The sequence below is a fragment of the Podarcis erhardii genome, assembly GCF_964252035.2.
Source record: "Podarcis erhardii genome assembly, chromosome: 1".
Lineage (NCBI taxonomy): Eukaryota > Metazoa > Chordata > Lepidosauria > Squamata > Lacertidae > Podarcis > Podarcis erhardii.
The window spans coordinates 21127381-21271559 of NC_138497.1; the positions used below are offsets into that span (position 1 = coordinate 21127381).

General features: G+C 42.3%; 1 protein-coding gene across 4 annotated transcripts; it reads left to right on the forward strand.

The window, feature by feature from the left end:
• Positions 1–404: 404 nt before the first annotated feature.
• DICER1 (dicer 1, ribonuclease III) lies at positions 405–53983 on the forward strand. 4 transcript variants are annotated; one of them, XM_081857852.1, is made up of 29 exons: positions 514–682; positions 11443–11509; positions 12693–12788; positions 15030–15222; positions 16568–16730; positions 17264–17394; positions 18767–18901; positions 20308–20468; positions 20764–20932; positions 22785–23257; positions 24972–25104; positions 28010–28252; positions 29277–29431; positions 31300–31432; positions 32201–32276; positions 33481–33620; positions 34643–34822; positions 35935–36148; positions 36871–37024; positions 37454–37636; positions 38135–38240; positions 38966–39141; positions 40300–41080; positions 42331–42486; positions 47339–48221; positions 48350–48618; positions 49390–49552; positions 49642–49717; positions 50500–53983. In XM_081857852.1, the coding sequence occupies exons 4-29, from the start codon at positions 15079–15081 to the stop codon at positions 50663–50665; spliced, it is 5763 nt and encodes a 1920-aa protein (XP_081713978.1). In that variant the 5' UTR covers positions 514–682; positions 11443–11509; positions 12693–12788; positions 15030–15078; the 3' UTR covers positions 50666–53983. The 4 variants fall into 4 exon arrangements, 3 of the variants coding, with proteins under 3 accessions (XP_081713980.1, XP_081713978.1, XP_081713979.1); XM_081857853.1 differs by lacking the exons at positions 514–682; positions 11443–11509; positions 12693–12788; ... (5 more) ...; positions 20764–20932; positions 22785–23257 and having other exon boundaries at positions 24975–25104; positions 28125–28252; XM_081857854.1 differs by lacking the exons at positions 35935–36148; positions 36871–37024; positions 37454–37636; ... (7 more) ...; positions 49642–49717; positions 50500–53983 and having other exon boundaries at positions 411–682; positions 33481–33601; positions 34643–34774.
• The last annotated feature ends 90196 nt before the right edge of the window (positions 53984–144179 follow it).

A 144179-nucleotide genomic window follows, 5' to 3' on the forward strand; every position in this document is an offset into this window, starting at 1 on the left:
AGCTGAATGCTGGCAGATTCAGGGCAGAGCACACAGTCAACCTACAGCAATGCTTCCCAATAACTACTGCTGGAAGCCACAGGGTCCTGCTTGCGGGTTCCCCACCACGGGCTGCTGGACTGACCCAGCAGGGCTTCCCTTGCGCTCCCATCACTAAGCGAGCGCTCTGGCAAGCCGGAACCGTAGCCATCAGCACACGCGAGCCTCTGCCCAAGCGAAGCCCCGCCCCCTACCCGTTTACGCTGCCTCCCGCCACCCGATTGGTCCGCCCCACCACCTTTCACCTCTCACCCGGCCCTCCTCTCCAATCGCGCCCGCCGTTTCATCGGCGCAAACTGAGGCGAGTGTGGTTTCTCTCCTTCTCTCTCTCTCTCCTGTGCGCTGGGCTACGTATAGCGAAGGCAGCGGCAAGTCCCGAATTCTCTGAACGCTTCTGCGCCAGCAGCGCAGAGTCGGGCCCTATAGGCGGAGGAGGGTGGAGCTCCTTTTGCGTAGGCAGGGGCGGGGAGAAGGCTTGTCCTAACCGGGCCCAGGTGAATGGAGGAGCCTGACAGTTAAAAGAGGCGGAGGCGGCGAAATGGCGGCGGCGGCGGCAGCAGCAGCAGCGGGGGAAGGAGCGGCAGCGGCATAATGAGGCGACGCCTGTAACCGGGGCAGCTCCAGGCTGGGTCCCGCCTGGCAGGTAGGAGGCTCCACCCGGCCCTTCTCCTCCCCTCACAACCCCCTCGCCTCCTTCGCTTGGCTGCTCTTCAAGGGGCCTGCCCTGGAGCCCAGCACTTGCCGGGGGGAGGGCTTCCCTTTCTTTCCCCCCTCAGCGGAGCTGTGGGCCGCCGCCGGGTGGGAGGAGGAGGAGGAGGAGGAGGAAGAAGGGCGCCTTTGTCTTCCTCTCAGCCTCGCTTTCTCCCTCCCGGTGTCTGTCTCTGTCTCGCCCAGGCGGCGCGGTCGGGGCCTCCGCTCCGCTGAATCCGCCTCCTTTCCGTTTCCCTAAAGGGGGTGGGCGGCCGTGTCGCCTTTATTTCGCTTTATTTCCTCCTCCCCACACGCAGCCAGCTTCCTCCCGCTGCTCTTTGTCTCCCCGGGGATATCCCGCTTTCTTCAGTTTGGCGAACTCCCGGGGGGAGAGAGGTTCAGAATTCCAACGTTTTCTCTTTTCTTTTTTGGATCAATTGCTCTTCTCTCTCCAGCCACCCGCCCATGAATTTGAAATGCTTCCCCCTTAAGGCTGCGTTCCTTCTCAAGAGTAGATCCACTGGTATTAACGGGAGCCATGTGAGCCATGTGCGCTGAGCGTGATGAACGTTGGATGCAGCTTTTAAGTTTCACCCAGCAGTTCCGAGAAAGCACCCGTGCCATTGGCACATTTCTGTCTTAAACACCCGCAGTAATGCCAAATAAAACATCCTGTGTCTTTATTGTTTTAAAAAGAATGGTGGTGCTCGATAAAGCCTTTGCTTACTGTGGAGGCAAGTCTCGTTGGAGTCTGTGAGACTCTGTTTCATCTCCATTTTCTTTTTTAAAAATGAGGTATGGATCAGGATATGGAGGGGAGGGATGTTCAGCGTCCATGTGCTCCTACTGGTATAATTCATGAGGCTGCCACACTTTGCATTAAGAGAGCAGCTAGATGTGCTTCCTTGTCTCCCACCCCAGCCAATTGTGTGGGCCATAGCAGGGCAGCAGCAGCAGAAATGGGCTTTCGCAGGCATGTTCTTCTTTTTTCCTCCCAGTTCCTTGTCCTACTTCATCCATTGTCCTTTAGGATTACCAGAACACAATGTCCCAAGAAATAAGGGGTCTCACTATAACACTGTGGGCTTACAGGGGTTTGAATTGAAGTGACTGCCATTGATCCATGTCAACGAGGCTAGAATAAATAAGAAGTGTCTGGTAACCTCAATTTTTCCTGGGCACGCTGCTGCCTCACGTCTGTTCCGGCTGTCTGTCTCTGGCATTGTTGGGATAACAGGAGGGTTCTTTCTTTTACACACACACACACACACACACACACACACACACTTTAAATTAACTCAGTTTTCTTGGAATAAATACATTTTCCCTTCTCATCCCTCTGAGCAAAAGATGTGAATTTTATTCACTGCTGCTTCTAATGTTTCCCTCGTGGCTCCATGAGAAGATTGGAATTGTAACTTCATAGTAAGGGCAAGGTGGTGGTGGGGATTTGTTTACTGGTGTTTACTGTATCAATCAAGTTTTAAGTAACACCAAATAATAAACTGGATGTTTTACTGTGGTAGAGTAATCTTTTGAAAGGCATGATTTTTAAAGCAGAATTCCCTTGATGTATTGTAGCAAATTTTCTGCTGCTGATGAGTGTAAGAAGACACTAATCACATGATACAGAGGTAGTATTTTATATTCTGTATAATCTTGGCCCATTACAGTCTCAGTAATGGGAAGAAGCTAGCTCTCTTCATGCTCATTATATTTGGGCTATGCGTTTGATAGTTTGCTATGGAACAGTGATCCTACAGTTTATCCAGTAACATTTCATGAGGTTTTTTGTTCTTCCAAGCAACAATAAAGCAATTTTGCCCCTTGGTAACACTCTACAAGTATTATCCTGATTCACTGCTAATTGTATGTTATGCATTCTCTTCAATATATAGTATCACCTATCACCTTTAAAGAACTTAAGGGGTAAATGAAATTTCACAGCTTTAACAAAAGTGCCCATTGCTACTGCTGGGGAAGAGGAATGAATTCTTAAGGGGGTTGGACTAGATGATCCTCAGGGTCCCTTCCAACTCTACAGTTCTGATTCCCGTTAACTACAGTTTCTGACACTTGTTGCTGCTTCAAGACCTTTGTCTTTTCACGCTTTGCCTGATAAGAATCTCTGCACCATTATTTCTGCTGCGCTTGATGGGTGAGGCAATTTTGGGAAGGCAAAATTACTAGCAGAGAAAGGGTTAATTAATCTCCTCTTTTCCTAACTGCAATTTCAAATGCCATATTCGTTGCAAAGGAAAGGAACAAGTTGCAGGCAACTCTGTAAAGCAGTCATGGGGAACAGAAGATCTTCGAGAAGTTGTTTGATTTCATCTTCCATCATCCTTGACTATTGACCATGCCAACTGAAACTGATGGAAATGAGTCTGACAATATATTCAGGGCCACAGGTTCCCCACTCTTGATGTTATGTGTAATTTGTCTCTGAGTACAATTCTACTCCTTGAAGGGCAAGTTGTGAAGGTTGGAAGAGGTTATAAAGCTTCTTTTTGAGGAAACTATCCAGAAGCCTACTTTCTATGCCAATATAATGCCCTGTCACTAGAACTGGCAAGCCCATAAGAGCCATAGTATTTGAATGTAAACTGCAGAGAAGTGGATGTAATTGCTAGTGCTATGACTTGGTGGAGGTGGACAGGTGCTGTCAGGACTACAGTCAGAACTATCTATCAGGACTGTGTGATTATATCATTCCCAAATTGAAATAAGCCTTTTAGCATTTACTGAAAATATATTAAATGGAAGCTGATTCTTCAACAAGTCAAACTCTAAAACCATCAGAGATTAGTTATGACACTGCCACAATGTTAAGAGTGCCAAAAGAATAATTGCTGAGCTGACTTCACAACCAGAAATGATTAGTTCTTTTAACTATTTCTTTGAACTCTGGTTTCTCTTCAGATCGTATATTTTTTCACCTTTTATTAACTGTGTACCTTAGTTAGAAAGTTTGGGTATGAGAGTCAAATCATTTTTTTATTTTAAAAATCTGTATTCTACTCTTCTTCTGGAAGGAACTCAAGGCGACTCACAATGAAATAGGATACCTACTAGAAATTCAGTTACAACAAAAAGTATACCTGAGACCAGAGAGCTTCAGTATTCTAAGGGCTAGAACACTTGACCCATCTTACGACTATTATTTATTAAATTCATATCCTGCCCTTCCTTTGAATGAGCCCATAAATTATTTTGTGTTTTGAGCTACTTCCTGTGTATCTGAGAGCCCCTAGCTGGATTGAGGTGCATATTTATGAAAAATTACTTGAAATCTTGAGACTTTTATAACATTAGGAATTCTGACCATCTTCTTGTTCTAGGTATTCTAGGTTTTTCTTCCTTGCTGATAAGTTATCGCTTATCCAAATCTTATATTTATGCTGCACAGGGGATTTATGCTGCAGCTCTGGGGAATCATGTGCAGCAGTTTCCCTGTCCATGCATGCAGTTTCCCCTCCAGCTTAGGATATGCATGAATATACCTGCTTCTCTGTCTGTATAGTCCCTTGCTGAATCGGGCACATGTTGCGAAGGATATCATTAAAAAAATAGTAATGCCTCAGAGTGGCATATTAGACTTGATACAGTGGTACCTCGGGTTACATATGCTTCAGGTTACATACGCTTCAGGTTACACACTCCGCTAACCCAGAAATAGTGCTTCACGTTAAGAACTTTGCTTCAGGATGAGAACAGAAATCGTGCTCCGGAAGCATGGCAGCAGCAGGAGGCCCCATTAGCTAAAGTGGTGCTTCAGGTTAAGAACAGTTTCAGGTTAAGAATGGACCTCTGGAACGAATTAAGTACTTAACCCGAGGTACCACTGTACAATTCTTTCTGATTGTTGATGCTCCTAGCCAAGAAGTGTTGGCAGCAGTAGTAATTTGGTGAACATTACCATAGTCCTGTTATTAGTTTTAACTGTTTTTAATACTGAATTTTAAATAGTTGTAACCTGCACTGAGTCTTGGTGGTGAAGGGCAGGTAATAAATGTAATAAGAAATGTAATCATTTATCTAATAATCATACTGTCAAAGCAGGCATTTTTTTTAAAAAAGGGCAGGGATGGGGAACATGTGGCCCTCCATATGTTGCTGGTCTACACCCCCATCATCTTGGACCATTGGCCATGTTGGCTGTGACTGATGGAAGTCCAACGGCATATGGAGGGTCACAGGCTCCCCATTCATCTTTCAAGGGGAAGTTAGAAATTCCACAAGATTGATCCTGTCACAAAGTGGACAGATCAATAAATTATGGTGGTGGTTTTAGAAGATGCTTTTATCTGAAGCAAAACAATGAATGTCATGACAAGTTAATGAACTCTGGTGGTTGCAATCTAGAACCCAAGAGATATATTGGAGAGAAGCAGAGAGCTAGTCAGTGTTTCCAAATTAGGAGTATTAGTCACATGCTTCTAACCTTAGCTGAAACTACTTGAGTGGGTGATAGGGATGCAAAATTGGTATTCTGCATCCTGTATCTGGTTTCTGATAGTTTAGCTGTGAGTGGGCCAAGCTAAACTAAATCTGTGAGAGTGAGCTCATTCTTTTCAGTCATATGTAACCTTTACAGGGCAAGAGCCATTTAATACATTCCTTTTCCGATCTTGCTTAATTAGGCATAAATGTGGAAGGCTAACCTGATCTATGGAATAAACCAACATCCAGCAATTGGAAGTGCTACAACAAACTTTCTGTATTCAAAGAAATTGTTTAACAGCCTATAAGAGCACAGCTAGGGAGTGCTTGAGAGGCATACTGTATTTTTTGCCCTATAGGACACACCGGCCCATAGGACGCACCTAGTTTTCTGGGGAAAAATAAAGGGGGAAAAAATTATTTCCCCCCCCAGGCGAGGGGCTGGGGCGGGGAAAGCCCGAGCTTCCCCCGACCCCAGCTCCCAGAACAGACTGCTATCCGCAAGCCTTCCCCCACCAGCCCTGACAAACTCTGGGAGTATTCCCCACATCCCGCAGAAGCCGCACGCTCTTTAAAGGGGCTGCACGGCTTCTATTGCCTCTTCTAGCTTGGGGATGGCTGCGCGCAAAGGAAGGCTGTTCCCAAGCCAGAACAGCGAGACGGAGGGCTCCATCTCGCTCTTCTAGCTTGGGGACGGCTGCGCGCAAAGCCTCTCCAGGGCAGCGGGGTGCCTTCACCCCGCTCTCCTGCAGAGGCTAGCAAGGCTGTTCCCAAGCCAGAACAGCGACACGGAGGGCTCTGTCTCACTCTTCTAGCTTGGGGATGGCTGCGCGCAAAGGAAGGCTGTTCCCAAGCCAGACCAGCGAGACGGAGGGCTCCGTCTCGCTCTTCTAGCTTGGGGACGGCTGCGCGCAAAGCCTCTCCATGGCAACGGGGTGCCTTCACCCCGCTGTCCTGCAGAGGCTAGCAAGGCTGTTCCCAAGCCAGAATTCCCCCACCTCCCGCAAAACCGGCAGAAGCTGTGAGCTCTTTAAAAGGGCTGCACGGCTTCTCCTGGCTTTTCTGCGAGGTGGGGGGATTCCCTCACCTCTCGCAAAAGCCTGCAGAAGCCGCGCAACCCCTTTAAAGAGCGCGGGGCTTCTCCTGGCTTTTCTTGGAGGTGGGGGAATTCCCCTACCTCCCTGAAAAGCCCGCAGGCTGCCATCCGCAAGCCCTGGGAGCCCGCGGGAAGTCGCGCCTGGCTCTCAAGGCTTGCGGATAGCTTCCTGAAGCCTGCATTCGCCCCATAGGACGCACACACATTTCCCCTTCATTTTTGGAGGGGAAAAAGTGTGTCCTATAGGGCGAAAAATACGGTATAAAGTGTACGATGTGATTGCAGCTGGAACCTAACAACCCACATTTTTTTGAAACCATGCTCTGGGCTACAGTGGTACCTCGGGTTTCATACACTTCAGGTTACAGACTCCACTAACCCAGAAATAGTACCTCGGGTTAAGAACTTTGCTTCAGGATGAGAACAGAAATCGTGTGGTGGCGTGGCAGCAGCGGGAGGCCCCATTACCTAAAGTGTTTAGGTTAAAAACAGTTTCAGGTTAAGTACGGACCTCTGGAATGAATTAAGTTCTTAACCCGAGGTACCACTGTATAACTATTACATCAGCCCCATCCAGGTTGGTAAAGGCCGCTTTAAATGCTACAGTTGAAGCAAAAGTCTTCCCCTGTACCTTGAAAATTCACAACAGAATGGCATGCCACCAAATATGCCAAATGTTGCCTTCACACATAAATGTATATAATTATATATAAATTATATAATTAATGCACTGGGGAAAGTTTGGTAGGGAAGAAAATGTGGGAAAATAAACTTTAAAGCACATTTCCTTCAAATTGGCGTAAGGAAATGAACAGAGTTCTGAAGTCAGTGGCAACCATTTGGATAGATCTCCTGGATATGGAAACAAGGCATCCACATGTAGACTGACTGTCCTTTCATGAAAGACGTTTTCATGACTTATGCTCTTAAGGAAACTTTGCACTTGCATGCTGAACTCAGTTTTCAAATGCGGCATACGGTGGTACCTCTAGATGCGAACGGGATCCGTTTTGGAGCCCCGTTCGCATCTGGAAGCAAACATAACCCGTGTCTGCGCGTGCACGGGTCACATTTCCGCGCTTCTGTGCATGCCCCTGACGTCATTTTGAGCATCTGTGCATGCGCAAGTGGCGAAACCCGGAAGTAACGCACTCCGTTACTTCCGGGTTGCTGCGGAGCACAACTCGAATGCGCTCATCCTGAAGCACATTCAACCCGAGGTATGACTACTTTTTTTGGTAGCAAAATCAAATGAATAGATGATTGCGCACCTCAACAAGTCTGGGTGCCATTTTTGGCTGACACTCAAGGATTACTGAAATGTATGTGCTTTGAAGCATCAAAGTATATGTTAAGGAGTTTAACAATAAAGTAGAGTGTTTTGAAAACAAGTAATATTTTTATTGTCAACACCAAATTAAGCATGTATTAGCCATTTCTGATAAAAATGTGATATTAGCAATGTGTCACTCATGTGAATTGTGTATGAGTTCATGCTTATCAAAATAAGAAATAAAATGTTGCTGACCCGCCCCCCTAGTGGCGACTAGACTGTTTTGGCGTTTCTATCCTAGTTTCTAGCACTTCACCTTTTTATCTCAGGGAATGAATGACCGAGACTCCATTGCTGTCCCGATACAACCAGTAGAATGGGGAATGGTGACAAGATATTTTGTCTCCAGACAATATATGATTATAGCCCCTTTAGGGTAAACTTTTGAAGTGCCTTATAAAATTGGGAGCCTTTTGAGAATTACTCTAGTGACCCATGTGCTATATGTATGTTATTTCCGGCCTCAACAGTGGATATTGTTTCCCCTGTACAAGAAGATAATTTATAAGTTGCCTTTGGCCTCCAGAAGTTGCTAGATTTGCTCACATTAGCTGCCCAAGTGAGTTCACTAAGGGGAATTCTTCAGCATCCAGATTGCAGTTGATACAAGCCTCTCCAGCTGTATGCACAAGACTCTTGGTTTGAGCAGGAAACATCCATGAGCTGTAACTGGCTTGATCTCTTGGCAGTGGTTCTGGGGCTTGAAGCTTTCCAGGTGGTGTAGGGGAGGGGTACTGTGTTCGGGGGGAGGGGAAGCTTCCTAAGTTTCAAGACCCATGCCATGCTACAGGTCTGGGACATTTAAGCCCATGTTTAAGAAAATTAGCTAGGGCCGATGATGTCTGCATAGAAAGTGCTTGTTTAAAGGGCTTCCTTGCTGAGAAATGTGGCACAGCCATTCCTTAATGAGTTGAACACACATTTCCTTTGAATAGTTTGGCAGTTTGCCAGCTCCAACTCAGTAGTGTAGAAAAGAGAAGTATATGATTTACATTTATGCAAATCTTGTGTCTGGAAACCACACATAGGCAGCTGCTATGCTCCCATGAAGTAAAAAATGGTTGAGGCTCTGAAAATACCCCAGCTCTACCATTTGCCTCTAGTGTTGTTATGGAAAAGGCAGCTTATATCAGTGAGTCCTAAGTTTATAAAGTATGGAAAAAACTGACTCTGCAGATCTGACTGCAAGATTAGTCTCAATTTGGTTTATCACCTTTTTTTTCTTAAGAGAATGATTTAACAGTTGGAGGGAAAGTGTTAAAGGTATTTCTAGATAGTTTTTGTGTTCAAAATCTCATATTTCACATTATTATTTGAAAGTAATTGCATCCTGAAAAATCCGGTGCATTTTTTAAAAAAGCTTTTAATGTTAAACTTTGATAGCTTTGGAATTCTAAAATTTAAGTAGGTTTCATTGTACTCCAAACTAAGGAGTTGCCAAATTTCAGTGTCTGCATTTTAAAGGACCAGCACTAAGAAGCAATATGGAGCCTTTAACTTTTACAATATTCTTAGAGCATAGGACGTATTATTATTGGGCATGTATGCTAGGATTAAACTAGCAGTTGCACAAATAAAAACACATTTATATGACACACATGGCTTTGTACTGTGGTCACACAATCTTTCTCCTTGCATAAAGAACTAAAATGGAAAACAGCATGCTCTGTACTTAGCAGATATTTCTTTTCCTTACATTGGATCTTTATCTGTAAAGTAAATTTACTGGTGAGTGCTGCTGCTTTAGGACCAGGAGTTTTGCTTCTTGAGGCTATGCTTCCTGGCAAATGGTATATGACTTTGACCATCAAACAGAAGCTAGCTGGCTGGCTGCCTGCCTGCCTGCCTGCTGCAACAGGCCTTTTGTCCAGAGGAGAGCACCAACACAATCGACATGGTAATATGATGTAAGCTTGCAGTTTCCTACTAGAACTTGGCTCAGTCTTTTGCATGAAGCCTGTCTAGCAGTATGTTAGCTTAGGAACTGAAAGGGCCTGCTGCACCGAGGGCAGCAGTATCCAATTTTTATTTTTCTGTCAGCTACACTTCTACTCTTCTGTTTACACCCCTTTTGAGGAAAACTAATGGCCCCCATCTTAATCTTAAATATTTTGGCGATTGAAGTGATGAGTTACCAGTGTCAAGGTGGGACAGACCAATGAAATTGTTTCTGTTCAGACAAATGTTCTGATTGTAATGAAAGCCAGCATTACCTTTGATCTTGCCAGGGTAGACTAAATTCTGTTTTAATTCAGTGAAATTTTACAGGATTGAAAGCAACCGCAGGGGTGCTGTGGAGAAAGGAAGCAGGTTTGTGTTCATTGGCATAACCATACCTATTTATTACAGAAACATTGGGCAGAAACTACAGCTGAGATTCCTGTGGTTTTGCCATAGTTTTAGCAAGGGCAGCCATCTGCAAACTTTTCAAGGTCTGGTATCTTCACCTGGTTTGCAGTGTGGAATAATCAGTTGACTCACACAATCAGCATGGGATTAATCAGGATGGCGAATCTGTGGTCCTGCAGATATGGTTGGACTGTCATTTCCATGGTGGCTGGAGATGATAGGAGCTGGAGTCAAACAACGTCTGGAGGGCCACAGGTTCCCCATCCTGCTTTAGCGGGAAGCGTATAATAAATTTATGAGGAAAGAAGATGGTGTAGTCTGACATGAAATAGTGTGTTATGCTGTGTGCTGAATTTCTGTCACAAATTGGGGTATATGTTCATTGCAGAAGGACCATCTAAATTGTAATGGTGTCCCATGCCACCCCTTGATCTGGGTTACAGCTGAGATAGGAAGATTAACAGTTCTGGCTGGATATTTTGTTTTGGTACTTTCCCAATGTGAACCTGAATACCCACACCCCAAAGCTGCTGTTGATAATAGCCTCAATATTCTTCACGGATAGTGAACTGCTTTTTCAACTCCTGTGGATGAATTTTGTCTTGCTCTTTGCTAAATAGGCTGTTTTTGGACTACACAGACTAGAATCATGCTGTTAAGAATTTGATTTCACTTGGCTAAAATGCATGGGAAATAGAACAGTTAAACTGAAAAGCCAATTAACATTTAATTTTTAAAACCAATGTGTCCATTGATTTCTGTACCGTTCTCCTAGTGAAATGGGAAAAGGGTTGTTGATACACTGCCTTCTTTTACATGAAGACACACAAATTGCCAATGAGGACACACAAATGGGCAATGGTTATCTGTTTCGCCATTTTTATCAGTATGTATAATAAATAATGTGGTAGTTGTGTTTGAAATTTGCAATAAAATGGATGCCAGTCACTTCTGCCCTATAGCATAGGGCTGTTTTCAACTAATGAATCCCATCAGTGGAATCCCTGCACAAGGAACTCGGCTTGCGTATCAGGGCTCCCCCCCTTGCCCCCCAAATGGCTTTGGTGGGTCAGGAGAAACCCCAGAACAGCAGATAGCGTGAAGTGGGGAAGACAGTAGGAATCGTTCTGTCTGGCAGAAGGATTGCCTTAGCAATTCCTCCAAAGTGAATATTAAGTTTCCCTAAGATTTCATTTTCATAGTGACAGCAAGTGAAGTAGAACCAGTTGTAAACCTAAGTGATGTTAGTGAACAATTATTTTAACAGGTAAAGTAGAAAATAAGCAAATATGTTCAGGCCCTTAAGCTGATTTTTCAGACACTCACTGTCTGCATTGGCCAAAAAGGACTCTTGAAGGGTAATGTGCTGTTCCCCAGAGCTAAACATTAGAGCTGTTCCCCAGAGCTAAACATGCAAGGATGAAGAGTATTACATGGTGTGGTTGGGTTTTATTAGTGTTTTTGAAAATGTGCTCTTTTTATTGCCTTCTAGGATATCTAGGTTTGAAACAAAGTTACAGTCTTGGAAACTCTGGATAAGCTCAATATCAAGATTCAAGGTAGAAAAATGCTTACGTGTGCTCCTTAATGCTATGGTCTCCTTAACTTTTAAATGCTACTTGGCTAGAAGTTCTCATTAAGATTGTTTCCTTTTATTCTGACTTCGTTTTAACTTTTAAAAATGACCTGCTATCAGCATACTATTCCCCCCCCCCCCGAACAGTTCATTAGGAGTAGGAAATTGTCTTTCATTCAGTACATAAAATGTAAAACTTTGACTCTATATTGTGGTTACCAAATCAATGATGATTTTTACCAGTATGGATTTTTTTTTTTTACATTTAAAATGATGATCTTATTAAATTCTCAAGGATAATTATTTAAAAATGGCATCCGTATTTTAGAAAATGATTATATGTATCTTCTACAATGGCTGGGAACCTTGCTGCTTTAGTCATTTTGATAAGTATAAATATACACGTTTTTATTCAATCTGTAGAAAGAGTAGAAGCCATCATCCCTGCTGCTCCATATATAAAAAGGACTCCCTTTTAAAACTAATATTTGTCTTTATTTAATGGAGAATTATTATGCTTGTTTATTGTTGTATATCGGCCATGTTCACCAATTTTGTATTACTTAATTTATTGACATTATAAAATAAAGCTTGAAGAGTTTATCTTTTTAATAACAATATTTTTCATTTTTATTGGGGTGGTGGAGGAAATACTCATTCAGGAACTTCTATTATCCAGCTTCTAGATACAAGGGATTTGTGGTGTAACACAGGGCTTACCCTGATAATTTTCTTTACTTAGCTTTAAAGCTCTGAAATCTAGCAAAAACTATTTAGGGTCAATATGGTCACTTAATGCATTATTTCCTCCCCTTCCTGCATATGTGGCTCCTTATACAGGAGTTCCTTTGGGTCTTTCCATCCTCGTCATTGTCAGCCCTCTCAAAAAATGACATTTTGGGTTGCAGGGAGGGCTGGCACATCCAAAGATGGACTGAACTAACTCTTTTCTCTCCACCCCTTCTTGTTTTTAATAACACATTATTTCAAATTCAGTAGCACAGTTTATGCACAGTTTATATCTGAGTATCATAAATTGATTGTTCTAAAGAGAAACTACAAATAGCAATCCACTTTTGACTGAAATCTTGAATGGAATCTTATCCTTAGTATTTGTAAAAGTATTTTAACTCTTCGCTAACAGTTTTCTTATATTGATTGAGCAGGAGCTGAGCAGCAATGTGGTTAGCCTCGAAGCAGATATAATGGTGTCAAAATGCAGTTCAGAGAACATATACTTAGAGGGCACAGAAACTAATATGGTAAGTCAATCAGAAATCACTATCTTTTTAAATAGTCTACGTAATGCTTGCATTTTTTGGGAAGAAAACTTCAAATCACATTGCTCAATTTCTCTTACGACTATTGGGAGGAATTCAGCATTGGTCTCTTCTGATCGTTCCATCAGCACAAATATTCAGCTTTCCATCGGAACCAGAGGCTTCGCTCAACAGCGGTAGCGAGTAGACCCCCATCGCACCCGCGCCTCCATCCCCTCAAGCTTCCAAACCCTTTTACGGGATTGTTCGCCTTTGGGGAGATACGCCAGGGGTACCGCTGGGTCCCTAGCACCCAAAACTTCCCTTTGGTGTTTTTTCTGGAGCTCACAGCGCCTTTGTGAAGCTCCAATCTCCTGTTGAGCTCAGATTTTCCCGGAGAGGTTAAATTCGTGTCTGAAATGGCCCCCACAGCCCCCATTTTTTTTGGAATTGCTGTATATTGCTAATAATTCTAAAAACTTTTTGGGTTTCTGAAAAAGCAATCTATAGTGTTAAATTGAGGAGTTTAGTTTTGAAACTTTATATACCACTTATTATTAAAGTGGTGTTTTGTGGTTATGTTTATTGGTTCATATGTTTATTGGTTCATAGCTTTTCCAATATCTAGGTTTTCTTTTCTGTACAGAGAAAACTGGTATAATTAAGTACTTGCAACATACTTGTTTGAAGTTAATGCCCCCTTAAAATAAAATCAAAACCGGTATAAAGAGAATTGAACTAATGCAAAGCACAAAATATATGTATGACTTTATATTGAGCTTAGTCCATGAACTCTATTCTTGTGGCAGCTGGAAGTTAATATCACTATTTACCAGTGTGTGCCCTGTATCTTAACAATGGTTAAGGGATCAGGTAGGGTAAAGCAATTGCAAACTATCTTCCCCTGTCAAGCATTCTTTCTTTCAATACCTTCACATAGAATTTGCACTCTAGGCAGAGATTGGATAAGGTTGTAGGTGGTGATGTGGCTTATCCTGCAATTTCACCAATGCAGTTAGAGGTGATACCTATTTTGAACTTGTTTGTGGACATTTCTCTTTAAAATAAGTTCTCAAATCACTTCACAATTGTTTAGTGATTGTTTGACATTAATAATACTAATTGCTTATAGCAGTGGTTCCCAATCAGCTAAGTACTGTGGACCCCCTGTTTTTCAAAAGCCAAGTCGTGGAACCACTACTTTTGAAAATGTTGATATCTCTATGGTGATTTTTGTTATGTTAATACACACCTCCTGGGTGGGTAATGCAGAGCCTCTGAGGTCCGCAGACCACCAGTTGGGAACCACTGGCTTATAGCATTAGTATCTTTTCAAAGTGCAATTAAATGGAGCCTCTCCCCCACACCGCCCCTAGCAATCTACGGTGAGAACGTAGTGGAATAATTGTTGTTAAGTGCTGTAGGTTGAGAGAACATTCCACTTTAATTTGGAGAATAGCAAGGACAGGTATAACTCAGGATTACAAGTATTTTCATCATCTGAGTTCCTCTTCATTTAACTGCACTGAATGAGAATATTATAGGGAAAGTGGGTACTGCCTTGTTTGCTGGGTATATCTGTGGTGCTTTCCATTACTTGTTTGGTCTCAATTTTCCAACCGTGGCATGTGGAAATAACCTTTCAATTATTTACGGATTTTTAAAAAAGTTATATGATATTCTTTGGTGTACTGCACAAGACCATAAGGAGGTAGGCATGCAAAATTCAAGTTGAAAGTCCATGAAATATAGTTGAGTTAGTCCTTAAGTGATTAACATAATCTATCCAGGATGGAGAGCTCATATAATGTAGTGGTGAAAGAGCAATGATCTGGAAGGTTGCCAGTTTAATCTTATATTTGCTACTAACTCCCTAAGTTACTTTAGGCAAGCCACTTTAGGCATTACCTAGTGCCCATTTGCACTACTTACATAGCTGTTGTGAGTATTTACATAGCACTTGCAGTGAGATATGATTTATATGACTTGTTTCGAACATTGAGAACACTATTATTATTATTATTATTATTATTATTATTATTATTGATAGCATTGCTGCCTGTATTCAACTGAATTTTATCATACATTAAGTCTGGAATATTGCCTTTAGTTTGTCTTTGAAGATTCCATGGGCATATTTAAAAACGTAAAACCTGAATGGAAAAGTCATACTGTAAACGTTTTAGTTTTTATCCTGTAAGATATGATTAGTAACTGGTTTCAACGCTCTTTCCCCCCTCACAGTAAGCTGTGTTGGAACAAAAATGCAATGAAAGAAACACTGGATGAATGAATGAAAAGCCCTGCTTTGCAGTTCCTCAGCATGGCAGGACTACAACTCATGACCCCTGCTTCCTCACCAATGGGTCCTTTTTTTGGACTTCCATGGCAACAAGAAGCAATTCATGATAATATTTACACACCAAGAAAATACCAGGTACTAATGACAATGTTAATATTTGTTAAGCAAAATGAAATCTGGCTGCTTCCTGGAGACTGACCATGAGGCTGGTATCCGACTTACATGCATTTCCATTAGAATGAACTACAGTGAAAATATACCCTTTTCTCTTCTTCACTAACACTAGAAGCAGTGAAGATATCAGCACTAGCGTCTTTGGCTTACTGAGATAATTTATTATAGCGCCAGCAATTAGCTTGTCACACTTGAGGGATATTTGACTAAACAGAAGAGTATTTTATTAAAGTGCTCATAGTCTTACCATGAAGTTGTTACTTTGATGAAGATTAAATAAATAAGAGTGAATGAAAATATGTGAGGAAACATCTGTGACAATAAGCAATCTTCCTCTTTGCATAAATGGAACTACTTTCTTTTCTATTATCATTATTCTATGTCACCTGTGTCTTGCCTTTGTCATGGGCTGAATGATTCCCGCTGCTCAGCCCCTCCCCTGCCTCAGAGGACTTCTTCTGGTCTCTACTGCCTAGTAGACAGGAACTATGTGGAAACACCAAGAAAAAACAAAGATGAGCGCAGCAAATGCCACTTGTATAATCCTGCCATCATATGATGTTTCTGTTTTGATATCAGACTTAAGTATGATTTTTATTTTGGAAGTCTTAAAACAACTTTGAGAGCCTCTAAGACAGGCATCCCCAAACTCGGCCCTCCAGATGTTTTGGGACTACAACTCCCATCATCCCTAGCTTACAGGACCAGTGGTCAGGGATGATGAGGATATATGGGGATATAAAGCGGAACATAAGCATTCTAAATAAATAAGAGCTCAGTAAAACTTTCAGAACTGCATGTTTCAAGAACACTGCTCTGCATTTTAAAGTGATTCTGGCAAATTACAACTTTTATGAAAAATTCACACAACGTCAGTTGTTTTCAAGGTTTGAATACTAAATATTTTAGAGCTGATTTAGGTAAGCCATTTGTTGCTCATACTGAAGTCTTTATGTAACTACTCCTGTAAGCTCATCCATACAACAAAGTTATATTAGAATAGGATTTCAGGGGATAAGGATCTTAAGGTCCTGTTGAAAACTTTACATGACAGTTTGCTGTACTGCAACTATTCCATGTGTAAAGCGTTCACAGAAAAATTCCAAAAGGTATATCACAGGGTGGAAGGAGAAATGTCAGATAGACTTTTAGATGTTTTAGGTATGCAGTTCATTGACTTTCTTTGGCTGATACATCAGAGAGACATCTGTGTCTTGGATTGTCTTTCATTGAGTCAGCTGAAACCTGTCTACATGTAATTTTAAGGATTCTTTTTTAAAAAAACGTTTTGTATTTGCCAATACAGGTTGAACTGCTGGAAGCAGCTCTGGATCATAATACAATAGTCTGTTTAAACACTGGCTCAGGGAAGACTTTTATTGCAGTACTACTCATTAAAGAACTGTCTTATCAGATCAGGGGAGATTTTAACAAAAATGGAAAAAGAACAGTATTCTTGGTCAACTCTGGTAAGGAAGTAATACACATTTTTGTACGGGACATAATTGATAAAGGATTGGATAAGTGTTCAAACTGTACCATAAAATTAGTGGGCAATACTATAGCATTTTCAAATTAAGTAGTACCATAATTTTATAATGTTAATTTTGTATTACGGTGTTATAGTGCTATACTACAGTTAACACTATAATACAGGAATGTTAATTCTGGTCCTAACCAGTTTGTTTAATTAAAAAAAGAAAGCACGGCCACCTAGCACTAATTAAAAGCTTGTTTAACACCCCCCCCATGCCAAAACTTTCTTTTGAAAGTAAAATGTTTTGATGGGTAAAAATAGAAGAATTACAGAGAAAATAAAGATGACAATGATTGGTTGACTGCATTTTATGGATGCCCTGTAAAATGTGAGTGAATGAAGCATGACAATCACACACTAAATGCTTGCTATGGAATCACCCCTATGATTGCATGTACACAGTTGGAATCCCATTTCAAAGTAGTTGCTTTGCTGCCTAAATTCCATTTTTTCTTCCCTATACAGCAAACCAAGTTGCTCAGCAAGTGTCAACTGTTAGGACGCATTCAGATCTCAAAGTGGGAGAGTATTCAAGTTTGGAAATAACTGAAGCATGGACAAAAGAGAAATGGAACCAAGAATTTGCTAAGTATCAGGTAAGGCAAATTAATATACCATGTTGTTGTTGTTTAGTCATTTAGTCGTGTCCGACTCTTCCACTGCCTCCCGCAGTTTGGTCAAACTTATGCTGATAGCTTCGAGAACACTGTCCAACCATCTCGTTCTCTGTCGTCCCCTTCTCCTGGTGCCCTCAATCTTTCCCAACATCAGGGTCTTTTCCAGGGAGTCTTCTCTTCTCATGAGGTGGCCAAAGTATTGGAGCCTCAGCTTCAGGATCTGTCCTTCCAGTGAGCACTCAGGGCTGATTTCCTTCAGAATGGATAGGTTTGATCTTCTTGCAGTCCATGGGACTCTCAAGAGTCTCTTCCAGCACCATAATTCAAAAGCATCAATTCTTCGACGATCAGCCTTCTTTATGGTCTAGCTCTCACTTCCATACATCACTACAGGGAAAACCATAGCTTTAATATACCATAAGCCCCTGCAAATTATAAACCAGTGTCACAGTTTAGGGTTTTATTGTTTTTAGGATGATTTGCACAGTCTCCACCCCCATCGTTCTGCCCGGACACTGAGGTCCAGCACCGAGGGCCTTCTGGCGGTTCCCTCGCTGCAAGAAGCCAAGTTACAGGGAACCAGGCAGAGGGCCTTCTCAGTAGTGGCACCTGCCCTGTGGAATGCCCTCCCCCCAGATGTCAAAGAGAAAAACAACTACCAGACTTTTAGAAGACATCTGAAGGCAGCCCTGTTTAGGGAATCTTTTAATGTTTAACAGACCACTGTATTTTAATATTTTGTTGGACGCTGCCCAGAGTGGCTGGGGAAACCCAGCCAGATGGGCGGGGTATAAAATGCTATGGAGGTCATCTGTAGGCATTTCATAGATGGGCGGGGTATAAAATGCTATGGAGGTCATCTGTAGGCATTTCATACCAGTACCTGTAGGCAGTACTACCCCAGCCCACTAAAAGATGAGCACAACAGTAGAGACTACTTAACCACTAAAAACCTGGGTAGATTAAAATGTTTAGCATGGCTCCTAAAAACCAGTACCAGATGTGTTTTCCTGGGGAGAGCATTCCACAGATGGGGAGTCACTACTGAGCAGCATGTTCAAAAGATTTATACCCCACTCTTTAGCCAGAAAAGCTCCTGGAGAGGCTCACAAGTCTAGTTTGGTCCTTAGAGTAGATGGAAATGGAATATTTTATTTCAGTTGAGTGGCCTTTGGGCAGAATTAAAATGCACTTCACTTAATGTTGTCTCAGGTACAAGTGAATGGTCAATTGTTTGTTTTAATCTACATTTTGTATAGAGGGAAGAATGAATGCTTAATTTTTATTAATGCTGTCTAAAAATCTTATAAAATAACATTCAGTTTTTTTCTTGCATCTCTTCATATTTCAGGTTCTGGTAATGACCTGTCGTGTCGCTTTGAATATTTTAAAAAATGACCATTTATCCCTGTCAAACATTAATCTTCTTATTTTTGATGAGTGCCATCTTGCAATTCAGGATCACCCCTATCGAGAAATTATGCAGGTAGGTTGTGACCCGTCTATATAGCTTTAACCACTGACAAAACAAATAAGTAGGCAAACTGAAGAGTTTGCATATTACGCATTAATATTTAACTTACCTTGGCATTTATTAATTTTTATCCGTTTTTGGACTGGCCTTCAGATTACTCTCTAAATTGGGGATATCCACCTCCCCCTTGCTTCTAGAATAAATGAACAGACCATAATAGGCAGCACTGGTTGAAGTGTGTGCTTTCCTGTCGCCTTGACTTGCATTCCTACCCCCATGTGGGCACTGTGGCTCACTCAGTGTACACCAAGCCTCCTTCTCTGTATTCCTCTCATTCTTGTGCCAGCTGCTTTCCCTTGAGGAAATAGTTCTCCCACTTGCCAAGGATTGGGGTGGAGGGATTGCATTTCTTTGCTCATCAGATGCTGCAAAGTGACTGGAAAAGAAAAGGAACGGAGCCAGTGCAGACAGAATGGTCAATAATAAACTATTTTTGTCCTCAGTGTGCAAGGATAGTTGTGCCTGTTACATTTCGAAGTTCTCTTCAGTCACCGCCGACTGTAATGGTTAACAGAGTCAGAAGCCTGCTCTAAGTTTTGGGATGCTAATGAAGGTGGAAATGGCCTGATTAAACATGTTCCATCAAGGAGGTCTAAAAGTGGAGTACTAGATGCTGTTTTAAATGTTGGCAGGCTTCCTTGAAACTATCCAGTGAACGAGTTGGCAGAAAATTTGTGGTGACCTCTCATTGCCAAATGTTAAATCAGAAACATCAGGAGAGCTTACTAAGTAGCCATTACATTGCACAAATCAATGAACCCGGGCTTGCACCTGATTCTGCAGAGTTCTTGGGCTTCCTCCTTTGGAAGCATGCAGTTGAGGGATTGAAGCTACATTAATTTTCTCTTATTTAGGATCACATGACCTTTAGGACTTCAAAACTGTTACCCTACTGCACTAACTTGAAAAGTTGTTGTTTAAAACAAAAGTCCTGTTACTTTTAAATATCAAAATATTAGAAGGATCAATTCCAGTTCTCGGGTCACCAGGTTTATGTGTAGTTACAGATAGGTAGCCGTGTTGGTCTGCCATAGTCAAAACAAAACAAATTCCTTCCAGTAGCACCTTAAAGACCAACTAAGTCAGTTCTTGGTATGAGCTTTCGTGTGCATGCACGCTTCTTCAGATACACAGGCATGTGTGTGAGGCATGAACTCTTTTTTTTCATCCCCCCTGCAGGAGTTCAGTAAGCCTCTTCTCTCTTTCATTCTGCTGACCTCTAGGATTTGTGTCATGCTGGAAAAGAAGGTGCAGAATGCCACTGTTCGCCACTGGGATCCTTTTCTTGATTTGGATCCCCCCCCCACCCTACTTAAGAGCAAACTTAACCTTGCGGGTTATTCTGGTTTATTTTTCAGCTTTGTGAGAGTTGTCCATCATGCCCCCGAATTTTAGGATTAACAGCTTCCATTTTAAATGGGAAATGTGATCCAGCAGAGTTGGAAGAGAAGATTCAGAAATTGGAGAACATTCTAAAGAGTAGTGCGGAAACTGCAACTGATTTAGTGGTTTTGGACAGGTACATTTTGTTATTTTTGAATTTTGTGTTGAATACCATTCATAAAAAAATTACATTGGAAGAGGTGACTTGATATCTACATGCTTGGTGTGCTGCTGTTGTTGTTTTAAATAAAAATCTAAACACTCAATGGCATTCTTTAAACCTAGTTCGTTAAAGTAAGGCCAGGTTGAATTTGTATTCTGCTGTGCAGCCCATATAGCTTTTTAGAATTGCCAAATCTGTAATTGTGCCATTTAAACAGCAGCTTAAAATGTGGCTGACAAGTTTGTTTGTTTGTTTGTTTGTGTTAAAGGTATACTTCTCAGCCTTGTGAGATTGTGGTAGATTGTGGACCATATGCTGACAAAAGTGGGCTCTATGAAAAGTTGTTAACGGAGTTGGATGATGCACTTCACTTTCTGAATGATTGCAACATATCTGTACTGTGTAGAGAGAGAGATTCTACCTTAATTTCTAAACAGGTATGGGCACATTATTTATCATTGTTTCTGCATTGCTTAACTGCAGTTTGGTCTAACCTCTTAATAGAAATATTTACTGCTTTCTTCCAGAAATACTGCCACTTTTAAATTATTCGTACTCATTATTAAGACAATCAGTTTGGCAAGGTAGCATACATTTTCAGCTACTTCTCCAGAAGATCAGACTTTAGTACTTCAGCCAAGTATGGGAAAGAAAGTGCACTTCAAATAATGACCAAGTGGTAGGCAGGGGACTGAGGTCACTCTTGATGCTAATTTGCTCAGTACCACAAAATTTTACATGTCTTAGAATCTGTCCCTTATTTTACCTAGTCTGAGATTATTTTATGACATCTGAACAAATACACAGTAGAAACTTTCCAAGAGTTTCCCTACAAGCAGCTTGTACTTGAGCGAGAAAAAATAGTTCAGACTGTGATCTGTTTCAGTCATGAACTTGCTTTATGAACTTGTATATTTCTAATCTGCACACCTTCCTGGGTGTTCCAATTCCCTCCCTCACAGCCTTTTTCATGGTAACTATAGTTTTCCTTGGCATATTGAACCAGTGTGACACAATGAGTTTCGGGTTCTGTTATGGAGGCATACTGTAGTTTGCAGTAATGATAATTTGTGCAGTTTGGACATCAAGACAAATTACGGTTAGCGCATAATATCCTTAGATCATGCTGCAGGTGTACTGATTTGTTTTATCCCACTTCACCCCCATGGTGTTTCCACAATATTGCTTACGAAACTAACAAAATTGTGAAAGCTATTTTTAACTAGCAAAGTGAAAACACATGGGAACAAATTTCCGAATCTCTAGATGAATCCTCCTTCGTGTGTCTTACCTAGAACTGCAGGTTCTTCACAAAGTATGGTAACAAGTATTGATGCACAATTCTGTAATTGCTGCCATGTCTCTCTGCTAAACCTTTAGCATTCAGAATCTGGTCAGCTATCAAACCAGACCAATGTGTGATTTAAAAAAACAAAATCCCAGGAAAATGTAGCTATGCAGTTCATTCCCTTCCTTTGTTGCATTCTGAAATATACTTATCTGGAACAGTAATCCCTTTACAGTGGTACCTCAGGTTAAGTACTTAATTCGTTCCGGAGGTCCGTACTTAACCTGAAACTGTTCTTAACCTAAAGCACCACTTTAGCTAATGGGGCCTCCCACTCTCGCCACACGATTTCTGTTCTCATTCTGAGGTAAAGTTCTTAACCCAAGGTACTATTTCTGAGTTAGCAGAGTCTGTAACCTGAAGCGTATGTAACCCGAGGTACCACTGTATATATCATTAGTTTATCTACAAAGAAGCAAATGTGCATTGCGGTTCTAAATCAGAGGTCGGCAACCTAAGGCCCATGGGCTGATTCCAGCCCATGAGTTTCCTGGCATGGGGATTCTGTGCTTTTTTTTTTTTGTGGCGCCATGTTTTTTTTTGCGCCATTGGGACCGACTTCTGGGTTTGAAGAGCGCTGGAAATAGCGTGTGTGCACGTGCACAGGCGCTTCTCCGTCCAGGAAGTGCACCGGAAATAGCGAGTGCGCACTCGCACGGGTGCTCCTCACCCGGTGGAGCGCCCATATACGTTATTTCCGGCTCACTTCTGGGACAGAGGAGCGCATGTGCACACGCTATTTCCAGCGCTCTTGCGACCTGAAATAGCTTGGGCGTGGGCATGGATGCTCCAGCCCACCGAGAGGTTTGCTGGGGAGTGGACCGGACCAGCCTCAAAAAACGTTGCCGACCCCTGCTCTAAATAATGGTTTGCAGGCTCAGTGTAAGCTGTGTCGACTGCTACAGAGCCATACCAAACTGATGAATTTAATTTGTTTGCAGATACTGTCAGACTGCCGAGCAGTGTTGCTTGTTCTGGGACCCTGGTGTGCTGATAAAGTAGCTGGAATGATGGTGAGAGAGCTACAGAAGTACATAAAGCACGAGCAAGAGGAGCTGCACAGGAAATTTTTATTGTTTACAGATACTTTCCTAAGGAAAATACATGCACTCTGTGAAGAGCACTTCTCACCTGCCTCACTTGACCTGAAATTTGTAACCCCAAAAGTAATAAAACTGCTTGAAATTTTGCGTAAATACAAGCCCTATGAACGGCAACAGTTTGAAAGTGTTGAGTGGTATAATAATCGGAATCAGGATAATTACGTGTCCTGGAGTGATTCTGAGGATGAGGACGAAGATGAAGAAATAGAGGAGAAAGAGAAAACGGAAACTAATTTTCCTTCTCCCTTTACTAATATTTTATGTGGAATTATTTTTGTGGAAAGAAGATACACAGCAGTTGTTTTGAACAGGTATGATTTCTTTTTAAAAAATTAAAAATATTGTGAATTGCAAAAGAGCTAATTGAACGTTAATCCGGAATTATAGAAGAAATATGTCCAAATGCTCATGAAGCCTGCTAGCTTTTGCAAATCTCTGCAAACCACACTTCATAAAAAAGAGAAGATGGTCGACATAGCCACAACATAACATAAAAACCCTTAAAAATTAGCAAAAACAACCTAAATATATTTAAATGATTTAAATGTAGTAAGGCTATGTGGAATATGCAGTTATCAACTGTTTAAAAGCTTAGGATAATTTTTAAATAGAATTCAGAAGTTTTTTTTACCACAAATACCAGGCACACAAGCAAAGGTGTTAATATACAGAGTAATAAGAAAAAGGCACTAATGTATGTATGTATGTATGTGGGGATATAGAGATAAAACAACTTCCACTTTTCTCTTTAAAAGTATCCTGACTAGTTTTGTGTATTGCCACAATTCATGTCGTCTTCATAAACGGAAAAACTAAAGCCTTGTTAACAGAAACAAATTTAATTTGGGCTGCTTTATGGTATACAAGATATGTAACAAAGCAACAACTAAAACAGTAAATAAATAATGAACAGATTACTTCTACTTACAAATTATTAGTTTGGGGGGAAAGTTGCAGGGAAAATGATACTGCGTAAAAATTTATTTGCATATAGTACTTCTTAAAAACTGGGTTTATTGAAATGAGGGAGGAAAGGAGTCAATTGGAAGTGTTCATTATGATTTAAAAGAATTTTACTTAAGATCTTTGTATTTCATAAGACTGAACTTTTCTTTCATTTTTGAACCAAAGGCCACTGCAGGGGGAAAAAAGAGCAGTAGAAAATTCCACTCTCTCTCTCTATATATATGGGGGGGGGGGGTAGGAATGACAAACTTTTCATTTAGTAGCTCTGTTTTAGCAATCGCTTCTTATAAAATGTTTCTCAAGATAGGATTCCATATTATATACATGCATACATGCCATCTTTATAGACATACAAAGCCATCTGAATGGCTGTACAGCAAACCATGTGATCATATGTGTTCTGGTACTTCCCAGTGAGGGATAAAATTAGTTGCTGGCAGAGAGAGCAAGAAAGGAAAACACTTGTAATTTCCTTGATTTCTCTGCCAAAGAAAAGAGAAGCAATGCTGTGAGTGAATATATGGCAGCAGTCTCCTTCATAGAAATGTAGGGCAGGGCAAGGTCTGGCCATGGCTACTTGTAGAGGCTGTTAGAACCACAGGCCATTTAAAGCATGAGGGATTTTAAAACAATCTTCCCTTGTCAAGTGGGTAAAATGTGTAAATTAAGCCAGTGGAAGCTTATCAGAATGACTAAATCCAGGAACAGGTTTCCAAGAGAATAGGAATTTCCTATGGATTGCTTTTCTCAGAAATAAGAACCTTGGTTTTGCTGCATGGTGGGGTTATGTGACGATCAGTCCCTACTAAATAGGCACTCACTATTGGGACTTGTTAGATATAATATTTTCTGTTCTAGACTTTGGGACCATTAAGAATACATGAACTAAATGTTCTTCAAAAGTAAGGCTGTCTTTCTCTGTGTCGGGTATAGAACCACTGGAGGAATTTATTTTAAGAATTTTAAATGCAAATGCCACCTTGATATCAAAAAGATGATTAGCTTACATTTTCTCAACTATTTTCTCAACTACTTCCAAAATGTGTATAATGTGTTTAGGTTGATAAAAGAAGCTGGCAAACAAGACCCAGAGCTGGCTTACATCAGCAGCAATTTTATAACTGGACATGGCATTGGAAAGAATCAGCCCCGTAGTAAACAGATGGAAGTAGAATTCCGAAAGCAGGAAGAGGTAACTTTAATGAAAATAATTGTACAAAAATGCTGTATAGTTGCTTAACCTTTAGAACCTTTGCAAAGTCCAGAGATTCTGCATCTTACAAATTCTGCATAGTTCTTATAGATCAATATGTAGAATCATACAAGTTTCTGAACCAAACCTGAATTTTAAAACAAAAATGACAAACAACAGCTGGCTGAAATTGTACTGCTTATGAGCTAAGGTTTATGTTGAAAATATTACAGAATGAAAAATTTTATTGCTGGTTTAAAACTTTAGCTATTTTTCAAAATGTTACTTTGATATCAGATTTGCAGTCTCCGTGAAGGTACTGTAAATGCCCTGTTTCTGAAATACTGATACAGTTTTAGTTCTTTTTGTGTGAATGACACACACAAAATGAAATGCAAAGAAAAATGCAACTTTTAAAACATTTCCCCCCCCTAAAAGCAGCGATAAAATTTAACAGACTGGGTTCCTCCTCCCCAGAAAAATATAATGGGCTTTAGTTTTACACTTTGGCAAAAGTGTGCCAGCCTGCTTTCAAAGGTGAATAATACCTTTTTTATTTTTTTTTTTTATAATAATTTTTATTGATTTTACAACATAAAGAAAAAACAAAACAAACATAATGCGACTTCCCCAAACCTCCCCTTCACTGCATCCAAATTTCAAAATTTTTAGCAATTCTTCATCCCATTTTTATATTTAATTCTCTTTAAAAAGAGTTTCTGCTTTATAAATTTCGATTTATAGCTGTAATTCTTAGTGTCCAATCCCCTGACATCTTAACATTCCGAAATTTTACAACAATTTTTAAGATAGATTTTAAATTTTTTCCAGTCCTCCTCCACTGTCTCTTTCTTCTGGTCACGGATTCTGCCGGTCATCTCTGCCAGTCCCATAAATTCAGTCACCTTGGTCTGCCATTCTTCCAGAGTAGGTAGTTCTTTAGTCTTCCAATACTTCGCCAAAAGGATTCTTGCTGCTGTTGTTGCGTACATAAAAAAGGTCCTATCTTTCTTTGGTACCAATTGGCCGACCATGCCCAAGAGAAAAGCCTCCGGTTTCTTTACAAATGTCCACTTAAGGATTTTCTTAATTTCATTATAGATCATTTCCCAGTAGGCCTTAATCTTTGGGCAGGTCCACCAAAGGTGATAAAAGGTTCCTTCACATTCATTACACTTCCAGCAATTGTTATTGGGCAAATGATATATCTTTGCAAGCTTGGCTGGGGTCATGTACCACCTATAGATCATTTTCATTATGTTCTCTTTCAGGGCACTACATGCCGTAAATTTAATACCTGTGGTCCATAACTGCTCCCAGTCAGCAAACATAATATCATGACCAATATCTTGTGCCCACTTAATCATGGCTGATTTAACCGTTTCATCTTGTGTGTTCCATTTTAGCAGCAGATTATACATTCTAGACAAATTCTTAGTATTGGGTTCTAGCAATTCTGTTTCTAACTTTGACCTCTCCTTCTGAAATCCTAGTTTTCTGTCCTGCTTAAAAGTTTCATTAATCTGGTAATAATGTAACCAGTCTCGGACTTTAGGTTTCAATTTCTCGAAACTCTGTAGTTTCAGCTTTTCACCATCATATTCTACAATTTCGCAATATTTTGGCCAGTCTGTATCCATGTTCAATCTTTTTACCGCCTTAGCTTCCATTGGTGACAGCCACCTGGGGGTTTTACTTTCAAACAAATCTTTATATCGATTCCATACATTATACAATGCTTTCCTAATAATATGATTTTTAAAATTTCTATGTACCTTTACCTTGTCATACCATAAATATGCATGCCAACCAAAACTATTATCATAACCTTCCAGGTCCAGAATGTCTGTATTCTCAAGAAGTAGCCATGGTTTCAGCCAGCAAAAAGCTGCTGCTTCATAATAAAGTTTTAAGTCCGGCAGGGCAAAGCCCCCTCTATCCTTTGCATCAGTCAAAATCTTGAATTTAATTCTGGGTTTTTTGCCCTGCCAGACAAATTTAGATATATCTTTCTGCCACTTCTTGAAACAGTCCATCTTATCTAAAATTTGCAATGTCTGGAACAAAAACAACAATCTCGGCAATACATTCATCTTAATTACAGCAATTCGGCCTAACAAGGAAAGTCTCAATCTTGACCATATATCGAAATCTTTCTTCACTTCAGCCCAGCATTTCTCATAATTATCTTTAAATAGATTCACATTCTTAGATGTTAAGTTCACCCCCAGATATTTTACCTTTTTAGTAATTTCCAAACCCGTTTCTCTTTGAAAACTATCTTTTTCCCCCACCGTGAGATTTTTTTCCAACACCTTTGTCTTGTGTTTATTCAATTTAAAACCTGCTACCTGACCAAATATTTCAATAAGTTCCAAAACTCTTTTTGTACTAGTTTCTGGCTGTTGTAGTGTCAAAACTAGGTCATCTGCAAATGCTCTTAACTTATAATGTTTAGTTCCGACCTGGAATAATACCTTTTTTAAAGAAGGAATAGAACAGCACATCATCATGGAATTCTTTGGTGTCCCCCCACCCCCGTAAGACCATAGTTGCTGTGTGATCTGATTTCCATTGTCTGCATCAAAGACTTCAAAACCAGTGGGTTTCTATCAAAGGCCTCTGTGGTGATGAAAATAGTGGTTTGCTTATAGGACTGTTATAATATTTACCTTGTTAGTATGAAGAAGAGCTGAAAGTATTCAAATCCCACTTTTTTCTAGTAAGCTGTTTTTCTAATTACAAAATTATTTTCTGGTTAAAACCTGTCATTGCTAACTAATGGCTTGTGAACGAATTTGTACACTTGATTATTGAATTCTGAAGTATGTATTAAACTTTTGTCAAGCTTCTGATTTAATAACTGATTGGTCTTAGATATGTATCTTCTTGGTTGCTTTTGTAGGTACTTAGAAAATTTCGAGCACACGAGACCAACTTACTAATTGCAACTAGTATTGTAGAAGAGGGTGTTGACATACCAAAATGCAATTTGGTGGTTCGTTTTGATTTGCCCACAGAATATCGTTCCTATGTGCAGTCCAAAGGAAGGGCCAGGGCACCTATCTCGAATTACATCATGTTAGCAGATTCAGACAAAATCAAATGTTTTGAAGAAGATCTTAAAACCTACAAGGCAATTGAGAAGGTATGTGGCAAAAGAGAATGAGTAACAAAAATAAAAACCACTAGACACTCAAGCAGCAATAAAAAGGGGGGAAAGGGTCCTTGGCCCCAATCAAAACACTCTGTTCTTAGAAGAAATATGGTGAACCTGGGCTGAAGAAGACTTAAGGGCTGGAAACTTGGGAATCCAAGCTTAATTGAAAATTATGCCTTGAAAAATGATAGGAGGAAGTGACTAGGGCAGAAGGTTTGAATATCCATTGTTTGGAAGGGTTGGGAAAGCTGCAGGAAGGACTGTGTAGGGCCTAGTGAGTAAAGTGGGAGAGGTGGGTTAAAGAAAAATTCAGTCCCTGGGTGGCTCAGGGTCTGAAAAAGGATCTGGCCAGCCTTTCCCCCCAGGCCTACTACATAGCAGATGAGTAAAAGGATGGAAGAATCCCCCCCCTTTCCTTAATTTAGACAAATATTCCAGGTATGAACATTCATTTGAGACTCCCACCTCCATTTCCGTTTTCACTACACCCTGTGACAGGTTGCAAATTTCCCACAAAATGTACTGTTGGCTGATACTGATTCAGCCCCTTCCATTTGTGATGCCCAGGGCAAGTGCCCTCTTTAAAGGTGGTGGGGGTAGCTAAAAGTGGCAAATCAGTTACTGGAGCTAGTCAGTAGCTTTTGTATACAGTATGAGGAGGTTGTAACATAGGCTAGGGCTTAGCCGCAGCTGCTTAATACAGCTCTAGGTATTTTCTCTCTTCATTCCCCCACATTCTTATACTTAATTATTTAAATGTCTGGAAAAAAATAATTGCAGTTTTGAAAGGTTTAGTCTGCCATCTTGATTCAAAATCATGTTTAATTGTATAGACAGAATCCAGCTTCTTGATATTGGGAACCAATTGATACTGCAAAATTTGGCTATATTTTAAGAGGTGTCGAAATGCATGGAGAAGAGGGAAAAAATAGACACTAAACTTTGCAAAATACATAGATCAGTTCTGAGTTGCATAGAATTATCATCATTCTGTCATATGTATATTTTAAAGATCCTGAGGAACAAATGCTCGAAGTCTGTGGATACTAGTGAAACTGAAAATGAACCCATTATAGATGACGATGATATATTCCCACCATATGTGCTAAGACCAGAAGACGGCGGTCCAAGAGTCACAATAAACACTGCTATTGGGCACATTAATAGGTATGAAATCTATTGGTGTTTCAGTTTTGACATACTGTATTTTTCGCCCTATAGGACGCACTTTTTCCCCTCCAAAAATGAAGGGGAAATGTGTGCGCGCACCAACCCCTCTCGCTCTCCAGGCTTCAGGAAGCTATCTGCAAGCCGTGGGAGAACTGCCCGACTTCACGCAGCTCTCCCACGGCTAGCGGAGAGCTTGCCTGCACCCAGAAGCTTGGGGTGTGCTGAGCTCAGCATGCCCCAGGCTTCCGGCTTCGCGCAGCTCTCCCACGGCTTGCGGATAGGAGCCACGCACCTGGGGGGGGGAATAATTCCCCCCCCTTTATTTCCCCCCCAAAAAACTAGGTGCGTCCTATGGGGCGAAAAATACAGTAATTTGCTGAATTTCTAAGATAGCCTGCTTTAGCCTGAGGGGAATTGTCTTTAGATCTGAGGAAATCGTTCTGGTTGTGCTGTGGATTCCCTTTATTAAAAAATAAGGCAATCAAATCTTTAAAAATATTGATTTATATCATTATTAGGATACTCATGCAGAAGAATGTTTAAATGGTACAGAAGAATCTGCTTATGTTTTAAATCCCCCTATAAAGATCAACAAGTATTGTTCCCTGAACTTGAAATTGTTCCCCTTAGGGAAGCAACTAACCATACCAGTTACCAGTTACCCTGCTCTCTTGCTATGTAATCCTCCACTCAGCGTGGCTCACTGGCATAAATAAATGCTGACCAGTGTGTGTCTTACACAGCAATCCAAAACCCCTTTGTGCTGGGTTGGAGTTAGAGCCAAGCATTGGTGGGTGGAAGTTCTGCTGGCAGGATCCTTTCTGGCTGCAGACAGTGGACAGACCTCAAATTTGATTAATCACTGCCTTTCACCCACCTTACCCATGCATGGTGCTCCCTTACTCTTAAAGGTAAAGGGACCCCTGACCATTAGGTCCAGTCATGGCCGACTCTGGGGTTGCGGCGCTCATCTTATTGGCCGAGGGAGCCGGCGTACAGCTTCCAGGTCATGTGGCCAACATGACTAAGCCACTTCTGGCGAACCAGAGCAGCACACGGAGACGCCGTTTACCTTCCCGCTGGAGCAGTATCTATTTATCTACTTGCACTTTGACGTGCTTTCAAACTGCTAGGTTGGTAGGAGCAGGGACCGAGCAATGGGAGCTCATCCCATCGTGGGGATTCGAACCGCCGACCTTCTGATCAGCAAGTCCTAGGCACTGTGGTTTAACTCACAGTGCCAACTGCGTCCCCCCCTTACTGTTAGGACACTGTTTATTTCTGTAACACTTTCTGGTGTACAAATGTTCTACTAAATGTCATTTTTAACTGAAATTGTAAGCAGAGAATCCAGTTTAATTCCGTTGTTAAAGCTTAGGTAATCATTCTCACTATAAATTAGAACTTCTCTGCCCTTAAGCTCCATGGCTGTCAGATAGTTATTACTGTTCATCCTTAACAGCAGTTCCAGTTGAGGGCTCTGAGCCTTGACTTTTAACATATTGGCTCCTCCTTCCCCATTCATTTCTAGTATCTGATTTTTAAAATGTCCACTCAATCCCTGACCTTTCCTTGTTTAGCAAGAAGGTCTGAAGGGGGCTTATAAGTACATTCAGCCACCACATTACCAGGAACCTTTCTGATTATGAGACAATTTGCAACTGTGTTCAGCTGAACATTCAGATTTCCTGTAGACTTTTCAAGAAGATCAGAGGTGGAGCAGCTGCAGGGATGTTGGAAGCAGGGCTAGCATGTGATGCTCACTTTCCCCTTCCCAGAGTAAGCCCAATGCATTATTTTAAATTCTTCAGTGGCATGGCTCTTTCCTAGAATAACTTAATTATCATTAATCTTGTGTTATATAGGTACTGTGCTAGACTGCCAAGTGACCCGTTTACTCATCTAGCTCCCAAGTGTAAAACTAGAGAACTCTCTGATAACACATTTTATTCAACTCTTTATCTGCCTATCAATTCTCCTCTACGAGCATCAATAGTTGTAAGTATTTCAGTTTATTTAGGTTACTTTATGCTTGGAATATGTTCAAAGTTCTACTTTTTTCCATTGGCGCTGGTTTAAGATAACGCTTTGCTGTAGTGCTTATTTTGCAGCCCTGTTCTGCTTGGCAGCTTGATCCCATGGATTTGCCATAAGCTCGATAATGGGTGCAAGCAGCGAATTATGCTGCATCAGCTAAAACCATCAAATGGGGCACAGTTGACTGTTCTAAACACTGTAGAGCATAGAGCCCAAAATAGGAAGTGAGAGAAGATAATCTTAATCTTATTCATCATCCTGACTAGACTAACATATTAAGACTTGAATGAACTCATTGGAAATTGCATAGGAAGTGCTTCATTGAGCTGGGTCTGAGCCCAGTTTCTGTTAGCAGCTGTCTCAGCACAGAGCTTTTGGAATCTAAAGGAAAATATATTATTCCTTCATGTTCATTGTTCACTTGAAACAATCATCTGTGGTTTGGTATTTATTATACAGTAAGACTCCATGTATCTTATTTGCTGCTGCATGAGAAAAAATTAACAACTTGTGCTGGTAATCAAAATTTTATCTATTCTATTTAGGGCTATGTGTTTTTAATGTGATTTCATTATTATTTAAGGTGTCCTTTGCATAGGAGCTGTTCGTCTGTGTGTGTGTGTGTGTGTGTGTGTGTGTGTGTGTGTGTGTGCTTGTGTGCACGCGCGCTCACGTGCCAATGAGAACATATGCTTCCTTTAATATAATTGGTTCAAATTTTATTTCTAGGGTCCTCCAATGAATTGTACAAGATTGGCAGAGAGAGTTGTTGCTCTTATTTGCTGTGAAAAATTGCATAAGATTGGTAAGCATATTTGAAAGTGAGGAACATTTATTTAGTCATGAAAAACCTAAAGGATACAATTTTGTACTTTTTTATTGATATGCTTGTCAACGCCTACATATTTGCTGCCAAAAACATTTCATGCAATTGTGGAAAGCACAACAGAAATTTTGGAACACTTCCTCCAGATATATATATATATTTGATGATATAGCTGATACATCATTGGCTGCAGGGAAATAGGATTTGGAGCCAAAAACATGTGAGTGGAAGGCCACTCATACAATGCCAGTTTCCCACCTCCTCCTTTATGCAGCCCCCATGTGCCCACCCCTAACTCCTGAGGGTGACTTGTAAGGTATCTCAGCTTGATTTTCCCCAATTCTTTCCACCAGTTGAAACTCCTCTCATCTCGTCCCCGCTGTTATGGAGGCTCTTCAGATCCTCTGCAGCTTTTTTGTTGTTGTAGTAAATATTTTTTATTGATTTTCATAGATGTCACTACATTTTTAATATATACAGCTAAACATAATTATAACTCTCCTACCCCACCCCATTTTTGCCAGCTGTTGCAGCTTTTTTGAGAATATTGGGGTTATCGTCAAGACGAGAGGCCATGCCATTTGCTTGAGTGGACTTCCACCTTCACAAGTCTGGATCCCAGTCAATATGTTTGGGAATAATGCAAAAATTTGTATTGGAAATAAAGCCCAATGAACTTGGTGGGACTTCCTTCTGAGTAAACATGAATAGGATCAAGCTGAATATATTACTTTTAGATGCTTAGTGTTATAGATTGGTCTCTAAACAATAGCATTTAACAAAATTAGTGTAGCATCTGAGAATGTTTAAAAGCTTTTCGTCGGTTATTTAAATTTAGGCAGCTTTCACCAAGCCATTGGTGCAGGAAATTAAGTTCTCTGTCACTTCCAACAAAGGATTATTTTTAATTCTTTTGCATGTACTTGGAAAGGTTTTTAAAAAAGCAACCAAAAAACGACATTGCCTTAAATGAGGAATTTAAGACCTTTCATTGGCAAAGAATATAAGGTACATGTGGATTGACTGCTGATGCTTTGTTACTGAGTTCACTGAAATGTCACAGTTCCTCAACATTTTTATCATAGGTCTTATAAAAGTTCCCCCGTCCCTGAAGGGATAGATATTTCCACATTTTATGAAATAAAATTGGATTTATAACTTGTTCTTTATCAATGCATTTTAGGTGAACTGGATGATCACTTGATGCCTGTTGGGAAAGAGACAGTGAAATATGAGGAGGAACTTGATTTGCATGATGAAGAAGAAACCAGTGTTCCAGGAAGGCCAGGCTCTACAAAACGAAGGCAATGCTACCCTAAAGCTGTTAGTATAGTTCTGTGCCCTCACTATGTGTGACTGTGCTGTGGTGTTGAACCATGTTTGCTTAAGATTCTTCTAAGTTGCATAGCAGAGGCAGGATATGAATAGACTAACCCCAAGGTCCTACAGGAATGTTTTGCAAACAATAATTCCCATATGTTTGGGGAAAGGAGTCTTGATACTCTACCACAGAGTAATGGATACTATGATCACATAGGCTAAGACACCAGACTTTTTCCATTCAGATCTGGGGGGTGGAGGGTGGAGAAGGAGATTGAGGGAGGAAATAGTTTTGTATAAAGTTTTATATTGTGGACACTAATCTAACATTGTGGAAAATTAATACTTTTTACTTCATTTAAGAATGTATAGTACTTTTTAAATGTTTAAACGACAGCAGAGTAACGAAAGGCAGGCTGCTACTTCAGGATTTTGCTTGTGTGATTCAAGACAGGGTTTGATGGCACATGTTGGAGCCTCCTTACTTAAGCCAAGTAGATGTAGGACTAATTAGTGCCTGTGTGAAAGTTTTATGATGTAGTAAAGTCACTTAGCCTTTAACGCTTAACAATTCCATCTTTTAAATGGCTGCTAATGAACTTCTTTATTACAAGAACAAATGTATTCATACACTGCTTTTTATGCCCCCGTGTGCAGCTAGAGTCCTTGCAAAGACTCACCAGTTGTTTGGATCGTGTTCATTTTGCATGAACATGCAAAATGCCTAGAGTTCATTCCATGAGTTATTTATTCCATTCTGCTGTGGTTTATTTGCAGATTTATTATTTTACTGTTGTTGTGGCAGAACACTTGTAAGGGTAGAAATTATGCACGTTGTGGAGCAGAGATGTCTGATCTTCTTGTTTTGCTTACACTCAGGATGCACACTGAAATGTCCTAATGTCTTTTCCATTTTAAACTACTTGTGTACAAAGATAAATTTATAAGTAAAAAAATAAGTACAAAAGTAATTCATAAGGGAACTTTTGATTTAAAAATAAATTCAATTTATTCTATACCTATAGATTCCAGAATGTTTGACGGATAGTTATCCCAAACCTGACCAACCCTGTTACCTTTATGTAATTGGAATGGTATTAACTACCCCTCTACCTGATGAGCTCAACTTCAGGCGACGAAAGCTATATCCTCCTGAAGATACTGCAAGATGTTTTGGAATACTAACAGCCAAACCTATACCTCAGGTAGTAAACTTGTGCTTGTAGTCTATCTAGTCTGCTTTGAGATGTTGCAGATTTGGAAGCAAGTCATTGTGTCACATAACACATTCATATTCATGAAACAAACTTAATCATTTCAGTTTAGTTCACTACAAATAGTTTCCTCAATCATTCCAGCATAATTTATCCTTTCAAAGCAGTAGCTCAGAGCTTTTTGGTATCTGTGGCTTTGCATGTCACAATCCAGTGGCTTATAAAAATGACTTGGAAATAGACAGTGGTGGATTTATTAAAGGTAAAGAACCCCTGGATGGTTAAGTCCAGTCAAAGGCGACTGGGGTGTGGTGCTCATCTCACTTTTCAGACCAAGGGAGCTAGTATTTGTCCACAGAAAGTTTTCCAGGTCATGTGGCCAGCATGACTAAACCGTTTTTCGCACAACAAGACACCATGACGAGTGGCAGAGTGCACGGAAACACCGTTTACCTTCCCTCTGCAGTGGTACCTATTTATCTACTTGCACTGGTGTGCTTTCAAACTGCTAGGTTGGCAGAAGCTGGGACAGAGCAACGGGAGCTCATCCCATTGCACAGATTCAAACTGCTGACCTTCCGATCGGCAAGCCCAAGAGGCTCAGTGGTTTAGACCACAGAGCCACCCACATTCCAGGTGGTGGATTTATAGGTATGCTCTACTGAGCCTCCCCGCCCCCAACTTATTTAGTTTATATTGTTAGCTGAGAGGATAGCTTTGAAACATGACTACAAGCAATTAATGGTGCTCAATGAATTTTGGTATTTTAGCTTGTTGCATTATTTCCACTCTTCATTTCTCCTACTTCATGATTAAAGTCAGTGGAGGCTGGTCCATTAGGTAGCCAGGGCATAGCCCTACCAAGTGATATGCCAAGCAATTAAAAAAAAAGTTTTCCCCAAAATCTCAAAGCCACACATACCCTTCCATAATCCATTTGAATTTAGAGATGCTTGGAGAGACATTTCTGTCCATCAGTTCTCTGCACCACTTGTCTTCAGGTAGAAAAACTATGCATAAATAGTTGCACATTAGCACTTTGGCCAGTTCTTTGTTGGAACAATCTCATATTGACTTGTCTTTCCCCCCCTTTCTTCACTCAGATTCCTCACTTTCCTGTGTATACCCGCTCGGGAGAAGTGACCATATCTATTGAGCTAAAGAAATCAGGATTCACTTTGTCTTTACAAATGCTTGAGTTGATCACAAGACTTCACCAGTACATTTTCTCTCACATTCTTCGGCTTGAGAAACCTGCACTAGAATTCAGACCTACCGATGCTGATTCAGCCTATTGTGTTCTACCTCTTAATGTTGGTGAGGAGAAGACAGTTGTAAATATTAATTTGCTATTATCGTCATTGTCATTATTCTTATTATGCATCCCAGAAGATCCCGTGGAAATTTAAAAATTATTATTAAAAACAGTTAAAACAAATACTCAGAGGAATTGTATGGGTCTTGAAAACACACACCTCATGTATCAAAGGACAGGGTAAAGAAGTATGTTTTGAGAGTTCATTGAAAGCTGTATAGTGAAGGTGCCAGGCGCACCTCTATGGGTAGGGAAATCCAGCTTTGTTCTTCCACTTGCACTTAAAAACAGGATATTTAGAACTGTTGTAGAAGCTACCCCTTACATCACTTCAGGCACTCCTGTGCAGAATCTTGTGCATATGTTTGCATTGGCTAATTTCTATTCATTCTTCTTTGTATCCAGTGAATTGTTCTGTTTATTTTAGATTCACAGTTTGAGAAAAGGGTAATGGTTATAGTTGGAATTACATCAGAGGTATATAATACAGCAGGGATAACCAGCTTGGTGCTGGTTGTGGGCTGCAGAATGCCCTCCAGATGCTGTGGATTACAACTATAGTTCAGCAAGAGTCTTGTGATACTAACAGATCTATTGCAGTATTAAGACTTAGTAGGTTTTGCTACAATAGGTAAATGGATGATGTTTGGGAATGTACACAAGGGTTTTTGGTTTTTTTTTAAATCTGTTTTGACAGCTAAAACAACTTTTTCTTTCTTTCAAGTTGATGGCTCCAGCACTTTGGACATTGATTTTAAATTTATGGAAGATATTGAAAAATCTGAAGCACGTACAGGCATTCCCAGTACACAGTATACAAAAGAGACACCTTTTATTTTCAAATTAGAAGATTACCAGGATGCAGTTATCATTCCAAGGTGATTATACTGTGTGTGTGTGAGAGAGACCAGTATTTGTCAGCTGCTAATATTTCATAGATATAAACACGGTTAAATATGCCTAACCCTGGCTTACAGGAGCTCACCTCCTGATATGCAGGAGAGTCTACAAGTGAAAAATAATATAGTTAATGAAATAATAAAATAAAATTAAAACCAATAAAATTCTCAATGGCACAGATTACTGGATGTGCCCAGAGTAGCCCTTTGTGTCCTGGCCAGTGCTTAACTATTTTGATAAATCCAGTCATTCCACTCAGCATTAATGGAAATAACTTATATTTTATTTTGGGCTTGCTTGTGGTTGCATAGTAGGACTTCTTTTCTGATGTATAACTTCAGGTCATGTTAGGGAACTTGTTCAGCAGAACATTTGACATTGCAACCCAAATATCTGCTTCTGTCTAGGTATCGGAATTTTGATCAGCCTCATCGATTTTATGTTGCTGATGTCTACACAGATCTTACTCCACTGAGCAAATTTCCTTCCCCAGAATATGAAACTTTTGCTGAATATTATAAAACCAAGTATAACCTTGACCTGACCAATCTCAACCAGCCATTGCTGGATGTGGACCACACATCTTCAAGGTAAAGAGGGTTTTGATAGCTTAAAATAGTTCTAATTTGTATTGTTTCAATATAGTCAACGTGGAATCTCTCAAGGTTTGCAGAAGTGGGAAAAAATGGCTGCAGAATGCCATATGTTTGAGAGAGGGTGGGGAGAGAGAGAGATGGACTGGAAAATGGGAAGGGGAAGAACAGAATGTAATGCTTGGAATCCAGAACAGCTGCTCTCCGTGCTGCAATATTTTGCTGCGGGCCCCACTTGTTAAATAGAGTTGAAATTAGTTTTTACCTGAAATGCATTTGGTGGTTCCTGCTCAGGAGAAACATCTGGGGGATTTCAAGGGAAACAAAAATAATTTCTCTAAGTCTGGTAACATGTCTAAAATTATTTTCCCATGTCCCTGGTTTTAACATCTTTTAATCAAGCTTTTCCTCATTTTCCCTTGCAACACCTTCCAGGGTGAAATGCAAAGTTATACTGCATGTTTTAAAGAACAGCCCTTCCCATTTTCTCTTTAGACTTAATCTTTTGACTCCTCGTCATCTGAATCAGAAGGGGAAAGCTCTTCCACTGAGTAGTGCTGAGAAGAGGAAAGCTAAGTGGGAAAGTCTGCAGAATAAGCAGGTAATGACGAATTTCCTATTTTATGGTGTTCAGCACCTCTTTAGTACCCTAAAATGGGTTGACTAACCACTTTTGGTCTGAGGACAGTATTCACTTTTGCCCCAACCCTCTGGAAGCTGCATCTCACGCACGCTTTTGCATGCCCCCGCCCCCCAAGGCATGCACTCCCCCACTTAGATTACCTGAAGAGAGGCTGTTCCCACTCCAAACTCATCAAATGTTCGATCTGGAGGGTGGAATGGGAGTGTGCAACTCTATCAAGGTGTTGGGCTTTTATCCTTCCCAGTGCTATATATTCTCCCTTTTCCCCTTTCCCTTTTGGCTGCTGTTGCCAAAATTACAGTCATACCTCGGGTTGAATACGCTTCGAGTTGAGCGTGTTCGAGTTGCGCTCCTCGGAAACCCGGAAGTAACGGAGCGTGTTACTTCCGGGTTTCGCCGCTTGCGCATGCATAGACGCTCAAAATGACATCATGCGCAGAAGCGGCAAAAAGCGACACGCGCATGCGCAGATGCGCCATCGCTAGTTACGTTTAATTCTAGATGCGAACAGGGCTCCGGAACGGATCCCATTCGTATTTAGAGGTACCACTGTAGTTTGGTCCTTAGGGAAGGCAAGGGGGTAGAAAAAAATCTTGGCGGGAAATCAGGCCCTCGAACTGTGGGTTGCCACCTGTGCTCTGAAATATTGAGTGACTAAAGGCAAATTTTATTCTTTATTAAAGATTCTGGTTCCAGAACTCTGTGCTATCCATCCTATTCCAGCATCGCTGTGGAGAAAAGCGGTTTGCCTCCCCAGCATTCTTTATCGTCTTCACTGCCTTTTGACAGCCGAGGAACTCAGATCCCAAACCGCCATTGATGCTGGTGTAGGAGTTAAGTCACTTCCTTCAGATTTCAGGTATTGGAATACTATACTTTATCTCTATAAAGTTATGTTGCATAGTACTCTGATATTTTGCCATTGCTATGTTCTCTGGTAGCTTCTCATTTGCCAAAGGTGTGCCTTCCATATGTAGAAACCGTCTTCTGCTCATGGAAGGGCTATTCATACACCTCACACCTAATATGTTGTGCAATAATTGAAGCTAAATTCAAACATAATGCTCTCCATGCGCAAGCATGAGATGTATTATATAGCATGCCTCTTATAGCACTATGCAAACTCTTCCTCTGTAGTTGTGTCTTTGAAGGATTTTTATCCCATGCATCCACCAAAAAAGTCTTCCAGAGCAGCTTACCAGGATCAGTAAAAAAACTATTCCTAATCCCAGGCTTTATCATCCATCTAAAAGGCATGGCAGAAGGAAAAGGAACTGGGTAGCAGGGAACTAACTTAGGCACTTAGTTTCAGAGTTCTTATAGTAGCATGTGGCTCATGTATTTGTAGAACAGTGCAAGCAACTATATTGTTCCACTTGTGGTTCTTTGGATTTTATAATCAGCATCTATCAAAAAATGTAGATATCAAACTGTTACACTATGGCCACTGCCCAGCATAATGAAGTGTTACAGCGGGGTCAGGGGTGCCAACTTGAATAAAAAATTGGGGTGGGGGGCAGGTAAGCCCCGCCCCACATAATCCAAGATGCACCATACACACACCATTTGAATCGCAATGACCATCAGCTTTGCAAGGGTCTGCCCTCCTCAAATATTTTAGGGAGGGTCATTAGCCCGTAGAAGTTGGCTCCTATGAGTGGGATCTTCCTCTTTTGCTACTAGGAGTGGCTCAGTTCCTGTTCAGGAGCTGACTTGGAATGTGAGTTCCCAAAGCAGTTTTCAGTTTGAGCTATTTGGGTGTGTGATTTTTGTAGGTAGATGGAAAGCACCAATGTTGTGGCCCTGTGCCGTATTTATTTACTTCACAAAATTTATATACTGCTTGATTGTCATAAAACCTCTAAACTGTTTACAAGAACAGTTAACATTATCAGTAAAAACAAAATCAGTTAAAATGCTTTCAGATAATTAACATTTACAGTAAAAAATAATAATCACATCAGCATCTATCTACATGTATGTGTACACATGATTAATCAGTTAATTTATTTTACAGATATCCTAACCTGGACTTTGGATGGAAAAAGTCTATTGACAGCAAATCCTTCATCTCTGCTTCTAGCTCTTCTGTAGCAGAGAATGAAAATTATTTTAAGCACAGCGCAATTGTAGTCCCTGAAAATGCTGCATATCAAGGTGCTAATAAAACCTCTTCTGCAGATAAGCATGACCAAATGTCTGTGAGCAACAGAACATTGATTGAGTCACCTAGTAAACTCCAAAATGACGTCTCGGTAGAACTGGCAACAGTTAATGGTGTTTCTTACAATAAAAATCTTGCCAACGGCAATTTTGACTTAGCTAGCCGAGACTTTTGCCAAGGAAATCAGCTAAATTACTCCAGGCAGGAAATACCTGTACAACCAACTACCTCGTATCCTATTCAGAATTTATACAACAGTGAGAACCAGCTCAAGCCCAGCAATGAATGTACTCTACTGAGTAATAAATATCTTGATGGAAATGCTAACAAATCTACCTCAGATGGATGTCCCAGAATGGCCCTGAACACCAGTGCTTCAGATGCTTGTGATCTTTCAAAGGAAAGAATGGATTCTGTAACAAGCCCTTCCAAGGGATACTCCTCAAAAACCCTTGGCCCAAACCCTGGTCTCATTCTTCAGGCTTTGACTCTCTCAAATGCTAGCGATGGATTTAATCTGGAGCGTCTTGAAATGCTTGGTGATTCATTTCTAAAGCATGCCATCACTACATATTTGTTTTGCACTTACCCTGATGCTCATGAGGGACGCCTGTCGTATATGAGAAGCAAAAAAGTGAGTAATACTTCCATGATCCTTAACTGTTCCAAAAATAATAAGTCCACATACAGGATGGAAATGGATGGGTATGCCAGTAGCACTGTAATGCACAGTTTTCTTAAGAACTTTAGCCTCTGAATTTATTTATTTGTTTGTTAGCATGATTTTTGTATTATTGTGGTTTTATATTACAAACCACCCTGTGATCCTGGGATGAAGGGCAGGATAGAAATATGCTGTGTGGAAGGACCATAGCTCAATGGAAGAACACCTGCTTTGCATACAAAAATTCCTACATTTCAATCCCTAGCATTTCTACCTTGGGAGAGACAAAAACCTGGAGATCAGCTGCCAGTCAGCGTAGACAGTATTTAACTAGATAGACACAGTGGTCTGACTCCACAAGGCAGCTTTTGATGTTATATAACCAATGCTAGTATAAATTAATGGGGATTTCTAAAGGCAAGCAGCTTTATCATTACTGAGAAGGGATGGCTGAATATATCTGACTAGGTGCAGCTAACCTTTCCCCACATCTGAACAACTCTCCCTCCCTTTAAACTTCCCCCACCCCACCCCTTGTTGCTCACCCCAATCTGCAGAAGCACTTCACACAGTGATTTGCATGATTAGGGATTGCCCAAATTCTTAGATTAGAGCTAGAGAGGGAAAGAGACTTTTATCTATCCACTTTCTCCACAGCATACATAATTTCACACACCTCAGTTGTGTCCCTTACTCTCCTTCTTTTTCTCTAAGCTAAAAATCTCCAGATGCTGTAAACCCTCATGGGTAAATTGCTCCAGCCCTTTTATCGTTTTGGCTGCCCTTTCCTCAACTTTTCCCATTTCTACAATATCCTTGTTCACCAAGACTTTTTCTTTTTGAATCGAGTTTGAAACATGATAGCTTACTGTTCCTGATTTCAATAAAAGATACAATGCATATATTAGGAGCATGGGGTTTTGTCTTATATCATGTCACCCCAAACTTAAGAGCAGCTTTGTTTTGTCCTAATTCCTTGTCCTTCACACGGATTGTATATTAACTTTTTTTGGATAAACCATGAATAGTAGGTAACAGCCCATATCTGAGCATAGTTGGATAACAATTATGTAGGGGTGGGTGTGGGTGTGTATTTATAAGGGGGAAATTTACCACAAAATTAAGCTTATAAATGGAAGTTTTAAATCAAAGTTTGTGTTTACTGTGTTCTCAGAATTATTGATTGCCTATAGATTATGATAAATTCTTTTTCTTTAAAGGTCAGCAATTGTAACTTGTATCGTCTTGGAAAAAAGAAAGGGCTTCCTAGTCGCATGGTGGTATCTATTTTTGACCCACCTGTCAACTGGCTTCCTCCTGGTTACATAGTAAACCAAGACAAGAGTAATACAGACAAATGGGAAAAAGATGAAATGGTAAGCCTTTGTTGAAATACATGTAAAATTGAGTGTCTTGGTGTATAAGTATATCATTACAAGTGAAACAGTCAAATGGGGTTTCTGCTTCTTATCATACTTCAGCAGAATATCACCTATTACATCTTTGTGTTTAACTCCTCTTAAACCACTGCTTTAATTAATAAAAGTAGAGAGCAAAGTCATGTTGGAAGACTAACAAAGGGCAATTTGTGGAAATTGGTTCATGAATAAAGTGGAAAAGAACAGAAATACTTGCAGTGAAAATATACTGTTAATATTTTCCTTGGCCTGCTGTTAGGAAACTCTTAACGTCCCTCAGGAACATTTATCTCTTTGCTATGAATGAACATGAATACTCATGAAAAATAAGGGTTTTTTTAAAATCTAGATGGCCTTTTTACCTTGGTGCTAGCACCTATTATGGAAATTGATAAAGAATGTGTTTTCAGCAATTCTAGCCTTATGTGACCAAAAGAGCAAGATTGTCTGGGTTAAAGATGTGTGTATGCAGCTTTTAATATGTTTCACTGCAGAGGGTTGTCTTTTAAGAACCCTTCTCTGCCCCATGCACTTGCTGCAATGTCGAACACAAGGTGGTTCAGATGTAGCCCTGACCATGGTTTGGTGTTACGTGAACTACCAGCCAGTATCCTCAGGTTCACATGCTTCTCCCCTCCTCTCAGGAGCAGTAATTATCTGCTTCTACAGATATATAAATATGCATGGAAATGTTTGTAAGACTGCATGTACAGATTTGCATGTTGTTTACTGGACCTAAGCAATCCTCTTCTTCTTCCAAGAGGGGATGTAAGGAAAGCTGTGAGTCTACATTTATTTTTTCATACGCTTGGTTCATATGCGACTTGCATTATGTTGTGGCTGGTGTGTTTATCCCAGGGAGTACAAAAGTAAAGGTTTTACTTGTAGTGCTTTCAGAGTGGGGTGTCATCTGGCATTTTGCAATGGGACTGTTAGCTAGTTAACATTCATTAAATCTTCATTAAGGATCAAAAACATAGATCTGAACTAATATTTGTCTTGCTTTGCCAAAACTGTCACTGCATAGTGGGATTTACTGGGGTTCTGAAGCCGTCGCTCAGTTTACTGGAAACACTGACACAGATAGTGTTTGGACAAAGTCCAGATGTGTCTAGTACTATGAGTTGTTTCACTGTTGAGTAAAGAATATTGACTGGTAAAAATAATCAGATGTCAAATTGCTAGAAAGATTGCTAGACTTCTGCTGATTCATTGGTAATATAACTTCCTGAATAATAGCCTTGTTTCTATTTTATTATTTCTTTTTCAATATTCATATAAAACAGCTCAATATGGGGGGGGGGACTACAGTGGTCCTTTGCTTTATGATTAGCTTTCCTCCATAAAAAGTTAATATTTTGATTAGAAAAAGCAAATAATGCTTTATTTGAGCTCATCAGTTTTCTGAAATTCATATTTTGACTACAGAGCCACCAGAGGGCACACTGAAAGACTGTTAATGTTTGCACTGTGAAATATTTATTGTAGAGTAAAACATTTCAAGTATACTCACTTCAAACAGTATTATTTTATTATGCTCTTAAAATAGAATGGTTTTAATGATATAACTCGTGCACGTAACATGTAATATAGTTTGTATGTTATAATCTCTTAGCAGCACGTGAGCTGTTGTAGAAAGGGAGGGTACACGAATTGAGAGGGGGGCATGAAGGTGGGGGGATGCTTCTGCCAACACCATGAAACAACTTGAAGGTATATGGATAGGACAAGCACTAGCACACAGGGAATCCATTACACTCTAGCTGTATAGATTTGAATGCACTGATCATGGGAATTTCTCAGGAAAAAAGGGAAGAAGCTGTCCTGTCCATCTGAGTCTTGTTCACTCACTCTGCAATAATAATAAAATAAAAATCTGGAAATTTTGAGCTTGCCAAATAAGAACTGTATTTCTCTCTCTCTCTCTCTCTCTCTCTCTCTCTCTCTCTCTGTGTGTGTGTGTGTGTGTGTGTGTGTGTGTGTGTTTCTCTCTCTCTCTCTCTCTCTCTGTGTGTGTGTGTGTGTGATGTCATCTTGGCCAATGGTAAGGGGTGATGGGAGTTGTAGTCCAACAGTATCAGGCTATGCTTGGTATATTTCAAATGTGACAATGCTAAAATTGAACCCTAATATTATTATTATTTTCCCTGTCACTATTTTCTACATTGGCATCTTCTTCATCCATCAAGACATAGCATCTCTTTCATAGTCACAGCCTTTTAAGGTCCTGTCAGTTGATGTTTTTGCTGCAAGATGGGAGTCATTCTACACTTACATTAAACTTGATCTTCTTTGATTGTTTGGAAGGGCTCTTTGGAACTCTTCAGTTTTCACCTCCTGAATAGTTTGGTGTCATCCACAAACTTGACCATCTCAGCACTCACACGACTCCTCATTGCTCATGAGCACGTTAAAATAACACTAACCCTAGTAAAGATCATTGTGATAATCCACTGATTCCCTCCATTGTGAAAATATTCTTTAACCAGTTACTGATCCATAAGAAAACTTGTCCTCTTGCCTCACTATTGCAGTCAGGAGCCTGTGGTGAGGGTTCCTGATGCCCAGCTGAGCCATCCCCAGTGCCCTTCCCGCTCGTGGATGAGAGGGGAGAGCAGCGGGGATCCTTTGCCCTCTGCTGAGGGTGGGGAGGGCTCCCCGTCCCCGGTGATCTTCCCACTCGTGGGGGAGCCAGTGCCGGGCTGGGGGATCCTTTAACTGCTCGGCTGAAGGGGGCAGCAACCGCATACTCCTCAGCCGACCAGTTAAAAGATGCAGAGGGAGGAACAAGCTGTATCGGCACCTCACCAATGCAGCTTTTTTTCTCTCTACGCAGTATGAGGGCAGATATATTGCTGGTGAAACCGCCACTGCTCCTGTCCTGAGTCCCTCTGCTAGCAACGCTCGCTGGAGGAAGTTGCTAGCAGAGGGACTTAGGAGCAGTGGCAGTTTCACCAGTGATATACTACTCAGCGAAGCTGACATCATGGTCTGCTCCTCATACCAATCCTGGCGCTGTGGTCTAAAGCACTGAGCCTCTTTGGGCTTGCCGATCCAAAGGTCGGTGGTTCGAATCCCTGCAGCGGAGTGAGCTCCCGTTGCTCTGTCCCAGCTCCTGCCAACCAGTGCAAGTAGATAAATAGGTACTGCTGTGGCAGGAAGGTAAACGGTGTTTCCCTGCACTCTGGTTTCCGTCACAGTGTTTCATGTTGGTTTTTCTTTATCTTAAAGTGGTCAATTATGCTACGCAGGAACGGGGTTGGTTAATTGAAGCTCACAGGTGTATGTTTGCAGTTTGACCTACTTAGCTGCACACCTGTGGTCTCTTGACTTCTTCTCTAATTAGAAAGGGAAGTTACTTTCTGCACCGGATGCAGGAAGGGATGTGATAGGATAATTGATTATTTGAAATTGTATTTAAGTTGATCAAATGTTTTGTAAGCTGCTGGTGAGGACTGGTGATAGCTTGCAGCTTTTGACTGTTACGTTTGCAAAAATAAAAATAAGCAAAGATATTGCGGACAGCCTTTTATTTCTATGCTCCAGTCGCTGCGCACACTGTGTTGACGAAAAAGTCCAATATTCCTTTGTGCCAGTAGCAGTTTAGTCATGCTAGCCACATGAGCCGGAAAGCTGTCTGCGGACAAACACTGGCTCCCTCGGCCTGAAAGCGAGATGAGCGCTGCAACCCCATAGCTGACTGGACTTAACCGTTCAGGGGTCCTTTACCTTTACCTTTTATTGATATGTTGCCCAGGCCTATTGCTCAGGTCACCTAACCGTCCAAAGCAGATTTGGGAGGCATACAAGGGACTGCAGGGATGAGAAAACCCAATGTTCAATTGTCCATTCATATTACTGGTACACAGGCACAATTGGATGTCCCTCATTGTCTCTTCTTACTCTATTGTAAAAACGAGAGAGCATTGGAAAGGAAATGGCTTGATTGTATCAATGTGGCTTGTTTCTGTTTGGATGTATTTCAGTCTTAGCTTTGTTTACTTTGCAGATTTGAATACAGTATCATTCTTGTCCTAAATCATAATTGAAAAACAATGTGTTGGCAGAATATCCAAAATGTTATGTATTAAAACTAAAAAAAAAATCACAATTTGTTGTGATCCCCCCCACCCCAAATATAATATGTATCTGAAAGCTAAAACTTTCTTTAAACCTATGGCATTTACCAAGCTATCAAATTCCTAGCATGGTGTTTCAGTACTATCCGAGTAATTGTTTACATCAGTGTCAACCCCTGCTTAAAATATTTGGTCTACAGCTCTTGCATCTGTTTATAGATATAATTTAACAATAGTCTAAACTGGTTTCATTCATGCTGAGCAAATCGGCTTCTCACTGATTTGCAAAAAGCTCTATTTACTAAAGTGAGAAATTGACATTTTTCTGCTTAAGCACAATATAATTGCAGTAGTCCAAGATAATAGAGATTTCTGTTTTCTCTATAGTTTTGCTGTGCCACATTCTGAGACAAACTTTCCAAAAAAGACTGTAGAACAGTGTCTCCCAGTGCCTAGCATTGTTTCTAGGTGGTTCAGGCATCTATAGTTCTTAGACAGCATAAATAATAATGTATTTAGATCTAATGTAGGAGAGAAAGAAAGAAAGAAAGAAAGAAAGAAAGAAAGAAAGAAAGGAAAGAAAGAAAGAAAGAAAGAAAGAAAGAAAGAAAGAAAGAAAGAAAGAAAGGCATAGTTAATACTGTCCATAACCATTTTATTGTGATGCTGTGGAATTATTTTTGTAATTAAACTAAGTGGCCCTTCCTGTTTTATTTTTTTCCTACTTTCAGGCAAAAGAGGGATTGATGTCTAATGGAAAACTTGATGATGATTATGATGATGACGATGACGACGACTTAATGTGGCGAGTACCCAAGGAGGAAGCTGACTTTGAGGATGACTTTATGGAATACGATCAGGAGCATATCAAATTCATTGACAATATGTTAATGGGTTCTGGAGCATTTGTGAAAAAAATATCCCTTTCCCCATTTTCACCCACTGATAACAGTTATGAATGGAAAGCACCCAAAAAATCAACCTTGACTAATGTCCAGTTTGCATCAGATTTTGATGATTTTGATTACAGCTCCTGGGATGCAATGTGCTATCTAGACCCTAGCAAGGCTGTTGAAGAGGATGACTTTGTAGTGGGTTTCTGGAATCCATCAGAGGAAAATTGTGGTATTGATGCTGGAAAACAGTCCATCTCCTATGACTTACATACAGAACAATGCATTGCTGACAAAAGCATTGCAGACTGTGTGGAAGCCCTTCTGGGCTGCTATCTGACCAGCTGCGGTGAAAGAGCTGCCCAGCTTTTCCTCTGTTCACTGGGGCTAAAAGTGCTTCCGGTTATTAAGAAAACTGATTGGGAGAGTGCTCTGTATTCCTACAGAGAGCATTTTAACCACCAGCAGAAACATTCTTCAGCAATCTGTGTTTCTGCCTCTCTAGCCAATCAAGAGTCTTCTCTGTATAAAGACTTGATGTATGGCTGTTTAAAGATTCCTCCAAGATGTATGTTTGATCATCCAGATGCTGAGCGAACCTTACATCACCTTATATCTGGCTTTGAAAACTTCGAGAAGAAAATTAGCTACAGTTTTAAGAATAAGGCTTATCTACTTCAGGCATTTACTCATGCCTCCTATCATTACAACACCATTACTGGTAAGTCATGTGAAAAATCCCCTTTTTGCATTAAGCTTACATGCCTGAAGAGATGCAGATTATCTGGGAGGATTGTTAATTATATTGCTATCTATTTCTTGCCAATCCCTCAACCCTTGTGTGTTAAGATTGTTACCAGCGGTTGGAATTCCTGGGAGATGCAATTTTGGACTACCTCATAACCAAGCACCTTTACGAAGACCCACGGCAGCACTCTCCTGGAGTTCTAACAGACCTGCGATCTGCTCTTGTTAACAACACCATCTTTGCCTCATTGGCTGTAAAGTACGACTACCACAAATACTTCAAAGCTGTCTCTCCTGAGCTGTTTCATGTTATTGATGACTTTGTGCAGTTTCAGATGGAAAAAAATGAAATGCAAGGAATGGATTCCGAGGTTAGTGGCACCAGAAAACCATTTGTGTGTGTGTTGAAGCTCATTTTAGTGTGAGTTTATATTGAAGAATTTAAACATCTAGCACAACATGGCAAGATCAAGTAGTGGCTTTCTACTGAATAGGACATTGTGAACAGCAACTAGTTATTGGATTCTGGCTGCATTCTAAATTTCATCCTTGTCTGTGCCGCATACAAGCAAAGACTTTTGTCACACTACTTCAAAATTATTGTGAACTACTGACCCTATGACCAGGGCTGTGTGTTGCATATTTTTTTAAAAAAATTAAACTTTGTGGCTAAGCAGTTCAAATTTTGTGCCAATAAAAACAGTTCTGAAACCAGTATAAATTACTTAAATGGAGCATATTTACACCATTTCTCTTTTGCACAATGCTGCAATTTTGCATATAATTATTGGAGGTTTTTTTAGTTGGGAGTGGGGGACACTGAAGCCTATTCCCAGTCACTGATATCTTAGTCATCCTCTTGCTTCTCAGACTTTAACAGGCATCACTCAAACATTTCTTTATAGCTGTAAGAACAGAAAACTTTTAAGAAAAAGAAGGCTGATCTCAAGGAACTTGAATAGCACACAGGAGGAGGACTAGATATCGAAGCTAGCTTAATACCAATTTAATGTCAGACTTTCGTTTAATCCATTCTTGCTCGTCTAGAAGTTGAAAATTGGCAGTTCTGAGTGAATAAATCCTTTTTAATTGAAAATTTGCAACAATTTTGTAACACAGTTTTGTTTTGGTATTTGCTTTAGCTCCGAAGATCTGAAGAAGATGAAGAAAAAGAGGAGGACATAGAAGTACCAAAGGCCATGGGGGATATATTTGAGTCACTCGCTGGTGCCATTTACATGGATAGTGGAATGTCTCTTGAAATGGTTTGGCAAGTGTACTATCCAATGATGAGGCCATTAATAGGTAACATTGAAGCTCTCAGAAGAAATGTTCAGTAATTCTTTGTTTGTCGTTAAGAGGGTTTACAAACATGGTGTTGTTTTTAATCACAGAGAAATTCTCTGCAAATGTGCCCCGTTCCCCAGTACGAGAGCTGCTGGAAATGGAGCCAGAGACAGCTAAATTTAGGTAAGAATTAATCTGCTTAATATTTCTGTAAAATATTCCTGAAGTCATGCACCTTGCAATGGTTTGTAATTGTGTTTTACTGTATAATAGGAATTATATTTGTATTATTTTTTAAAAAAACTGTATTTTAAAATTGCTGCATTTTAAAATTGTTTGTGACCTTATATTGAAGGGCAGGTAAGAAATTGAGTTAATAGTAATATGTGGTGTCTAGCTAAACAGCTCTGCTGGCACAAGCTTTTTTTTCTTTTCCTAACAGTGGACCTCCTCCTCTTGCTGTACACCCCTTTAATATGTTCTAGGGTTTCCTTCAGTACTTTGGAGCAGATTTAGGGACCGGAGGGGAGAAGGAGAGGGATGTTCTGCTGCACAGTTAGAAGTGCGTCTGCTAGTAGAACTGCTTAGCTGGATGCCACCCAGTGTCCTTGTAATCATTTTAATGACATACTCTTCTGGGAAAGAAATCTCAAAACAGAGGAAAAACAGTAACAAACTTCCAACTACACTTTTGCTTCCATTTGAAGTATGTGAAGGGTTTTTGTTTCCTCCCACTGGATGCATGTCTGTATATGTACACAATGTCTTTATACTTCATGCATCCGTGCAGCAGGCTGTTGCTTCTACAAAAGCTCATGTTGCAATAAATTGTGTTTCACGGGACCGTACACTGTTTCAGATTAACATGGTTATTCTTCCGGAATTGATTCCACTTTGAGTATCTTTGTTTTAATTGGCATATGTGTTTATTTCTGCTTTTCCTGCTTCCCCCTCCACTCACGCAGTCCTGCGGAAAGAACCTATGATGGAAAGGTCAGAGTAACTGTGGAAGTTGTAGGAAAGGGAAAGTTCAAAGGTGTTGGAAGAAGCTATCGGATCGCCAAATCTGCTGCAGCAAGAAGAGCTCTACGAAGCCTCAAAGCAAATCAACCTCAGGTTCCAAATAGCTGAGACACCTCTTAAAAACAACAACAACAACCACACACTCAATAGAGAAATTTAAAAGATATATGTTGAGAGGAACAAACTGAAGACAGCATTTAAAGTTTGATAACAAATAGCTAACAACATTTAACATGTACACATAATTTTGGAACGAAATGTAGTTATAGGGTTTTTTTGCGCAAACACAATCTTGTCTTCTTTCCTCACTTCTGCTTTGTTTAATCACAAGAGTGCTTTAATGATGACATTTAGCAAGTGTTCAAAATAATTGTTGTCAGGTATCTTTGGTTTACTTTGTCAGTACAGCTTTGCTTAGTGTTTAAAGGCCAGGGAGCTTATGCCTATTGCAGTTACTAGATTTATATATATATGTATATATATATATAGTAATCTTGAAATTCCTCAAATCTGTGCACTAGTGCCAGTCACGAAGCAGTTGATAAACTGCACCGGATGATTTGGTGTAAGGATTAAGTGTGCCAGTATTGTCCTTGTTCTTTCCATGCCATCTTTGCATTAAGATGGCATTCCCAATCATTATTGCACTTGTTTGTTAGGGACAGGTTTAAATTGAAATGTCTGGCATCAGATAGATTTTAAAACTGATGCCACATAGTCTTGCATCAAAAGGTTCTTGCCTTAAAAGTACATAAGCCCTCACTCATGCAACCTTTAATTTCTGAACTCCTTGGAGCAAACTGTATTACATTCCCTTCATTTTTAGAACGCATTTTACAATGATGAAGCTCCATATTTACAGTACAACATGTTAGTTTAGCTGTGACCTAACTTATTACAGGACTGTAATAGAAATCGTATTCATATATATGTAGTGAGGTTATTTTTTAACAATTCAGAGGAAATGGTTAGTACAGATCTTATTTGTTAGTGCAAACAGAAAAGTCTCTCGCTGATTTCCATTGTTACAGAAACCGAGACTGAGCACAGTCCATCACTCTTGTGGAACCTCCTTTCCCTTCAAGGGACTTGTGCAAGAGATTTTCCTGGTGGATTGCAGGCATTGCTTCCAGTATTGGAACTTTGTAATAATAGCTAACTGCACAGTGCAAACTGTTGCTTTAAAAAGAACTTTTGACATATCGCACCTAAAATATGCTGCAGATTTTATATTGGATACATATTTAACAAACGGAGCACCTTTACACCTTTAAGAGCGATTTCCACGTAAATTTCTTACTGTACTTTTCAGAATTGCATGCATATTTCACCTACCAAAGCTGTGCTGTTAAATGCCATGGAAGTTGTTGTGTGAGAGAAATTGCCATACTTTTGATACATCTGTGATTTAGGTCCTTTACCTTAGAATAACTAGCTCATTATTGTTGTTTCAGTTGATATGAAAGCATACTTTTTAGGCTATGCCTAAGTTTCTTTAGATATTTGTAGGCACCCTTCACTTAAATACCTCAGTTCTTCTTTGTTCTTTTTGTGTCTTTTTCCCCTTTTGCATGCATTTTTGTTTGTTTTTGGTGCTATGTGTATGTATTATGCTTGAAATTTTAATTTTTGCACTGTAACTATAATACCTCTTAATTTTACCTTGTTTAAAAAGCTGTGGGTCATCTTGCACTCCCACCAATATCAATAGAGGTTTGCTGCAATTTTACCCCATTAATTATGCTTGAAGTTTGAGAGAGCTGAGCAAGTTTTTTTTTAATGTTTTCCAGCACAGTGGTCTGCTCTTGATGCTGTTTTATGTGTTAAATTACAGATAATACTGTGTTCTGTGTTAAAGACACCCCCCCCTTCCTCACACATGTGCATTCAAAATTTAGAGGGGAAAACATCTGGCTTACCTTTCTAAAAGAGAAAGATTATACCTTAGTGGCAGAAGACATTAAACTTTTTCTGAAATACAGAATTTAGTTTAACAAATCTTTCTAACGATGGAAGTGAAATGAAAGATTTTTGTGTGACTTCAGTCACAGTGAGCAAGTAAAATGTCATGGAAGGATTAAAAGACAAGCTCATGTGCAAGGATGAACTACACACATGGCTCAAAAGTTTCTTTGTTTTTTGCTGCAGACACCCCACCCCTACCCCCACCCCCCTGGATGAGGAAGCAAGCCTCGTTTTCAGTTTGGAAAATGACCGTTCTTCCGTGCTGGCACACTGGATCCAGGTAGGTCAGTGCTGCCTAGAGCTCGAAGACGGGAATGTCGTTAGCGTCACAGGATGTTTTAACTGTTCCTGGAATCGGTCTTCAAATACGTTCCTCGAGAGCAGCAGCTTAGGAAGGTTTCTGATTTCTCCTCTGCTTCAGGCTTGCATTTTCTACTTTCACCTGCTTATTTCTTTACTTGCTCTTTTTGTACTGTGTACTTGACCAGAATCCTTCTAATTTCCTTTCTTCTTGCATGCTTTGATCTGTTTGTATTTTTAACTGATTGCTTTTTGTGTTCCATGGGGGATATTCTCATCTGCCAAAGTCCTAGTCAGAGTTCAGCATCCTGCTTTTTAGCTCACCATGGCTACCTCAGATAGCTTTATTTTTCTGTTACAACTTGTGTTGTCCGTGTGTGAGAGAGGTTTGATTGTTGTTAAAATCATTTTTATTCGGAAAAAAAATATCTTCTGCAATGGATTCTACCACTGCCCCCTCCCACTCTTGATTTTCCCAGGTTTTCCCTCTCTGATTAAACTCCCTAGCTATTGAGTCAAATAATTTTCCCTATTCATGCAGCTACAATGAACTAACAACATGCAATTTTTGTTAGCAGATATTGCAAACTTCTTTTCCCCCAACTTAACCTATTCAGCAGCAGCCTACTGCAGCACCTGTTGCACAACAGCCAGGGCCTGGGTCTGTGCCTGCTCTGCTTGTGCCACTGCGGCCTGCCCTTGTATGTTATGACTACCCTGATTTGGACTCAAGTCTCCATATGAATGAATCAAAAGCAGTGTTGGGCAAAGTTATGGGAAGCAGGTCCACTGTGTCCAAATGTTGGGCATCCAAGTATTTTCTGGAGCCTTGCAAGACACTCAAGTCTCTGTATTGACAAGACTAGTGGCTTCATTGGCCAAACATTGGTGCACCTTCCCAGACATGTGGATCCCTTCTTCATCCCAAAAGCCAACTAACTTCCACTGATACGAAGAGGTCATTCTGCCTACTTTCTGCAGCTTCCCACTCCACCCCACTGAGAAGATGTGGCACTCCCTAAGATGCTTTAAAGTGCTACATCTCTAGGACTCAAACATAAAAAGATTCCTTGTTGTTATCTTTTCTGCTCTCAACCCGGGCAAAGCAGATTAAGGCTGGCATTTCCCTGGCTTGTGACTTCCTAAAGTTGCCCACCACAACTGCTCGCTCCAGCAGCATTTTTCAACCAACACACCTCTTTAGGAGGTATGTCAGGGAGCCATGGGGTCATTTGTCATTATAAGGTAGACCTATTTGCTTCAGCTGAAGTGTCCTTTGGAAGATGAGTCTTACAAAGTGTGCTTCCTCCACCCTAGGCAGCCACCAATAACCCTATTGATGTTGGTCAGCTTTCAAACATCCCATCTGGGTCCAGTATGCCAGTACAGGAGAAGGGTCTGTTAAGCTCACCTGAAGGGTGTTTCTCCTTGCTGGCATCCTGGGCCACATCCTGCTTTTTCCATGAATGGCTGCCTACAGATCAAACTTTGGGGGCGTGATTATATGCACACGCAGAGATGTTTAACTGAGTTCAACCTGTTTGCATGTGGTATGTGTGGTCTTCTGTCTGTCTCTGCTTCTTAGCTTGGCAAAACTGTACCTGGAGACTGCTCACGGGAACGCAGAGGTTAAAACTTCCTGTGAACCTATTGATATTCCTGCCTTTGACTTCTACGCAGCACTAACCTACCTGGGTCCAGGATGGCACAGAGAAACACCCTTCAGGTGATTCCAGCTGATTCCAGTGGGCCCTTTTCAGCTTCAGTATGAGCAGCTGCTGTGAAAATGTCTGTGAAAATGCCCACTACATGCATAGTATTCCTGAAATTTAGCTTTGTATTGTGACATTTGTTACAACGTTTAGGTAAAGCTGTAGTCCTCAAACCACTGATCTTGTTACAGAGTTTAACAAGACTTTTCAGTGGTAAGTGGATTGAGGATTACCATCTAAATTCTATTCATGCATAGGTAGTTTATGAATAAACACTGTTAAATCTACAATTGCAGCCCAAAGCAAGGATTTTGCAGCTCTAGTAAATAATAGCTACTAATGTTGATAGTTTTCTTTGCTGATGCCCAGATCAGCATTTAAAAATTTGCAAGTTTCTGTAATTCAAAAAAAGGGCATGTATTACCCCAATCAAATATATAAGCTTTGGTTTTTCTTTTCTTTTTGTGAAATGCCATATGTAAAATCAAAACCAATCTCATGAGACTGAAAGATAGCAAATGCTTCACATAAATGTTTCATACTTGGATAATTTCAAAGGTTAAGAGTGTAGCCTGATGGCAATAGGAATAATTACACTCTCTAATCAGAAGTATTCAATGCCTCCCTGTAGAAGAAAGCTAATGAACTGAAACTGAAAATATTGAGTAGGGGCCAATGGTAAATGTAGGTCCTGCTGCTGTTTGTGTGTGTGCGTGTTTAATGCAACAACCTTTTTGCTGTATGATTTAATTCAAATATTACATAATGCTGTTAGAATGCAAAAACACACTAGTTTCCATGCTGTGCAACTGCTTTACCCACCTCCCCCTTTTAGTACAGTTGGAGTATTGGAAAATGTATGCTATTTAGACCTAAATCTCACCCTTTGAAGGTTGGGATCGAAATCCCTTGACATGCTACAAGCATGAGAGGAAATGGACTGTTGCAAGCCTGTCTTCACAATGTATCACACAGACCCCTCATGTAGACAGCAGAGGGGTTAATTGGCATGAACCTAATTTTGGATTTGTGTGTGTGTTTGTGTGTTCTGTTACACTGTATACTTAAAACAGTCCTCCTAACTATGCTGCATTTTTATTTTTGTTATGGCTTTGTTTTGTGCTGCTCTGTTCATGTAGCACAAATAAGCATTGCACTTGGTACCGTGCTTTACCTCATTTCAAGGAGAAAGATACTTAATTAGAGGAATTAATGTGGTTTGGGCCTTGCTGCTGCTTTGATTTACTGAATTTGAAAAAAGATGATTAGAATACCTGCAATGTGTCACTTAAATTGCACAACTGAAATAGGCTATTTGTTGGTTTTTTGTCTGTAACTTTTTCTATATTTTAAGGAAGAAAGACTTTGGTCTAGGATCCAGAGAGCCCCTTGCATGACTGGAAGGTGCTTCTGCAAGTGGGAAGGGAGGGGGGTGTTCTCCAATTTCCAATGAGTCTTCTCTCCCAGATGCAGCTACCCACACCTTGTCCCATTTCCTTCTGGAGATCCATTAACCCAGACATGGGGAGCCTATGACCTTTGGATGTTGCTGGGTTACAATTCCCATTATCTTTGACCATTGGCATTTGGCTGGCCACCAGTCCCTGTCCCTGTCCCTCCCCTATCTTTTCAGTGGATGCAAAGGGCTGCAAAAAGGAGGCGTGAGATCCACACTGCACAAGCAGAACACTGCCCAGGGACTCTCGGGGTCCTAGCAGTGTCTCTTTTTGCCATCCTTTTTACTGTCTTGTGAAACGGTTAATATTTAAAATTGACTCTTTTCGAGCTCCCCTTCCCTTGCCCTGCCTTGCTGTAAATTCACTGAACATGCATACATTCATTTTGAATATGAAGGGATCTATCTGTAGGTATCATCTAGTCAAGTCCAGAGGGTAGAATTTTTAACCAGATTGAACTGTGAGAAGTCCTGTAAGGGGTAAGGCCACATCTGCAAGTGGCATAAACTGGCAGTCCCCAAAGTCACAGCCTTTTCTAACTGAAAAAAAAAGTTATTTGACAATATTTGAGCCATGCGCTGTTCTACCTTCCTCATTGAATGTAATGGAATTAGTTGTGTGTGAGTAATTAAAGAGACTGAACCTAGGGCAACGCTACACTATTAATGGCAAATATTTTCACTTTCAGTGAAGCGAAGATGTGTTAATATTTATAAGACTGTGTCTTTAAATCCTTAAGACTTTACAACCATGAAATGTAACTGAAACCTACATTTTCACCAGCAGAAGTCTGATAACAGATATCCATAAAGTCAGGTAGAATACAAAGGGTTGGATCTAGACTAAGCGAGTTGAACTTCGTTCCCATAGATATCAGTGACACTTATGACTAGCTTGATCCATTGCTTTCAGTGGAACTTAAGTTCAACTATCTTAGTTTTGATCCAGCCCAAAACCGTTAATTGCAACTTCATGCAAGAGTAACTCAACATTAATCTATCAGTTTTATTTCCTAAGTCCTTTTATAGCTTCCCCACTTGCATATGTTTAATTTGGATAACCACAGACTGTTTAAATTGATATGATTGATGCACTCAGTTTTACTACAGCAGCAAGTTATCTAGAGAAACAGAAGTTGAACAAGCATTGAAAATTGCAGGCTTTTTTATTGTAAATAGTTTGACTGTAAAGATGGTTAAAATCAAGTAGAATGAATAACATAATTTGATGGACAATAAAATATTTCCCATCACATGCTGCAGCTGTCTAAGGGACATAAAATGTAATTCATTCATACTGTAATCATGCTGCAGAAATTTGCAGTCTGCACCTTATGGATCACAATTACCTTTAATAGATTTTTTTGTAATAATTGTAGCTGAATATATCTCCAATAAAGTTATGGTCTGTTCATTTTTGTGTTTACTGTTTTCCTTAAAGCCTTATGTAATGCATGTAAATGTAGAAGTGTTAGTATTAACATGAATATTGATCACGTTTTACCTTGCCCTTCAAATAGCCTGGGGCAGTGTACATAATTCTCTGCCTCCTTCATTTTATCTGCACAACACACTTGAGAGATTGGTTAGACTGACAGCTAATGCCTGTGCTGAGGTCATCCAGTTATTTCCTAAGCATGGCTGAATGGGGTGAAGTTGGTCCTTTCACTACAATTTCAGGGCAAAAAAGTTGTAATTGTATGAAAACCCACAACAGTGACTAGGATATCATATAAGTGACTGCATTTCTTGGTTTGAAACCAGTTTGGGAGGGGGGATATCTATTTTCAAATATTCACAAAATGTATTTGGAATCGTAACTTGACACTCAGATCTTATGGAGTCATATACTTTGAAAACAACAGCACTCCAACTGTCTTCATTGCACTTGAGTATTAGTAGTGTGGAAGTGAAGAGCTAGTAGCTGAGTGATCAAGGTTGCTTTACTGCTCTTTCCAAAACTGCACGTTAAATTAATGGGCTCTTACCCAGTAGATAATAGCGAGAATAAGAGGGAAATGCCATCAGTGAGCTAATCTTACTGACGTGATTTCCAGCAGCTCCGACCCTGGAGATGGAACGTAGCTCACATGGCTAGTAGTTTTTGATAGCCTCAAAGCTATCCAATTTTAGCTATGCACTGTGTGAAGAACTTTCTTTTGTATTCATAGTGAGACAGAGATTTCCACAAATGGATCCCCAGATTGTGGCCATAGAAGCAAAATTGTGTGTGATCAAATCTAACTTTGTGAGGTCTAATCACGTGCTTGAGGGGCAGAACCACTGTTCTCTGTTCCTTCCTCACTCCTCTGTCAAAGTTGACTTGACATCTATTTATTCAGCACGAGAGATTCTCCTGCCCAGCAACACGTGCACAGCTTTTTATGGTGTGAGAGCATCTGGGGGCTGGGGCCATGGTTGTAAAATGCCGACCTGAGATTTGCTGCTTTAAAATAGAAACTGCAAGTTTAAAAGCCGGGGGGAGATTGGAGGGGAGAGAGAATAAGACTTCTGCAGAATTTCTCCACACAGCCTTCTAATTCATTACATTAAGGTTCATTATATACCGTTAGTGAACAAATCCCAGTGAAAATATTTTAAGGTCTAATCATGCTGCATGAATCCAGCATCAATTCTTGCCATAAGCTGTCATAAAACTACTTTTTGTGTGAGAAAGAACTGTAAAAGCAATTCATAAACACTCTTCATAACCAATCTCTGCAGTAACTCAATGGAGTTGCAACTGCCTATTCAAAATTCACAAAGTCAGAATTCATCACCTATGATGAATGGAGTTTTGTTGATTTAATAGCATATATATGATTCTTTTTTCACATACAGTCTTGCCTCCTATCCCAAACCACTTTTAGCAACAGGGCGTTCAGGCTAGAATCATTTCACTCAGTAATGAAATGGCCCCATGAAAAGACCACAGCTCAGGGTCGGAGCACCTCTAGTTATAAGGATCTGAGAACCAGCAAGCTGGCGAGGCAGCTAAATGGCAAATAGTCAGACCAGCAAAATAGTTTCCTATGTGCCATTAGGCAGGGTGAAGCTGCTGCCTCAGGGAGTGGGAGCTCCCAAGACATAGTTGACTTCCTTCCATTGGCAGGTGAAAACCATTAGGCAGGTTGAGGTAGCTGCCTCAGACATCAAATATCGAGTGTGGTGATCAGAGTTGGTAGCCCTGGCTGTTCCTCCTGAAAGCTGCTCCTGGGACATTCCCCTCTGTTGGAGGACAGAGCTATTTAGGCCACACAGCCAGTCTGCTGCCCTCAGGTTCAGCCCCACAACCTGTTAAGAGGGACCATTCAAGTACTTTCCTGCAGAAGTGCCAACTTGAATAAAATATTGGGGTGGGAGTGAGTAAGCCCTGCCCTACATAACTGATCACAAGAAGTGGCACATGTACACCATTTTCATAGCAATGCCCATCAACTTTGGAAATCCCCCCGCCCCCCGCCCCATGCCCAGTTGGAACAGTGTATGGGAGGCCATCTTTTCCTTTGCCTCCAAGCCCCAAAATGTCCTGGGCTGGCCTTGTGTGTTGAGGTTTATTTAAAACTAGAGTTGACATATTAGAGAACAATTATATATGTCTATTATAGCATTCCCTAGTCTTTTTCAAGGGACGTGGGTGGCGCTGTGGGTAAAACCTCAGCGCCTAGGACTTGCCGATCACATGGTTGGCGGTTCGAATCCCCGCGGCGGGGTGAGCTCCCGTCGTTCGGTCCCAGCGCCTGCCAACCTAGCACTTCGAAAGCACAATTAAGTGCAAGTAGATAAATAGGTACCGCTTTCTAGCGGGAAGGTAAACGGCGTTCCGTGTGCTGCTCTGGTGCTGGTTCGCCGGAGCAGCTTCGTCACACTGGCCACGTGACCTGGAAGTGTCTGCGGACAGTGCTGGCTCCCGGCCTCTAGAGTGAGATGAGTGCACAACCCTAGAGTCTGTCAAGACTGACCCGTACGGGCAGGGGTACCTTTACCTTTACCTTTTAGTCTTTTTCAAGTGGTGTGGTGCAGGCTACTTTGGAGTGAATGAATACAGCATATAGTAGGGTTGCCATATATTTTTAATTTTTTTGGCCAAACTTTTTGGGCAAAATCGCCACATGTCAGGATTTTCATGGACATTTCTGCCCGGACACTGCTTCCAACTGCAGTATTCTGGCTATGTCCCAGAAATTCTAGACATATGGCAACCCTAGCATATAGCAACTGGAATACAGTCTTCATCAAAGTGTTTGGTGTGCCTGGAGGGCTTGGCCAGCGATCCTCTGAATGAGACTATACATTAGGCTAGAGCTTTCCAAACTTTTCATGTTGGTGACATGCTTTTTAGACATGCAGCATTTTGCAACACAGTAATTCAGTTTTTAGTAGCAAACGAGGTTCAACTAACTCCACTCCAACCCCAGGAGGATTGCAGGCAGCATTCACACGACACACCTGCACCCTCCAGCTGACACACCTACATGTGCGACACACAGTTTGGAAAGCTCTGCATTAGGAAGAACTTTCTGACAGTAACAGGTGTTTGAGAGGGGAAAGGAATACCTTAGAAGAGGGTTTCCCAGACTTGCACCTCCAGCTGGTTTTGGACTACAGTTCCCATCATCCCTGGTCACTGGTCCTGCTAGCTAGGGATAGTGGCAGTTGTAGTCCGACAACTGCTGGAGACCCAAGTTTGGGAAACTTTGCCTTAGAAGGTGGTAGACTCTACTGCATTGGAGGTTTTTGAACAGAGGTTGGAAGGCCATTTGTCAGAAATTCTTTAGCTGTGATTCAGCATTGGATGACCCCTGGGTTCCCTTTCAACCCTACAATTCTGCGATTCTATAATTCTAGGAGACTTAAGGGCATCACCAAGGTGTGTCTGTTTTCACCAGTGAAATATGGAAGTGTAATCATGGATGCTGGGACGCGGGTGGCACTGTGGGTTAAACCACAGAGCCTAGGGCTGGCTGATCAGAAGGTCAGCAGTTCGAATCACTGCGACGGGGTGAGCTCCCATTGCTCGGTCCCTGCTCCTGCCAACCTATCAGTTTGAAAGCACATCAAAGTGCAAGTAGATAAATAGGTACCGCTCTGGCGGGAAGGTAAATGGCATTTCCGTGCGCTGCTCTGGTTCGCCAGAAGCGGCTTAGTCCTGCTGGCCACATGACCCGGAAGCTGTACGCCGGCTCCCTTGGCCAATAAAGCGAGATGAGCGCCGCAACCCCAGAGTCGGCCACGACTGGACCTAATGGTCAGGGGTCCCTTTACTTTTACCTTTTAATGTTTTGGTAAAACTGTTTTATTGGGTATGTTAATGAGGATTTTTATACTTCAATGCTTATGTTATTGGTTTTTAAACTTGCAAACCACCCAGAAGCCAATTTTGGCATTGCAAATAAACCACAAAAGAACAACGGGATACATAGACCTTATCACCAGATCTCAAATTGGGGAAAATACAGGAGGGCATTCCTAAACATCTTGCAGTTGGCAGGTATGTATGCAACAAGCAGGGGGAGCCTCATACAGTGGTACCTCGAGTTACAAACGCCTCAGGTTACAAACGTTTCTGGTTACAAACTCCGCTATCCTGCAAGAGTTACCCTGAGTTGAGAACTTTGCCCCAGGATGAGAACGAAAATTGTGTGCTGGCGGTGCAGCGGCAGCAAGAGGCCTGATTAGCGAAAGCACACCTCTAGTTAAGAACAGTTTCAGGTTAAGAACGGACCTCCGGAACAAATTAAATTCGTAACTAGAGATACCACTGTATTGGGTTCATCCAGGGCTTACTTTATAGGACGGGTGGGGAACTTGTGGCACTCCAAGATGATGCTGAACTTCAACTCCCATCATCCCTGGCTATCGGCAACACTGTCCAAAGCTAATGGGAGTTGGAGTCCAATAATCTCCAGTGGGCCATGTGTTCTCTAGCCCAATGGCAAGGTATGAAAGGACCGTGGAGGGGATTGCAGGTATTGACTTGGGATTTGGGAGAAGGTGAAAGGGCAAGAGGAGAGGTCATTTAAGTCCTTGACTCAGAGATGCTGCTTTTGCCATTGGAAGGAAAAGGCACTTAACCGCTCCAGCATAATTACAAACCCAGGGAAGCACAAGGGAAATCCATCTTCTTTAATAGCACTTGCTCGTCACCGACCAGCCGGCCCTGCCATTAGGTGACGTTTGCTCAGACACCTTTAGCCTCAGGTTTTTAATTTTGTGCGACGCATCCCCCCCCAAAAAAAAACCCCCAGAAAGGAAGGTTTGGGGTTTACACAAAGCCAGAGAATGACATGAAAAGTTTTAACTTAAGCAGCAAAATAGAAAGGCTAATCTTATTTAAAAGTAATATGTGTTTCTTGATTGAGTGCCCAGATACACTCAACTGGGACATTTTAGTGGAATCGGTTCTAAGCTGTTACACTGAGTTATACAGAGTAAGGTTTCCTGAGCTCACGTTGCCAGACCTGAAATACTCTTGTGGCTGCATTTAATAAAGAAACGAAAGTCTCGGGGTAAGGGGATATGATTTTTTATGACAGAAGGAATGCAAATAACTTTTAGTCTCGTTGCCTAGACCGGGTTGGGTCTGATTTGATGGAGTTTAATAATGACTTATAACCTGTGCTGACAATGTGCAGGCCCCCGCAACGTCATTTAACTCATTTATTCTGCTTGCTGTAAAAACAAAGAGATGGCAAATAAATATATGGAAAGTTCATTGTTTGTCAGAGGGCCCAAGCCAAAAGTTTTCAGTGACCTTTTAAAATATGGTCCCTTGCTAGTACTAAAATGTCTGTCACTCAACGCACACACTTGCACGCTCTGGCCTTTTAACCCGTGCATCTTGTTTTTCTCTCTTTCAACTGGTTGTATGAATTTCAAATCAGCTGCAGCTCTTTAAGTCCAACCCCCCTTTCTTCTTCTCCCCCCCCCCCCGCATCGGAGGATTACTGTAAATTGCAGCCTGACAATTACAATGTACAGCGCACTGGAGAGTTATTAATGGATAGGCCTACTGATGGCCTTTCAGCACAAACCCGGGCCTGGTATTCCTCACTCCTAATTGGATCCAGGGCTAGAGGCCTAGGTGGATGAATCTGGGGGGGGGACCGTGGGGGGGGGAGCGGGTGTCTTCTGCAGAGCCCCACTTTATCAGAGGAAGGTATCAATTGATCATAGATAGCTCCTATTGGCAACGTCAAGATCTCTAATTCACCTCCGTCCTAATGACTTGTATTGGCTTAAGCAGGCCCATTATTTGACAGCCTTCGCCTCAGCTGACAAAGCCCTGCAGGTGGTTTTAATAGAAGATTTCGATTGCGGGAGATTGTACTAAAGACAGAGCAGCAGTTCAACAGACACAATAGAGGCTAGTAAAATACCCCCCCCTCCATTTTTTTAAATGCTAAGTCTGTTTTACAGTACTCCCAGAGAATGCTAATAAGACTGGAACTGAAGTTAACCACAACTTCCATTTACTTGGCACTTTTTGTGTGTGTGTGCGTTTCTGTTTTAACGTTACAAATCCTGCACAGAGCTTTCCTCTTGGGCTTCAATATTTATTTTAAGCAATGAATTATGCAGGGGCATAAATTATGGTTGACAAATGTAAACTGGAATGGGGGTAACATGCACAGAGCGAAGGGATGGGCGAATCTGTCAAGTTTGCTTTCTCTCAATTTCTCCTTTTCCCACTCTTACATTCGGCTCTCCAGCTTTCCACGCCGGTTTGCAATTTCTTTTCTTCTTTTTCTAAAGCCCTCACGAAAATTCATCAGCATTTCATGACGAATTTTACTAACGTAAAATTTTGGTATGCAACTTTCCCTCATGTACATAATTTCACAATGCAAGTTTCCCTAATATAATGCATTCTTGTATCCATCAGCGATTCTTTAGCCGTGATTCCTGCTTTGTGGGGAGTTGGAATAGATGACGCTTGGGGTCCCTTCCAACTCAATGATTCTATGATTTTAACCATTATTATCCAAACTGCACTGATCTTTCGTTCTTTTGTAGCGTTCCTGAGCCACTGGGTACGAGGTTGCTGATATATATACAGTGGTGCCCTGCAAGACGAATGCCTCGCAAGATGAAAAACTCGCTAGACGAAAGAGTTTTCCGTCTTTTGAGTCATTCCGCAAGACGAATTTCCCTATGGGCTTGCTTCGCAAGACGAAACGTCTTGCGAGTTCTTGCGAGTTTTTTCCCTTTTTCTTAAAGCCGCTAAGCCACTAAGCCGCTAATAGCCGCTAAGCCGCTAATAGGCGTGCTTCGCAAGACGAAAAAAACCGCTAGACAAAGAGACTCGCGGAACGGATTAATTTCGTCTTGCAAGGCACCACTGTATAGTATTCAAAACAAATAAATAAGACAAGACAAAGAAACAAAATTAAAACCTGAAAAACTAAACTGCAAAATATTTATTTGCACATTATCTCCTGGGCCCACACTTCTGTGTAAGTCATGTGACCCGTGCAAGATCACAACCCCCCCCAAAATGTTTGTTTTTGGGTGCTATGCCCGAAAAAGTGCAGCCTGAAATTGCGTAGTATAGTGGCGGCCATTTTGCACCATTGTCCTGCAGCAAAAAACGATGCCCCGTTTTTTCTGGGGAAGTTGATGGGTATGGTGTATTGGTTACAGTACTGAACTAGGACCTGGGATAACAGGGTACAAATTACTACTCGGCCATGAAGCTCTTTGGGTGGCCTTGAGCCAGTCACTGCCTCTTAGCCTAACCTACTTCACAGGGTTGTCGTGAGGATAAAATGGGGAAGGCAAAAACCACTTGGAGCTCCCTGGAGAAAAAGTGGGATACAAATCAAATAAATGAAGAAATATAAGGGTATGAATATGTGACCTTCTCACCCCCTTTTTTGCCCTTTACCCTTACTTGCGGGAAGCACTTTTTTAAAAAACCTGACCATATCTGCTCCCAATTTAAATCAGCTTTTGCCAACCTGGTACCTTTCAGAAGTTTGGGTCTGCAACTCCCGTCAGACTCATCGGGTTGGCCACTGTGAGAACAGGATTCTGGTCTATTTGTGCCACTGCCCTGGTCTAGCAGGCTCATCTTATATCCTTAATGTGCCAAACAACTCTGCTCCAATTGCCAGACAAATATAATGCAGAGCCTAAGCAAAGGCTAACATGTTTTAGCCTTTGTGGAATAGCCCCTTAAGTCCTGATTCAAAGCCAGTAATATGCCATTCAGCCCTTACATAATGGGTAGTGTGGGAGTAGCGTTGCTTCAGGGGGTTGTGTCTACCGCTTAAAATAAAAACAAAACAATGGAAAATCCTGTGTGCAATCCAGAGAAACTCAGAGAGGGCACATAAAACCGGCAGAGAGCAAATCAGAATCAATAATGAATTGTCCAGTTCATTTTTTCATTGTCATTCTAAAGGGATTTTGAATTATACTGCTTTAGAGCTGTGAATAATTTTTCTTTCTCTTTTTGATGGTCCTGATTTTTTCTTCATACTGTGAGCTGTGTTACATAGCTGGGATGGGAGCAGTAGAGCAGAAATTACCGTATTTTTTGCACAATAACACTCACTTTTTTCCTCCTAGAAAGTAAGGGGAAATGTCTCTGCGTGTTATGGAGCGAATGCCTGCGGGTGGCGGGGGGGATCTGCTGCAGTCGTGAGCAGAGGATCCATGGTTCCCCTTCCTTCCCTCCTCCGTGGTTACAAAGCATGGATCCACATGGATCCTCAGGATTTTTGCATTGGGCTACTCCAACCTCACTGTCAGATCACATGTCTGTAGCCACAGCATGAACCACAAAAATCATACATCCACTGTTTCGTTTAGAATATTTTTTTTTCTTGTTTTCCTCCTCTAAAAACTATGTGCGTGTTATGGTCTGGTGCGTGTCATAGAGCGAAAAATACGGTATATAAGTAAATGCATAACCTCCTTAATTAAAAGTTTTTAAATAAGAGGTTGGGTGGCTATCTGCCAGGGATTCTTTAGCTGTAATTCCTGAAGTGCAGGAGGTTGGACTAGATGACCTTTGGGTCCCTTCCAACCCCATGATTCTATAATTCTACAATAACTGAAATGAAAAGGCAGAGTTCTCAGAATGGAAGAGAGGAGGTCGCCTTGCTGGTGTTTGTGTTGTTTTAAGGCCGTTTTATGTGAGTGCAGGTGCAAGACTGCTTGGCTTCTAAATGCAAAATTCAAAAATTATTTAGGCATGATGGACATCGCCATTCATCAACAATTGTATCACAGGTATGATGATCCAATAGATGTTCATGATGCTCATACAATCATACTGCACACAGCACTGGCAAGAATACAGTGGTACCTCGGGTTAAGAACGTAATTCGTTCTGGAGGTCTGTTTTTAACCTGAAACTGTTCTTAACCTGAAGCTCCACTTTAGCTAATGGGGCTTCCCACTGCCACTGCGCCGCCACCGCCACATGATTGCTGTTCTCATCCTGAAGCAAAGTTCTTAACCCGAGGTACTATTCTGGGTTAGCGGAGTCTGTAACCTGAAGAGTCTGTAACCTGAAGCGTCTGTAACCCGAGGTACCACTGTACTTGCGATGTACTATGGAGGGAGGGAAATACTTCTCCTTCCACATTGTGGTTTGAGCGCTGGAAAAGTTACGCTTCTGCAACAGAAGCATAAACCTTGGGGGAACTGTGCAGATCTGCTGTGACAAATGAGCAACAACTGCCCAATTTGCTGCACTACAGGCTGATTGTCTGGAAAGTCCCTTAGCTGTGGTGGAGCAAGGCATTGTTTGTTTCACCACTGGAACTAATGGGGATTATGAGGTTCACTTCAGTACAAGCAATTGCTATCCTGAAAGAATGGAATTGGAAGAGCAGAAAGTTTGGGAACATAAAGTCAACATGGCCATAGTTTTCCCATTATCTCCGCAGACGAATAATCAAGGATCCAATTCAAAAAATGCTTTCTTGTTTGTTTCCCAAGATTTCTAGGGAACTTGTCTTCCTTTTACTGGCAAATGCACTTGCGCTACAATTCTGTTCCTAAATCCCAGGCACATAACAACTTCTGTGTCAGCAGATCAGAACAGAACTGCTTCAGAGCCTTCTGGGTCAGCATGGATGCATGCAGAAGCGCTCGTCCACCTACTTCTTCAGGTATAGTGAGAAGGCACCTCCTCATTGCCATCTTTATTTATTTTATAGCATTTCTTATTGACCATGGTGATTAACTCCTCCCCACCCCTGGCTTCTCTCTGTAATATTTCGTTTGTATTCTGGTTTGTCGTTACAGACATTTCCTCCACTAACTTATAACTTGTATACTCGTGGATACTCTAGGTTATATTCAGTATCTCCAGGTCTTTGCGCTGTCTTTGTGCTCCCATACTTTCTGCACTGAATGTTGAGGATCGAAGGTACCACCTGTTCTGTGCTAAGAAAGGAAAGGTAGAGATCTACCAATTGCCACCATGCACGAATGTTTAATTAAACGTGCTCAGTGTGCAAGTTATGAGTCCATGATATGGAGAAGGTGTTTAGAGCAGGACCCAAGAACACCAAGTCCTGTGGGCAGGGGCTGGAAGTCAGAAGTCAGAGATGGGTGGCTGGAGAGTCTGCCAGCATCTGAGGCTGTGCTTTGTCTTCCAGTCTGCAAGTGCGCAAGGAAGTGTGAGCTACCAAAATGTGCGTGCCTAAAAAATGGGCTCATGTGCATGGATACGTGCAAACTCCCCAACTGTGGTAACCAGGACTTAAGTTCAGCAGACGGTGAACATCTATTTTAGGAGGAAATGGATGATCATTATGATGGCACATCTGAAAATAAACAAGTAGTGTTACAAAGATGTCTGGAAAAATAACATGAAGGCTGGCAACATCAACCTTGCTATGCAGGAATCACTTGCAGATGACCACAGTGCCTGGAGACAGGCAGCCATGTTGTGCATCCATAGCAGTGACCAGAGGAGGGATGACCACTGGGAGGAGCACAGAGAGAAGAAACGCCATAGCGCATCTGCAGCAGCACAACTGGATGCCTTCATCTGCCCCAGCTGCAGCAAAACATGTCTCTCCCCTATCGGTCTCTACAGCCACAGCAGGCGCTGCAACCTTCCAACAGCTTGACTTCACCCCCAAAGGTGCACTCCTCCATTGTCTCCTAAGACAGACAGACACCAAGAGACTATATACGCCCAGGACAAACTAAATAAACATTTCATTTGAAATTGTGAGGTTTTGTGTGAAGTTGCTATAGTTGGCAGTGCCTAGTGGGAAAAGAAAGAATTGGGCAAGACTCAACTCTATGACATGCCATAGAGGACACTCGAACTCAGGACACAAGGGAGAAACGTGCTAAGAGGAAGGCACGTTTGGCAAATCCACACCGTGATCAACTCCTGCCCGGAAACCAATGTCCCCACTGTGGAAGGATGTGTGGGTCCAGAATTGGCCTCCACAGTCACTTATGGACTCATTGTTAAAACCGTGTTTATGGAAGACAATCTTACTCGGCTACGAGTGATCGCTGAAGAGAAGAGAGAGAGAGAGAGAGAGAGAGACACCTTTGTGGTGTGGAAGTGGCATTTGGGGTGGCCTAGTGCTTCTTTTAGGGTGCATAACTACAGTTCCCTGATTTAGTTATGGCAACTGTGGCTCCAAAACATCTGGAGGGGCCCAAGTTGGCAAAGGCTGTGTTATATATATATACTGGATATTCAGCATCAAGGAGAAAGGCTTTCCTGCAGATAATTATTGTGCTTCCCAGGTCAAATCCAGACATCTGGCGCCTTACTTTAGCTCTTTCATTAGCTTTAGAAAATCCATTTGATTTTATGAAACGCCAAGGCTCTCAAGCTTCCTAAGTACTGACCTAAAAGCTACAGGGAATACTGGGAAATACAACATGATATTACAGAGAGGAAACAGGATCGTCTTGTGCAATAAAGGCATGACATGGAAAAGTGCTGCTTGGTGAGTGGTATTTATGGGTCTGGCTCCAGTCACATGACACGGTCCAGACTCCTTTCAGGGGTTAGAACCCTGTCATGTGACAGGACCTGAATATCTACCACCTTTAATGGCAGCCATAAGAAGGCTGACAGATTAGACTGTAGCATATCCTGGAGGATTCATGACGGATGGGTCAGCCCTTGAGCTTCCTAAGAGCCATTAGCGATGGGCTGTTCTTGAGCTCTGTAAGAAGAGCACTGTGTGTGCAATTGTTCAGTCCTGAACCTCCTCCTCTTATATACAACAGGCAAAAGAACAATTCCGGCTGTGCATCATATTACTGTCTTGAGGGCAATCATTTGTCTATCCACTTTGCCCCCACCGAAAGAACTCTGTGTGAGAAATATGACAAATCGGCCCCATGGCAGGTTCTGCAAAGAGCGCGATGCTGATCAATCCCAGAGAACGCGACCAAAAGGGCAAGAAGCAAATGAGGGTCTGTGGGGATTGGTAGCCTTTCAGACGGGATAAAACACCTGAGAAATATTGAGTTAGGATTAATGTCCTTCAAAAACTTTTGTCTTGTCAGAAATAATAAAGTCCATGTCAGCAGAGCATATGGAGATAAAACAGGCACGTCTTCGATCAGTAGATCTGCAGGCTGTGTCACACAGATGAACAGGCTCCTGCTGAACCATGTCACCTGGTTCATTTCAGATCCTTCTCTTCACCAACACACGGCAGTCCCACGATCAAGTAATCACTGAACGAGCAGTGCTGGATTACCAAATTGGCAGAGTAGGCACTGGCCTATGGGCCCACACCTTTAAGTGGCCCCACGACAATGGGACAAAATAATCTTGATATGATTTTGAAAGAAAATTGCAATAAAGCTTTCTAAGTTCATGAGAAACCTCCAGATTCGAAGATTTTTGTGAGTTAGTGTGTTGTTCTCTGGGAATTCATGATGTTCTTAAAAGTGTCTTCTAAACCCAAGCATAATGACATATTCAACATTGATGGTGCTAAAGCCCTAAACGGCCTCAGCCCAGTATACCTGAAGGAGCGTCTCCAACCCATCGTTCAGCCCAGATACTGAGACCACTTCCGGAGGTCTTCTGGCAGTTCCCTCACCGTGAGAAGTGAGTTTACAGGGAACCAGGCAGAGGGCCTTCTTGGTAGTGGCGCCCACCCTATGGAATGCCCTCCCATCAAATGTCAAGGAAATAAACAACTATCTGACTTTTAGAAGACATCTGAAGGCAGCCCTGTTTAGGGAAATTTTTCATGTTTGATGTTTTATCGTGTTTTTAATATTCTGTTGGGAGCCGCCCAGAGAGGCTGGGGAAACCCAGCCAGATGGGCGGTGTGTGTGTGTAATTATTATCATAATTATTTTTATTATGAGTTCCCACCAACTCCAGATCCTAGTAGAATATTCGAGAGTATTAGGAGATAATTTGCAAGGCCCCCCACCCCGAGATTCCAACTGCCTAGGGGACTCCACAGGGTTTAATCTGGCACTGTGTGTCAGATTGAAGTTAGTTTGTGACATTTAAAAATAACTGTGTGTTATAAGAACATGGGGACAGAAGGATCACCTTGCTGCAACACACCCACCACCCATCAGGACTAGGCTTCCTCATTCTGGGATCCTCTGGAATCCCATCAGTCCCAGTCAGTATTGCACAATTGTCAGGGGAGATGGGATTTGTAGCCCTGCAACATTTGGAGGTCACCAGCCTGAGGAAGGCTGGTCTAGACCAACATCCTGTTCCCTACAGTGGTCAACCATTTGTCTCTGGTAAGCCCACAAACATGACCTGGCAAGGGCAACAGCCCACTTCCATTGTTGCTCCATAGCATTTGGTATTCACAAATGTGTTGACTCTGAACCTGGAGGTTCTCTGTAACTATTATGACTAACAGCCATGGATAGTGAGGTTCATAAAAGTATTACATGATGTGTGAAGAAATTTAATTCACTCCAGATTTTAAAGCAAATATATTGAATTGGCACTTTCCCAGACAGTATGAGAAACAACAATAAACTTACACTTATCCAAATTTTGTGATGCAGTTCTCAAACCAGTCCTTGTTTGCAAAACTCCATATATTAGTGTGCATAAAAATGAATATACTTGTGAAAATAACATACAAAACTGCATTATATATGGGGAACTTGCTTGCAAAAATGTGTTTAACAGGATTAATTTGCACTAAAACTGATGAATTTTCATGAAAATTTTCTTTTAAAACAACAATCCACAAATTGCTGTGGAGAACTGAACTGAAGGTTGGAAAAATGAGAAACCGAGAGAACTGAAATTGACAGAGATTCCTGTATTGCAAGGGGTCGCTCAATGACCCTCAGGGTCCCTTCCAACTTTATACAGTGGTGCCCCGCAAGACGAATGCCTCGCAAGACGGAAAACCCGCTAGACGAAAGGGTTTTCCATTTTGGAGGTGCTTCGCAAAACGAATTTCCTATGGGCTTGCTATGGGCGAGTTCCTGCGGGGTTTTTTCCCTCCCCCCCTTTTTCTAAGCCGCTAAGCCGCTTATCTGCTTATCCGCTAAGCTGATAATCCGCTAAAAGCCGCTAAAAGCCGCTAATAGCGCTAATAGCACTAATCCGCTAAGCCGTCAATGGGCTTGCTTCGCAAGACAAAAAAACCGCTAGACGAAGAGACTCGCGGAACGGATTAATTTCGTCCTGCAAGGCACCACTGTAATTCTATGCTTCTATGACAGATGCTACTATCCTTAGTGAAGAAATACTTCCTCCTGAATCTTCTATAGTTACTCTAAGGGAGTGGAGGGTGGGTGACTTGCGACGGGAAGACGGAAAATGAGGCGGAATGGCTGGCACAGCAGTAAGTTAAACTGCAAACCACACCCCCTCCAAGCCGCCCAGTTCGGCGCTTACCTGTGGGCGTGGTGTGCCAGCCAGGTGAGTGGGGCAGGGGGCGTAACGCCCCCTGCATGATGCAGAAATTGCATCCCGCCCACAACACCTCCCCTCTTGGAGGGAGGAGAGGCTTTGTGGTTCGAGGACCCGATCCCCGCTTTGTGGAATGAAGACACACAGACACGGAATATAAGGTTTGTGTCCTCTTTTCCATATCAGTTTCATTGGATGACCCTAAATTCTATTATTTCTCCACCCCGTGCAAAATTGTATAGAGCATTATTATGACCTATTCCCTGTTCCCACAAGCTGTTCTAATGCTAGTCTGTAAAGGATTGATTTTTGTTACAATTAAAAGTGTATTCCCCTTATTCTTATGCCTTTAAAGACTGCTTTGTGCTTTTGAAGAAAATAATTACAGATAGAGTTCACTGCAACAGGAGGCAAGAAGTGCTATGCTTCATAATACAACCCATTTAATAATCTTCAGATTTTCTAATTTCTGATTTATTTATGTTTTATGATGGTTTGGACGTATTGATGTAATACTATAATCCCATTGTCCCATGTTGTTACTGCTGCTCTCTGTAAACAGCTGTTACCATGCGAGACAGAGAAATGTTTACAGAACGGAGAAATAAAAACAAGTGGATTTACTGTTTCGCAGAAATTGGAAACAGCTCCCAAAAGCTCTTCTTACGATTTGTGCTCACAGGACCCTTTACTGATGGAAGTTGACCTCTCAGACATGGCAGAAACAAGGAGGCTTCTTCTAGCCCCCCCCCCGCCCCCCAGCTCTCTTTCAAGGAAAATGTAACATGCATGCAGGACTAAATTTCTATAACCAGATGCTCCTTGCAAGTAGGATGCGGGAAGCAAATTGCTGTAAACCAGGACTGCCACTCTCTAAGCTTCTCTGCCTGGCCTTCAGGATTCTCCTTAAGCCACACCCATTGCCCAGATGCACCTGCTCCTGGCCCCTACTTTGCATCCTCTTTGAGTGCCTTTGCCTGACTGGAATTTGTCCTTGAACTCTGACAATGCATCTTGCTTGCTTGTATGGATTATAGAGAGGGGTGCATAAGTGTGCATAGAAACTAGATTGTACTACCCAAAGGTAACATTAGCATCCATCATTCCACCTACTTTTAATGGGATACTACTACTACTACTACTACTACTACTACTACTACTACTACTAATTTATTATTTATACCCCGCCCATTCCCCCCAGCCACTCTGGGCTGCTTCCAACAAAACACTAAAATACAATAACCTATTAAACATTAAAAACTTCCCTAAACAGGGCTGCCTTCAGATGTCTTCTAAAAGTCAGGTAGTTGTTTATTTCCTTGACATCTGATGGGAGGGCGTTCCACAGGGTGGGTGCCACTACCGAGAAGGTCCTCTGCCTGGTTCCCTGTAACTTGGCTTCTCACAATGAGGGAACCGCCAGAAGGTGCTGGACTTCAGTGTCCGGGCAGAACGATGGAGGGCCCGGACCGAGGGCCGTTTAGGGCTTTAAAGGTCAGCACCGACACTTTGAATTGTGCTCGGAAACGTACTCCATTTTCGGAGGGGTCAGGCAGAGACTAAAACCTCCCCGCCAACCAAGACTATGCCTATCCAATGCCTAAACCACCAAAGTTGTGACAATTGCTATGAGGATGGCGAAAACCAGAGGGCTGGAGCCAATTCTCCAACTAAGAAAATTCCAACCTGGCCCTGAATGTGGCAACTGGCTATGCCATAGCAAGCTTGAGCAGAACAACATGCAACAGCGATATATAAAGGATGACAGGGAGATCCAACAAAACGAGGCTGCAGAGCAAGCCACATGCCTATGGTGACACATGGGCCTGGAATGACACAGACTGAGAACTGCACTCCGAACTGTCTCTTGCACGCTGTGCTGCTGTCGGCTGCACAACTTAGGAAGGCAGAGCCGCAGAGACAAATCAACCTGGCCACCCACTACTGTAATGATACCGAACTGCAAGTCACCCTCTAGATCAACTATTGCACTTTAAAAACCCTGAAACTAAACCAACTTTTGATGGACAGGAAAGGGATGGACAAATGCACTGAAAGATGCGGCAGGAACAAATGTTTAATGGGAATACATATAATCACAGTGCAATCAAATCAGGATGATTGTTCTCGCATAACCTCCCAGCATACAAGTCAGAATGAATGCTCATTAAAGACTGGACATAGTGTAACCTCTGTGAAAGTTTTGTGCAAGCAGGTCTTCTGGATGAGCCCAGGGTAAGCTTGCAAAAGCTTTTCAGAGCTGCTTTTCAGCCACTTGTTCCAAGCCTTTTTTCTTCTTCTTGTTATGTTCTGGCACCTTATTCAATTCCATCCTCCTTAATAGCTATGATTCTTTTGCTAACCTTTCTGCGATGTTTAAAAAAAGAAGTGATTTCTGTATAATGAATGCTTGCCAAATTGATTTTTGGCATCTTTAGTCAATGTGGGTGGATGTGTTAAGCAATTTGTGCTAAGAAAGAGGCATATGACATGATGACTTGCAAATTACAGGGAAGCCAACAAATTTGTCGAATGATTCTTGGTTCCTTCTGAATAAACAGGTATTGGCTGTGTTTACTGCTTCACTCAAAAGGAGAATAACTTCAAAATCTGGGGCATAAGCAGCGGAATTGAGCTCTTTTGAAAAGGGGCCATACCATTGTGTGTTTATATTTATATAAAATAAGTAAATTCTTTGGATCAGACTGTAATAGGAAACATTTGCAGATTGGTTTTTTTTTGGGGGGGGGGAATCAGTAATAAATATTTTGGTTAACCCTTAATAATTCTGATTTCTCCTCATATGTTTTAAGCTCTGCCAACCATATTAGATGTGGAAATTATACTTGTGGTATAAAAGCACGGTGTAAAGCAGAAGGGTAAATGAAAACAGCATTCCATTATACTAAGAGTGGGAGGGGGGTTTTGTTAAAAAGAGAGAGAAATAGGAAGTTGCCTTATACTAGGTGAGAATATTTGTCGATCTAGCCAGTGTTGTCTAGTCTCATGTTCAAAGACTCTCTCAAGGCAAATCTAAAGAAATGTAGTATAAACACCGACAACCAGGAAATACTGGCCTGTGAGTGCTCCAACAGAGAACAGCCTTTACCAAAGGTGTTATGGGTTTTGGAACCACTCAAACTCAAGACGAAAGGGAGAAACGTGCTAAGAAGAAGGCACACTTGGCAAGCCCTCACCATGATCAACTCCTGCCTGGAAACCTATGTCCCCACTGTGGAAGGACGTGTGGATCCAGAATTGCCCTCCACAGTCAGACAATTACTTGGCTACAAGTGATTGAAGAAGAAGAAGAAGAAGAAGAAGAAGAAGAAGAAGAAGAAGAAGAAGTAGTAGTAGTAGTTGAAGTTTCCAGGCCAGTGGCGTAGGAAGGGGGGTGCGGTGGGTATGGACCACACTGTGTGTTATCACCAAGGGGGGTGACAAATTGGCAGAAATATGTGTTTTAAAAACACAGCTGGGTGCAAACAGGTGCCCCCACAGCGGACTCCTTCATTGGAGCTTGGCTCTACACCAGAAGGTGCTGTAGCGCTTGTGCTTCGTGCAACTCTGCCCTGAACCAGGACAAAAAGAGCAGGCGAGTGGACGGCACTGCTGCTGCCCACCTTCCTCGGCCACAGCACGCCTGGCAGCAGCAGCTCTTCTGACCCGGCAGTAGAGAGCAGCCTTCCTCAGCCATGGCGAGGCACAGCAGCTCCATTACCGGGTCAGGTATGACCCGGTGGCAGAGAGCATGAGGGTCAGTGGCAATGCTGCCACTCACTCTCCTTGGCGTTGGCGCCCCGAGCCCAGCTTCAGTACCTCCGTCGACATGTCATGTCTGACCCGGTAGCGGAGAGCAGGGGGAGAGTGAACAGCAGCTTCCCCACCCCTCTCCTACCCTGAACTGTGGCACGTGGGAGGGCACCCTTTGCGCCCCGCCCTCCTCGGGTGTGCCTCATGCGCCTGCCCCGGGCAGCACGGGCATATGCTTCGCTACTGCTCCAGGCAGGAACAGAGAACATTGTACCCTACAGATGTTTTGGACTCCAATTCTCATCAGCAAGATCAACAGTCAGGAATGATGGGAATTGTAATGCAGCAACACCTAAATATAAGAATATAACAAGAGCCTTGCCGGATCAGGCTGAAGACTTGTCTAGTCCAGCATCCTCTTCCCACAGTGGCCAACCAGTTGCCAATGGGAAGTCTGCAAGCAGGACCTGGGTGCAACAGTGCTTTTCCCACTTGTGATTTCCAGGCATACTGTTTTAACAGTGGAGGTGGAGCATAGCCATTAGGGATAGCAGCCACTGATCACCTTATCTTTCCATAAACTTGGAGAGCAAAAGGTTTCCCATCCCTGTTCCAAGGTCAAAGGTTGGAGGTCTTTCCCATCTCCTGCTTCCCAATCCTTTTAAGCAGATGGTATTGTGGTGGTTAGGATGGAAAACTGGAGAGAGAGGCAATGGGGTATCCTGGAACAGGGCACTGCTGGCTGGCTGGCAAAACAGAAGCATTCTGCCCTGGAACATTATGATTCAGGTCCCAGCATTCATTTTATCTCTCTGAAGTTCTCTTATACAAGGGCATGGTGCGGGGGTAGTGTGGGAAGACCAGTATTCAATAAAAATCCAGACTGGATTATTGTAATTCACTCTACGTGGGGCTGCCCTTGAGATTGACCCAGAAACTCCAGTGGCTGCAGAATGCTGCGGCGAGACTCCTTACGGGGTCCTCGCTGCGGGATCACTATACTATACCAGCTGTACTGGCTCCCGGTGGAGTACAGGATCAGGTTTAAGGTGCTGGTTTTACCTTTTAAAGCCCTATATGGCCTAGGACCCTCATACCTATGGGACCGCCTCTCTTGGTATGTCCCACGGAGGACCTTATGGTCTTCAGACAAAAACATATTGGAGATCCTGGGGCACAGGGAGGTTAGGCTGGCCTCAATCAGAGTTTTAAACTATGGAACTTTCTCCCATAGGAGGCAGTGATGGCCACCAACGTGGGTGGCCTGAAAAGTGGATTATGCAAATGCATGGAGATTAAGCATTTCAATGGCCACTAGGTATAATGGCAGTAATGCTTCTGAAGACCACTTGCTGGAAACTGCAGGAGGGGGAGAGTGGTCTTGTGTGGGTTTCTGATAGGCGCCTGGTTGGCCACTGTGAGAACAGGATGCTGGCTAGAAGAGCCACTGGCCTGATGCAACAGGGCTCTTCTTATGCTCTCGGGTTAGTAGATTTTGGGGCTCTATTGAAAAATAAAGTAGATCTAGAAAGTCTGAAGTCTGCTCCCTCCTGAAATGAAAAGGTGATATTGAAAGAGAGAGTCTTAGGAGCTTAAATATGAAGCCCAGTGTAGCCCTTCCCCTGCCTAGTGCCCTCAGACTATAACTCCCATCATTCCTGGCCATGGGCCATGCTGGCTGGGGCTGATGGGAGCTGTAGTCCAACAAAAGCTGGGATAGCTCAGTGGGTAGAGCAAGAGACTCTTAATCTCAGGGTCATTGGTTCGAGACCCATGTTCCTGCATCGCAGCAGGTTGGACTAGATGGACCTTGTGGTCCCTTCCAACTCTACAATTCTAACATCTAGAAGAGTCCAGGTGCTGAGATAGTGCATAATGTCCAACTCTTGGAGACCCAAAACCGGGACGCACGTCTTTCAGGAGATGCTCCTGGACAAGTCACTTGACTCGTGCCTTGCTCTCACCCTGAAAAAAGTGCTTTCCCCGGGGCAAAATCTCACCATGATCTCACACGAGAAACAGGATGTCCCTTTTCCCCCAGGGCACTTGGCAGGTATGATAGTGTTGGATTAGGCCTCGGGAGATCCAGTTTCAAGTCTGCACTGAGCCACAGAACTCACAGCGCAACTTTAGTCAAACCTACCTTACAGGGTTGTTTGGAAAATAAAAGAGGGATGAGGTAAAGAATTGTGTATACCACCCTGAGATCCTTGAAGGGAGGGTGCAATAAAAAAATAGAATAAAATAAATGAAATTATTCTACTGGAAGCTATTTTATTTTTAAACATTCCAATCTTTTGGTTAATAAATTCTTTTAATGGTTTTGATTCCCACCCCCACCCCCCGCCACCTAAAGCTGATGCACATACACATCCTGACAACTTAAAGCTAAGTATACATTCCTGCAGCCACCATTGTATATACATTTTGTGCAAATTGAGAAAATAACATGGTGTGTGTAATTTCATCAGACCGGAGGGATCAGTCTAAGATTCGCATCTGAAGATTAAATGGTGCAATTACCGTGGCAGACCATCTTTCTGGAATCTCTTCAGTCAAAAGACCAAGCAAACCATAATTGAGGATTCTAGTGGAATATAGATGTAACAAAAATGTTCTCGACCACTGAGATTACATCATCTTTATTTCAAAAGATCCCGTGTTGTTCACTCCCAAAGCCAGAGAAACCACAGCTTGCTTTTTTATGTCATAGAGATCAGTGACATTGTACAGATGAACAAAAACACAAACAAAACACAATTAGGGCTTATAAGGATTAGTATGTATATACATGTGTGCTTACTTGCACACCCAGAAGGAGAAGAAAAAGGCTTAGTGGTTTGAACTTCAGTTTAGACTCTGGAGAGCCACTAGTTCAAGCTGGGAGTAGAGAGAATTCAGCCACTTTCCCTCTGAAGCTGGCATTTTGGGCTTTGTTTGGGGCCTTCATATAATTACAGATACTTAAGAAGAGCTCTGCTGCAACAAATCAAAGTCCAGGGTCTTGATTCTCACAGTGGTCAAGCACAACCAAGTGCTTATGGGTCTACCCTCTGGAGCAGCAGAGAATAAGCTTGCTCCATCTTCCACGTGACAGCCCTTGAGATATTTGAAGATGGCTATCATATCACCTCTCTTTTTCTCCAGACTAAACATGCCCAGCTCCTTCAAGCCTTCCTCCTAAGGCTTGGTTTCCAGAACCTGGATCATCTTGGTCACTCTCTTCTGCATGTGGTCCAGCTTGTCAATATCCTTCCTGAAATGTTCCCAGCTAACTAAGGATCACAAAGTCCATGCAATTGCATCACGTAGATATATGACATTTCTGCATCTTGCATGTTATTTGTGTGATCATCCCTGAGTGTTATCAGTAGCGACTGCAGAAGAGAAATCAGATATACTTCATAGCTAGTAGTTAAATAAACACACTTTTGCATTCACATTAGTCTGTTGAGTTCTGGGTTCCTCCTCTGAACCATCTAAAGGAGCAGCTTCCTTCCTGACATTTCAGAAGCAGCCAATGTGATGGAGCAAGAGTAGGAAAATACTGACTACAAAGGCAGAAGGACACTTGGTAAACTGTTCTACTTATAAAGAGGGAACACAACACGGGGCAGCCTTTTTGTTGTTGTTGTTGCAGCCCCACATTCCTTGCACTGTGTAGTGCCACACTAATTCCTACTTGAATATAATGAAATTCACAAAGATGTGATGAGTTTGGATTAGATTGTTGATGAGATCACAAGTCTTCTGGACCAAGAATGGTCCTTTCTATGCTGCCTACACAGTTGGTTGATACTGATTGCTGCCTCTAATAGCAGTTGTTGGTTAGCTTAACATCTGCTCCATTAAAAAAAAAAACTGGTGGAAAGTAATATTAAAGATAAAGTTGCCAAGCTTAGAGAAGAGCAAGTCTTGCTGAAAAAGAATGAGCCTGGTTTCCGAAAAACGTAAGTACTGTTTAATTAATGGAGCGCTGGTGGTGTCCTGACCTGGGACATTGGCCTTTGTCAGGCCGAAAACAGATGATGAGTTTGCATAGAGCTTCGTTGGAGTGCACTTTCAAGGCTGCTTCATCTGCAAACAGCATCTCTCAGATAAGGACCCACTACACTTATGTCTTGGCGTGAGATGTGCCAGGTTGAACAGACCTCCATTCCTCCTTGAATAGAAGAAGTAGACACCATCTTCAGTAGAGCTGAATGCATAGGAGAGGAGAGGGATAAGAATATGCCAAAGAGACTTGGAGCAAGAACACACCCGTGTTTCACACTGCTCTTAATCAGGAAGGCATCCAAGGATGAACCATCAGACTAGGAAGGGTGAGGCATGTTGTCATGGAAGGACATAATAATCTTGCGGAGATTAGGTGGGCATCCGATCTTGCCAAGGGTTGTGAAGTGTAATAATGTCCACCAGCTTGGATGGCTTTAAAAGGAGATTAATTTCACACAGGACAAGGCCATCATCAGCTAATCTCCCAAGTATTGGAGGTGGTATACTCTCATACGGATGGGGGTGCCACTGTGGTCTAAACCACTGAGCCTCTTGGGCTTGCTGATCAGAAGGTCGGCGGTTCAAATCCCTGCAACAGGGTGAGCTCCCATTGTTCTGCCTTAACTCCTACCAACCTAGCAGTTTGAAAGCACGCCAGTGCAAGTAGATAAATAGGTACCACTGAGGTGGCAAGGTAAACGCCGTTTCCGTGCGCTCTGGTTTCCATTCACAATGTTCTGTTGTGCCAGAAGTGGTTTAGTAATGGCCACATGACCTGGAAAGCTGTCTGTGGACAAATGCCGGCTCCCTCGACCTGAAAGTGAGATGAGCACTGCAACCCCATAGTCGCCTTTGACTGGACTTAACCATCCAGGGTTCCTTTACCTTTTACCTTTTTACTCTCACACCAGTTGCAGGGAAACACGAGTGGTAGAGAGCTATTAGATTCAAGTCCTGTTTGTGGTCTCTCCTTGGGCATCTGGTTGGCAACTGTGAGAACAGGATGTGAGAAAAGCTGGATAAATAGAGCAGGGCTTTTGAATTCAGGTTCTGAATGCCGGTGGTTTTGAAGCAGAAACAGCATCACTGAGAAACAAGTGGGAGGTTTGCAGAAGTACAAAAAACTTTAAAAAACAAAAACAAAAAACCCCAGACTTGTGTTCAAAACTACAAAAACCAGCCTAAGGGTGACCGAGTGTGCTCAGGAGCCATTGGCTGTCACTTTGGAAGCGACCCACCCCCAAAAACCGTGGAGTTGGGAACTGCAAAACATAAAAACAAAAACATGGCTAGTCGGCTGGAACCCTTAATGATGCTCTGCACCATTTTGTTGCGAGTCTCATTTACAGATGTTCAATAGTACTAATTCCCACTTTTGTCTTGGAGTTCCTTGGCTTGTAGCCTTTCCTGACCCATTAAGAGCTGAAAATGGAAATCCCTCCCTTTAGAGGGACGGGTTATCCAAATACCCGTGATCCGTGTCCCTTCTCCCCCCTCTCCAGGTTGCCAGAGTTCTATTGAACTTCTCAAGCAATTGTGCATGAAGTGCATATCCTGCCTTCTAGTCATAATAGTGGGACCTGAGGTGCTGTATCTGGTGCCGTGCCCTGTCGTCCGCCTCTAATCCACGCTGGCGCAGAAGTGTTGCCACCATTAGATCACTTTTGAATGCGGTCGGCAATCGCCTTTCTAATTTCTCCCACACCTTTGAAGCTTAATAGCTTTAAAACCATGCAAGTTGTAAAAACAATCATAGCAGGAATATTAAAAACAACAAGCAGAATGGGAACCTTCAAAAGAATGCGAACTTTAGCACTCTGCTGGCGACGCGAGGGCCCCCGTAACTCAGTCATCTGAAGGCCAGCTCTGAGAAAACGCAGAAGTATCCTGCGAATTTGTTGATGCCAGCTCAGACAGACTGTTTATTTTCGTGATTTCATGGAAGAATTTTAATTTAATGAGTGTTTTATACACGAATGCAAAGCATAGTTTCAGCCCTATAATTATTGTGTCAAAATATTTCTGCTTAAGCGGCAGCAGCTGACTGCAGAGATGTGATTTACATCTGAATTGTATCAGGGGGACGCAGCTAAAAGTAATCAGCATATGCTTCTTAATTGAATAAAAAAATTAACAAAGAATAGCATGGCCTTTACAGGCTCCCCGCCGCCGCCTCCCCCAAGTGCCTTTCGATGAAACTTTACACTTATTTAGTACAGAGCCCTTAGGACTAAAACTTTCAAAAGGTTTTAAGCAGTCGCAAGGGTGTACCAATTTGCCGTCTGTGGTTACAATGCTTGCAGCCGGGCAGATTGTACAAGCATCTACGGTAACTCATCATAGCTGCAGGTCTGCCAGAAGATTTTAAAAATCTGACTGTCTAGATCATTCACTCATTCATTCAGGGTTTTTTTTCTAAAAGAAAATAGCCCAAATCACACTTGTTGTTGTTTCATGTATACAATATGGTCCTGCCAGGAGTCTCATGTACATTGGAGGTTGTATGGTTGGTCAATTCCAGAAGTAAAATTCTGTGTCAAGAAGGAGGTAGATTCTGCCCTTGCACAGATGATACAAGGCTCTGCTATCAAGGCAGGCAGAATCCAGGCTGGTGCAATGCACTGAAAGCACCAGAGAAGAACTAGACATACAGTATAAAGGTAAAGGTAAAGGGACCCCTGACCATTAGGTCCAGTCGTGGCCGACTCTGGGGTTGTGGCGCTCATCTCGCTTTATTGGCTGAGGGAGCCGGCGTACAGCTTCCAGATCATGTGGCCAGCATGACTAAGCCGCTTCTGGCGAACCAGAGCAGCACATGGAAACGCTGTTTACCTTCCCGCTGGAGTGGTACCTATTTATCTACTTGCACTTTGATGTGCTTTCGAACTGCTAGGTTGGCAGGAGCAGGGACCGAGTAATGGGAGCTCACCCCGTCGCGGGGATTTGAACCGCCGACTTTCTGATCAGCAAGTCCTAGGCTCTGTGGTTTAACTCACAGCGCCACCTGCGTCCCAGACATACAGTATATGCAGCATCAATAACTAAATTATTGTTGTGTTTTATTTATCTTGCCCAGGATAACCCAGTGTGACTTATAAACAACCAAACCAAACAGTAGGAAAACCACAGCACAAAACTCCCATGATTCTCAAGGTTAATGTGGGTTGCAAACATATATTCCCCCCCCCCCGGAAGCAGTTAGCATTTGCTTCTTCAACACCCTCCACCTCAAAGGCAGGACTCCTGGGAAATGGGAAGAATCTCAGCAGGAGGCGGATGGGAAATGGAGTTCCTGACTTTGAGTTTAATTAGTGCAGTGGGTAGCCAGTAATCCTGTGTCCTACTTTACAAAGGTCAGTCCTCCATGAGTAAGATGGTCAGAGGACAGTCTTTCCTTTCCAAGGATCCTCAAGTTGAAGGGTTATCTGATCCAAGTCCAGCTGAAAGATTATTAAAACAACAACAACAATTAGAAGGGGGAGGAGCCTTGAGGTTTCCATCAATGGTGAGCACATGGACATTAGACACACAGGTCACCTGGTCCCAGTCTTCCCCGTTTTGATGAGCTGTGTTGCATTTGTATTTACATTACAGCAATTATTTCTAAGTTTTCATTTTGACTCATTAGCACATGCAAATTGCATGCAAATCTCTGTCCTCTTGTCCTCTGTCCTGCTTTCAAGGCAATGTGTCAGTACTCTCCCGTTTGGACCTCAGGAATATTTCCTTCCACTTGTACCTTGCCCCATAAATCAGGGATGGGAAGCTTGTGAGATCTGCTTTCCAGCTCCCCCACTAAAGCAGTCTGATGATGATGATGTTTAGTTTATTCTAGATCATTTCTTCAGACCGAAACACTATAAAGTGAACGATATCAAAATTACAATAAAAGGCTCCACCCACCCAACCCCATAAAATCCAGCAGACCAGGATTATACCCATGGGATTGGGCAACCTTTTTCAAATACAGAACCACATTTTCTTATAGGCTGTCTTCCAGGGGATCATGCCAATGGTGGGCAAAGCCAGAGTCATAGAATCATAGAATCATAGAATCATAGAATCATAGAGTTGGAAGAAACCACAAGGGCCATCGAGTCCAACCCCCTGCCAAGCAGGAAACACCATCAGAGCACTCCTGACATATGGTTGTCAAGCCTCTGCTTAAAGACCTCCAAAGAAGGAGACTCCACCACACTCCTTGGCAGCAAATTCCACTGTCGAACAGCTCTTACTGTCAGTAAGTTCTTCCTAATGTTTAGGTGGAATCTTCTTTCTTGTAGTTTGGAGCCATTGCTCCGTGTCCGCTTCTCTGGAGCAGCAGAAAACAACCTTTCTCCCTCCTCTATGTGACATCCTTTTATATATTTGAACATGGCTATCATATCACCCCTTAACCTCCTCTTCTCCAGGCTAAACATGCCCAGCTCCCTTAGCCGTTCCTCATAAGGCATCGTTTCCAGGCCTTTGACCATTATGGTTGCCCTCCTCTGGACACGTTCCAGTTTGTCCGTGTCCTTCTTGAACTGTGGTGCCCAGAACTGGACACAGTACTCCAGGTGAGGTCTGACCAGAGCAGAATACAGTGGCACTATTACTTCCCTTGATCTAGATGCTATACTCCTATTGATGCAGCCCAGAATTGCATTGACTTTTTTAGCTGCCGCGTCACACTGTTGGCTCATGTCAAGTTTGTGGTCAACCAAGACTCCTAGATCCTTTTCACATGTACTGCTCTCAAGCCAGGTGTCACCCATCTTGTATTTGTGTCTCTCATTTTTTTTGCCCAAGTGCAATACTTTACATTTCTCCCTGTTAAAATTCATCTTGTTTGTTTTGGCCCAGTTCTCTAATCTGTCAAGGTCGTTTTGAAGTGTGATCCTGTCCTCTGGGGTGTTAGCCACCCCTCCAAGTTTGGTGTCATCTGCAAATTTGATCAGGATGCCCTTGAGTCCATCATCCAAGTCGTTGATAAAGATGTTGAATAAGACCGGGCCCAAGACAGAACCCTGTGGCACCCCACTAGTCACTCTTCTCCAGGATGAAGAGGAACCATTGATGAGCACCCTTTGGGTTCGGTCAGTCAAACACAGATGCAGCAATGACTCTCACCTGTGTACAGTTGGGTGAATTCCAGCCACACAAAAGCCAGAGATTACTACACACACATGTGCCCACCCCATCTTTCCATTTAGGCAATGGATCACAAGCTATGCAGAGGTTAGATAATATTGTCTTCATTGAACCTTTGTTCTGCATTCATCCTGATTTGCTTACAGGGTGTTTATAGGCCTTCCCATTAACCACCTATTCATACCATACTTTTCAGTGCGTCTCCCCATCACTTTCCTATCCCCGAGAAGTCTGTTTTCTTTTTTAAAAGTGGATTACATGCACTAGGGCAACAAGAGTGTTTTAATCCACTTTAATTGCACAAACCTTAATTTCCTGGTATGCACTTGAATCCCTCCCACAAAATTACTGAGAGTCTGGAGGCTCCCAGGGTCTTTGTTCTTTTATTTACTTCAGGAGTACTTGATGTAGGCTAAGACGGCGATATTTAGTCGTGCGACGCTTGAAATCTGTTCTCCAGCTTTTCAAAAGTTTTCTTCACCTGTGAAAGGAGGCTTCCATTTTCCCCTGCCTCTTTCACAGGGTGCTTTAGAATTTCTTTATACTTTTGGTGCGTACAGGATGCAGTTTTATTTATCGTTACAAAGTGGCTGGGGCTGGAGTTTTTCTTCCCATGAAGCATTTCTCCAAAACTCTCCAGCCTACCTAGCTGCCTGTTTGTCATCATCTCAGGAAGCTCCATGGGAGGAGTTACCTTGTGGTGTCTTCCCCCGGCGTTCGCAAAGCTGGGGGTGAGGGCTGCTAAGCACTGAGACAAGAAGGGCACAGCTTCCTCAAGATCAGTCTGCCTTCAGCCGGCCTTAACTCCTTTCTTAAAACCATTCTAGAGCCACCTCCTCCTCCGCCTTCTGTTCAGTGTTGTCTTTGCAGAACTCAATAGAGAGGAGGATGGGAACAAAAGCAGAATTAGTTGGCTATACCAACCATTGGCTCTAGCGCCACCTACTGTTGGCCTCCCTGCCTTCTGTCCTCCCAGTGCTAATGAGCACCAGCCCTCCATTGGTCTGGAGGAGAAGGCTTTCAATGGCTTCCAGCCATGATGGCTATGCTCTGCCTCCATAGTCGCAGGCAGTAATACCAGTTGCTGGAAACTGCAGGAGGGCAGAGGGCTCTTGTGCTGGAGTCTTGCTTTTGGGCTTCCCAAGGGCATCTTGTTGGCTACTGTGAGATCAGGATCCCAGGCTAGATGAGCTCTTGGCCTGATCTAGCAACCTCTTCTTACTGTCTTATGTTAGGTGTCAGTATAATCATTAATTTCATTTTTTTTGGGGGGGGCAGAATTCTTTAAGCTTTTTGCACTGATTTCTTTAAAAGTAAAAAAAAAGATGTTGCTTCTAAACATTAATGAACAGCAGCCAGGCACACAGTAGGCAGCATCTCTGCATCCCACACTTGCAGTGATGCCCAGCTAAAGACGTCATGGTGTTTTCAGAAAGGTTGCAGAGTGATGATTTGTAGAATGAAAGAAATGACATTCACAAGCATCTCTCCAAAAGTAAGTCATACACAATGAAAACCTTGAACCCCACCTATGGGGTTTTCTCTAAAATCTTATCTTCCCTGTCGCAATTTTCAAACATTAAATTCTCATTAACTGATGGAGAATGGTTGGGGGGAAATACAGGAGATACTTTGAGCAACTGGATAGCATTTAGTAACCCATGCATGTATAACCCTTGGCCCAAGTGCAGCTGCTATGCTGTTGAACTCAGATCTTGCTTGCAGACTTCCCATAGGCATCTGGTTGTCCACTCTGAGAACAAGATGCTGGAGTAGATGGACCTTTGACCCAATGCAATGTGTTATTACATTGACTTCATGGACTAAGAGGTGCAGAACACCTTAATTTCTTTTCTTGAAATGTCTCCATGTGCTGAAACGTTCTGCAAACTTTTGAACTGCTTGTCGCTCCCCTGTGTGCCATTGCTGGAGCCATAGTGTCCAATTTTGATGAGCACTGCTGGTGTTTCCATGGGATGTTGGTGCCTCCATGAAACCAATATAAACTCTTTTATTTTGAGATTCCACTAAAATTTTCTACGGATTTATTTTCAAAAGGCAGAAAAAAAAACCCAAGAAAGCAGCAAAGATTGCTCTCTGTATAGTTTAGTTGCTTTTTAAACTCAATTACATTCTGACAATTCAGTATGAAACTTTGGAGCATGTCTTTGTTTAAGCTGTATACTTTCCTTAGGAACAGTTGGTTAAATGGGCATGGCTAGTGTCAGGCATAACTAGCTCTGACAAGGGCATTTAGTGGCTGTAATTCAAATCTAATTCAGAACATCTTAGCGCCGGACCTGTCAAGCGGTTGAAATGCACTGGAACTGCAAAAACCAAAGGGTTTGAACCCAGTCTTGTTCTGTGTGGCATCAAGTTGGTGTGTCAACAAGAAGAGAAACAATTACAGGGTCTTTCAAGCATACTAAACTCATTTACAGTACTCTTGGAAAAAAAATATATGGGGCGAACACAGCTGCGTATCTGAAAGGGAGGGGAACTTCTTAGTTGCAAAAGCATCACAATTAAAAGAGCAATCCCACTAAGGACCTGATTATTGCCCAATTTAATTACCACATTAGGAACTCTGATTCAAAGATTCTTTCCATTATGGGTCCCCCCCCCTTTCCCTTTCTCTCTAGGTACTACCCAAGATTTAATTTGAGCCGGAGATCACCAAAGCCCAGCTCTGGAATCTGTTTCAGTCTCAGGGATCAGCCCTGTAGGATGTGATAAGTATGGAATGTGTGAGCATGTGCAGGATACACTTCTCCCCCTGAATAGGAGTAACCACAGCCATTTTGGGCCTTATTGGAGAAGGCAGCTGAATGTGAGTAGTTCTAATACAGACACACTTGGAGCCTACTATTCTAGAGCACGGCCTGAGAGGGTGGTACTGAGATTTTTGTTGATCGCTTTCATCAGGGATGTCTGCCTCAAGACTGAACTGGGCAATTGCATCCTATTGATCCTGGTAGACTTCTCCACAGTCTTTGACACAAGGCCTTTACAACACGACAATGGGAGTGGTGGGTTTCTATAGAATAGCCTTCCCCACAACCTGGTGGCCTCTTACTTTTGGACTACAACTCTCTTCAGCACCAGCCAAGACAGGCTCCTCACTGATGGCAGCTGTCGTCCAAACCACTAGGTTGGGGCACTAGCTTGGGGGAAAAGGCTACCAAGCAAACAACATTCAAACAGATTCCAAACCCTCCAAGTGTCCCTATTTCCCAGGGATGGTTTCCCAGATTTACAGAAGCCACTGTGTGTAACTTCATACCCACCAACATTTCTCCAATGAAAATAGGGACGTCCTAAGGAATAGCAGGACCTTCTGGGATCAAATCAGGACCTTCTGGAAATGAAAAATAGGGACCTTATTAAATTATTTCCCGGTAGTTGGTCCTTTGCGAGTTACTTGTGTGCCCACTGGGAGGATGTTTGAGCTGCCTCGGACTTTGAAAGCCGAGCATAGCCATCATGGTTCATAGCATTGATAGACTTATCCTCCATGAATTTGTCCAATCCTCTTTGAAAGCCATCCAGTGTCGGATGCAGCCCAGTGTTTTGGCTTCATACAATCTGGACGGTCTCCTCAGGCAGCAGCAATCTCTCCTATTAGTGATGAAGTATTGGTTGTGTCAGCCCCCCTTACTTAAGGGGAAAGAACCTGGGGTACAAGTTGGCTACCTATATCTGAAAGGCATTTATTTGATAATCCCATGTGTTTGCCTTTAATCCTCTCTGCTCTGATTTGTTTCTATTTACATAATTAGCACTCTTCGGATTAGTTGGGGGGGGGGGAAATACTTATGGCTGGATTTATTTGTGTACATTTAAGATTGTTCCTGTTAAGAGGCTTCTTACTAAGAAATCCCTTCGGAAACGATGGCCCCAAAATAAAAGGAAGATAGCATTACAAGAGCCAATATGTAATTTAACTTCAAAATATATAAATACTTGATTTTTAAAAAATGCACCAGTGATTTAAGGCAGCTGCATGCATTTAAAAAGCATTACTCTAATGTATTTGCAAAAGGCTAATGGAAGCTTTTACCAAATAAATAAATGAAGCCACCCCCCTTTTTTAAATAATGATTTATCTACTTTTTAGGCACAACAATATAGGCCCTCTGCTCCAGGGACTCATAAAAGTGAATTTTACTTCCCAGATTACAAAGCTAGTCAATTATCTGGGAATGAGTCATTCATTCAAAAGCGCCTGTAACATGATGTGTTAACCATCAGGAAATTTTACACCAATTGGAATTATAAACACCAGAGGGTCTTCTTTTTCATTCACTCCCGGCCAGCCAAGTCCATTTGCTAAACCTCCGGGTGATGCAATTCATGTAGGAGAAGCTCAGGCAATGCTCTTTTTATTTTTTATTTTTTTTTAATAAAGCTTTTAGATTTTTGGATATTTGTAAGGGGTTTAGTTTTGTTTTCCAGCAACATGCTCCACACCAGTGGATATAATTCAGTGAATGTTCCAGTGAGGGGTTTCCTAGAAACCTTATTGAGAATTCGTTGCAGAGAACAGCAGTATAGTCATGGCAGACAAGTTTCCTTAAAACATAGCTTGGTGCAACCAGCATGTTCTCCAAATCCAGTCCAGTTGTCTGTAGATTTGCACATTTCAGGACTATATGTATATGCATATCAGGGCCAGTTTACCTGGACCACTGATGTCACTGAACCAACATGACCAGGCCCCTTGGCACTGACACTAACATCTGTTTGCCCTGCCCTCCACCCAGCCTGTTCCCTCAGCTGCAGGCTTTTCTGGGTAGCTGCATCTGGCAAAGCTGTCCACCATGTTCATTACCCATAATGCCCCAGAGTTAGTCCTGTTGCAGCATTGCTGGGCTAGGCTCTTCAGGCACTGTGTGAATTTTGAAACAGTGGGTAGTTTCCTAGACTCAGCTATTGCCACCAAGTAAGGCCAGGGCTAGGGCAGGGCCCCCTGATGGGGTTGGGTCATCGATAGCAATATTGCTGGTTGTGCCATAGTCATTATATGTGTCGGATAAACTGCTGTGTTTTGTGGGAAAGCACTTAACCTTGCTTAAGGAACTACCCCATGACACCCCAAGATATTTTGCTGACGGAGGCAGAGCCAGAATGGTATGTCTCTCCGACGCTACAGCATTTCTATATCATTTTCAGACACCAATTCCTGCTTTTATCTATCTCCTCCCCATTCCCAGTGCTTGTTTGTTTTTTGTTTGTTTGTTGGCATTCTTACCTCCTCTTTATTGTAAGGTCCCAGGGTGAGTTACAAGGGCAAAATATACAACTATAAAAGTATGTCTCCTAATGTATCTGAAATGACTGAGAAAATTTGGTCCATAATAACTACGATCAAGCGTGCTTACTACAAAAAATAAAAAATAAAAATACATACGAACCAGGTTTATGGGGAAATGGGCATTTTTTGCAATGTTTTGGAACAACAAGTTCAGTGATACCGTCCAAGCTTATGCTGCTTTCAACCTGTTGTAACAGTATTTACTTATACTCTTCGCCTTTAGTTTATTTTGTTTATTAATAATATATCCAGTTACAAAACAAATAGAACAATTGCAACCATAAAGCAAGAAAAGTGTAAAGGGGTAAAAAAAAACCACAGGTGCATCTATAAAGCAACTTAAAATGATTCCAGCTGTAAAAAAAGAAACAAACAAAACAAGACGAACATTTAAAAATAATTCCATTTCTAAAGATAGTCAAAAACAGTTCCAGTACAGCTGTAGACGGAGATAAAGATTTCCTCTTCTTCTTTAACAACATGGGACCAGTTTACTTACAAGATTCACATTTGTAAGAACTCAGTCATTTAGCGTAGCGGTACCTATTGATATCAAGCAGGAATCCTCACTGCACTCTTTTCGGTGTCTGCTAAAAACATTCTTGTTAATACAAGCCTACGCAGATGCAGATGCTCAGAAGGTTGAGGTAATCTTAATCTGTTTTAGTATTTTAACCTTTGTGTATTTTAAAGTAAGGTTGTGAACTTTTATTGATTTTATTGTTGTCTCTGTAAATCGCTTTGAGTTTTTAAATAAAAAAAGGAAGAAGGTAGTGTATTGATAAATTCATAACTGCAGGGTTCTTTCATGATGGTCACAGCCACACAACCCTTCTAAGCTTTCTACGATTACACAAGAATCTTATAATTATACAAGAATAATAATTAGCGATGTATTGCAGAGTTCAGTGCAGATCTCCATTTGTTGCCTTTCAGCTTACCGGTAAGTCTATTTTCTGTGCACATACATGGGCAGATGATGGTTTGGAGTTTTCCAGTATCAAAGTGACTTAAGTTGTGGTTTCCTTGAAGTTACATTGTGCGTAACACAAATTGCACTCCATTCTCTTGAAACTGAAGCACCTTGTGTTTTCAGTGTTCCTAAATGGAGCAAACAGAAGAACTGCTCCTTGGTTCTTCCCACCCACTTTCTCCAGAGTGATCCTCACCTCCTTTCTATCCCATTGGCTCCATTAAACACAAGGAGTAAGAAGACTTCCTCTCAGTAGCTAAAAAACTTCCCTTTCATGCCGACTGGGTGGCTCCAAGATTCTGGAAACTGGGACCCTGCTTTAGAAATAGAAATGGATCTTTGACCCCCCATGACCCTGGGCTACTACACCTCCAAGATGGAACTAGAGAATGAAAGGAAAGGGGAAGAGAAAGATCTAGCATGCCATACTTAGCATAGAACTATTGGAGTGAATGTTCTGAAATTAGTCTTGTTCATTTATTTCAGTGGGTCCGAGTGTTAGTTGGAGTCAATCCCAAAGCTTCTTTTGGGGCTGCGCAATCCAGCTATATACTAAAGTGGTAGGAATGAAGCTGATTTAATCTCCACTGACTTCAGAAGGATTAATTCCCCCACACCTACACCCCAATTCAAGTCCTTCACCTTAAATTAGTTGTGCTTGCTTTCTCACAAACTGGTTTCCTATTTAACCTAATGATGAGCCTTCCAGCTCCTTTTGAGACAATTTAAACCCGAGCTTTAAGTGTAGCGTAATTAACCTGTCTAAAATCTCCCTAGAATTGCTCCTGATATGCAATTTCTATTTTCTTGAGGTCAGTTTTTGATGTTCTTTGGATCACTTTTCCCCCCTCGTGTGGTGTGGGGGTAGTGGCTTTTCATCTTTCCTGCTGCGACAGCCTCTCCTCTTAAATGAGGGGTGGAGGAAGGGAATAAAGATATATGAGGTTTTAGAGATATGCACACTGACATTGCTTTGTGCTTCTGCTTGATGGTGGAATAGTATATTATGGCTCTTGCTGGAGGACATTTTCCTAATTCCCCAGTGTGGCAACTAAACCTGAAACCTGCCTGCAAGGACCTTATGTAATCTAATGGAATTGTTCTGACAAGCAACTCCATAAATCCTAGGTCACCTTTAATCTCAAGTCGTTGGATTTCTTTAAAAGGGTGATGCCCAGAGTTCTTTTCTCTGTGCAGTCTTACGAAATCCTTTAAAAAGAACTGCTTCTTCAAAACATAACTACTCATTCAAATCATGGAAAAGTCAAATGCACTTGCCTACTAATACATCTTGGGGGATTTTTCAATGTGTGACCCCCCCCCCCCGCTTTTTTTATATAAAAAAAGAAAGGATGGACTCTTCAGTCTTTGCTCTTTATAAGAGGTTTTACTTGATACTGAAAACAATTGTGTATGTAACCGTTTGGACAGTACAGTGTAAGAAAACAACTGTACTTAATACTGAAACTACTGTTTGATTGAATTGATAGTGGAATCAAAACCATTATTGCAGTGTTAAGTTGATGTACAGTGGTGCCCCGCAAGACGAATGCCTCGCAAGACGGAAAACTCGCTAGACGAAAGAGTTTTCTGTTTTGGAGGCGCTTCGCAAAACGAATTTCCTATGGGCTTGCTTCGCAAGACGAAAATGTCTTGAGAGTTCCTGCGGGTTTTCCCCCCTTCCCCCCCTTTTTCTAAGCCGATAAGCCGCTTATCCGATAAGCCGATAAGCCGCTAAAAGCCACTAAACCGCTAATAGTGCTAATCTGCTAAGCCGCCAATGGGCTTGCTTCTCAAGACGAAAAAACTGCTAGATGAAGAGACTCGCGGAACGGATTCTTTTCGTCTTGCGAGGCACCACTGTATAAAAGTTTGCAAGAATGAGCTTTTCAGTCAGCTAAGTCTTATTAAGCCAATGCTTAAAATGAGCTTTCCCCCATAGCTGCCTGAAACATTTAAATAAGGCTAGCTGGTATTGTATAGAACAGGGGTAGGCAACCTAAGGCCCAGGGGCCCATAGCTGTCAACTCCCCCCCCCCCTTTTTAAGGGAAATTCCCTTATTCCAAATAGGATTCCTTGCAAGAAAAGGGAAAAGTTGACAGCTATGCCGGGGGCCGGATGCGGCCTGATCACCTTCTCAATCTGGCCTGCAGACAGTCCAGGAATCAGTGTCTTTTTACATGAGTAAAATGTGTCCTTTTATTTAAAATGCATCTCTGGGTTATTTGTGGGGCCTGCCTGGTGTTTTTACACGAGTAGAATGTGTGCTTTTATTCAAAATGCATCTCTGGGGCATAGGAATGTGTTCATTCCCCTCCAGAAAATATAGTCCGGCCCACCACATGGTCTGAGGGACGGTAGACAGGCCCCCTGCTGAAAAAGGTTGCTGACCCTGGTATAGAACCTGTCATGCACAGAATTAAGCTCTTTGCACACCCCTCTAGGTTTCTGATGGACCTAAAATCTGAATTGTGTAGATGGCAGAAGCTACATATAGCCATAGTCAACATATGTATGAAAGTCTGCTGTGATGTAGAGAATTAAACTCTTTTGCATGCCCCTCGGTAAGTCCCCAGTGCAATAAGATCTGAACTATATGCAATGTATTCATACAACCACAATGAACATACATATGGATTTCAAGTGTCTACTGTAAACCCAATGTTTGTGTGAATGAGTCCTTAGTGCAGGCACCTGTTCAACACCTGTTGGCACATATTTTCACATGTGGTGGCAATGTCCCTCCTATGCTGACTGTTTTGGGGACAAAGTCTTTGATCACCTTTCCAATATTGCCAGTCCCCAAATCTTTCTTCCTAGCTTTGCTATTTCTGCAGCTGGACAGTTGCCTATTTACATGGACCTTATATACTTTTTATTTGTTGTGACCACAACAACACTGGAAGATGTCCTCTGACTTCACCTTGGACAACAAGTACAACTGGAGCCAGTCTATGGCTCTCTCCACAAAAGTGATTGAATTGGTTATAGGCCCAGAGGATGTTTTGAGAAAGACTCAGTGACCATAACAAAGCTTCCTTTTTTCTAATTTATTAATGACTGAGTTGATAGAAGTCCCCAGAGGCTCAAAGAAATTTCCGGAGAGGTTTTCTGCAATAGTTGTTTTGTTGGAGAATGGGCCTACTTAACCTTCCAACTCAACTTCTTTGCTGGAATCCCTACTTGAGACATGTATCGTGTGTTGCTATTGATTATCTTATAAAATGAATTTAAAATATTCATAGCAAACCACCAAACACCTGTTGGGGGGCTATATGTAGTATTTGGCCTGCCCATCTCTAAACGTGTTTTCCCCCGAAAATTTTCTTTTTCTGCTTAAAAAGGGTGTTTTCTGGACATGCTCATTTAAAACCAAATCTGAACTTGTCCAAGGGATTGGAAATGTGTATTATTTACAGTGTAAATCAAGGCAACTCCTCCTCCCCCTGCCTTTAACCTGATGCACACGCCAGGAATCTGACACAGGATTTGAACCACAACATTGGAAAATTAAGGAAACGCAAAGGCCTATTCTCTTTGTCATCATACTTCCCTTCGCAAAAGATATGCTCTTTTGTTATTAAGCAGACCCAATCAAAACAAAAGGGATACTGTTTCTTTTATGAGTAATGCACTAACTCAAAAAAAAAAAAAAAAAAAAAAGGGAGAGGGGGAGGAAGAAAGTTCATGCAGGACGTATGAATTCAGACAGCATAAGATTTATTACAATGGCTGCAGAAATTATTCCTCCTTAACAGCACTTAAATTGTCTAATTATTCCCAGCTGTTTTCAATTTGTTTCAGGTTGTTAATTAGAGGGTTAGGGTCCTTCTGCACTGATCTGGCAGACCAAGTCAGCAGTGAGCAAAGAACTGCCTTCATGTCAAAGACACACAACAACCCTTTGGAAATCTGCGGAGGAGAATTTGATATTCCTACTTACCCATCTCCCTCCCACTGGACTGACAAAAAGAGTCTGCGACACACTATTTCCTAGTCATTTGGAAAATTAATTACACCCATTGATGCTGAAGAAAAGAAGGAAAGTGATGTTTGTTCTTTTGTTTTGTAAAAGGAAGAATATAGGGGTAAACAGATTAAACTGGGACCAAGCTACTGATAATCTTAATTAATCCCTGGATGGAGAGAGTTAGGGAGTCTTTGTTACAGTTTAACATAACTACAGAAGGCTGAGCGTTTAATTTTTTTTTACTCTTAAGACAATAGACAGACAGGTCCAAATCCTGGGGAAGAATCTTGGGAGACTCTTGAGACATCTGTTGCAGAGCAAATGGGTGAAGGAGAAATTGCTTTCGTTGATGATGTTTCTCTTTGATGTGGGAGCATGTTGTTTTCCTGCAAGTATAATGAGGCATAAGGGTGTGGCATAAGTTTTTTTAAAATCTGCATTTGTTGTATGCATCTGTCCAGGAGACTTATTCAGAGCCACTGCCAATTGAAACAAATAAATTGCTGTGATTGGTATAAAATTGAGTATGCCATTGAAAAGGGGACCTAACAGGTTTATACATTTATGCACATTGTGGAGAAAGTGGTTAGGAATATGTGTTTTGCTCCTTCTCTCATAATCCTACATCTTGGGGTCATCTCATGCAGCCGGAGGCAGTAATGATTCTGTATACTTGTTGCTATAGATCAGAGGAATGGAGAGTGTTCTTGTACTTGAATCCTGCTTGAAGGTTTCCCACAGCCATCTGATGGGCCACTGTAAGAACAGGATGCTGGACTAGATGGGCCATTGGCCTGATCCAGAAGGCTCTTAAGCTAAAGGCTGGGAGACCTAGGATAAACAACAGGAATGACTTCTTCACTCAGTGCATAATTAAACTGTGGAATACAGTACCACAAACCCAAAATTCCTGCATTCCTCTAAATGACCAGTCTCTGGAGAACAGCAAGAGAGGACTATTCTCCTTCACGTTCTTCTTGTGGGCTCCCCAGGGCACCTGGCTGGTTATTGTGGGAAATGGATGTTGGGCTACATTTATCTGATCCAGTAGAAATCCTCCCCAGGCCACCCCCTAACTGTCCTTGCTCCTGATGCTTGCTTATGCTTTGGCCAGGCTGGAAAGTGTTCTTGAACTTTGATAATGTTTCTTCCTTGCCTGCAGGGGTGCCAACTTGAATAAAAGGGGGAGGCATAGGTAAGCCCCACCTTGCATGATCAGTCACAAGACGCGGTGCAGGCACACTATTGGAATGGCAATGCCTATCAGCTTAGGAGGGGCAGCACCCTCAAATATTTTATTGAGGGGGCCAAAGAGATGTTGGAGTACAATGTGTAGAAACCACTGGATTTGTATAGCTGGAATATAGGCTACTGAACAAAGGTTGAGTTCCACCCATTGCCCCACCTACTTGTTGCCTCTGGCCCACCAAACACTAACATGCAATCTGTGAAGGTTGCCCAATGGGGAATGTTGAAAATTCCCTACCTCTGGCTTGTCTGCCTGTGGGCTTTGTTCATGGGGATGATGAACACACGGGGGTTGCAGGTAGAGGTGGCAGGCACAATCCTGCTCCCCTCCTGTGCATTATTACCTGTGCTTGCAGACCGTTTCAACAGATGCAGCCTAGGTCAAGTCCATTCAGACCTCTTGAGTACAGTGAAACTGCATTACTGTTGCATATTGGATAAGGCAAGGTGTCACAGCATGCTCTGAAGACCTGTGGACAAATGAACTGTGGGAAAGCCACATATTGCCAGCATGCATAGTAATTTTTGTGTGTGTTTGTGTGTGTGTAAGCTATTAAGTCACTTAACTCTGAAAAAAATAGTATCCCAGTTTTAAAAATCTAGACCTTGCTGTGACAAGCTCTCTTAATCTGGAACTGGTGTACGTTTGGCTACAGGTCTGTTTTGATAGGGGAAATGGGCATCAGTGACTTTGAATTAGATGACTTCATGGTGCAGTCTTGGTTGACTCCAGTTTAGGGTGCTTATGATTACAGCTTGAAAACCAGTAAATCCAAATCATTTTTGAGAGAGCCTTCAGTTTTTTAAAAAAGCCCAAAACCTTAGACCAATATAATTTTATGGTTGCATGAATCATCCCACTGTTTTGCTAAGCCTTAACTTAGTTTACTTTGCAAAGGTTCACTATGACACCAATAGGAAAGAAATATCCATAAAGGAGGAACAGCTGGCAGTTTGGAGTAAAATCATGCTAATATTTTTTCCCTTTCAATAAAGACTGAGATAATTCTTGTGGAGGCAAAGTCAAAACTGCAGAAAGAATTTTTTAATACTTTCTAAGCAGCGTCTGAGATCTTTGTGATTACATAAGGAGTAACAAGTGATATTCAGTTTAAAGGAATGTTTTGCCAAAAGAGTAGGTTCTTAAGAGTTGGTTAACTGCACTACTTCTGATGAAAGAATTAACTTGCTGGTTAAAATAATGCATTTTAATTTATGGTATGTTTTGAGGATATGTAAAGAGAGTAATAGAATCAAGGAGACGGACATGTTCAGCAGATTCAGATTCATGTATATTATAAGCCACAATATGTCACCATATACTACAAGGTGTCCATGCAGCAGATGCCTTGATACTATATGAGTTAATAAATGGGTTGAAGCAAGATGTGCTAAGCTGTAACAAGGCACAGGTCTTCTAGAGTCTGAAATAATGGTAGCATTCAGACGCCACCACAATCGTGTGACCTCAAGTAAAGTAGAGGTGATGAAAAAGCATAGGCTGCTCCCTTAGAGGAGGTCCTCAGCACTTTCCCCCAAGTCCTCCAAGCCCTCTTACCTTCCTCAGACTCAGGAGATGAGCCTTCAGTGACATCTCCTCCTCATCTTAGAAGCCAGAGTTTCCAGAATTTATTAAGGGTCCCATATGACCACACAGCTAGCTCCTCCAAGAAGGCAGGGTCAACTGCAGTACAGGCCTTGCAAGACTACATAATGTTTTAGATGCCTTCAGCTCTCTGCTGATGCAACATTTCTCCATAGCTACAGTGTGGGAGAAAGCTTCAGCTAACAGAACCTATAAGGATCTCTCCATGGTACTGATTCATCTGACAACTGCTGAAAGCATGGGTAGGCAAACTAAGGCCCGGGGGCCAGATGCAGCCCAATCGCCTTCTCAATCCGGCCCACAGACATTCCAGGAATCAGCGTGTTTTTACCTGAGTAGAATGTGTCCTTTTATTTAAAATGTGAAAGTGCAGTGTGCTACAAACCATGAAGGAGGGAGGGGTGTTTTAGCCCAAGGATTGCGCTAGGTCATCCTTATTAATAAACCATGATTTCCTAATAAACCATGATTTGTTGCAACATATGAACGCAGCCAATGTTTACAAGGAAATGTCTCCATTAAGTGACATTTCCTCACTCTAATTAAGAATATAAGAAGAATTTTGGGGCATCCTCACAGATGCCCGGCAACACATATACGGACACATTGTGCCATGGAAATACAGCTAATATAAAACTAACCAACAAAAAAGGTGTCAGTTTGCATTTCTTAGTACAGAAAGTACTGATCTGCTGTGTAGAGATCTTCCCCATTCTGCTTAATTCAAGAGGGTTCTAGAAGGTTTCTTTTCTTTATGAAAGAAAGTTTTCTTTCTATGTGAAAGAAACAGGAAGGTTTTTGTTTGGGTTATTGTCGCTGGGAAGCTGAGTACAGCTGGTTTAAACAAGTTTTGTTGTTCTTTCTGTCAAGGTCATACAGTCAAACCTCGGTTGTCAAACGTAATCCATTCCGGAAGCCCGTTCGGCTTCCAAAATGTTTGACATCCAAGGTACGGCTTCCGATTGGTTACAGGAGTTTCCTGCACTCAAGTGGAAGCTGCGTCGGACATTTGGCTTCCGGAAAACTTACTTCCAGGTTTTCAGAGTTCAAGAGTCAAAGCGCTCCAAAATGGAGGTTTTTTTGGAACTGAGGGGTGGCTATACTGACTATAATAGGAAGAGCAGGAGGAGCCTGGATCTCACTCACTTTCTCTCCTATCTCTCTTTGTTCTGATGTTTAGTCTTATTATAAGTTTGTAAGTTTTATTGTAAGTGCTGCAACTGGATTTCTTATGGACTGTGCCAATCCTGAATGTTTTGGATTTGTAACCATTATGGTCATTTGCCTTCAGTACCAGTAAAGCTCTGCTGGATGAAGTACAATTGCCTCTGGTCTATTTTTGGGGAATCCCGCTATGTGTTTAGGTTTTTTCCTTCTCTGGCACTGACGCGACAAAAGGATGCTCCATTTTCTGTGGTTATGCGTTGGTATCACTACAATGGTGTCATTTTAGTATGGCATAGTGATTAGAGTGCCCTCAAACATAAAACCTGTTGTGTGACCTTGGGCTAGTCACTGCCTCTTAGCCTAATATCTTACTGCTGTGAGCAAAGGATGGGGAGAACCATGTTTACCATTTTGAGCTCCTTGAAGGAAAGGTGGGATCTAAATGTCATAATAAATTAAATTAGATAATAACAAGTAACTGGGGGGCGGGACCCAAGAAAATGCTTGAAACACATTCTCAAGGCTTGAATGGCTATGGACCAGTGGTTCCCAAACTTTTTTTTCTCTCCTTCATGGACTACTTTGAAATTGCTGAGGGTGTTGGTGGATCGCCTAATGATTTCTCTGCCTGTTGTAAGTCCATAGAATTCAAATTGTAATTCAATAAAACACAACATAACAAATAAAAAGCAATAGAAATGCAAATAAAAAGCAATGTGAATACATGTGTCATCTCCCAGCTTCAACCACAAATCCACAAACAAATTTAATAAATAAAGTAAATAATAAATGAAATGCCACAGTCCACCTGAACGAAGCTCACTGATCATTGGTGTATTCGTTGGTGCCTGTGTATTCTGCTAAGTTTTGTGTGATGCAATTGTCTCCCATTTCTCTGTTCCCATTCTATATGGGGCTACTTCTTCTTAGCTCCTAAATCTATTGCTTCTTGTCTTTCTCTTTGAAAAATGAAAAGAGGAAGAAGAAGAGGGAGTGTTTCCTTCCCATCCCCAGCCCGCTCAGTAGCAGGGGAAAGAGTTGCAGAAGCTCTGGAAGAGATCTGCTGCATTTATGCATTAACTGCTTTGTGGCGATGCCGAGTCCCTAATTACAGAGTAGAAGATAAAGTGACCTGGGGGAAACTAGTAGCGTTTGAACATTCTTCCCTTTGACAAGCTTCTGTTCCTGTGGATTCGAAACTATGAGCAGAAGGCAAAGATGTTATTAGGCTAAGTAAAGCAGCATGCAAGCAAAGAGAATAAAACAATGAACTAGGATTGCACCGAAGGACATATTCTCCACCTTAACCTGTTGGTTTAATGCAAAGAGGCAGGTAGATTGCAAATGACCATGTAGAATTGCATTTAATGAAAGTGCGCATTTAGAAGTTCTATAGCCATACTGTTATCAAGGCAGAAGAAATCATCCTGGCTGTTCAGTGGTCTGCTTAACACAATGAGGAATCCAAAGTGGCCAGCTAAGATTTACTTATTAATGTAATTATTTTTTAAATGTATCTGCCTTTTCCCTAGAAAATAATAATATCCAAATCAGTTAATACAATTTGACATAAAGCATTGATTTAAAATGTAATAAAGGAAACAATGAATTTTCCCCTACAGCTGTAAATGCAGTAGAAAAGTGTGTAAAACACAGGCATGGACAATACAAATGGGCAAATGTCAGTCACCTATGAAAAGCCTTAGAGCACCCTTTGCCAACCTGTCCAAATGTTTTGGAGTACAACCCCCATCAGCTCTGACCATTGGCTATGCTATCTATGACTAATGGGAGATGGAGTCAAAAGAGCTGGAGTCCACTAGGTTGGGGCAGGCTTCCTTATAGTAAATAGCTCTTTAAATACTGCCATTGTAGTCAGCAGTAGTAAAAATAGGAATTAACTGCCAAATAAATAAATATAAATAATTTGTTAAAGTACTACTAATGCACGATGAGCTAATACAAAATCATTACATTTTTCTTTGTCCCATCAATGGGCAATGGACATACATTTTAAAGTTTGTGTTTTGTTTTTGATTGCTTTGTTCCTTAAGTATTCTGATTGCTTATCAAAGAGCAGAGAGTGCCCTGACCTCTGAATACGCCAGGGTACTAGCTGCAGCAGCTCATTCTGGGAACTACTTCAAAAATGTGCTTTATCCTGACTTTAAGTGTTTTCTGTATGAAGTGTCATCCCCTTTAAATAAGTGACGTTCCAAATGTTTCCAGAAAAACAGAAATGCTTTCTAGGTTTTCCTTGTGGTACTAAGTTTTAGTTCTATTGACACAATTTAACTCAGCATAAAAATGACTCATTAAACAGTAAATCTCTTTTCGAGTAAGGGAGTGACTAAAGGCCAAATCAAACACTGCACTACCCACATTAAGGTCACCAAAAAGGCAATTCTCTTATATTCAGGCACGGTGAATTAACTGCGGGTGCAACCCCTTAGGCAGATCCTGCACTTCTTCCTCCACCATTCCATACATGCAGATACTTTCAAAAAAACTACTCTATGGCCAGAGCAGCTGCCCGCTGCTTGCTCCACAAGACCAGCAGGCAGCAAAGCAAAAAGGAAGCAAATGAGACCTGACACTTCTTCTCCCCTCCCCTTTTCAATAAGCCATTTCGTGCGTAGCAAAGCAAAGAGAAGCCAAGCAGGCACGACATTTCTTAGGGCTTGTCCCCACTTCCACTTGCCCTATTGCCTAGAAAGCACAGGTCTGAGCGGTTTGCTGCTGTTGCTGTTGCTTTACATTCCTTGGAGGCTGGATTTGCTGCCCCTGTGGATCCTGCTGCCCAAGACGGTTGTTTCACCTTCCTCATGGGTGTGCTGGTCCCAGGTCTGCCACTGAAGGAGTCAAAAGCCAGGGTCCTTTGGCATTTAGCTGTGTGGCAGGGAGAAATTCAACCAGTCAAGCACTTTTCTAGTATTATGGGGAAAGCTTCACCTTTTGAACATTCTTCCTGTCTGACATCTTATTAGTCATAAGTGGCCCTTAGAGCTCTTATATAGAACGCTACCCGCAAAGGGAGTACAGTGGTACCTCTGGTTACGTACTTAATTCGTTCCGGAGGTCTGTTCTTAACCTGAAACTGTTCTTAAATCTGAAGCAGCACTTTAGCTAATGAGGCCTCCTGCTGCCGCCACGCGATTTCTGTTCTCATCCTGAAGCAAATTTCTTAACCTGAGCTACTGTTTCTGGGTTAGCGGCGTCTGTAACCTGAAGCGTATGTAACCCGAGGTACCACCGTATAATATTTGCATTTCACCCTAAATCTATGTACATTTTATGTAGATTTGTGTCCTCTGCGGTGAGTGGGGCCTGATCCACACACATTATTCTGGGTCCAGAAAATTCTGTGAGCACCCCTGATTCCAGGCCTACTTAACTGTCTCCACTGTTCATCTTCCCCTCCACAGAGGAAGTGGCACAGACACGTGTAGATTATGCAGATTTTAAAAGGAACAAATATCTTTGAATGAAGCTAGACTACTGCTAAGTGACTGGAGCATTTCCCCCTGGAGTTTAGCTCAAAATGCTAAGCCGGAAATTGAGCCACTGATTCGCCAAACAGTTCAGATTTCTCCAAGGGCAAAAGCCGACCAGGCTGCCAGATTCATGAGGTAATTTCAGAATGAGATAATTATCTGAACCTCATTCGGAACATGAGTTTTGTTTCTGGTATGCGTGTTTAGTTCCTTCATTGACTTTACAATTGATCTTTACATTTGCTAATTTACCAAGTGTGACCATTTTTTTAATTTAAAAAAACAGCAATTGTAGCTTTTTTGCCAGATTGGGTTATTACCATTCTTCCAGATCACAGAAAAAGAGAGAGAAAGAGAATTGGAGAGGCATAGACTGGCCAGGAATTACTCCTAGAAATTCCTTATAGATTCCAGTGCTGCAAAGCCTGAAAGGATGATTATGAAGCCAAGGTTTGATCTACAGAGCACTGTATTGGAATGCTGGCTCTATTAGTAATGAAGGCCAGCTTTCAGACATTACATTTCCCTTGTAGCAAATTAGTGGTAGATGGTCCATGCATACCTCTCATATGTCTCTCAGAGCCGAAGGCCTTTCTGATTTCAACCTAATGTCTGAGCCCTTTGTGGTTACTCTGGATCACCCTTCCCCAACATGGTGCCCTTCAGATGTTGCTGGATTGATGAAGAATCCCTGCAATTCCCATCTTTCTCCCTCTTGCATAGCCTGATGGTATCTCTGCTGTAGACAGCAGTACAACTCCCAGCAGCCCAAGGCAGCATGTCTAAAGGTCAAGGCTGCGATAGGTGGGATTTGCTGGGCCTTTCCATCAGTTCTGATGAAAGAAGGACACAGGTGGCGCTGTGGTCTAAACCACCGAGTCTCTTGGGCTTGCTGATTGGAAGCTCGGTGGTTTGAATCACTGTGACGGGGTGAGCTCCTGTTGCTCTGTCGCAGCTCCTGCCAACCTAGCAGTTCACCAGCACATGTAGATAAATAGGTACCACTGAGGCGGGAAGGTAAATGGCATTTCCGTGCGCTCTGGCTTCTGTCATGGTGTTCTGTTGTGCCAGAAGTGGTTTAGTCATGCTGGCCACATGACTTGGAAAGCTGTCTGTGGACAAACACCAGCTCTCACGGCCTGAAAGTGAGATGAGCATCACAACCCCATAGTCGGCTTTGACTGGATTTAGTTGTCCAGGGGTCCTTGACCTTGACCTTCTGATGAAAGAGCGGCCATTTTTTGCTCCTCCTTCCCTTGAAATATTTCCATTCCAGGTGGCCATTACTGTAATACTATAACTAAGAAATAATGCCTGTTTTCTTTTTTTTCTGCTTCCCTCCCAATAATTGTACACAAACTGAAACACAACCATACTTTGAAATCCACTCTTTTCTGAATTTTGCAATGCAGTTTTCCAACTAAGTTATGTGCAACAAATGGCATATATTAGGATCGAATGTGCATAAGAATGCCTATATTAGTGAAAATAACACACACAAATGCATTATACTGTAACTGGGAAGATTGCTTTGCAGAAGTGGGCATCCTAGGGAAAATTGCATTCAAATGTATATATTAGGAAAAATTAGCACTAAAATGCTGGTGAATTTTCATGAGGAATTTTTTTAAAAAAACCTCACAAAATGAAATTTGTGGAAGTGTGGAGAACTAAACTTCAGACTGGAAGAAATGAGAAAAATGGAAATTGACATATTTGCCCATCCTTATCTGGAGGGTGCTAGTCTGGATTAGGGAAGCCTGCCCCAGTATCTCACCATTTGCTCGTGTTCTTCAGAATATTACCACAACAATGTCAGATAGCCATAGACACATAGTGGTGCTCATCACAGCAACTAGGAAGCGGTCTGTGCTTGTTTACTTTTTTCCACTGCAATACAGATGGTTTCAGAACAGAGTGGAGCAGTTTTATGAGCGTGCAAAATAATAGTTTTATGAGCGTGGTATGGATACGCCAAGCAGCTTTGTACTGAGTCTGGTCAGGGCTCGTTTTGGCAGTGCTGCCACTTTCTGGGATTGGGTGGGGCAAGGCAGGGCAGCACTCACTGCCACTACTAACCAGATGGTCCCCTGCCCTAGTTGCTATCCTATCCTGTTACAGCAAGCAACCCCAGTGTGGCAGCTAGGAGGGTGGTGCCCCTCCTCACATCCCACAGCTGACTGAGCCCCTTTTCATGGTGGGTTGGACTCTACTGCTCTGGAGGGTAGGATTCGAACCAATGGCTTCAAGTTACAAGAAAAGAGATTCATGCTAAACATTTTTTTTTGGGGGGGGCTTTCTGGCAGTCGGAGCTGTTTGCCAATGGAACAGACTCCCACAAGAGGTGGGGGACTCTCTTTCCTTGGAGGATTTTAAGCAGAGGTTGGATGGCCACCTGTCATGGATGCTTTAGCTGGATTCCTGCATTGTAGGGGGGTTGGACTGGATGACCCTTGGGTCCCTTCCAACCCTGAAATTATGTGATTCTCTGATTCTGTGACTCAAGCCTGCAGAATTGGAAGAACAGCAAGCAGGAACTGGCCTTGCGTGTCACCATCCATCTCTGCCTTCAGCGCAGGGAACACAATCAGCCGACTTGCTCTACACAACTGGCATGAGCTGCCAGTGCTGATCAGGTATTTAGCATTACGTGCTAAGAGGAAGCCACACTTGGCAACTCCACACCGTGATCAACTCCCACCCGGAAACCAATGTCCTCACTGTAGAAGGACGCGTGGATCCAGAATTGGCCTCCACAGTCACATAAACACTGTTAAAACCGTGTTTATGGAACACAATCTTATTCAGCTACGAGTGATTGAAGAAGAAGAAGAAGAAGAAGAAGATGATGATTTAGCACTAAAAGAATTGGCAGGGGGGAAGTGGTGAGTCAAAGGCAAAACCACTCGGACCATGTATAGAAAGCATGGGACAAGCGAAAACAGCTTGGACCCGTGCTTTCTAGACACAGGACACCCCACATGCCCGTCGCACACACATGACATTGCACACTGTCAGGGGCTCAGGAGCAGAGGCACAGGGGAGAGAGAAAATGGAGAGCGAAGGGGAAGAATCTGAGGGCAGCGTAGGGGAGTATGACAGTGGCCCGAGAGATTCCATGAGCTTCTCCAGCGAATCAGAAGATTCCCAGAGGGGGGCGCCGATGGCCAGGGCAAGGGGGGTCCCAGGGGGGACGCACCAGAAGCAAGGGGCCAGCGGGGACTCCCAAAGCAGCAGCGGGGGATCAGGACCAGCTCCCCCACCAGAGCGTAGTGGGGGGGAAGAGTCCCATGTATCAGGGCCAGCGTCTCCTCCAGCAGGGAGAGAAGATGAGTCAGGGCTGACCACGCCTCTATCGCAGAGTGAGGGAACGGAGGGGGAGTCAGGTCCAGCTAGCCTCCCCGAAGGGGGAAGCAGTGACAGGAGCAGTGTAACGGTCAGGAGGAAGGTTGCCGGCTGGGCGCGGGCGCCAAGTTCAAATGTACAGGCGCGCGGGACAGCAGAAAACCCGGATTGGGAACCAGGTCCTAAAGCCCGCCGGAGGCAGGGGGAAGACTCAGGGGACTCAGCGTCAGAAGAGTCTTGGAAGGGCAAGACCCCAGCGGACAGGCGGACCCAGAGGAGGAAAGAGCAAAGGAAGAGGTGGAGCAAGGCTAGAGTCTTAAACTGGTGTCTGGGGGGAGGAGATTCAGACGGAGCTTCAGCGGTCTAGAGTTTGAGATGTAGAGCTGCGCGCCGCAGCTTTGAAATCGAAACTGAACTTCAATAAAGACTTTTGTATATAACAACGAACTGGCGTTGGTCCTTTGTGAGCTGGGACCTCGGGCAGCTCTGACACACACGTTCACATGTCACGAGTGTGAGATGTGTGCATGACTGGAGAAGACTGAGCATCGGGAAGTCCAACCTTCGCCCTGGCGTGTCCCTTGGACAATTGGGAAGGTGTGCTGGTGATCTCAAAGGGATGTGCCAAGGCAAAGCACCTTCACCCTGCCTGTCCCTTTGAGATCACCAGTGCGCCTTCCTGCCCATCAAAGAGATTGTTGGGAAGTCTGACATTGAGGGGGTTCAGCCCCCTTCCCCAAATCAGAGGGGGCTGAAGACACTTCCACCCCATGGGGCTGGCACACCTGCCTGCATGTGCCATTCTACTGCCCATTCACCCAGTTTGGAGATATCCTTCTGGAGCCCTTCACAACTTTGTTTTGTTTTAACTACCTTGGATAATTTGGTGACACCAGCATATTTTGCCACATTACTGCTCATCCCAACTCAAGAGCATTTATGGGCAAGTGAAAAGCACTGGGCCTAATATAGTTTTTTGAGGGAAACCCACTTTTTACTAGGGGTGGAGGGGGAATTAGGTTCACTTTACGTTAAAATATAGAACTCTCTGATTAGAACTTCCTGAAACAATACGTGAACAGAAAGAGTTAGCCTCTGAAACTTTCACTTTTCAGAATTTTCTGGTGCAGTCTTCCAACCAACCAATGTGTGCAAAAATGTTTATATGAATTCCTATATCAGTGAAAATAGCACACAGAAGCACATTATATTAGGGGAAATTGTTTGCAAAAATGTGTCTGTTGGGAGAAATTCATGCTAAAATGCAGGTGAAACTTCATGAGGACATTTTTTTGAGCGGGGGGGGGGGCGGTGTGTGTGTGTGTGTCAAAAACTGATGCAAAAATGTGCCAAATGGGAAAATGGGAAACTGAAATTGACAGATTTCTCCATCCTTATCTCTTATTTTTGCACATCACTCTCCTCTCTACTTCCTTTCTTTAACCAGCTACCAGTTAAAAAATGCTACTCATTTCATTAAATGCCTTGGATATATTAAATTTGATGTCTATACCTGTTTTTATTTTTTCCCCAGGCAGGAGAGGAAAAGAACTTCACGAAGGAGATTAAATTATTTTACTAAACTGTTCCTCTTTTGGCCCAAACCACAACCTTTAGACAAGGGAGAGATTTGCCATTACAAAATGCAGAAAACATGCCGAGCTGGAGGACTGCATTTTTGGGTGGGGAGTTCTCTGAACTGATGTACTTTGGACGCCGTCATGAGTTAAAGTGCGTAATTTCTTCCAAAGACTATAGAGCCTCAGTGCAGAAGTGACATCAGAATTGTGGCCTTTGCAGCCAGGACTGAATTGAAGAAACAGACTCTCTTTTGCCCACCTTTGATCCATCCTTATCTTTTCAGCTGCACACTGCAATATTGTATATAGATTTATGGGAATTCTTTCCATGTTCACAACTTATAAAGTATTAATAGTCGGTCCAAGTTGGAAAATAATACACCATTCCTAACTCTATTAAGGACATAAAAATCTGGCTTTGGTTAAAATGAGATTCCCTTTAGCAATGGCCAATATACAGTATGTATTATGAGTATATAAAAAACCAGACCTCTCCTTATCTGACGTACAGCAACATTAAGATTACTGCCCGAGGCTCAGCAAACTTCAAACTTAGAAAGTAAGATTGAGAGAGAGTGAAGGGGTGCAGGCAATCATTGGAAAGTAATTACTGGTAACCCGAGCAGTCACTTTCAAGTAGATTTCATCTAATAAGACCTATACACAAATGTAGTTTTATGTTGATAGACTGACGTATGACAGGAACGCCATGGTACAGATGCACAGCACAATGCTTTACTGGCCTGTTATTCCACAAGCTGCCTAGAACGCCTTCCTCTTCTAAGCCTTCGCATCATTGGCAATGGCGTTTTCAGTAAACAAGCACGGAAGATTCTAACCAGAGCTGAATTCCTGCACCCAGTTGGGCTGTTGAAATCCTACTGAAGTTCTCGGGACTTAAGCCATGGAGAACCACCACCATCAGGTATATCATTTTAAACCTGACTTTGGATTGTACCCAACGTAGTGCTAAGTTAACGTCACTTGGACCTGTTCAGCTGGCAAACTGTTTTGTGCCTGCGGAACGCTGTTGAGCAAGAAAATGCCTAAGCAGGTTGCTGTTGTCTGTTTCACAATGGGTTTCTGCTAGTGCAACGGTAGCACTGGATCCCTCCACTGGGCAAAATAAACTCAGCCATCTGCTAGCGCAATAGGAATCGCACTGGAAGACAGAGAACTTTTCCGGAGGTACCAAGACGTGAAGCCCAATCCCGTCTAAGGATGGGTGATGTGCCAATACAGTGTTCAAAATTGTTTTGAAGTCCACATCGTGGACATATATTCAACATGGCAATGTATCGCAAATCACAATGTGTGTGTGTGGGGGGGGGGCTTGTAAAAAAAAATGTGATGTGGGGAAAACTGTGATGCCTTCCATTGCATCTCCTGTTGCTCTGTACAGTCGTACCTTGGTTGACGAACGCCTTGCGACTCAAACATTTTGGCTCCCGAACGGCACAAACCTGGAAGTGAGTGTTCTGGTTTGTGAACATTCTTTGGAACCTGAACATTTGACGTGACTTCCGAACATTTTGGAAGTTGAATGGACTTCCAGAATGCATGACTTCTGAGGTACAACTGTACTATAAAATAACAGTTGTAAGAATATGTTAAAGATAGGTACAAATGTATCAGACCCTGAAGTCGTAGCAGTTGCCAGGAGATTATGCCGTTTGCCTTTACATAGTTACATCCTTATTTCAGACATCATGATGTATTGATATTTTATTATGTTTAGCTGGTGATATATCATGATGCTGAAAACCGGACACCACTCAGCCCTAATCCTGTCCAAAGTAATCCCTACTGTGTTCAGTGGGACTTACTCCCAGGGTAAGTGTGCACAGGACTTCAGCTTTAATTTCACTTATTACACTACATTTTGGGCACCTTGTGTCCAAGGTGGATCCTGGACCCAGTCTGCATTTTGAACCAAATTAAAGGCTGAACATTAGCAGCATCTTCCTAAAGGGAAGTGCTATTTGACAATGGAACAAACTACCTTGGGAGGTGGCCTTGGGAGGTGGTGGGATCCCCTTTGCTGGAGGTGTTTAAGCACAAGCTGGATGCCCCCTTGGACTCAGCTGTACAGCTGCAAATAAAACATTTTAAGTGTGTTGTAAAGTGCATTATACAAATGTGACACTAGATGGCGATGGTGAGCTATGACAAATTTAATATATATTTCAAAACATTTTTTAAAAAAGCATTTTCACAGTGTTTTTTATATGTGTGTAGATTCCACCCTTGTCAGGGATGCTGGGGCTCAGTAAGAGTCTGTGGGGTGTTGTTGTTCCCATAGCTTCCCAATGTGGAGGTCACTGCTGGTAAGAGAGGGGGGCAAGGTGGTGGGGATCTTGGTGCAGTGCAGGCACAATGCTGGCAGCATCAGATTGGCTCTGAATATAAGAAGAATCTGCTGGATCAGGCCAGTGGTCACAGAATCATAGAGTTGGAAGGGACCCAGAGAAGCATCTAGTCCAACCTCCTGCAATCCAGGAATATGCAATTGGCCCATACGGGGATCGAACCCACAAGCTAGGCATTATCAGCACCATGCTCTAACCAACTGAGCCACCACACCAAGTCCATCCAGTCCAGCATCCTGTTATCACAGTGGCTAACCAGACGCCTGTAAGCAGGACCCAACTACAAGAGCACTTCCCCATCCCGTAGCTTCCAGCAACTGGCATTCAAAAGCACTGCACTCAGTTTTACGTGTAATGAAATGCAAAGGCCAATTGTTAAGGCGTCTGTCTGTTTCTTGGTTTCAACATTTAAATCCTGCCTCCTTACTGCTACATTAAGTTTAAATTTTAAAAACAAAATAAAATTTCAGTAAAAAAGTGGAATATAAAAAATGAAATTTTAAGAATGCAAAATTTAAACTGAAAGCCTAAAATTACAGCAATAACAAACAGAAGCAATAAAAATATGGCAATGAATGGCAGCCGTGCCAAAAAAAAGAAAAAAAGAAAAAAAGGTGGCACTAACTATATATCTTAAAAAGTGCACTGAAACCAAACAGTTTTGAATGCAAGCTTAAATGCAGGCAAAGAAAGAGTCCAATGAAACCCTCTAAGACGGCTGCCACATTAAGGAAGGGTCAGTGACATAGCAGCTAATTTCCATGTGTGAGATTCTGTGTTTAAGCCCTATTTTTCCGGGGGGGGGGGGGCTGAGGAAGACCCCAGGATGAAACCCTGGAGAGCCACTGACAGATGATACTGAGCTAGATAGAGCAACGGTCTATGTTCCTACAATCTAGTGCTCTTTAGGAAGGCTGTTCTATAATCCAGGTCAGGGATGGGGAATATGGCCCTCCAAGTGTTGTTGGATTCCAACTCCCATCTTCATTAGCTGGACAGGTGGGGGCTGATGGGAGTTCCTGGCAGATGAGTCATTGCTGCTTACCAAGCAATCCAGCACTCCCGCTGGTGCATTTGTACCACGATGGACTCCTCATTGCCTCACCCCTCTCCCTCCCAGAAAGCAAAAGCAACCCATCTGCAGGGAAGCCAGTGTAGTGGCTCCATTCCACCCAGTGGTGAAGCTTTTGCGTGAAGGTTTTTCTTCTAGCTGGCTTTCTGGTAGCTGAGCTGCCCATAGGATGGCAACAGCAGGCACCAGGCCCACTGGCAGATCAACGGTGTGTTACCAAGATGTCTGCAAACATGACATGAAGGTTGGCAACACTGACCCTGCAGCGTGGGAATTCCTTGCAGACAATCGCAGTGCCTGGAGAGAGACATGTTGTAAATCCATAGCAGTGACCAGAGGAGAAATGACCACAGGGAGGAGCACAGAGAGAAGAAAAGTCGTGGTGCATCTGCAGCTGCACAACCGGGCATTTGCATCTGCCCCAGCTTCAACAAAACATGTCTCTCCCATATCAATCTCTACAGCCACAGAAGACACTGTAACCATCCAAGAGTTTGACTTCACCTGAAAGGAGCACTCCTCCATTGTATCCTGAGACAGACAGATGCCAACAAGAAGAGCTTGGGACTACTAGGAATGTAGCAGTACATTGGCTGGGGAGGGCGGGGTATAAATAAAAAATTATTGTTGTTGTTGTTGTTGTTGTTGTTGTTGTTGTTGTTGTTGTTATCTTCCTGGAGCTTAATTTCATTGTGTTCCATTGTGGAGGGTAAGTGGGATGCAATTCAGGTTGAGTTCACTAGTTCGTCACTATAAGTGGATGAATTCACCAATTTTGGTTTCTCTGAGCTGCTTTATTTTCCCAGCCTGAAGTTCAGTTCGCTACAGTTCTGCATCCGTTTGCAAAATACTTTCTCATAAGAAAATGTGTTGGTGTTTCAGTGCACATTTATTTCAATATGCACATCTTTGTATATTTTCTTTCATGAGTACCGTATATTCATTTCTATTCAGGCCTGCCCTGAATATATGCACTTTTGCACACATCTTTATGGCAAAATTCAAACAAATGTGAATTTCACTTTCGAAGAAATGTGCATTTCTGTATGTGTATTGTTTTGGGAGGTGAAATTAGGCCTATTTGCATTAAAATGTGAACTGAACTGAATTTCTCCCCCACCCTAGTCTATCCTTAGCCCAACTAGCATTGGTTGCCCCAGTCACTCTGGGCAGATTCTAACATATATAAAAACATAATGACACACTAAAAGGCTTCCATATGCAGGGCTGTCTTCAGATGTCTTCTAAAGGTTATATAGTTATTCATCTCCTTGACATCTGATGCATAATGGCTGGTGCAGGCTTTCTACACAATGGATGGGCACTGGCCTTCCAAATGATTCTTTTTTTAATGCAATGCTATTCAGGTCTATTCAGAGGTAAACTCAGGTAAGTGCGTTTAGGCCTGCAGCTTCAAGATTTAAACTCATTAATTTGTGTGTGTGTGTGTGTGTGTGTGTGTGTAGAATAGAGGAGGTCTACATAGCTAGTCAAATATCAAATAAACAACACGATAAATTTCCTATCCAGATACCTGTGAATTTGCTTGTTATTGAAACAACCCACCGGCCTGTTCATTTGCCTGCCATCCGTGTGTTTGTATATGCCGGAGCCCTCCATAAAATTCAAGGCAAGTGCTTAGACCTGGGTCCTTTTTCCTATCCATTACTGCCGTTTTGAAGAGTAAATCATAGCTGTCAGTATGGTAGCAGCTTGATTAAAGTTCAGGGGTTTAATAGATCATTTTAAAAACCCCAAATTACTCTGGCTCCCTAGTCGATCCACCTGGACCCTTGCCCTAGGTGCATGGCAGTTTTCAACCAGCACCAGAGAAGCCAAGTCTGGGCCCCGAGGTTCCTGCTTATTCCCCCAGGATGCCTTGTTGCAGACCTAGACCAACATTCTCAGCTGTATTTAATCTGCTCTGAGACAAGCTGGCTATGAGAAAATGCAAAGGGGGGAGAGAAAAAGGCACATAAGCAGAAAGACGCAGGGAAAAAAGTTGGACAGTTGGCCTGCTTTGTTCACTTGGTAAACTGGAGGCCAGCCAGCTACAGCGGAGCTCCCTTGGCAATACAAGTCTGTTCCAATTAATCGTGTTTAACCATTCTAATCACACTTTAGCACATTAATCCTATTTTCAATCCAAAACACATCTGAAAGAGCGGCATGTGGGCCTTTTTATAGCAACCGCAAATCAGATGTAACGGAGAGACAGAGGGCCCTAGTTTACTCTGCACTTTCACTGAACTTAGACTTAATAAAATATGTGACTGACTTGTGGTTGGATTTACTGCATGATGTTGATGCTTCCACATATAAATAGATCCCCTAAGCAACTTAAAAACCTGTCAGAAAGAGCAGCGAAAATTTGATTATAAGGTAACCAATGCACAGACTGTGCAACAATGACACCGTTCGTCTGGGCTTGGGGCTGGGGAAGAAGATGAAGGGACCAACCCAAATTTCTGGGCATATATATAGAGAGAGACAGAGAATGAGTTTGGTATCAGAACTGCAGAAGGCACTGCGTCGACTCTTAGACTTAAGCCACGTTCATACTGCATTTAAAACACATTTAAAGCCACAGACATGGCTTCCCCCAAGGAATTCTGGGAGCTGTAATTTGTTAAGGGTGCTAAGAGTTGTTAGGGTTTTCGCTCATGGAGCTACAGTTCTCTTTGTGAAGAGAGATTGGTCATTATACCACTCTAGAAATTGTCGGAGAATCTTAACAAACCTTGGTACCCTTATGAAACTGCAGTTCCCAGAGTTCTTTCGAGGAAGCCACAGTTGTTTAAAGCATTACCGCAGTGCTTTAAATGTAAGGTGTGACTGTGGCCTTTGCAGCAGAAAGAAAACAATACTGGAAACTGTTTTCCTCACGGGACTTAATTTCGTCATTGTTTGATTCCACCCACACCATAAAGCGGGCATGGGGGGGGGGGACCTGTGGCCCTGAAGATGGTTCTGGATTCCAGTTCCCATCAGTCCTGACCAGCATAGCTCAATAATCAAGGATGATGGACTAGAAATCAAATGACTAGAAATACAGTGGTACCTCGGGTTAAGTACTTAATTCATTCCGGAGGTCTGTTCTTAACCTGAAACTGTTCTTAACCTGAAGCACCACTTTAGCTAATGGGGCTTCCTCCTGCTGCTGCGCCGCCAGAGCACAATTTCTGTTCCCATCCTGAAGCAAAGTTCTTAACCCGAGGTACTATTTCTGGGTTAGCGGAGTCTGTAACCTGAAGCGTATGTAACCTGAAGTGTATGTAACCCGAGGTACCACTGTAAGGATGAACCCAAGTTCTGCCATACCTGTGGAGAAGTTGTCTGCTGTGTTGATTCCTTATTATTATTATTATTATTATTATTATTATTATTATTATTATTTAAATGCTTTCATGCCAACTAGTCATACATTCAAGGTAGTTCACAGGTTTGTTTAGAAAAACAGCAAAGATAAAATAAGAACGGCCTTACAGTGTTTCTTTTAAAAAGCAACACAATTCAGTCAAGTGACAAACATGCTATAGGTTACAGTGTTCTCTGAGTTTTGATGGCTTGTCAAACTCCTGGCCCACCTATTGGGGTAATCAGTACTTTTTTTCCTAAAAAAAATGTTTAGGGGTACTGTCATTTTGACTCAAGGAAATCACCATTTTATAGTTCAAATCGGGGGAAATAAGTAAAGTAAATACAATGAAACTGACCAATCACTGTGCTAGATTCCAACTCCTACTTCACACATTAAAAGCTTGTTCCATCTGAGACTCAGGAAACACCATGACAGGAAATGAGGCCGCCATTGGGGGTAGCAATGGAACTGACGATTCACCGTGCTAGAGAAGAAACTATTTTTTTTTTTTTTAGTTTCTTCTCCCGTTAGATTAACAAAATGTTTAGGGGTATGTGTACCCGTGTGTCCCGTCCCCCCCCCCCAAAAAAGCACTGGGGGTAATGATGCCTATGCCTCATGCCCTTGGAAGACAACTTCTGTGGAGCAGTTACTCATGCCATGTCCCAACACCATGGCTCCTTCAGGCAATCTCAAGGATAACCCAGACCAAACGTTTGCAGTGAATCAGGATTTCCCATCTCCTAAACTTTTCTAGCAGTATTGTTGCTCATGTACTGAAATCCTGATCTTGATCTGAAAGAAACTCAGGAAACGGAGTTCTATTTATTTGAATATTTTTTAAATTGTATTTAGCCATAAGCTGCTTTTTGTGAAGAGACACACAACATATCGTTAATATATCGATCCTGTTATGTTTGGAAAGCTGGAATCTGTAGTGCTCATGGCTGGACCTTTACATTAGTGGTAACTATAATTATTAACTCTTTTATTGATGTATTTTTTGTGGGGAAATGATTTATGACGCTCCAAATTTATTAAGCTATATCCCATTTTCTTCCAGCATGAAAGTCAAAGCAGCATGCATATTCCTCTAAGGAAGTCTTCCACACAAGCACCCGACAGACGCTGACAAGTCGTCGTATGCAGGGCCTGCACGATAAAGAGGCACACTGAGGCAACTGTTTTAGGTGGCAGGAGCAGGGACACAGGAAACTGGCACAACCCTGAGTCCCTGGATGCTTGCTTCATTTTGACCAGCTCTCATTATTGCTGCTGCCACCACTCATTCACCCACCTTCCTGGTGAGGCCCTCTGCTCCCCCTGCCATACCCCACAAGTGTTCTGGAAAAACTGGGACATCCCATCTTTTCTCACAAGACAACGGCAGGCATTTTGGGCACTGTGATCGTGAGTGATTTAACACTGCGATTCCCCCCCAAAAGTGCTTGGGGGGCAGCAATCTTGCGTGGCAGTCCAAAACATGTATTTTGGGGCTCCATGCCTGAACAAGTGCCTTTTCCTGTGGAAATTGCAGCTCAAAATCATGCGAGATCATGGCTCCCAAAATGGCCACCGTGCTGTCATGAGGGAGGAAAAAAGGGAAGATGGCATCCAGGAAGATCATGTCCCAGATTTTGCTGTTGTGGTGTTGGAGAGTATGCCCTTCACCCGCAAGCCTCACTCTAACTCTGATGGTCCTTCCTCAGAATGAGGCATTCTGGGCAAGGTGGTGCTTGTGCCATTGCTTACAGTTTAGATAAAGTTTGAACTTTCACTTTAAACTAACTTCATGCTCCCTGTCTGTATGTATAAACAGTATTTCTAGTCATTGCATCAGCAACAAAAGCAAATTCTCATCCACCTCATCCAGAATGCCTTTCTCTTAGGAAAAACCTCTTGGCCCTGCATCAGAGGGCAGGGAGGGCAGCTTTTGAATCCTGGCAATACGGAGGGGCTGTGAGCGAGTAGCTGCCATGTTTGAGAAATTGTTCAGCTGTCTTCCTAATGGAGCAGATTCACAGGCTGGCAGTGCTTCTAGATCCAGCTTTGCCACTGGAGTCTCAGTGACAAGGAGTGTGTTTTAGCACTTATGACTGGTACAACATGTACCACCATTCCTGGACTGGGAATGCTGGACCATAATAGAATCATAGCATCATAGATTTGTGGAGTTGGAAGGGACCACAAGGGTCATCTAGTCCAACCCCCTGCAATGCAGGAATTTTTTGCCCAACATGGGGCTCGAACCCACAAAGCTGTAATTAAGAGTCTCATTCTTTACTCAGTAAGTTCCTGCTTTGGCTACTTCAAGCCTGGATTACTGTAAGGCACACTATGGTGGGCATCCCTTGTGCTTGATCTGAAAGCTGCAGTGAGTGCAGAATGTTGAGGCACGATGACGCTGCCAGGAATGTGTCCATGTCATCATATAATCCTTCTGCTCAGAAATTGCTGCCTGTTGGCTCCTGGGCTAAGTTCAAGTTGTTAGTATATCAAGCCCTTAACACCTTGGGGCCAGTTTACTCACAAGATCTCCTTACCTGATATACGCTTCCGCAATCACTTCAATCTGCGGAACTAGCACTGTTACAGGTACCACATAATTCTTTTTCTGTGCTTGCAAGAAATCCATCTTTTGAGGTGGTAGCATGCCCCCTTTGGATCTCCTCACTTATTGACACCAGGCAGGTGCTTTCACTGTGCCCTTTCTGGCACCTGCTAAAATCATTTTTGTTTAGGCATGCATCCCACCAGGTAGAATGTTGGCCTTTGTTTTCATTTGGTTTTCACCATATTTTTGATTTAAATTATTTTTGAGATTTTTAAATAGTTGTTTTATTCTTACTGTAAAGCACTTAGAGGATTGATTACAAGCAAGTTGTACATAAATATTGTGTCAGTAAATCAAGCCAATTAACAAACAAACAACGTTTTTAGGAATTTGCAATATCCCTATGTTGGTTTAGTGACCAACATGCTATCTGTAAATTTCAGCAGCTTGAGGGGAGCATTTTAATTTCTCCACCTCCAGATGCCGCAGACCTGATCCACCAACATGGAAGAGTAGTGGAGGACTCCCTGGTCCTGAATGGGGTTACTGTGCCCCTGAAGGACCAAGTGCACAGCCTGGGAGTCATTTTGGACTCACAGCTGTCCATGGAGGCGCAGGTCAATTCTGTGTCCAGGGCAGCCGTCTACCAGCTCCATCTGGTATGCTGACTGAGAGCCTACCTGCCCACAGACTGTCTCACCAGAGTGGTGCATGCTCTAGTTATCTCCCACTTGGACTACTGCAATGCGCTCTATGTGGGGCTACCTTTGAAGGCAACCCAGAAATTACAACTAATCCAGAATGCGGCAGCTAGACTGTTGACTGGGAGTGGCTGCTCGGACCATATAACACTGGTCCTGAAAGACCTACGTTGGCTCCCAGTACATTTCCGAGCACAATTCAAAGTGTTGGTGCTGATCTTTAAAGCCCTAAACAGCCTCAGCCCTCTATACCTGAAGGTGCGTTTCCACCCGCATTGTTCAGCCTGGACTCTGATGTCCAGCTCCGAGGGCCTTCTGGCGGTTCCCTCACTGTGAGAAATGAAGTGACAAGGAACCAGGCAAAGGGCCTTCTCGGCAGTGGTGCACTCCCTGCGTAATGCCCTCCCAGCAGATGTCAAGGAGATAAGTAACTATACAATGTTTAGAAGGCATCTGAAGGCAGCTCTGCATAGGGAAATTTTTAATGTTTGATGTTTTGTTATGTTTCTGTATATGCTGGAAGCTGCCCAGGGTGACTGGGGCAACCCAATCAGATGGATGGGGTGCAAATAAAACAACAACAACAACAGTATATCTAGATTATGTTTTTAGTGCAAGGTGTGTGCATAAAAGGCCCTGTTTCCTGTGCTTTGTGCTTTGATATGTCACTGCACGAGTGTTTGATACAATTCCTTACATTTTTACATTGAAGATTTCTGGGCCAATCAAATGGTTGCATATTTCTTTCAGGGTTAAGTGGTAGTGAGTAGAGAATTCTGACAGTTGTATATTAAATGCAGGTGGCTCTGGGCATGCCATTCCCGTCTGATACACTACATTAACCATATCCTGCAATGCTTTCAAAATGGAGCTGCAATGAATTAGATTCTTTAATAAAGCCTTGCTTACCTGGCTCAGCTAAAGTCTACTTTGCATTTAGCTCCTCTTAATGCATCTTTCAAGATTTCTTTTCTTTTTAAAAACATAATAAAATGTAGCATTAAAAAAAGCTAGAAGTGATTACTAAGAAAACAAAACAGCCACTATAATCTGCCCAAGGAGCATTTTCTAAAAGCTCCAACAGATTTCTTTATCATATTATGAACCGTTACATATTTCATTAAGCATGAATCGATAACTTCATCCTTACTCCAGATCTAAATTAAAGACTTATGGGTTTAGTTGATTTTGGTGCACAATTTACATTTCATTGGGTTTCTTTTGAATGGGCAAAATAAAAGCTGTGATGTATCAGACAAATGCTAAAGAATATTGGAGGATTTTGCAGGGTTTTAAAAAAATCATTGCTGGTTTTTTTAAAGCTACATGGATCAAAACTGGAGGTAAGAAAATTCTCCCCTGTGGGGAAAAAGCTTACTTGTAGAGAAGAACCTAGTGGATGAAAACGTGGTTGTGAAGTATAACCATATATTTGAATGCCTGCTCTACCATTATGAGACAGATGAAAAAGGCAGACCAAACTGATGCTGGTTTTGGGTGCCGCAGTAGGAAACTGTTAAATTAATCAATTTGTTTTTATCATCATCATTTTATTTTTTAAAATTTGTATACCGTCTTTCAATACTTTCAATACTTACAATACTCAAGGCGGTTTACAAGCTGAAGAAACAAAAAATGTACATCTTATAACAATCTTTTATTCTATTTTGACCTACCAGGAAGAGCCTTGTCTGATATTTTTCTCCCAACAGTGTCGAAATAACTTGGTCACCTTTATGTACGACCACTTTGAGATTTTATTACAAGCAAGTGGTACAGAAATCTTTGGAAATGACTTGGGGTGGGGATGTCATTTGCTGCTCTGTCTCAGGCAGTAAAATGTCATGGGCCAACCATGAAGACCAACAGCAAAGTGTGTGTGTATTGGAAATGTTCAGACGTTGTTGTTGTTGTTGTTGTTGTTGTTGTTGTTGTTGTTGTTGTTATTATTATTATTATTATTATTATTATTATTATTATTATTATTATATTTGAATCCCACTTTGTACACAATAGCTGAGCTATGCAGATTAACAAGGGTGCCCTCTTTCATGCAGACACTTGTGCATGTGTAGAGACAGCTTGTTCTTGTGCTCATTGGAATATATGAACAATATTTCTTTATACATACATACCCCACCCATCCGGCTGGGTTTCCCCAACCACTCTGGGCAGCTCCCAACAGATTAAAAACAGAATAAAACATCAAATATTTAAAAATTCCCTAAACAGGGCTGCCTTCAGATGTCTTCTAAAAGCCAGATAGTTGTTTATTTCCCTGACATCTGATGGGAAGGTGTTCCACAGGGAGGGCGCCACCAGCGATAAGGCCCTCTGCCTGGTTCCCTGTAACCTCACTTCTCTCAGTCAGGGAACCGCCAGAAGGCCCTCGGAGCTGGACCTCAGAATGATGGGGGTGGAGACGTTCCGTCAGCACCAACACTTTGAATTGTGCTCGGAAACGTACTGGGAGCCAATGTAGGTCTTTGAAATTTGTCATTCAGTTCTCCAACCAAATGATGTGTACAAAAATGTGAGTATGAGGGGAAAGTATGCATTGAAATGCATGAACTGGTGTGTGTGTGGGGGGGGATGTCAGAATGCATTGCATTACAGAACTTTGCTTGCAAAAATCTGCATCTTATAACAATGTGCATATTAGAAAAAATGCTGATGGATTTTCTTGAGGACTTTTAAAAGTAACAACATCAACAATTGCAAACTGATGAAGAAATGTGAAGAACTGAACCAAAGAATGGAAAAATGAGAAACTGAATGAAACCAAAATTGATCATTTTCCCATCCCTACTTAAGAGCAAATCCCACTGACTTTAATGGGGTTTACTGCTGTGTAAGTGAGTACAGGATTGCATCCTGAAGTTATGATTGATTTCCAATGGGGGGTGAATTTAAGTGTGAGATTAACACTCCTCTGGAATTAGTGGAATTTGAAAGTGTTTTTCTTTGGCTGGAATGTACCCTTTCAATTTTTGTGAAACTGCTCAGTTCTAACACACTGCTGTTGCAACTTGCAAAGACAAACAGACGCAAGCAGGGGACATGGGGTGGAGTGGCTAACTGTAAAATGCCAATTGCAGAATCATAGACTCTGAAGTTAATTCAGGCAAGGCTTCATTGTGATTCAGGAGTTAATCTGCATTTCCTCTGATGTGACTGAAGAAGCGAGACCCTTTTTTTTTTTGCCCCAAAGCAGCAATGCAGCTCTTGTAATGCTGATTTTAAGTTAGGCAGGCTTTGACCCCATCTGTCCTTAGCAAATTAACTGCCCCCCCAAATCCAGATGCATCTTTTGGGGAGTAAAGCCACCTAATTCCTTTCTTGTTACAATGCAGCTCTTTTGTGCTAGGGTTCTTTAAACGGATTTCCCTTTCCAAAAGACTCCTTGTATGTTTTCTTGTGGGATAGACTTACCCCAGATATGCCCACTCAGCTGCCCACTCAATCTGCAGAACTGGTGCAAGTGCCACATAATTCTCCTGCATTTGTAGGAAATCAGTCTTTGGAACCCCCCTGCCTATTGAAACCAATCAAGCGGTATATAATCATTGTGAAATAAATGAATAAATATTTATCCTGTGATAACGTGGCCCTATCTGCACTATACATTTAAAGCAGCGCTGTGGCACTTTAAGCGCTTCCTCCAAAGAATTCTGGGAACTGTACTTTCTAAAGGGTGCTGAGAGTTGTTATCAGACCCCTATTCCCTCCACAGAGCTACAATTCCCAGAGTTCCCTGGAAAAAAGGTTGACTGTTAAACCTCTATGAGATTATTGGTAAATAGTTCTGTTTGGCTCTTTCATACCCTGAACGTCTTCAATTTACCCTGGCTGCTATAAGTAACTTTAAGAACAGTTGCCTTAAGAACAGAGTTTGCTTGTTTTCCTCTGCCCTCCTGAGTCACTTTTCCTTGAGTTGTGTTTTTTACACTCCAAGTCTGCAGGCAGCCATTGCCTTGTTTTTAATCTACTTTACATAAGCTGTCCTGGGAGCTTTTTCTGCGCACTGGAGTGTGGTGTGAAAGGGCTTCAGTTAAAACATTTAAAACAGAGGAGGAGTAAATGCATAGCATAGCACCAGTTCCAATGGATGTAGGGAAAATGTTAAAACCTGAGTGACTACCCGTTGCCACAATGATCTGTGCATGAAATATTCACAGCAGTTGAAACCACAGGCAGATCCATAATCTGGTAGGTTTGGGAACCTGATAATTAAACAGCTTTGGTTCCGTATCTGTAGGTATACATGGTGTTGCTCCTAGAAGGCAAGGTTAATCAAGAAGAAGAAGAAAAATGCATTTCTAATTCTTGTTTACAGTAGTACCTCGGGTTACAGACGCTTCAGGTTACAGACGCTTCAGGCTACAGACTCCGCTAACCCAGAAATAGTAAATCGGGTTAAGAACCTTGCTTCAGGATGAGAACAGAAATTGCGCAGCAGCGGTGTGGTGGCAGCAGGAGGCCCCATTAGCTAAAGTGGTACCTCAGTTTAAGAACAGTTTCAGGTTAAGAAGGGACCTCCAGAACGAATTAAGTTCTTAACCCAAGGTACTACTGTATATTTGTATATTACTAGTGCCCTGTATATTACCGGTGCCCAAATCGAGCTCTGGTAGTGGTTTGCTTTTAGTTGAGAGCTAAAAAAGGTAAAGGTAAAGGACCCCTGACAGTTAAGTCCAGTCACAGACGACTCTAGGGTTGCGGCGCTCATCTCGCTTTACAGGCCGAGGGAGCCAGCATTTGTCCGCAGACAGTTTTTCTGGGTCATGTGGCCAGCATGACTAAGCCGCTTCTGGCGCAAGGGAACACCGAAACCAGAGCAGCGCACAGAAATGCCGTTTACTTTCCCCCCTGAGCGGTACCTATTTATCTACTTGCACATTGTGCTTTCAAACTGCTAGGTTGGCAGGAGCAGGGACCGAGCAATGGGAACTCACCCCATCACGGGGATTTGAACCGCCGACCTTCCGATTGGCAAGCCCAAAAGGCTCAGTGGTTTAGACCGCAGCGCCACCTGCATCACACACCCTTTCCCTAATGCTGTTTCTCTCCTCATATGCGCATGTATTACAACCCCAAGGGTGCTTTAAGAGGAGGCCACATGCCTGTTTCTTAGCTGTTTCCAAACCAGCATTCTTTATAAGGCAGCCCAAGCCTTTTCTCTTATAAATGATGTTGTTATAAATACAGGCTAAGCTCTTTTTTGAAGGGCAGTTCACATGATCGGCTCTGCACAGAGAGTCAATAGGCAAGGAGTTTGTGATGTGGATAAGGAGGCAGTGTGGTGGAGTGGTTAGAGTGTTGGACTAAGACCCAGAGACCGGGGTTCAAATCCCTATACAGCCCTGAAAATCCCTGGGTGACCTTGGGCCAGTCACAGTCTCCCTTCCTAACTTACCTCTCAGGTTGTTCTGAGTACAGAATGGGAGAGAGAATGACTATACAGACCACCTTGAGCTCATTGGAGAAAAGGCAGGATAGAAATATAAAAGTAAATAAATAAGCATAGATACCAGGCAGGTGCCCTCATTGTACTCTTTTGGGCTCCTGCTGAAAGACATTTTTGTTTGGGCAAGCCTATCCAGATATGTAGAAACTGTTTTAATCCGGTTTTAACTTATTGTTGATATTAATTCTTTTTAAAATGTTGTAAAATTTTAAGGTTACTTTTCTTTTCTTTCTTATTACTACTGATAATATTATTAATGTTTTATTCTTTTTGTAAACAACTTAAAAGTTTTATTGCAATCAAGTGGTGTACGAACGTTGTGAAATAATAAATAAATTAAATAATTCCTGCATTCATCCTGCTTCGCCTCTAGAGTGTTTATATTACTCACAATTAATCATAGAATCGTGAATTGGAAGGAAACTCAAAGCATTTCTGTATCACCCAAATTGCAACAAGTCTGATTCATTTTCAAACTGGAGCAGTTGTGCCACGGCAACAGAGCACTTTAGTCCCCTTTGGCTGTGTGAAACTAAATTTACAATATTCACTTCAATCCCTCCTGCAAGATACAGACTGTCTGAAATCTCGGTAGAATAAAAGAACCTTAAACTGATGGATGCATAGCTGGTTTCCACTGTCAATTAATCAATTGCAGTTTCAATTGCAGTTCTCATAAGAGCGGTTAATTCCACCTGTTCATGTTTGGTGAGAAAACAAAATACCTCTGGCCTTGCACTACTGTGCTGTTGCTGTCAACAGGGGAACACCATAAAATCATGGTGACACTTAGCACTTTTTGGATTACAGCTGCTGGCCATATGATGGGGGTTTCTTGTGGAAGGCTTGGTTTCGTGTATGCACCTGCACTCAGCTCAGCCCTGTCCTAAATCTTTTATGTGTCCTCATAAAACTGACATTTTTGCTCGGAATTAAGCACCGATACATTCAAGATCTTTTTTTTTTTTTTTTAAAGACTGTAATGTCCAAGCTGAAAGCCATGAGATTTCGTTGCTCTGACTTGTGTTCGTGATGATCCAGTGGGTCATCCTAAACTCGTGTAGGATCATGCAGGCAGAAAAGCTGAATCAAGTAGGAAAATCAGAGACAGACGCTTTCATGCTGCCCTGAGATCTACAGATATAGGGCGGTATACAAATTTGATGGTGGTGGCGGTGCTGATGTTTTTGCACACAGTTTTGTGTGCTCCTTCTTTTCCTTGGAAACTTACTGATGCCTGGGACTAAGAGAAAGTTAAAACTTGATATGGGACATGGGTAGGCGTGCGATTGTAGATATTATCGATGGAACAGTATACTGATTTTTAAATAGCCTTTTGCTTGATAGTTAATACACTGCATTGAATTATGTTTTGTACATCACTCTGAGTTTCTTTTGAATATAAAGCAGTAAAAAAAAATCTAAATAAACAAATATGCTTATTCTTTCTTCTCTTTTTGTGGGGCTATTATAATTTGGAGTGCTGCCTGAATGTAATGCTGAATGCATGCTGCTGATACCTATTGGACAGTTCCTATGATGAGAAGCAACTCAACACATCTCCCACACATATGATCCTCTGGGTAGGATGGGTGTCAACAGGGGAAGGGGTTGGGGGGAGATGTGCCAGGGAACTGAAATGAATGTATATCAATGAAATGATATATATCATGCTGAGCTGAGGTCACTCCGTTCTTCCTTTCCTGGCCTAGAGGGCAAGGCAAGGTTCTCAGCCGACTTGCTTGGTGTTTCCCCTCCCCTGTATCTTGGATGCCCATAATGAGGTTTTGGCAGCATTGCCACAATTGCAGGAGGATCCACTTTGGTCAACCACTCAAGTTCTATGGAACTGACATGGGTTTCCAAAACAGCCTCTGACATGAGGAAGGGCCACAGCTCAGCAGAGGAGCATCTGTCTTGCATGTAGCAGGTCCAAGATTAAATCCTCAGCACCTCCAGATAGGACTGAGAGTGTTTTTCTGCCTGAAACCCTGGAGAGCTACTGTCTAAACCACTGAGCCTCTTGGGTTTGCCGATCAGAAGGTCAGTGGTTCGAATCCCCGTGATGAAGTGAGCTCCCATTGTTCTGTCCCAGCTCCTGCCAACCTAGCAGTTTGAAAGCACACCAGTGCAAGTAGATAAATAGGTAATGCTCCAGCAGGAAGGTAAACGGCGTTTCCGTGCACTGCTCTGGTTTGGGTGTTCCGTTGCACCAGAAGCGGCTTAGTCCTGCTGGCCACATGACCCGGAAAGCTGTCTACGGACAAAGGCCAGCTCCCTCGGCCTGAAAGCGAGATGAGCACCGCAACCTCATAGTCACCTTTGACTGGACTTAACCTTCCAGGGGTTCTATATCTTTTTTTACCTAGATAAACCAATGGTCTCAGTCTGTATAGCTTTCCTTGTTCCTCCTGATTGGCCATTTTGTACTTCTGGGTTGTTGTGGTTTTTTTCAGGGACGCGGGTGGCACTGCGGTCTAAACCACTGAGCCTCTTGGGCTTGCTGATCGAAAGGTCAGCAATTTTAATCTGTGCGAAGGGGTGAGCTCCCATTGCTCTGTCCCAGCTCCTGCCAACCTAGCAGTTTGAAAGAATACCAGCACGAGTAGATAAATAGGTACCGCTGTGGTGGGAAGGTAAACAGTGTTTCCATGCGCTCTCGTTTCCATCACAGTGTTCCGTTGTGCCAGAAGCGGTTTAGTCATGCTGGCCACATGACCCAGAAATCTGTCTGTGGACAAATGCGGCTCCTTCAACCTGAAAGTGGAGGTGAGCGCCACAACCCCATAGTCAAATTTGACTGGACTTAACCATCCAATGGGCCTTTACCTTTACCTTTTGCCTACTAGAACAAGACCCATAAGAGTTCTGATCCTCATATGATTTGTGCTGGAAACCACTGTTCTCTACCCCCCCCCCAAATACTTTCTGCAGTCCAATAAGAGATTGTGTTACATCTGGATTGATTTTCTCCTTATTGACCCAGAGCTGCTCAAACAGCCCAGCTCTGGTCATGGCTGAGTTGGACATACCTTTAAAAAATTCCCTTTGATAGGGTATGCATATCTCTTCCCCCCACCTTAAAATCATGACAAAAGGAAAGTATTTATTACCAAGAAGTCTGCACCCCCGGGCCAGAACTAGTCATCTTTGATTTAACTTTTAGCTGAAGTTGCTGAATTAAATGCAGTTTTATTTTTATCTATTTGCATGGAAGGGTTCCAGATAAAACAACAGCTCTAGTGACCTGAGAGCGCTTGTATCATGATAATTAGGTTTGAAAACTCGTATATTGTTTTCATAAGGCTATTACATTTTCCGTAATTAAATTAAGCAAAAAATAAAGGATGCATGGCAATAATATTTATTATTAATACCAGACTCGAAAGGCTTACAACATGCGAAATTGAAGGTAAAAGGCCTTGAAGACAAGCTGAACTTCAAAACAATGTACAAGAGGCTGAGCTTTCAGCAAGTCGTTTAAAGAGAAGCAACGATAGATTGAAAAATAGCCTGAGCGGACGAGGCAGGCTTCTGCTTCCAGTTGGAACTGGGCAGCCTCCATTGAGCTTTTCGGGCTTCAGAATATAGCAGTTCCTGTGTGCTCCTTTTTTGCCGTGAAGCTGATCCTTCCCTCTGCGGTCCATCTAGTGGTGCCTCAGGGCCAAAGCCCAGGGAATGAAAGCTCAGCCCCTAGAGAATGGCAGATGATGGGGGCAGCAGCAGGGGCATACCTAGGGGTTGGCCCAGGGGGTGCAAAAATCACACCTCTCCCCTCTGGCTTGGAGTGGTGAGGAGCACACCCTCCTGTGTGCTCCCCTGGCTACTCCTCTGCTGCTCTGGGCAGCCAAGCAAGGATTGCAGACTCTTCTGGATGTGAAAAGCGATGGCAGGGGTTGCTGATACAGTTCTTTGCCAAGGGCGCAATAGAGCCTAGGTAGGCCTCTGGGCAGCCTGGCATCCATTGGAACTGGTAGCACGGAGGGTGTGGGGAGAATAGGTGGAGCCACAGCCAATGACAAGCAGATTCCAGTTTCACCCCACATCCTCCTCCCTGCTGAGTTCTGCGAGGATAATATTGATGCTACGCAGGAGGAAGCTGATAGTCGGGACCATCTCCTGAACTCAGAGGACAGGCAGGAGACGGCTGGTTGAGATTGGTGGGTCACTGCCACATTAGCCCAAGTGGGGAAGCCTCTACTGCTTAGGGTTGCCATAATTCAGGACACAAAGTTGTGGAGATGGAAATGAAACTCAGTCTCTTTGCTCTGCTCTGTAAGGAGAGATGCTTTGCAACAAGTTGCCTAGCAAAGCATGGAATGTCTGCAGAAACAAATCTATGGCAAGGATAGGAAGATTTGGTTCAGTTCTTAAGATGGCACACCTTCTATGTGCAGAAAGACCCTGCCTTGCATGTCTAGAGCATTTATTTACACAAGAACTTGTGCAGTAGAAGACAAGCATTTGGGGTGCTTGGTTGGTTCTGCTCTTGAAGCTGGCAAAGAGGAGGCCATGGGGAGACAGACTGCATAGCTGCCTTCAGATATCTGCACAGCTGTCACAAAGAAGATGGGAAATATTTTTTGTCTATCACTCCATGGAGAAACAGAGTAATGAATGGAAATGGCAAGGAAACGGTTTTGCAGGAAATACCTGTATTAGGAGAAACTTCCAAACAGGAAGGACTGTCTCTGGAGCTCTCTTTTTCTGGAAAGAGGTTGGCTCTGGGTGACCATCCAGGTCAGGAATGCTGTGGCCACATGATTTCTGCACTGGTAATGTTGGAGTAGAGACCGATATGGGGCAGACGTGTTGTTGTGTCTGGGGCAGATGAAGGCAGCCGGTTGTGCTGAAGAACCTCAGAGTAGACAATACTGAACAAGATGGTCCAATGGCCTGACTCAGTATAAGATGTGAACACTAACATTTTTTAATTCTTTGTGTCACAAGCTCTTTCCAGTGCAAAGCCAGCGGCTACCACCTCAGTGCTAGCTATAGATGGTGATGGATTTTAAAGGGGTAGTAATTGCATCCCTCATGCTTTTAACCTGTAGCAAACATGATTTATTTGAAACAACAATAATTGAAACCGACGCTAGCAAACATTCAGAAGGAAGACATTCCACATTTTAATGTATTTCTTTTCTTTTCTTTCTAAATAAAAGACTACTAACCAAGTGGAATATAACGAGAATTAAATGAGTGTAACTCTCATTCCAGTAAAGCTCTTTTGATCATCCAAGAAATCAAATTAAATATGGGGCATATTTCAGCTCTTTCCTTTACATTAGACATTCTTTGGGAGACAATCAAGGCAGTCTTGAGGAAGACTGCAAGGGGCACAGTCAGGGAGCCAAAAAAGAAAGAGCTCTGGTGTGCTCTTAAGCAACACATTCTGGACTTGGCCTTGTACATCAATCAACCAGAACTAATCTAATGGTAAACATATACTGTAAAGGCAAAAGGGCTGCTCAATCCTCTTAGCTTCTTTAATGAAATACCTCTGAGAGATTTTTTTAAAAACTGCTAAATGGGATTAATTATCAAATGTGCTTTGTATTTGTGACAAAATTGTTTGTTATTCAGGCTCTGTCCTCTAACTCTGAGACTGCATAAGCAAACTGCTCTGCAGAAAGGGGGAAGAACGCATCACGTTCAATAAGGCTGAAGTTGTTCTGCAAATGACATAAATATATTAAAGATAAGGACTGTAGCTCAGTGGAAGAAAATCTGCTTTGCGTGCAGAAGCTGCCAGGTTCAATCCCCAGCCTCTCTTGATAGGGCTGGGCAAGACCCCTCTTTGAGAATGCAGAGGGAGAGAACCACTTCCAAATGATGTAGATGATACGGAGTTAAATGGACCGGTTGGTTTGATTCTATATAAGGCGGCTAATCCTAATCCATGTGGTTGTGCAGCCCAGTGAAGTAAACTGAGATAATGCTGGTCAACTACTTCATTGGATTGCTGTTCAACGATAAGCATCAATCCTAATTTTCTTATGGGATGTTCATACATCTTCCCATTAATCATTTGCTTTCTGTGCATTTCATGTCACCTTCCTGATTGCAAAAGTCAGTGGGAAAAAACTTGCATTGGGGTGGCAGAATGTTTAATCCACTTTGATTGTACAAATTTAAATTGCCAGCATGTGCCTGAGCACTTCCCACAAAATAGTGGCATTTGGAAGACACCCTGAAATATACACCGTACATACTTATCAGACTGGCTGCAGCTACTGGGTGATATCCAATGTTCATCATACTCAGAGCAGATCTCTTGAAGTCAGTTGACATTGATTTCAAGAGATCTAAATATGATGAACACTGAATATCACCCGGTGCATCCCACTCTTCAGATGCCCTTGAAACCCTTTGAGGAAGTTGGTAGAAATGAGAAAATTCCCCCAGATTTGGCCTTGAGATTTGCAACTTCATCCCCTATTTGTAATAGCCCATTACACAAATTCCAATTAACTCTCACAGGAGGTTGAGAGAACTTGTTTGCTTCTTTCTGTGTTGCTCATGATGTGTGAATAGCCTCCTAAGTGACAAGGGATTATTTCTGTCCCCCAAAACGCTTAACTCTTACACAGGCAAATGCCAAAGCATGAATCTGACACCTCTGCCTTGTGTAATTAGTTTCCCTGCTTAATGAAATTTGCAAGTCTGCTATGCAGATATTTTAAGTCTGTGAAAGCATCCAGCAAGGTTCTGAGCACTGAAAGACCCTTGTGATCATGAGAACATTTGCACCCACTTCATGGTGCTAAGTAACAAAGAAGAAGAAAAAACAAGGAAATGTTCATCACAGGCTATGCAGTGAAAGGAGAAACAGTGGGGGATGTTTTGCATGTTATGCACCAGCAACTTGCCATTTGACAGTAGTCCTATTTATGTACCCAGGGTGAACACCTGTGGGCTTAAACTAGGGAGCAAGTGATCATGCCTGCCTCACTCCAGGTACCCTAGCACATGGCAGCTACACAGTTGACCTTTATGAAATCCGAAGGGAGTTTCTATGGCTGCATACACAGCATACATTTAAAGCCTATCTTACCCCCGTTCAAACTAGTTTTATATGGGTGTGTTGTTGTGTCATGCAAGGTTTTCAGCTGCTATTTGAAATGACTATTTTATGGGAACACATTTTGCTTTTTTGTATATATATATAAAAAGAATGTAAAAAGTATGTAAAAGCATGTAAAAAGTACACATGGAACCATTTCCACATAAATCATTTGTTGTTTAGTCGTTTAGTCGTGTCCGACTCTTCGTGACCCCATGGACCAGAGCGCACCAGGCACTCCTGTCTTCCACTGCCTCCCACAGTTTGGTCAAACTCATGCTGGTAACTTCGCGAACACTGTCCAACCATCTCGTTCTCTGTCATCCCCTTCTCCTTGTGCCCTCCATCCTTCCCAACATCAAGGTCTTTTCCAGGGAGTCTTCTCTTCTCATGAGGTGGCCAAAGTATTGGAGCCTCAGCTTCAGGATCTGTCCTTCCAGTGAGCACTCTGGGATGATTTCCTTAAGAATGGATAGGTTTGATCTTCTTGCAGTCCATGGGACTCTCAAGAGTCTCCTCCAGCACCTTAATTCAAAAGCATCAATTCTTTGGCGATCAGCCTTCTTTATGGTCCAGCTCTCACTTCCATACATCACTACTGGGAAAACCATAGCTTTAACTATACGGACCTTTGTTGGCAAGGTGATGTCTCTGCTTTTTAAGATGCTGTCTAGGTTTGTCACTGCTTTTCTCCGAAGAAGCAGGCGTCTTTTAATTACGTGGCTGCTGTCACCATCTGCCTATCTTACCCCTGTTCAAACTAGTTTTATATGGGTGTGTTGTTGGGTCACGCAAGGTTTTCAGCTGCTGTTTGAAATGACTGTATTTTATGGGAACACATTTTGCTTTTTTGTATATATATATATAAAAGAACGTAAAAAGTATGTAAAAGCATGTAAAAAGTACATATCGAACCATTTCCACATAAATCATAATAAGGTCTAAAATAAAGATACACGAAATTAATATCAATAACAGCAATAACTCCCCCCAACAACCCGCCACCATAAACAATACCACAGCCCAAGAATCTATTCAGTAGCCTCAGCTTTTGTAGCTGGAGTCAGTCAGGCCAGGTGGGAAAGGGTCCGCAGAACAGGGAGCAGGAAACAGCAGGAGGGGGGGAGGAGGAGGAGGAGGAGGAGGAGGAGGGAGGAGTTTGGATTTGATATCCCGTCTTTCACTCCCCTTCAGGAGTCTCAAAGCGGCTAACAATCTCCTTTCCCTTCCTCCCCCACAACAAACACTCTGTGAGGTGAGTGGGGCTGAGAGACTTCAAAGAAGTGTGACTGGCCCAAGGTCACCCAGCAGCTGCATGTGGAGGAGCGGAGACACGAACCCGATTCCCCAGATTACGAGACTACTGCTCTTAACCACTACACCACACTGGCACACTGGGAGAGTGCTCTTGCACACAGGTCCTGCTTGCAAGTTTTAAACATGCATGTGGTTGGCCACTATGAAAACAGAATGCTGGATTAGATGGGCCATTGGCCGAATCCAGCGTCTGCTTATATTCTTATGCTGCAAGAAGTGTGTGCCCTTGAAAAATTAAGATACTGTGTTGGGATGCATATGTTCTATGCTCTTTGCAATGGAGAAACCCCATGAACCATCGATCCCTCTTCTCCAAAACAACCCAGACAGAGTTGTTGAGCTGGAGGGGGGTGCTTTTCTTTGATTTTTCAAGATTATTATTATTATTTTTAAATAGCCCAAATTGCCATACATCTGGGTTTCCCCAGACATTTCACTGATTCAGCAAAAACCCACCCTGACGCCATTTTTCTGAGCGATTCCCAGACATATGGCAGCCCTAATATATGGGCGTGATTCTTACAGAGTAATTTGCAGAAGAATCACATGTGGTGGTATTGTTATTAGGTTCTGTCTACTGCTAGCCATACTCTATAATGGCACTGCTCCGAGAAGAACTTAGTTGAATAACTTAGTTGAAGAAATCTTAGGTGGATTTGTAGTTGGTTGGCTGACCAAACCCAAAGAGCACTCATTAATGGTTCCTCGTCATCTTGGCAAAAAGTGACAAGTGGGGTGCCGTGGGGTTTTGTCCTGGGTCCGTTGTTGTTCAACATATTTATAAATGACGTGGATGAAGGAACTGAGGGGATACTCATCAAATTTGCAGATGACATGAAACTGTGAGGGGTAGCTAATGCCACAGAAGACAGAATCAGAATTCAAAATGACCTTAACATATTGGAAAACTGAGCGCAAGCTAAATGAATTTCAGTTGGGACAAATGTAAGGTTCCTGCATTGCAAGGGGTTGAACTAGATGACCTTTGGGGTACCTTCTAATTCTAAGCTTCTAAGCTTCTATGATTCTATGAATATATCCTATTTTTGATTATTATTGTTGGTGGTGGTGATAATTACCATCATTGGATTTCTTACCTGCCCTTTGCAATAAGGTCCTTGGGTGGGTTGCAACACCGCGCACGCACGCGCGCGCGCGCACACACACACACACACACACACAGAGAGAGAGAGAGTTAAAGCCATTTACAATTTTCATCTTGTACCTTCACTGCTTAGCTGTATATGCTGAAGATGCACCTCTTTGCCCTGGCGCTCTCTCTCTCTCTCTCTCTCTCTCTCTCTCTCTCTCTCTGTGTGTGTGTGTGTGTGTGTGTGTGTGAGAGAGAGAGAGAGAGAGAGAGAGAGAGAGAGAGACCCCGTATTCTTTTCTCTCAGGTATCACAAGTCAGGATAAGGGGCGTGTCTTCAGCATATGATAATGAAGGTGCCTGATACACCTCTGTGCAGAAGGGATTCCATGTCTTAGGGACGCGGGTGGTGCTGTGGGCTTGCCAATCGGAAGGTCAGCAATTCAAATCCTCGCGACGGAGTGAGCTCCTGTTGCTCTATCCCAGCTCCTGCCAACCTAGCAGTTCGAAAGCACGCCAGTGCAAGTAGATAAATAGGTACCACTGTGGCGGGAAGGTAAATGGTGTTTCCATGTGCGCTGGCACTCGTCACGGTGTCCCGTTGCACCAGAAGAGGTTCAGTCATGCTGGCCACATGACTCGGAAAGCTGTCTGTGGACAAACGCCGACTCCTCTGGCTGAAAGCGGGATGAGCGCAGCAACCCTATAGTGGTTTTTTGATGGACTTAACTGTCCAGGGGTGCTTAACCTTTACTTTTACAGGAGGTGAACTGTCTATCTTAACTAACACCTGGGAGGATCCGTTGTGAATAGTAGTAGTGGCAACTATAGTAATAAAAACCACGATCACCAACTTTTTAAAGAGTCAAGTGAAGTGTGCCTTCAATTTTATCCAGCCAAAAAAGAGAAAAGATTAACAAAAGGAATCCTAGGTATCAGAAGTGTGGGAACCATTGCTTTCAAACCCTATTTTGAACTCATCGCACATGTGCACTTGAAAGCCAAGAGTGTTCAGCCTACTACAATGTATTATTTGTAAAAACAGCCTATGTCCAGCTGTTTTAAATACACCTTGCTCCTATTTAGTATCTTGGTAGAGGGATTTGTGGAATCCATCTGCTTGAAAGATGAATTTTGTTCTGGGCAGAATAAAGCACCAAAGAAAGCAGTTATTAATGTGCAGAGGGGTTGCTGAAATCCCCTTCCTCTAGTTTACTACACAGCATGCTTTTGATTCCCCCCAACTTTTTCCCCTTAAAAAATGACGATTACAATGTATTTGAGTTGAGATGAACAAGGCGATGTGTCTCCTAACATGCAGCCAAGAGGGTCCTGATGGTCACAGTTGGTGGTCTGGAAACTGCAGGCTAGAGGGGGATTTGGGCAGCTTTGACTCTTGCTAAACTGCCTTTGAGTTCAATAGAAATCTATGGCCAAAGCAAGAGGTCTAGAATCTGGCCTCATGCAAAGAATGCTAGTATGTAAAACTAATTATCCTCCTATTGAGATCTCCTCTCTGACCAGGTCTCTCCCTCCTTTTCCACACACCCCTACCAAATCCCATCTAACTTTTTCATTAAGGTAATTAATTGCTACATTCCCAGTAACACATAGGTTGGGGCTTGGGGATTAAGGCACTGTGATTGAGTAGTTAATACCAAGTGTAAACACCTCGGGTGTTCCTGTTAAGCGTGGTTTTCCTTGCTAGGAGGAATTAAATAATGGCTCTATGAAGAAAGGTTTGTGTGTGTGTGTGTGTGCATCTCTAGTAGATTTCAATTGTTTGTGACTTTGCTGTGACATGCTGTAGAACGTTCACTTATACACAGTTTGATTTCTTTACATGAATGTCAACTTAAGTTACTTTTACCACACACAAAAAGGAAAGAAAGAAAGAAAGAAAGAAAGAAAGAAAGAAAGAAAGAAAGAGGAAGAAGAAATTGTTTGTAGGAGGAGGGCAGAGGAGAGAAAGCAATATATTAGAAACATGAGTAGGTGCCCCAGTTTGTCCATCAGTCTTGGCATTATTTTATTTATACATTTTCTAAAGGATTAGGCATAATCAGTTCCAGAGGATGTGCTTAAGAGCCCCGGCTGCATCTACTTTCTTGGCAAGGGTTGTGAATATGTTATATCATCTCACAGTGCTGAGCTTTGTGTTGCGGCTTGAAGGAGACGGTGTTAATGTTTTGAATTCAGTGGCAGCATCAGTTAATCTATTCCACGTTATTATATGCTGTGCCAGTTTAATTTGAGACAGAGCTCGCTGAGCGGTGGAGGTATGGGGGCTTTGTTTTTACAACAAGGCTTAATCCTGAGGCATATGAAGAGTGCCTCTGAGCATGGGCAAAGTGCCATCCTTCCTTTAATGCAGGGGCAAGGAAGCCTATGGGCCACGTTTGGCCCACCAGACATTCACATGTGGCCAATGAGGCCATTTCCCCCAAACCATAGACACACCTGACAGTACACAATTGGGAGCCTTAATTCATAGGACTGTAGAGTTAGAAGAGATCCTAAGGGTCATATTGCAATGCAGGAATCTCAACTAAACCATCCAAGACAGTCTCTGCCTGAAAACCATCCAGTCTCTGCTTGAAAACCTCCAAGCAAGGAGAGTCCACCACTTTATGAGTGAGTCCATTCCACTGTCCAACAACTCTTACTACCAGAAAGTTCTTCCTGATATTTATTTGGACTCTCCTTTCCTATAATTTGGATCCATTGGTTTGCTGGCAAGGGAAAGAAGACTTTGGGTGGGCAGGAAAGTTGAAGCCTGATGAATCAGCTGCATGAAGAGATCCTCAAGATCTGATTGGCAGCAGAGTTGAAGTATTGGGCACTCTAGAGCACCGCATTGGGATCTTTGCAAGCCTCGCCTGGTGCTCTGAAGTTCTAATGATGGGACTTTAAAATGCTCCATCATCTGATACCATGGTGGCATCAGCTGACTGACTGGTGCACCACTGTTAAGCATAGTAATTTAATTCACTGAAATTGTAAATGCTTGTATGCATTACTATGTGTTTAAATTTGATTGGTTGGTAAGTGAATTCTAGAGAGTTCCGTAGTAGTTCTCATGTGATTGGCTAACGTTGGTCACATGGGAGGTATCTAGTGAAAGAGGGACTCAATTTTATGTGAAGCAAGGTGACCGTGCTTTAGAATCCACTGTGAACACTGCTAAGTTGAATAGAGTGTTGGAGTGCTGCTGCTTCTGTGCTTGAAAGAAAGAGAGCAAAGCTGCAAGAGACTGTAAAAGTGGAAATCTCTCACAGGAGGTTGAGTGCTGAGCTCTGGAAAGAGAGAAAGATACAGTTGAAGAAGGGACTATAAGCCCATGATTGGAGAAGCATGTGACTGTAAATATTATGTTTCAATCCATCTATAGCTATAAGCTTCTGCAAGTAAAGTTTTTGAATGTCAAAGTCTAAACATTGGTTGATTTCCAAAGAAGGGTGTCAGTCATATGATTTGAGCTTCTTAGCTGCGATCTTGCTACTCTGACTTCAACAAGTCCTGCTGGATAGGAGCAATAGTCGATCTAGCCTAGCACCTTGTTTTCCATAGAGGCCAACCAGATGCCAAAGGGAAGTTCACAAGTGGGGCACGAGGTCTATAATCCTTACCTGCTACCTGTCCCCAGCAGGTTCAAGATGCTTTTGTTGATATACAAAGTCCCAGACAACTTGGCTCCAGGATACTTGAAGGGCCACCTCAGCCCTTATATCCCAACTTGATCATGGAGACCATCTGGAGGAGTATTGCTTATACAGTGGTGCCTCGCAAGACGAAAAGAATCCGTTCCGCGAGTCTCTTCGTCTAGCGGTTATTTCGTCTTGCGAAGCAAGCCCATTGACGGCTTAGCGGATTAGCGCTATTAGCGGTTTAGCGGCTTTTAGCGGCTTTTAGTGGCTTATCGGCTTAGCGGATAAGTGGCTTAGAAAAAGGGGGGGAGGGGAAAAAACCCGCAGGAACTCGCAAGATATTTTCGTCTTGCGAAGCAAGCCCATAGGAAATTCGTTTTGCGAAGCACCTCCAAAACGGAAAACTCTTTCGTCTAGCGAGTTTTCCGTCTTGCGAGGCATTTGTCTTGCGGGGCACCACTGTAGTCCCTCATATTACAGAGACTTGACTGGCTTCTGCCAGGAATTGGGCCTTTCCTGTTCTTTGGAACACTTGCCCAGCACAGACTTGGCAGGGATCCTCACTTTCACCTGTCAGGCATCTCTTGAAGACCTTTTTATGCTGCTAGGTCTTTTCAGCTGTTTAAATCAATTAGCCAGTCACTTTGATAAATATTTGTGTTGATGTTGTTTTATTTTTTATTGCTGCACACTGCCCTGATACTTTACGATACGGCAGCACAGAAATAAATTGGTAATAAATAAATAAAATAAATAAATGTTCCAGTCAGTGGTACACTGCCTCGACTGAACAGGAACAGGGCAAGGGTCAGACCAAATCAAATGCATAAGGAGCAAGAGGTGAGGAAAGACAGGAGATGGGTGCTTGTGGTGATTATTCTTCCTGAAGCCCCTGGCCGTTTCCTCCTGTTGCAGGACAGAACTGTGTGAGCTCTTATGCTAGTCTGCTGCCCTCTGTTGTTGAGAAGGACACTGCCCCATCGCCAGTGTTGAAGGATAAATCAACTGGCTTTTTGGCGAGGACCCCATTTTGTCTTTTGCTTTAGGCAGCAAAATGCTTGAGCTGGCCATGACTGTAGGTGTGGGTGCCAGGAAGCTTAGAGTTACCAGGTCTAGGCCTCAGGAAGCTCCTGTGCATTGGAAAGATACAGAGAAGGGAGACTTTTGGCTTCAGCTATGAAATATAAATTGTAGGAGTGTTTTATTGTTGATAGAGTTTGTAGGAATGGTTTTAACTATATTATCAGAACAGGTCTATTCCACATGCAGAAGTGAACTGCCCCGAGATCTTTTGTTGAAGGGTGATATATAAATCTAATAAATAATTATAATATAATATAATATAATATAATATAATATAATATAATATAATAACTGCACTAGAAGTTGAATCTTCAGTATTTGTACTGGGGCACTCTACTTTTGAGAGCAGATTTTAAGGGGTGCTGAATAGACTATGGGGTGCACATAGCTCTATCCTAGAACAGAGAGGAACAATTAGGAGGCTTGGGGAGAAGAGGCTGGCACGACTCCCCAAATACACATACCCCAGCATCTCAGATGCCTGCCTCACTCTGCCTAATGCTGGGTTGGCACTGCTTCTAGTTTATCATTCTGATAGAGCAGTTCTTCATTTCACAGGAATGACACTTATAACAGAGTTCTATCCTGTCGTTCACACACCTTCTATCTCAAAAGAGATTGTAGTTGTTACTAGAACAGAAGTAAGTTTGCCCACGTAACAAAATGTATAGAATGGAAGAAACAGAAACAAACTGTGTGTGTGTGTGTTCCTGTTTTTATTTAGGATTGGTTTTAAAAATGCCAGAGAAGGAGCAGGCAAAAGTGGAACATGAATACACCCACCCATAGAAATTATTCGCTAAATTTATGACCATTTAATGAAGTAGGTAACACTTGTGTCTGTCTTGTGAGGAGCGATTGGTTTTTAGCATGGCTTTTGCCTAAAGTAATGTTACCGTTGATTGAAATAATGCAATTTTCATATCTAAAACGCTGAGACGGGGAAGCATGTCCATTTCAGTTGTGTTTGCTGAAACTCAATCTACAGGAAAAGATTTTATAACAGAATTGGAGCTTAAATTTCATTTGCTGATTTAATAAAAAAAAACCCTAACAGGATGGATTTGGGGATATTTCATTAATCTTTCTTTCCTTTCAGTGAAAAGGAAATTAAGTTCAATCTAGTTCAAACTCTGCTTCACCATTCTACAATAGCCTGCCAATGTCCATTTTCTCTCTGGCAAGTTGAAACCTAATTAGTCACAGAAAATTCTTCCCTGATCCTGTCACTCCTAGGCAGGCAAAAGACTGAACTTCAGACAAAAGGCTTCCAATGCACAGTTGCTTAGTTTTGCCTCTTTGTTAATGTAGTTTCCTTTTTATTATTATTGGGGTGTTTTTTTAAATGCAGCATCCAGTGGCCAGATCTGGAAGCAATGAATTCACATGCAAAAGCATAGTTACACACAAAGGCATCCTGCACGTTTTATAGTCTGTGTCAATAACACATGGGCATCACTGTTTACAACACAAGAAAGAGAAATTAAAACCTAACTTAAATATGTGAACTGGTGGATAAATATTGCCGGTCTGGTGTGTGTGTTGAAAGAACAGTTCCAGCCTCTTTTAAAACCAACTTCAGACTCTTGTGGTTAGGAGCTGATGTCAGCTGGACACAGTTGAGAAGTGGGGCAGAAAACTGTAGTTCCTTGAGCCTGAGGGCTATTCCAAGCTATGTTGTCTGGCTAGCCAAAGTCAGTTCCCCCAGCCAAAATGGCATGTTGAGAAAGTGAGTTGACGGATCCATGTTAGGTTCAGAATGCACAGAGGAAACACTTGCTCCATTAAACACTCGGTTGGCAGCTCAGCTCAGATTTGCAATGTCAGTGCAAAGCTGCAAACAAAACGAGATCGAATTCGTTGTTAGGCGTGAACTTAAGTCACATCTGGCACGTTCGTGATGCCCCAGTACACTACTGAGAGCCAGTGTGGTGTAGTGGTTAAGAGCGGTAGTCTCGTAATCTGGTGAACCGGGTTCGATTCCCCGCTCCTCCACATGCAGCTGCTGGGTGACCTTGGGCTAGTCACACTTCTCTGAAGTCTCTCAGCCTCACTAACCTCACAGAGTGTTTGTTGTGGGGGAGGAAGGGAAAGGAGAATGTTAGCCGCTTTGAGACTCCTTCGGGTAGTGATAAAGAGGGATGTCAAATCCAAACTCTTCCTCTTCTTCTTCTACTGAACGTAGAGCCAACATCCATTAACCATTACTGTATGTTTGAAATTAGGTCAGAGCCAAATATATCGGGATGTCCGTTGTGCAGTTTGCCCTTTGTGTCGTTGTTGGGTTGCTTACCTTCACGGATAGTTGGAATGGGATTGTGGCATTAACCCTTTCCTCCTCCCCATAGTCCCAAACAGAATTGCCCGCACAACACCCATAGCTTGCAATGGGAACAAGGAACCCATTCAGCAGAGACTGGTGCCCATTGGAACTGGTAGGGCAAAAAAAGCAGGGAGGCCAACATTAGATGGAACAATTGCCTCTTATTTGGCCCTGAAGCCATATAAAGGTGGTGCTGATGATAACCTTAGTGTGCTGCCACAGTCTCCTAAGCCTGTTATTGGGTGGGGAGGGAGCTGCTTATTATATGTTGTGTGAAAATATTAATGTTTTATATGAATTTTTCTTCCCCTTCCCCTGTGGTATAATGTATTAATGTTTCTGTTTCTAAATGTAATTCACTTGGAGACATTTTTGGTAACAAGTAAGTTTAACAGACTTCTGGGTTAGCGCCATCGGCAATGGCGGAATTCCTCTGATCCAGAGGAACCTGCTCCGCGAAAATCGGGTCTTGCCGCCGCGGCGAAGGCGGAGACCCCTTAAAAATCCTAGGCGGAGGAAGCCTGGGAACGTGGGATTTGGCTGACACCAGGAGCACCCCCCCTACATGCAACGAAACCCCTTTTTGGGGGGTCCGAAGCGACGTGGGGGTGAGTGGCGCGGTGTCTTGAATTGACCGCTATTTTTACGGAGTGAAGCCGCACAGCCGTTGCCAGAGAGCGCTGACTTTTTCCTGTGGACAATTGGACTCTAAAACAAGTACCCGTGAGTAGAACGGAAAATTGGGCTAAGAAACATTTTAATTTGGCATTCAAGCGGGAAGGCTCTAAACAGGAAGTCCGCCTTCCGTTTTTGTAAATAATCCGAAGCAAAAATTGTGCAAGCTAAAGTCTGAAAAGCTGTTCATAAGGATCTAAAATTCCTCCTGTTTTAACCATCCAAACCCCTCTTTGAGGCAGGAGTAAAGAGGGGAAATTTGACTGTTTATACCTGCAGGAGAGAGAGTAAAGAAAGATAAATTTCCACCGTCTCAAACCTGGGAACGGGGTGTCAGAGACAGAGACTTTTGGCGAAGTTCATTGACCGTGAAAGAAACATCTTTTGACAGACAGCTAAAGAAGAGATACAAATTATCTTCAATGTTGCCCTTTGCATTTAAAAGGAACTAAAAATTCAAAAAGTGAAAGTAACTTTCTTTTGTTGGATTTGCTTTTAAGATGGATACAAATTGAAACTGCCTCCTCTAGAGGGAGTTTGTTAAATTGTTGCTGGAGTTGATCTGGGGTTTTTCCAGCTGTGGTGATTAGGACCCTGGGAACAGATTGTGACCTTGAACAAAAATGTGTCTGGAAGAAACTTTGGTGCTTGCTTTTTGCAAGACGAGCGCCCTTTGGAACAGTTGCATGAGAAGATAGATTTGATGACTGTTGCAGTTAAAAATTTTGGACAAACAGTGAACATTTATACAGGAATTACTCAGGAGCCAACTCAAGAACCTGATTTGATGGAGCAAGTGCAAATGCAGAAGACAGGGGAGGAAGTTGTTGTTGAACTTCAAGCAATACAAATGGAGAAGCCTGAGGCCCCACAGGAGCATAAGCCGTTGTTGTTGAAGATTGAACCTGGAGCAGGCCAGGGGGGATCTGGAGTTGTGGGGGCCCTTAAGTTTGGAGGGTCCTTGAAGCATGTCTTTAAATACCCTCTGGACTACGCTGTTGACTGTGGGGAATGGAACTATGAGGAATGGGCTAGAGATGGAGACATTTTCGAGTTGGAACATCCCCGAGATCTACTCTTCAATGAGAAAGGAAAGAAACTAAGAAAGAGATCAACAAAAGATAAGGTAAAGTGCAAGTATAAACAAGAAGAAGATCTGCAGAAGGGACATGGAAGAGACTTAAGAGCCTCGGACATAAGATTACCAGGTTGATGGACCGGAAGAAAAGGACAATAAGGACTGACATAACCCGAGACCGGGAAAAAGAGATGCCGGATGAAGATTGGAAGAAAATTTTTAAAGTTTTATTTTGGAAATTAGTGTAAAATTAATGAATATTAGGAAAAACGTTGGAAGGAAACTATTTGGCTTCAGTAGAAATAATGTAAGGAGTTATGTACAAATAAGTCTTAAGTCTTAAGCTTTAAGGTATTTTATGGTAAGATAAGGTTAAAATAAATCAAGCCAAAATTGAATGACAGAATATAGTAGAGAAAGATGGAAGGATTTGCTGATTTAATTAACAGATTAGATTTTTAAGATAAATTATTTAATTGAAAATTGAGTGTTATTAGGTGAAAATGCAAAGTTATAATATATTAAGATGAATTATCAAGATAAAAGAAAAAATGGAAAGGATTTGCTGAAATTACTAATTGAACTAGAATACAAGAAAGGGAGGTGTGAGGAGGTCAGGGAAACAAGTATATGAAAGTTAAGATATGGAAAGGATGTTTTTATATTACTTTTATTTCCTTTTGTGTGTATTTTGTATTTTTTGTTCTTTTTTTCTTTTTCTCCTTTATATTTTTGTAACCTTTTCGAAACTTCAATAAATTTTTTTTAAAAAAAACACAAGTAAGTTTAACAAATTAATAAATAAAGAATACAGTGGTACCTCAGGTTACATATGCTTCAGGTTACATACGCTTCAGGTTACAAACTCCGCTAACCCAGAAATAGTGCTTCAGGTTAAGAACTTTGCTTCAGGATGAGAACAGAAATCGTGCTCCGGCGGCACGGCGGCAGTAGGATGCCCCATTAGCTAAAGTGGTGCTTCAGGTTAAGAACAGTTTCAGGTTAAGAACGGACCTCCGGAACGAATTAAGTACTTACCCCGAGGTACCACTGTACTATAAAAATTCTCTGTGGAGTTTGGACTGCGGTGGCCCTTTCACACATTCATGCAATCACTAGATGCTTCATCTACTGTGAAGGGCATGTGTGAGCTCACCTAATAAGAATAACAATGTTTTTGAGTGTTCTGAGCACTTCACATACAGTACCTTATTGTAATCCATGCAGCAATTCTGTAAGGTTGGTGAGGATTTCTCTTACAGTGCAGATGAGGGCCTGAGACTGAGAGGTTATGGCCTCCCTAAAGCCATCTAATCATGGTTGAGGTGAGATATGAAGCTTGGGCTTCGTGATCCATAACTCTGCCTCTTTGACCTTTGTGGGCCAAAGTACAAAGTTCTGTCCCGTTCAATGAAATGATTGTTGCATCCTCTAAGCCAGGGAGTTGTAGGCAAGCAACATCTGGAGGCCACCGCACCAATGGGATGATTACAATATATATTCCCTGATCCTCACCTTGTCTGCTGGATCAGGAACTGTGCAGGCAGAAATGTGCTGCAATTATAGTTCCAAGAGCTAGATCACTGTATTCAAAGCTAAAGGTACAGTTCTGGGCACTGTCTTAAGAAACTCCATCTGCAGTATGAACAATTCTCATTCTATCTATAATTCTCTCTCTCTCTCTCTCTCTCTCTCTTACACACACACACACACACACATTAACTGTTCTTCTATAATAATGTTCTGTTCATAAGTTCTTCTGAATCTCTGAATCACTGAATCATAGAATTGCAGAAAGGACCCTGAGAATCATCTATTCCAACCCCTTGTGATGCAGGAATATGCAGCTGTCTCATATGGAAATCGAACCTGCAACCTTGGCATTATCGCCACCATGCCAAGCTATTTAGAATCCAGTTTCCATCAGATGATTTTGCTGATCCCTCCTAATATTAAGGGATAAAACAGGAGTAAAGAAAGAGAAGAATACTTGCATGAATTCCTGCATCGCTGTGCGCTGCTTGTTCTGTGCTACTGTCCTGTTATTTCATCATTGTTGTTTTGTGTTTGCATTTTATGATGTTAGTGCAAATTGCACTTGTTCTTAATTGTGGAATTTTTGTTGCTCACCCTGCTCCCCTCAACAAAGCTGGCTAGATTGCACAATGTGGGTTCAACATCTGAATGGTTCAGAATACTGCTGAACCCATGGTGAGTTGTTGTACTGATTTAACTTCCCATGGTCTTCTGGGAGGTATGGCCATCTGGGTGCATGGTGAATCCATTTACACAGCCACTTACCAGATATATTAAAACTGGACTTTTATGTTAATACCATACATGCTAAGACTCAAAAAACTGAGCCCAGTCTGAGAAAGGGATTATTTGAATTAGCCTTTAAAACCCAGAGTCGTAACAGCACTTATAAGATCTTCTAAATTACTGTATACATCTAGACTGAGACAAGATGTAGCCTTCAGTATGTGAAATGATCGTCCCCTTGGCCGTCATAAGCATTTTCCACTTAGGAGACATCACCATTAATAAACTGTATTGCAAAGAGGTGACTTAGCATTTCCCCTCTTCTCTCTTCTAAAGACTTTGCATGTCTAGCATAGGCTAACAGGCAGAACCAGAGCAACAAATTAGATGGGGCAGTGACCTTGTTGATTTGTCATTTTCTATTTATTTCGCATGGAGTGTAGGCACTTGGGAGATTTCTGCTCCTTTGGAAATCCTAGACTTTCACTGTAAACAACTTTCAGATGAGATGGTTCTGCTCTATTTAGGCAGAAAGTCCCGTGCCCGCAATGTGACCCCCCACCCTGCCCCGGGCAAAGAATTGTGCAGTAACACCAGTACTTTCTGGAATTCGGCTGCTAAATATAACTCTGGGGAGGGAACAGGATCCAGATTAGCTCTGTCTTTGGGGGACTGATCTAGA

What these genes read in the sequence shown, in the direction of transcription:
- DICER1 (XM_081857852.1), top strand. Translation starts at nt 15,079, where the DNA reads ATGAAAAGCCCTGCTTTGCAGTTCCTCAGCATGGCAGGACTACAACTC. An exon ending in ACACACCAAGAAAATACCAG is followed by an intron (nt 15,223 to 16,567) that starts GTACTAATGACA and finishes TTGCCAATACAG; the next exon opens with GTTGAACTGCTGGAAGCAGC. An exon ending in TGTTCTACCTCTTAATGTTG is followed by an intron (nt 36,149 to 36,870) that starts GTGAGGAGAAGA and finishes CTTTCTTTCAAG; the next exon opens with TTGATGGCTCCAGCACTTTG.